The 144,179-nt window shown below is 41.9% G+C and overlaps 3 protein-coding genes across 4 annotated transcripts; all 3 read right to left on the minus strand.

The window, feature by feature from the left end:
- Positions 1–3,456: 3,456 nt before the first annotated feature.
- card14 (caspase recruitment domain family, member 14) lies at positions 3,457–20,539 on the minus strand. Its single transcript, XM_080445723.1, has 20 exons — positions 20,160–20,539; positions 17,943–18,080; positions 17,507–17,832; positions 16,880–17,038; positions 16,196–16,315; positions 15,252–15,377; positions 14,412–14,561; positions 13,643–13,795; positions 12,857–12,960; positions 11,940–11,989; positions 11,179–11,257; positions 10,836–11,052; positions 10,264–10,390; positions 8,401–8,641; positions 7,957–8,020; positions 7,673–7,793; positions 6,747–6,911; positions 5,991–6,109; positions 5,455–5,570; positions 3,457–4,570 (listed from the first exon to the last, which is right to left on the minus strand). Exons 1-20 carry the CDS (start codon positions 20,374–20,376, stop codon positions 4,363–4,365), a joined length of 3,000 nt encoding a protein of 999 aa, XP_080301849.1. The 5' UTR covers positions 20,377–20,539; the 3' UTR covers positions 3,457–4,362.
- Positions 20,540–23,869: 3,330 nt separating this feature from the next.
- On the minus strand, positions 23,870–68,069 carry tex2 (testis expressed 2). 2 transcript variants are annotated; one of them, XM_080416340.1, is made up of 13 exons: positions 67,481–68,069; positions 64,823–64,921; positions 46,008–47,604; positions 43,047–43,247; positions 41,858–42,176; positions 41,320–41,573; positions 40,544–40,702; positions 39,053–39,152; positions 32,570–32,696; positions 29,591–29,698; positions 27,509–27,718; positions 26,979–27,099; positions 23,870–26,831 (listed from the first exon to the last, which is right to left on the minus strand). In XM_080416340.1, exons 3-13 carry the CDS (start codon positions 47,577–47,579, stop codon positions 26,682–26,684), a joined length of 3,321 nt encoding a protein of 1,106 aa, XP_080272466.1. In that variant the 5' UTR covers positions 47,580–47,604; positions 64,823–64,921; positions 67,481–68,069; the 3' UTR covers positions 23,870–26,681. The 2 variants fall into 2 exon arrangements, with proteins under 2 accessions (XP_080272466.1, XP_080272465.1); XM_080416339.1 differs by having other exon boundaries at positions 29,591–29,704; positions 67,481–68,068.
- Positions 68,070–70,686: 2,617 nt separating this feature from the next.
- LOC308098025 (myeloid-associated differentiation marker homolog) lies at positions 70,687–75,095 on the minus strand. The gene has a single exon (XM_080446242.1). It carries the CDS (start codon positions 74,845–74,847, stop codon positions 73,894–73,896), a length of 954 nt encoding a protein of 317 aa, XP_080302368.1. The 5' UTR covers positions 74,848–75,095; the 3' UTR covers positions 70,687–73,893.
- Positions 75,096–144,179: the final 69,084 nt, after the last annotated feature.

The raw sequence follows: 144,179 nt of genomic DNA on the forward strand, positions 1-144,179 counted from the left end.
ACACACAGATGTGCACACATGCACATCAAGCGATTGAAACTGACAGGTATGCTGCTCTGACATCCAAACTCTATCAATTAATCATCAAACGCAATAGATTGGCTGCCAAGTGTATTCCTTTAATCTCAATAACGCTGAAACCCAAGCCAGTTAAAACTCAAATGTAGAGAGAGAAATCAAAGCATGTAGCTTATCTAGACCTATCATACAGCTGTATAGACCATCGGTTTTCAAAGTGGGGTCCAGGGACCCTCAGGGGTCCTCGAGGGAGTTCCAGGGGGTCCCCAGCTAAATGATGGAGGGGGTCCCCAGCTAAATGATGGATAGTTAGGAACCAAATGGACCCTTATGGGTCTGTTACTCTGAGAGTGTACAAATGGAACCATTTTGCACACTCTCAGCGTTAAAATAACATTGATTTTACAATATAAATTGGGGTCCCAGAGATAGAAATGCCATCAAATGTCCGGCGTAGCCTAACGCATGTCAAACTGGGGGTCCTTGAAATTAAAATGGTTGAGAATCACTGCTAGAGCCATAAAGATCTTCTTTTATGGGGGTCCCTGGCATACATTTTCAAATGGGGGTCCGCGGGCAAATAAGTGTTAACTTGGGGGTCCTTGAAATGAAACAGTTTGAGAACCACTGGTATAGAGTCTATATACCAGTGGTTCTCAAACTGTCTACTATAGACAGTAGTGTATGTCTGACAGAAGTGGGTGGGGGGCTACGGGCTAGTGATGTACATGCCCCTAACCCCCCCCCCCCCCCACACACCCCCGTCTGGGTTTGGCTACGCGCTGAGCTCTCTTTCCCCCCAGCCTTCAGCCTTGGCTGTGCTCACTGAGTACAGCGATGTCGCAGAGACTGTCTATAATGCACTTTGACAAGACACAAATCACTGGAGTGGTTTCCCAGCAACTGGAAGGGGTTTTTGGCTCCCTGACGAAGCCAAACATGTCTTCCAGGGGAAGGAAATTGATTCAGTGGAAGTCTTAAAAAAAAAAGAACCTCTCAGATCAAGTCAATAATCACCACCAGAGCAAATAGAAGAGCATTGATTTATCCTTGTTTTGTCTGAATGCCGCACAGTAAGAAAGAAAGAGGCACTGAAATCATGACTGGACGAAACACCACGATAAAGGGACTTAAGATACTAGTTGAATTAAAATATAGTGCTGGTGGTTGTTTCTCACCATGGAGAGGAATTAAAGAGCCGTTTTTGCCAAGATGTTTTTCTGTTCTTCCCACACCCTCCACACAGGAACCATGTTTGTTTCTCCAACCACTCCCTCACATTAACATTACTTTCTCTTTGGCTCCCTCATGTGGCCACTGACTGTCACAGCGAGTCTTTTATTGCAGCCCCACCTACACTCAATTTAAAAAAATTAAGCCTTATGCTTAAGTTATATAATATTTATATTAAACCAAATATAAAGTCTAATAAAATACATACATTTGCCAAAGTATAGGCTACTACAGTAGGCCTACTTTAACCTACATATTTAAATAGACCCTAGGCCGTAGAGGCCTGTATTTGAACATGTAGCCTACTGTACACAGATATTGTTGTCATTGCATGCACCGTGGAGGGCCTCCACTGTGGAGGCTAATAGGCTAATTATAAATTGGGCAAAAATAATGCCGTTGTTGTTATCCTGCTGCGAATGAATAGCTACATTAGCCTACTTTGGCCTTCTGCAAAACATTTTCAAAAGTCCACAAGGAACGTTTACACTTGAACGAGTTTCACACTCAAAACCACGACCAAACATGTAAGGTTGGTTGGTGTTTTTTTGGTCATGTTTTCGAGTTTCACAGTTATTTTATAAAGGTAAATTAAGACTGGCTTCATCAAGTTGTTCTTACCTCTTGTGCTTCTTACGAAAGCCAAAGGTTTATGTTCAAGTTGGATAAAGTATTGCTGATAATTTAATTTATTATATGGATAGTTGGGCTTTCTTTGGCCTTCAAACTTCTTCTTCCCTCCCTGTTGAGAAGACAGTGCGCATGCGCCGTTTTCTTTCCTAATTCAGTGGTTTCCAACTTGTGGGTCGGGACCCGCAGGGGGGTCCGCAGATGACAGTTTAAGGCCTTTTGTGACAATTTAAGGCCTTTTTAATACCTTAAAAAAAATGAAGAAAGAAAAGAAAGAAAATACAAAGAATATTACTGCATCAAAAGTAATCAACAAACTATACAATAAAAGCTGGTCAAACATTGGCCTAATTGTCAAATAATATAAAAAATCACACCCAGTGTGAAGTGGGCGGTGTGGTCACAGTGGTCATCACAGTGATGGAAGAAGTGATGGAAGAAGTGATGGAAGAAGTGATGGAAGAAACCATAACTTAAAAAAAACACACTTTTTTTAAAGTTATGGTTTCTTATATAGGGCTATGCACATGTGTCATGTTTCCCTAGCCAATCACAGTCCTGAATAGACTGTGATTGGCCAATCACGGTGCAGGGTTAGGGGGTACATTTGTGGCCAATCACAGCGCAGGATTTGGTGTGCAAATATCCAAACCTCACATATAGGGGCGGTTTCACCGCCCAAAAATCACACCCAGTGTGAAGTGGGCGGTGTCTTGCTAGCTAATCACTTAAAAAAAAACATAAATGTGTTTTTTTTAAGTGCATAGTCCTATTTATAGGGCTATGCACATGTGTCATGTTTCACTAGCCAATCACAGTCCTGAATAGACTGTTATTGGCCAATCACGGTGCAGGGTTAGGGGGGTACACTGGTGGCCAATCACAGCGCAGGATTGGGGGGTGCAAATATCCAAACCTCACATATAGGGGCGGTTTCACCGCCCAAAAATAGGCAAACATTGTGTTGCGAGGCGTTGTGAGCTAGTAGATCGGCTATATTTATCTGTGGAACCGAGTCAAACTAAATTGAATGACTCAACTTTACATTCCAAGTGCATATCAGGGTGGGGGGGGGTCCCCAGTTCAAATATGATTATTTTGGGGGTCACAGCCTGAAAAGGTTGAGAACCACTGTCCTAATGGACTCCACCTGAGATATCTTGTAATCCCCCCCCCCAATAGATAAAGTAGATAGACAAATAGATAGGCTATAAAATGGACAAATACCTACTCGATAGTGGTGTGCAGGTAGACTACTTTGTTGGCTAATGATTTAATGCTATATGAGGCACAACATTGCTTATAAAGTGGAGATATGAGAGTTTAATAACACAAAAGGAAGCCATGGTCAATATAAAGGGAGGATTTGCTTTTTTATTTGCAATTAGGAGACATAACTCAAATAATGTCTACTTGTCAAATGTATCTCAGAGTCTGCATAAGGTGAATCACTCCAAAGTTCTACACACATTTTGTCAGGGAGGGTGTAACATTTTGATATATCATCGTTGGAATGACCATTTACATAGGCACATTGAACTATCATAACATTTAAGCAAGTCTCAAGTGCTGAGCAACACCAAAACAAGATTTCTACATAGGTAGCAATCACAACTAAATAAAACGTCCTTTATAGTGGAAACACAAGCGTAATAGATATTCAGTGATGTGGGTATAGCTTGATAACTTCAGGCAAAGCTCTGACATATATAATATGTCTCCATAATACATTTTCTATACATTTCATTTAAGCCCAACACCCCATAATGTCTAAAACATACGTTTCTGAAAAGAAAACACTCAAATGTGTTGTAACTAACATTTTCAATTTGGAAACCACCTGGTTTATGTTGTCCAGTACTGTACTAGTGGACACGTTGAAAATGATACATCACTAAGAGTTTAGGGAAATCTGTCTTTCATACTTATTCATCAGTATCATAGATACATACAGGTATGTTTAGAAAAAAAAACATCTATTGTAAAACTTACATCTATCCTTAACATTGTGTTAGTACAAAAGTGCCATTTATAAAATGCATTCTATTTCTATGTTTTTGTATTTATCCTACTATATTCTGTGCTATTCCTGATTTACCGGTTAGGTACAGTAACCCCTTTCACAATGATGGAAATTCCTTCCGATCAGACCGGATCGGAATATTCTCTTCCAATTGACGTGTTTACAAGAGGGATTTTTATTCTGGTTGAGCCGTCATTCTGATTATTAGTGGAATATTAGTGACCATGTAAACACAGTCAATGGAAATAATCTGTCCAGCTTTTTGGTCTTTTATCCAGGTATATACAGGTATGCACGTTTTGTCAAATAAAAAAGATCAATGTACTCTTTTCTATTCTATTCCTGCATATCCTCATATAAAATTATTATTCCTTTCTTCACGGGCAGGCCCTTTCACATATAAATCATATTCTATCATCACAAACCTAGTCTATTCTATTCCACTGCACCCTCCCTTTTCACCAGAGGTCAGGCTCCACCCAGACAATCTTCTTCTGCTCCTCCCAGATCATGGTGCGTAGGCTGGTCATGAGGGCGGTGGTGTCACACCAGGAGTCCGGTGCCACATGGCGGTACAGGCAGGGCAGCTTGTCCAGGAGGGGCTCCTCGCTCTGGGAACACGCCAACAGCTGCTCCTCCGACCTGCCGTGGCGATGCAGCTTTGACCTGGAATGGAATATAGTTTAGGTGTTTTTCAACCCTTTTCATATCAAGGCGCATTGTTTATTCGGCATTTGAGCCACGGACCACCATTTGATGAGATTTAGCCTCTCAGACCCAAGCAAGACGGAATACTTTGTCGTTGGATACGATTTTGTCCACAATTCCATGCTGTATTGATGTGGAGAGATAACAGCCTTGATCAAAATAACAATTGACTGAATGCCGCACAGTACCTTGATCAAAATAACAATTCTTTAATCAAGTAATGCAGATGTTTGACAATAATTTAGACAATAATAAGTTAAAGATCTATAAGGGTCCATTTGGTTACCAACTCTCCATCATTTAGCTGGGGACCACCTGGAACCCCCTAAAGGACATCGGTGCAATACAGAAACGCCCCAAATAATTCAGCCATCTTTAGAGGGATGAACATGTGAAGCAAATGTAGGATTTTGAGCTTGATTTCTGACATTTAGGAACCAGAGGATTGAAGTGAAACATGTTGCATTAAACAGTATCACTGACAGGGGGAGAGGTCATCCTAGGGTTGGCCAATATGACAAAATTCCCTCGATTATGATTAATGAATGAAATAGCAGATCTACACACACTCACAACGCGTCGTTGTGAGCTTGTAGATCAGCTATTTTTGCTATTTTTGTATGCCACCATTGTACAACAAAGTATAACCCAGGGTTAAGTTGTTAATAAGACTAATCGATTTAGTCGATTTGTGGATATATAATAAATAAATATACCAAAAAACTGCTTCTTATAATTATTTGATTCATCTACATGAGCAAGATTAAGTCGGTTATTGGTTCTATAATTTTTTTGTTATCTGCCCGGCCCTAGGTGATCCTGCGTGGACCCAGAGATGTTACCTGAGTTTACGTGCACTCCGTGCAGTCTGCGCGATGAAGACGATGATAGGGAATATCTCAGCCCTGTGCAGCCGACGCACACAGTCAAGTCCCAGTGGCAGCACACAGTGAATGCCCTGTGATACAAACCAGACAAACAGAAGGCATATTTATGACATACATTTTAATCAAGGACCACTGTAATTTCCTAGGGCTAGGCCGTATGACTTTATTTTCAAGACCACATACATTATTAATACAAGACCGGCGCCCTGTGGGTTGGCCAATCAGGGAAGCCGACACATACACTCTTCCCAAACACCCAGAGATCCCGTGCGTCCTCTGCAGAATCGGTGCGTCCTCCATAGACCCGTGGTCAGACACACACAGATATTTGTGTTTTTTCGGTTCTCGGATACGTTGACACACCACCGGGTCATGTGGGACACACATGCCAAGTTTGAGGCCGTCACCAAAAGTAAAATGAGAGCGCCTCTTCCACTAGCTACTCTTAATGCTGTGATATGCTATGTTTGATGGTTGCTGCAAAGGCTAACCTGCTTCATGACTTTCTCGACACTCTGCAGAGTGTAGCTTTGGTTCCCATCCTGTTCACACTCTTCTAGAACCTCAGACCTCTGCAGCCTGGCAGCATGCTCAGTGGGGGTTAGCACCTCTGTAGAACAAAACACAACAGAAAAGGGTAGAATTGGGTGAGGAGAAGAATATGCATTAGTAAGATATATAGAATTTCTGGAATATTTATTGTATGGTAGGTTCAGGAAAACACATGAATTAAACATCATTATGCTCATCAACAACAACAACATCATCATCATCATCATCATCTTGGAATCAGCTGTAATATAAGCCTTCATGATTGGTTACAATACATTGTTTTTTTAATGCCCAGAATATGAATGCTCCCATTTTCACTATCACTAACACCAGTGCCTTCTGGTATAAAGTACTTTTTTAAAATTCCATATCTTCAATGCCCTAGCTTTCTTACAGAAAATATCTCATTTTAATGCAATAAATAGTTAAAGACCCCCATTTCACAGATCTTTATAGTAAGTTGATGCCCCTGCTTTGGAGACCCAATCCTGACATGCATTTATATTGAAGTTGCGTTGAGCCCCCCACCCTCCCCAATGCGGTACATACAGTATATCAAACCAGTCATTGTCATCTATTCTACTTAGATGACAATGACTGCTTTTTTCGGTGTGGCATTCATCCAACCTTCATCATAATTATATGATTAGTGATTACAGAATGATACAAGGTGGCTCAAGAAAGAGTTTCCTCACCAGGCTCACAGAGCTTGAAGCCCTGCCACTCTGCCATCTTCTTGTCCAGGACGCGTCCCAGGATGGTGGGCAGCAGCAGAATGGGTCTGCAGACTGGTGGGAAGTGGGGGGTGGCCAAGGTGTATGGCATGAGGGTCACACATCCTCTGGGTGCCGATGCATCACCTAGAAGGGGACAACGAGGAAAATCGAGCACTTTAAAGCTAGAATCATTGGATTATTTTAATGAATACAAATTTATTTTATGGTAGCGTATGTTAATACAATATATAACTAGCACATCTGCAGTGGTTGGAGGTGCTCTCCCTAATTTAGACCCAGGTGTCAGATAGGACATAACATTATTTGAAGCAGAAGGCACACCAGATTGGGGATTCCCTCTTTCTTTGGTGTTTCGCCCAGGTGGGCGTGTGTATATACCTAAACCCTAACTTTTAACCTCACAGAAACTACGCCTAAACCTAACCTGGAAAAACACCGGGGAAAAGATAGAGTCCCCACCAGACTGGGCACCACCATCTTTATTGTAGTTCGGACATTGTTGCAATTACCTTTCTCTGTCAGGAGAGGGAGACAATGGACATAAAACATACAGAATATAGCAGGTGTTTATGCATGCACTGCATGGATGAAAATCCCTAACCTCAAACTGTGTATTTGTGTTTCATCCCATTATCATCATATAATTATTTTCTTTCTTTTGATTATTTAGGTGCTTTTGGTCATCTCTTGATTTTTGGATGAGTTTTTTATTTGGATTTTAATTTGGATTTTTGTGCATATTATTACAGGTGTGTGTGTGTGTGTGTGTGTGTGTGTGTGTGTGTGTGTGTGTGTGTGTGTGTGTGTGTGTGTGTGTGTGTGTGTGTGTGTGTGTGTGTGCGCGCGTGTGTGCGTGTGCGTGTGCGTGTGTATACTGTATTCACCTGGCTCTGTACTCTTTGTCTTGCGGTTCTCCACACTGATCCACAGAGGGTTCCTGCCCTGGCGCCCCGTGCTGACAATCCTCACAGCCTTCTGCTTCTCTGGGGCCAACACACGTTCCATCTGATGCACAGAGAGAGAGAGAGAGAGAGAGAGAGAGAGAGAGAGAGAAAAAAGTAATAGTCATGATAAACATTTCTATAGCACTTTTGAAAACAGAAATAACAAATGATAACAAAATCATCACCAGGCTGGATCCTAAGGTAAAACAAAACATTACTCTTACTTTTTGACCCATCTTTGATTGGAAGCTCATGTCTTCGATTGCTCTGATCAGCAGTCGCTGTGCCCTGTATACAATGATATCGGGAAATAGATTCAGTATTTCTCAGACCTATACATTGCATGTAAACTGTCTGTTTCATGCCTCATCACTGCCTCAACAAAATGTTTATGGCCCTTCATACTTGTACCATAAGAATTTAATTCCGCTTAGCTCAGAATATTGTTTTTTATATTTATATAATAATTTGGTTATCTATTTCTTTTTTTATTCTATGGCCAAACACATTTCCGCAATAACGTTTTGATGAACATCTTCCAAAATGGCCTGAATTAAAAGTTAATGACCCTGCCACTCACAGCACCTGCTCTTCATTATGCAGACAAGGTTACCTTATCATCTCACAACTCCATAATGACTCATCCATGCCAGCCTCAGCCACCCCACCTATAATAGTTGGGCACCGTGCCGCTCTGGAGGTCCAGCAGTTGGCAGGGGTAGACGTGGCTGGCACGCCAGGAGTCCTCGGTGCCAGCGGGCTGTGTGTTGGTCACATGCAGGATGTCGTTGCAGGAGACGGCCAGGGCTCCACCGGGGCCAGGAGGGAGGGCCATGTTGACACGCACGTAGAAAGAGTCTCCTGAGTTTGTGTGTGTGCTCTGCAGCTGCTGCAGCAACTTCTCATAGGCTGAGAATTAAATGGAATAAAGATAATGGACACAAAGTATAGAACATTGTGGAATGTCTTACTTTGTTGTAATAGGAGTAAGAGTAACACACAATGTACATTGTTCTAGTGGCTAGCCTTTAGAAACTACAAGCAAGGAAGGGCGGCTTAAAGGGATAGTTCACCCCAAAAAACTTTTTTTTCCTATCTATTAGTCACCCCATGGAGACTAGAATACAAGAATACAATGTATGCTAACATTGTGGAGTAAGTTTCTTGTTTACTTGCGTTGCTATGTATTTGATGTTTGTTGTGATTTCCCTTTTTCAGAATTGTTGTCCTTTCTTTTGTGTTGTTAAACAAAACTGTGACGTAAAGGAAATACAAGGAAATACAATGGAGATGGAAAAGAAAATGAATCTGATTTGATGCAGTGCCAGCCACATAGCTACAGGTTCATTGTGGGCTTAATTATGCCTGGAATTCCGAGAGATATGCTTGAGGAACTCCAGTTCTTCCTTGTTGTTGTACCTCATCTTGGCATTTTGTGGTCTTAGTTGGAGGACACTATTTTGAGAGTGCGTGATTGGCATCAGCATTTATGGTATCAAGATCATTTCCTCACTTTAGAGTCACGCTCAAATACAAACTTTGGTGTTATTGTTTAGCATCACCAGTGGTGGAAAAAGTACTCACATGTTTTACTTAAGTAAAAGTATCAATTATGCAATGTAGAAATACTCTGTTACGAGTGAAAGTCTGGAATAAAAAAATTACTTGAGTAAAAGTACAAAAGTATTGGTATCAAAATATACTTAAAGTGCAAAAGTAAAAGTACTCATTGTGCATAATGTCCCATTTCACAAGTTCAAACTGTATGAAAAATCTTTTGAAAATAGCCGATCTACAAGCTTGTAGATCGTCTACTTTCAAATGGTCGAAATACATATAGGGCTGAAGTGGTTAGTGTGTTTTGCGAGTCTAAAAAGTCTAAAAGGTAACTAGTAGTTAACTAAAGTTTTCAAATAATTGTAGTGGAGTAAAAGTACAATATTTGCCTCTGAGATGTAGTGGGGTAGAAGTAAAAGTAGTGGAAATTGGAAATACTCAAGTAAAGTACAAATACCTCAACATTATACTTAAGTACAGTACTTAAGTAAATGTACTTAGTTACTTTCCACCACTGGTGTTATTGTTTAGCATCACTGAGAAAGTCAGATGATTGGAGATGATATTTCATCATTAGTGGAACCAGTTTCTACTTCGGTACTTCCCTAAAGTTTACGAGGTTGATTTATGTCACACTATCTTGTCACAGTCAAGAACAATGTGGCTTGGTGACCTACTAAATATGCTGTATCACCACAGTGCTATGTTATGACTTATCTTATGACTTTGACATGGCTGGATATGTTTGTGCATGTGTGAAGTGTGGTTACACTGAACATTCAGTCCATTACAAGACATTATAATTTTGGATAGCGAAGTATAAAATCTGGAAATTAAGAACTTGATAGTAGTGGGATCATCTTTAACTACAAGGCTGTAGAAATATTTTATATTGGGGCATACCATTTTGGATAACAAAAAAAAGGAGAAAAACAAAACAAAACAAAAAATATAGCGTTTACCCTGGGACCTACCATCTTGGCTGGGTCGCAAGGAAATGTGACAGAATCCCCGGACCTGGTCCAAAGCCCACAGAGCCTCCTCTAAGGTTGAGTCCTCCAGTACCATGCTCAGAGCCTGCTGGTTCTGCTCATATTTCACCTGCAACACGATGGTACAATGACTCTCATAGACTCTCATACTGATGATCCTCATACTGATGATGTACAGTACAAGCTCACAATGTGTCGCATTGTGATGCGTTGTGAGCTTGTAGATCAGCTACTTTCACTACTTTAAAAAATATTTGAAAACAATGAAAAAAAATCATTTTAAATTAAACAATGTCGCCTATAATGACATGCCAAAAATAGGGATATTTTTTATGCATTTTATACATTTGTAAACTTGTAAAATGGGACATTCTAAATAATGAGTACTTTCTACTTGTGGTACTTTAAGTACATTTTGATACCAATACTTTTGTACTTTTACTCAAGTCAATTTTTAATTCCGGACTTTTACTTGTAACAGAGTATTGTTACATTGCAGTATTGATACTTTTACTTGAGAAAATGTTTAGTACTTTTTCAACCACTGCTCTCACCTGTACTATCTGTGCCCCGGTTCTGATGCCAACACCTTGGGCAGCGGTGCCCTCCATCACCTGGTGAACAAACACACCGGTCTTGTTGCCCCCGACGACCGTCAGCTGACTGAGCAGAGTGTCTGCTTGGAAGGAGATGGTAAGGACACGGCCAGAGACACGGATGGCCCGGGGACGGGAACGCACCAGGAAAGGAGGGGGAGATGTTCTACACAAGCTGAAAAATAGAGGAATAAGGGTGGATTTATTTGACATAATTACTCATAGCTATGAATCTTGTACATTCCTATCAGAAAAACAGACAGTTACTTTTAGTAGTATAATTGTGAGTAAAATGGCTCACCTATTAGTGCTGCCATTGGCAGAGGGTGTCCCTTGTAATGCTTTGTAAGCCTTTCCCCTTTGTAATCCTTTGCAATTCTCTACAAAACAAAAGCAAGGCTGCTAATTGACTTGGCATTGAGGATATAACGTCAGCAAAACAAAACCAAAAAAAGTGAATGTGTTACCCTACATCCCAGGCAAACATCCAATGTTTGACACAGGCTCTGTGGTTGACTAAATAAATACATTGTTTCAGATTTATTTTAGAAGGTGCACTGATGTTTTCCACAGTCAACACACAGTCAACACACACACACACACACACACACACACACACACACACACACACACACACACACACACACACACACACACACACACACACACACACACACACACACACACACACACACACACACACACAAATAATTATTTTTGACATAGTAGAATAAATCTTTCATAAGTATATTATGGAAGAATTATGATATACTGTTATAAATCATAACAGTGATATACTGTTATACAGGCCTGGTATCTATTGTTTAGGCCCTAAACACACTTTAGGGTGCAGCTTGGTCCTGTGACGCAAGCAAGTTCCTCTTTTATCTTTGTATATAACTAGGCTCTATCCCTGCCTTCCAGGAGGACTACTGTACCACTATCCTCAATGTTTAGTGTACCTCTCCTCATGTTTTAAACTTCTACCTTATAACGTGAAGTGTCTCCAACTCTGTATGCCTAGACAATTACTAATTGATACAGAATTCAGTTATACCGTACCATCGGGGAGGACAACAAAGTCATCCAACAAAGATTCGGTCATCTCCAAGCTGAAAGAGAAGACAAAGCATTGGTTTCTCTCTTTCTATCACTTGGTTCATCGTTCTCCAAACATTATCTTGGACACTGCAACTCTTGGACTGGTTCAGTGACCTTGAGTAAGATCAACTCTATGACTGCAGTGCTTTTGTCAAGTCTGTAAACATGAAACATGAAACTGACAGAGCATGTCCCATGCATGCACTGTCCCTCTATTTGGCACTAAACAAAACTTGAGCTGGTTGTACAAAGTCCTTGTAAAATCTATAAATATAACAAAATACATTTAATATGTTGCTGGGGGGGGGGGGGCAGCCAATTATTATTATCCTATTTCCTATTTTTCTATTATTGAATAATATTAAAATACATTATAATAATATTATTATACATATTTTCACATAATTTTGTATATTATTATCCTTGAATCAACTGTGTAAAAGCATGTGATATTAAACTCTTCCCACTCTTTTCCACTTGCGTTTTATTGACTCTTTCAGTAAAGATCGGTAATTGCTTAAAATGCAATGGCAAGGCAAGGCAAGGCAAGTTTATTTGTACAGCACATTTCAACAAGGCAATTCAATGTGCTTTTCATAAAACATTAAGCAAAAGGAATCTCATGAATTCCTTCTACGTCACTCATTCAGACTTTGGACCAGGGCTGGAAAGCACCAGCAAATCACTAGCTACATGCAAGCGGATTCTGGAGACTTTCTCTACCACTCTAGTCAGGTGACCAACCTGGGGGCAGGTTCACAAAACTATTACTTTTTGTAAATTTTGTCTTGGGAGAAAAGGTTGAAATGAGCTATACAAATAAACGTGACTTGTCTTGCCTAAGTAATTGCTGAAAGCAGGCACAAAAACATGCACACCTGCTATCTTCATATAGTGTTTCCTCTCGTCTGCGTAGCGACTCTGTACATGGAGGCTCTGCAGTGTATGAACGGAATGAATCGATTCTCTCTGGTCCATCACACTGGAAACATGCACGCACACACACGCACGCACACGCGCCCACACGTGTGTGCACACACACACACACACACACACACACACACACACACACACACACACACACACACACACACACACACACACACACACACACACACACACACACACACACACACACACACACACACACCCCACTACTTTAGTGTACAGTAAATGACAACAAGAAAGAGAAAAGGACATGGAATGTTGTCAAATTAAAGTGCCTTACTAGAAAAAACATAGGCTACAAAAAATCACAAACACACACACGCAAGCACGCACACCTCTGAATTCTATACTAATATTGGCTAATGGGAGGGCAGGCGGACCTCTGACATGACTCTGACACAGCCATAACCATATAAGGAGTTCTCAATGTAGCTACGCCCAAATATGGAGTGTGTTGTCAAACCTCTATGTGTCGTCATGGCATCAGCCACAAACAAATCAGTCAGCTCCATATATGGGCACAAAAGGGGGCATGGGCATATACTGATGACATCAGCGATCTCAATACATGGGCATAAAAGGGACAAGGACTGACAGATACAGAGATCTGGTTGCCCAGAGCCACATATCCGACCGCTATGGCCATATATGATACGGATCGGGAGTGCGACGTACTGTAAGCGTAGCGGCCCGAACCTCTAGTTGTAGAAACTTACAGACGCAGGGTTGATAGCCAGACTGCGGCGCAGTCTGAGTCGAGGTGCAGTTGTCGTAGAGGGCGAGTCCTCACTGCTGGAGCCCTGGCTCTCCCAGCTGACCTGTCTCCCGTCACTGCTGGACCCCTGGCTCTCCCAGCTGACCTGTCTCCCCTACCACGTGCACGCACACATTTGAAATATTTATTCATGTCCACATAAACAGAAGTACAAGAATGCCTTGTACAAAGGACAGAAACACTGCCAGTGCAGTCAGATAATGGGAAAACAGCCAGTTACAAAGTGCATATAAGGCAGAACATTGTTACATACAATAATGTTGGCTTACTTGTCAAACACAGCAGACAACAATCATAAATCATTGTGCACATCACTACATTAACGACGGTAGTTACGACGGGTGTGTTTGTTAAGTTGCTATAAAAACAACATTAGCGTTCACCGGTGCTTCACCTCCGTGTTCACACACACACACACACACACACACACACACACACACACACACACACACACACACACACACACACACACACACACACACACACACACACACACACACACACACACACACACACACACACACACACACACACAGGTCCAGGGATAATGAAGAGTGAGGCATTATTGAGAAATTAACCCTGACAGGTTGATTCAGGTGGTCTTGGATTTCATTGCTTCCGGTAAAGAATCGGTTAAGATTATGTAAAAGAGGTCCGTACAGCACTACAGTCTGTGTGAGTGTGTGTGTGTGTGGGGGGGGGGGGATTACCCCAGAGGTATCTCTGCGTTCCCTGCGGGTCCCCTGGGATCGGAGGGTGAATATTCTCTCCTGGAGCTCCACCAGCTGAGCCCTCAAGGTGTCCTTCTCAGCCAGGCTCCGGGCTATCTGGGCCTGGGCTTCATCTCTGGACAGGTACGCCTGGACGCACAGGAACACAGCTGTCATTTACATTTCAACTGTGCTCTGATAAAAGACTATGCTGTAATCCGCTGCCGACAGATGACTCAGAAGAAGGAGAGGTCGGGGAGAGGTCAACAAAATGTCACTTCCCTCAATTCCCACGCAGAAATGAAAACCAGGCCACCAATGTTTTTGCATGAACAGATTGAAATAAAGTTCACAAACTGAGTCGATGACCAGGGCTGTGACATAATTGCCTGATTGCAATTATTTCAGATAACCGCAATTGTTTTTGCATAATCTTCAGAATCGTTTGTTTCCATTCATCTGGAAAAAAAATCTGCTTTTGAAAAATTGCGCAAATAACCAATCTACAAGCTCACACCACGTCTCATTTTGAATGTAATAAATTATGAAGGATATGGCTTGTTTTGGCCATAGTGCATCATTTATTTTGATTATTGGTACCGCCATTGTCAGTTATTTCTTTGTATAAGTTATTTGCCATATCTGCCCTGTGCATTTTATGTTTACAAAGCCTAAAAGGCAAATGGAAATGTAATTTTGATTTGATTTATTATGTTCCAATGTCTAATGCACAAAACACAATGAAATCGTTAATCGCAATTATACGTACAACAATTAATCGTTAACTAAAGATTCATGATCGTGACAGCCCTAGCGTTGACGTTGTCATTAGTTCCTCACATAGTCTCTCTCTGCTTGCAGCTCTCTCATCTGGGCCTGGATCACAGTACTCTTCTGCTTGTACATGTTACAGTCTAGTGTCAGCTGCTCCACCTGTAGACTCACACACTCCTTCTGCTCCAGGATCTACAGAAAACAAAACACAAATGTAGTTTCACACCTGTGTCACGCACCAAAAATAGAAGATCTACATGTACAAGGTCACAACGTGTCAGTTGTGAGCTAGTAGATCGGCTATTTCAAGGTATGCTGCAACGGTGTAAGAGTGATTCTAAATCAGGCATAATGCAACCGCTGCACGCACCAACATCTTTTCAAAGTGGAGGTAAACCTTATCATATGGAAATTCAGGTGAACCCGGCACACAGCCCGGATAAAAACACACGAAAAAGGATAAACAAACACAAAGAGCAGAACATCAGGGTACACCCCCCCCCCCCCCCCCACACACACACACACACAAAGTCACAGATCAAAACGACAAGCATTCAGAGTATTGCCATAAAACTGGGTAATGTATAATGTAAATAGATAGACCTTTGATCCCGCGGGAGAAATTCAGTCGCCAGTCTACGTACTGTATTGTACCCAATGACTCTGCACTCTTGTTCTACACTACAGTATGTCTCTCAATTGTGACTCAATTGTGACATCTCTTTGAGGCAGTCTACTGATAATTACCCCTACATTTTATAAAAATCCGCGCAACCATTCTCTGATTATTTTCTCTGATTGACTTTTGGATGCAAAATGTTATAATCTTTTCCAACTTTCGTGACACTCCACCCATCCATTCTCAAGTAATCTAGCTAACAAACAGGACTGATTACAACGCGATTACAACACCTTGCACTGTAGCGGGCATAGTAACACACACACAACAACAAGGCTGAACGACTTTTAGAGTGTTTGATTCATACTAACTGATGTGGAAATACACACACCTCCTCTTTCTCTCTGAGCAGCTGTTCGTTCTCTTGCCTATAACACTTCAGTTGCTCTGCGAGCTCCATCCGGCCATCCATAGCCTCAGCAAGGTCCTGGGCCAGGATGTCCTCACGAGCCTGAGGACAGACAGAGACAAGAGATGGAACACAGTCTTATAATGCACTAATTGTTGTATATACTGTAATTATGTAAATGCAGTTATGTTTTGCTGTTTTATTGCCTTGTATAAAGGCCCCTCAATTAATTGATTCACTTTGGAAGCCACTTATAGCCAATCCTATGAATTAAAAATCAAAAATACATGTTCATCCATAGATAATGAGTAGCTATTTGTTTGAGTTTTGGACAGAATCTGTAGGAGTAGTAGCAAAAACAGCGTTTTGAAGAAGATGCAGGCAGAGATAACTATTCATTGTTCCTGTTGAAAGAAGATATCCACACTCACCGCGCCTTCACTGTCCCTTAAGTGGTGAGTGCATATATTTCTTTTGTTTGGTGTCAATGGGTATTGAATCTAGGCCAAAACGTTTGCAATGAAAAAGGCCAGAAGAATATGATCATGTTTACTTTATAGTCTTAATTTCCAATCCTGAATGGATAAATGAAAGAGAAGACATTTAGCTTTACACTCCACACTCCCACAACCAACCCACCCCACCCCACCCCTCTCTCTCTCTCACCGGGGAGAATTTCTCAACTTCCAGCAACTGGCGACGAAGTGCGCTGACTTCCTCCCGTAACTGTTGCGTCTCAGCAGGAGAGGCACATCTGAGCGAGCGTCGCTTCTGGAAGTCAGTTTCTGTTTGGGCCTTTTGCAGCTCAGTTTGTAGCTGATACACCTGCCACCAATACAAAACAAACACTGCAGAGTTGTCATAGCTGATAAAAAAAAACAGCTGTCTTGTCCATCTGAAAACATCTAATATCTCAGTCACACAACCAAACATGATAAGTTGCATGACATTAAGTTGTCACAGAAACAAAATGGCTATTGCCACCAATATCACCATCATTCCTGTAACAAAGCCCTACATGGCTGTATCACAAACAGAAGGCAACTACCTCGCTGCCTGATGTGATTAGCCACTATCCTTCCACTACAGCGTTTCTAGGTGGACGTAAGTGGAAATTAATGTGATGGAGACTTGTCATGAACATGAACATTTGCTGCCTTCAAAATTAGCCATAAAATAGTGAATTTTCCATAGAATTCTAAATGGGAAATACCTTGATGCCTTCTTTCTTTCCCTCATATGCTGCCTTCCATTTGGGACAAGGCCATAGTGAGCAATAGCGTGAAATCTCACCTGCAGGTTGAGGTCACGGTTGCGGATGTTCACTGCAGACTTCTCCTCGATGGCCGCTGTGTAGCGCACATACACGTCACACTTCTCATCTTTCAGCTTGGTGACTTCACGGTGTGCGGCAGCCAGGTGTTTTCTCATGCGCTCATAGTCAGACTGGAGGTCTCTGGACTCCTTCTCCTGCTCCACCAGCTGGCTGAGCTCAGTCTCAAGTGAGGCGGAGCGTGCGCCGAGTCGACCAGCCTCGTTGCGGGCCTCCTGGAGCTCCTTCTGCATCCCTGTTACTGCCCTGATCAGATACTCTGTCAGCTCGGAGTATTTTATTAGGCCTGGAAGTACAGTATCAAGACACAGTAAAAAAAATAATCATATCCAGTAGGCCTATAGACCAATTGTCAATAGAATTGGGGTACAGTAGCATTGGTTTTAAGCCACCAACCGCTGAATCGAGAGGGCTCTGTGCTGGGTGAACGTCCTGTGACCTGGGTGTAGATGGTTGGGTAGTGGATCATCAGGCCCTCCAATAGGGCCACAGCGCCATTCCTTCCCTGGGTACCAAGGAGGTCCAGCATGTAGCCTGAAAAAGAGAGGTGCAAAGTTTAACAAAGATACTTTGACTTACATAATGAATTCACTCTGAACGTTAACAACAGCAGTAAGAGAAGTGGGCAAAGCAGAAGCACACACTGTCCCTCTATCATCATCTTCAAGCAGACTAGTATTCTTTAGAAATAGAATAGAATAGTATAGAATACTTTATTGGCCATTTTAAAATCACAACAGTGTCACCATTCAAAAACGCCAACGTGGATTAGACACAAAAAAGCCAAAGCTTGTTTCCACTGTGGTCCACATGTGATACATAAAACAACACGCAACATACTGCTGCTGAGTAGTGGCTGCATAGAGGCTGCTAGCTGGGTTTTGAAATGCTTTTACACTACACTCACACACTACACTAAATGTAAATATAGCCTACCCTAACTGTTGAAATATGCATGAGGCTTAACCCACATACCAGTATCATGATATTCTTATAACTGTACTTAATCACTCTTAATCTGTGTAATCATATAGATATGGGTCTCATTTTATCACATATCTGTGTGCTCCGCATACAGTTTGTAGCCACATCTCCTATTCATATCCTGTCTTGACTACTTCTGTGTCTGTCATGACTCACATATCTTCCGGTCACGTACTGATGCGGTTCGTGCAAAATGTATATAAAGTATGTGTTTGGCTAATAAACTAGGAAATGTCTGAGAACAAGATGACAACATGGTAGTGTCACATGCAACACTGTTGTCATCTTCTTCTCTGAACTCACACTTGTTTACAGATGACTAATTCAACTGAATTAAGTCACCTCTTCTAATAGAGAGAGTGTTTAGGATCACAACAGAGGATTCTATATCACACTTAATCAAAGATTGCATAACATATATTGTATTATAATTTGACTGTTGTATTGGACAAAATCCCTGTTTTGGAAGACTGCTCATATTTTGCCATAAGAGTGGTGACATACACATTTTCTTCTGAATTAAAGGTCATAGTGTAGGGATCCAATTGTATTACATGACTATGCTTTACATAGGGGGATGTTAAGTGATTGTAATGTAGCCTAAATATATGCTAAAGGCACCGTATTGCACTATTCTGCTATTGTCAAAAAAACAAAATGTAGGCTCTAATCCAGAGCTAGAATCTTTAGCAATATCCACATTTGCTTTAGATGTCAATCCCACTGACTGAACAGATGTCTTGTCATTTGGCTTGATGATAAACCATCATGTTGAAAATATATTTATATAATATAAATATACATATAATTTTGTATAATAATAATGATAATAATGATGATAAACTGAGGGCAACACTTGGCAACTACATAAACAAAGTTTGTTTTCCATTCCATTGTCCTCCTGTATAGAAAGAATGTTGAAGAGGCACTACTGCTCCTCTCAGTTGTTGATTATGACATTTACAAGCATGCTTCTCCATTTATTACTTTGGAAATCAAATTCCTACAATAGGATACCTGAGCAATGCAGTCACTTACTAAGCCGTGAAAGTCTGCTTTCAGATAGCCTACTACTACTCAATAGCTTGGAATAACTTGTGGAATTTAAACTTCAGAAGATTTTTGAAACTGGATGCTGTTAATAAACTGGGACATTTTGAATATTTGGGCCAGACTGCAGCCTGCAGGCTATTGTAAATGTTTTCCTAAAGCTTTTATTTCCAGTTTATAATCTTTTTATTTGGTTTTAATGTATTCCATTTAAAGGTGGTGCAAGTGATAGAGTTTATTTATTTATGTTCAAATAAGTGTTAAATATAGCTCTGTGTTACGATAATAATAGCCTAATCATTGTTGTTATAGTAAACTGAAAATGCATTTTCATACCAACCAGGAGAGATAACTCACACAGGATAGCCTACAGGATAGACTACTGAAATTGGAAGTGATGAGAAAAAGAGATGACAAAATGTCTCTCTCCTGACTGGAGTTGGCAACTAAAAAACCTTTTGTTTTTAACAAAAAACAAACAAACAAAAAATGAGTACTTTTTGTATTTTATTTCTACTACAAGGCTACCCGTTTTCTTTTTATTACCAGCTTTAATAGTGTGCTCATGCATATTCTTACTGGTTCTCATGGTGCGGTTGGTGAGGTTGTGGCTGGACAGGATCTCGTCCTCGTCCACCTCGGTCAGCACCCTGGCCTGCCTCAGGTAGGGCATCAGCCTGCACGGCCGCACGCTCAGCGAGATGCGGTGCCGGTTGTCGTTGATCAGCTGCCACAAGTCCTCCTCGGACATCTCCTTCAGATCAGGAGGACCCTCTGGAATACACTCCCCCGACATTCTGTGAGCGTGTGTTGTGTTGGACTCTCACAGAATGTATGATCCTGTTGAAACTGCTACAGCACCCTGCGTAATCGGAGGAAATGCCCAAATTCACCTGCGCGCTTTCCTCTCCTGTCTGAACATCACCCCTGACATAGAAACTCCCGACTGACTGACTGACCGAACGAACGAACGTGATCAAACTACAGCAGCCCTCTCCACGCCCTGCAGCAAAACCTGAAATACAAGTGCTGTGTGCACCCAGCTGCGACACACACAATGTGATTGACTGTCACTAAACAAACAGGAGTATTAGACATGAACACACTGTGTAATTACAGTGATTATGCACTTTCTGACTGTGTTTTCTCTCACTTCCACATCCTCCTCCGCAGTCCGCACCCAAAAAAAGTAGGGCTGTTTATTTGTTTGGAAAAGCTGAATCAATGTTAGCCTGTAGCCATGGTTCACATGACATGACGCTCGTCTGTCACAATGACAGTCATGTTTCAGGGCTAAATCAATGTCTGCTGACACTGACAGCACAAACCTCCACTTCGCACTTCTGTATGTGACTATGTGTCATCATCATATGGAACCATGTAATTAAGCTATAATTAGCTTAGTGTTTGCTAAGTGTGAGTCAAACAAACCACAGTAGATGTGTTGGTATAAAGGCTCCCTGTACCTGCTGTATAGGTGATACAGTGTGCGTCTTAATCATGGACAAGCAAACAGGAGAGCAGGCTGCCTGCTGCTGCAGGAGCAAATATTGAGCTTTGAAGTTCAAAGTCCACTGAACGAGCAGGATATCAGACAGGAATAGGCTGGAGTTGTCAGCTTGTTCAAGCCAATTGTGTGTAACATGATTTGTAGGACTCATAAAGACCATCAAAATTACTGACGCAGGCACTAACCAGTGGCGCAGCCAGAACGCTAATAGGCTGGGCCAGGCAGCAGCGGGTGCGCGCGTGCGAAAATGTTCGGTTATTGGGCGGATTTTGGTACTTTCGCCCCGTTTTTTTGTTACTTTATTTTGGTTTTAGGGTTAGGTTAGGGTTATGTTATTTAATTCTTAATTTTGCCTGATTTTACCGATTTATTATTAAAAATATTATTTAAAAAATGTTATTATTATTATTTAATTTTTTTAATCGATTGGGTGGGCCAGCTTTCTATGTGGGTGGGCCAGGCCCAAGGGCGAGTCCTCACTGCTGGACCCCTGGCTCTCCCAGCTGACCTTTCTCTCCTAGCACACAAACCACACACACACACACACACACACACACACACACACACACACACACACACACACACACACACACACACACACACACACACACACATTATAGCAACTGCTTGTATTTGTAGAAGACAAGTAAGACGCGCGAACGCAGCTACTGTAGCTGGTGCAATGGTGGAAGGTCTGGGTCCCATGGGACAAAATAAGGGACAAAGCAGGAGAATAAGAAGAAACAGAAGTCATCAAATCAAGATAATAATCAAATGCAACAATGATCTGTGAAAAATGTAGGAACCATTGGTGTAATAATGGTGAAATTATTGATTTTGATTAAGCCTTATTCTGTTAATATCTGTACAGTATTATGAGATATGAGATTAGAGTGTCAGCTCTGAGATTGGGAGGTCGGGGGGGTCATACCCCGGTCAGGTCATACCAAAGACTATAAAAATTGTACTCAATGCCTCCCTACTTGGGGGTAAGTCCCTGTGACATACAGTGTCATAATCCAGGGTGTGTACTTGTACGTCATGGCTGGGGGATGTACTTGTATAGGTGAGTATAGGTACTTGTATAGCTTCTTCCCTTTGTGGGCCACATGGCTCGACAAAGCTATAGGCTTACGATATGAGATGCCTTGTTGCTTTGACAGTGTCTGACCCACAACGAATGTGTAGACAGCAGCTATGATAAGATACGGGCATGCTTGTGAAGTCAATACCAGGAATTAGGGGAATTTATCGCACAGCTGTGAGTTCAGTGGCGGTTGAAAGAGTGTCCTTTTTTGGACATGTGGCTAACCACACTGAGCTAGGGATAGATATTAGGTATAAATAGAGGCTGCAGAAACAGAAAAAAACAAAACAAACAGAAGTACAAGAGAGAAATCCTAGAACCTTTCACTATTGCTGAACACACAATAACGGCGTAGCATAGTTTTGTGGCCTATTTTGGTGAGATAAAAATATATAGTGTATATTGAGATTCTGCAAAGGAAAGAAAACATGACCATATTCTACCCAACCCATTACTGTCGCACTGTGTTATTAATCTCTGTGTAATAAATCTCTTTTATAACGTTATAGGCCCCACGGCTGGTTGAACTCCTCTTAAGTTTTTGAATTTTGAATTTTTGAAAGATCACTCTTATTTGGCCCCAACGTTTGGTGTAACCGTCTGGGCACCTAGGCTGGTAATGTGTGTGTCGCGGGTTCGACTCCCGACCCCGAAGGCCTTTGCTGCATTTCATTCCCATCTCTCTCCCCATTTCCTGTCAGCCTACTGTCCTATCCATAAAGATACAAAAAATACATTTTTTTTTACAGGTAATATGACCTGTCTAGCATCTGGTAGAAAAGTCTGTCCCGTTTCTCTCCTGTGGGAGATATAGTCCAGATCCAGATCTAAGACAACATTAATTCATTAGTGACAACTGTGGCCTAAACAGTGGTTTATCATTGATTTAAGGGTCAATGCACCTACTGATACATACCTTGGCGGGAAGAATGTACGAGGTGGACACACCATAAATCATATGATTATTCAGTTAGGCCTATATTGTCCTTAAACTTTATCCCTTCTAAAATCTACAGTAGCCTAGTAATACTGTAATAAAGGATGGTAAAGGTTATATCAAAGAGGATTGAGACCTAAGAAACATCATCCCTTCCTGCCTGCACACTGCGTGATAAAGGGTTGTAATATGATGCTGTTAAATACACCAATATGTAAATAGTCATGTGTCTTATTGTTATTTTAGCTTTAACAGCATAACTAGAGGTTGACGTTTTCCTTGGGAAGATTTCCTAAAATGTTATGTTGTGAGAACCAATATAGACACGTTATGGCCATCCTTATAGCAGGATGTGTGAATAGGAACACAGTAAAATCTATTAAACATTAAAGTATCAAAGATGAGACATTTACAATCTTGTAGCACTTGGTAACAGAGGCAAATAATGGGACCGTCGGATGTCCGGGACATTCTTATTGCGTAGTGGATTATGCAAATCATTGTGGAATGAGGAAACTACGGGTAAAAGTAGAATAACAGTGCCGTACGTGCAAGAGATTTTAGAGGTGGGTGGTTTAATCTCTGCAACAAAGTAAGTGCATGACGCTATTCTTCAGTTTCTCAAGTGGCCCTGGGGGAAAAAAAAATCTGATAATCAGGTAAATGAACGTCACTGATTCAGATGCCACTGTAGGCTATTTTGTTGAAGTGGTTGCTCATTCTCCTAGGTATGAACAAACATCTGCACAAGAAAGTCTCATTAAAAAAAAACTTTATTTAATTCAAGAGCGAATAATTACAAAGCAAGCTGGATTTTCCCATTTGTACCACATATTTGCATTACAATTCACAATACAAAATTCATAACAGAACTTTACCCCCGAATGAGAAAAAATTGCCTGAAAATAAACATCTGTAGTATAAAGGGTTTAATTTACAGAATTTTACTTTTCCATATTGACAAGAGGCAGATACCCACAATCACTCAATTTGGCCTTAAACGTACATGCCAATATAGCAAAACATACACTTCATAAAACACAAATGATGGCATGGGCTTTATACATGAACTTCTTAATCCCGTTTACACCAGAGAAACAGACAAAACAAAAACCTTAACCAACTCTGACATAGTTGAACAAAACTAATACTTCAAACAGAAAAGAAAAGCTTGCACGGAAATAAATCAAGAGTTTGTTACAGTGCCTTTTAAGAAAAAGTGGATGATTCAACAAAAAGTAGGAATTCATGAAAACAAAAAACAAAACAAAACAAATCTAAATTTTTTTGCCAAAAAATAATAAAATCTGACAAAAAAAAATAATCTGAAGGCCTAAATCCAGACTGTGGTTAGGATAACAAATAACAATAGTTATAAAGTTATTCTCTGAGAAACAACCAGTGGAAACGGCTATATGTTTTTGGCAATGAACATTCTAGTATACGTTAATAAGTACTCTGTACTGTACCATACAGGGGCCGGGGCGTTAAAGGGTTAGTTCAGATTTTTTGAGTATTTTCTGTAGGAAATACTTACCATTAATGTAGTGGTTGCAAAGGTATTAATTGATTGCCCATATATAGAGCAGGTTTCGTTCAATTTCGACCCCTCTGTCACATGGTACTAATGTTTGTGTCCAGAATCACTGCGCCGCGGCAGCCTACTCACGCACAAAATATATGACACAAAAAATAGTACCATGTGACAGAGGAGTCGAAATTGAACGAAACCTGCTCTATATGGTAGAAATAGGTCAACAATACAAATGACGCTAGTTTTTTAAGTTAATTTATTTTTAATGAGCGGCCCCCACCAAATCTACTAATCTACCGGAACTAATTCATATTCATCAGAACCGGACCATAACTCTGACCACAGGACTCGGGCAATCAATTAATACCTTTGCAACCACTACATTAATGGTAAGTATTTCCTACAGAAAATACTCAAAAAAATCTGAATTAACCCTTTAAGCTACATTAACGTATCATTCGGCTTAATGGTGAGCAGAATATTTTCTCAGTAAGCAATGACACGAAGGCTTATAAATGAATGCACCACCACTCCATAAAGACACATAGTCACACGAAGTATATCACAAAGCAAAACAATGACTGAACGGCACATCGGCATTCGATAGCTGTATGATAAGATAGTGTTTTCTAAGACCATGAACCTAAAATGAAGCAAAAATAAATTGCATTTGTCAATACTTTGCATACCACAATAAAAATATGTAATTGGTTAACAAAAACTTTTCATATTGTCTTCACAACCAGTTAGTGCACTGACCACATGCTCCTGTCTTGTCTCAAATGTCTCCTCTCTCTGCACTCGCTTTCTTGTCTCTGCACTCTCCTATCTACATAAAGCAATATATGTCCCCCACAAAAAAAGGATTTAATAAAAAAGATTAACCCCAAAAAATATACATCCATCCATATACATTCAATATACGTGTTAAGATGCCTTATACATATTTATTTTCAAACAAACTTTTGTCTTTACAAGATCAAACTGTTTATATCATTGCACTTATTGTGTCCATGTACTTATAATTACCATGGCATTTACATAGGCATTCGTGAATTCGTGAAGCTTTTAGCATTGGCTTTCTGAGGTTTGGAGAGAAAGTGGACATTCTCTTGGAACTATTGTACAGATTCATGTAGAAACTGAGTCATATAAAATGGGGTTTTGGCCTGTCAGGGACTTGAGAGCGTGTGGTCACAGCACAAATGAATACTTCTAGCTCACGTCCCATCAAAGGCTGCCTACATAAACACACATTGTACTTGCAGGCGTGAACACAAAACAAAAAATTATAATATCAAGTATCTGAGATGTCCACTCACTTCCATTACACTTAAAAAAGGTAAACTAGCTCTTTATGGACATACTGTAGTAAAAACTTTCACTGTTGAATACCGCTAATTTCAACATGTTACCAGAACCTTCACTAATAGTTCTTCTATACTAAAATGGACTACAATATCCACACAGCATTCTGTTACTACAGTGTATGGCATGTCCATCTATCATTTAAGACTACTCATGTCGGTCTACATGCCGTGTCATTTCCACTCCTCTGTTCTTGTGCTCAATGCAGAAATCACATCTGTAGCCTTATAAGGTATATCTGGTGAATGCTTTCATAGTAATGTGTTCAAAGGACATGACAATTCATAAATCGCCATACATTCCTCTCATAAAATCGCTTCTCACCCAAATGAAGCTCCCTGCTCCACAAGTTAGTCCCTATTTAATAGGTCGTTACCATTATATGAATCCTTCAAAGAGAAATCTCTTCATCTCCCAATGATATAAAAGTACTGAAGAGAGCAGTGAGTCACAGGTTGTATTTAGTGTTTCCTTGGGTAGCAGAACTCTGTCTGGTTCATTCTAGTAGTTGGTCTCCTTTATGGCAGGTGAGATACCCCCTGCTATGGGAATGTGCTGTTATGGGAAGGTTTTTCTGTGTGTAGTAGCTCAGGCCCCCATGGATTACCCCCCCGGGTTGCTATTTTTAGACTCCAGGAGCACTATGAAATACTGTAAACAACTCTTCATGGCTGACTGGTGGGGCCCCTGTCGTGTTGGAAAGGCTCCGATTCTGCTGTGGAGTCGGCTACGGGTCCGCCAGCGGTACGGGGGTCCATGGCAGAATGCATGATAGTCAGCCACAAGTCGTCCATGTTTGGCATCACAAAGATGTTCTAGCACAGCAGAGAGAGGACAATGTCAGTAAGGTGACATGGTTTTCAACACATGTCTAACTCCTGATAACATGCAAGGCTTTGATATCTGACACAAAAGAGGTGAAATAAAAAACACCACAAGAAATGTAAAACATCGATCCATACCTGGAACTCCTCAAACAGCTTTTTTTCTATCCAGTCTGTAACGTGACCCAGAGTGACCTCTCTTTCTCCCAGTTTTGGTCGGGCTTTCAGCACCAGGTGTGGTGGAGTTCTGAAGCCATACCTGCAACAAAGACAGGGCTTAACGGGGAATCGAAGTTACGGGAAAGCCCCATCATGAATGTTGAAAAAGAAAAAGAACTAAAAAATATGCTCAGTCACCAGCAGAGGGCAGAGCCGTGTTATGGGAAAGACACTGACAGAGCAACACATTATATGGCACTCAAACCACAAATTATGGCAGATTGCCTACACTATAGATAACGATCTGTTTACTTGAAGCACTGCTGTCTATAATTCCACCAGCAAAACACATCATATTCAATTGTCGATTCCTGGCTATTTTGTGTTGATACGGACAAAAAAAAACATATTTGATACACTTGAGTTTGTGACTAATGGCTGCATTTGAGAATTCCACAAATGAATCTGCAGCAACATAGAATGTTGTAATGAAAATAAATATGACATACCATATCCTGTCAGTGGGAGGAGGAGGGATGTTAACAGCTAGTGTTCCTTGTAGTTCCTGGACCTCCACGGTGAGCAGGAGGGGAGTGTTGGACACCTCCTCCATCTTCTTCTTGATGAACTCTGTCTCCGTGGCCTTCTGGAAGTACTTGGACTTTGTGATCTTGTCCACAAAGCGCATGATCTTGCTGGGTTTGTGTCCCCCCACCAAGCTACAGCACATACAGAGAAACGTTAATCACTTTCAACCTGGCGTCTCTATTCTGTGCAGGTTTTAAAAAATGGACTAAGATAGACAAATTATAATTCTATAATAAAAAATAAATAAAAAATATATTTTAAAAAAAAACTTTTCCGAAAATAGCACATCTACAAGCTCCCAATGCATTGCATCGTGGCACATAATCACATTATGAGCTTGTAGATAGTCTCTTTTCATATTTTTCTTTTAAATAGGGATTAAACGGTTAAGGGAGAAAATGTATAGCAATGCAACTGTAGGTTAATGATTAAATTCTGATTACGCAATGTTTCACTCTTGCCAGAAGCAGGATAATAATTAATTATTTTGTGAAGTGATTTAATAACTTTGCTATTACAAATATTGAACTGATGGCAGTCAGAAATATTGTCTTGTAAAGCTTTCATTTAGCTGCATTTCTGTTAGTGTTTTTTTTTTTTGCAGGATTGTGTATCCAGCGCTCTGACCTGATAATATTTAATGAGTTCACAAACAAATTGATATACTGTCATGTGCCTGCCATGTGAACTGTCATCTGCTCAACAATCTGTTGGGAGTAACTGAAAACATATTTTGCACTATGTACATTGTGGGGAAAGTCACCAAACCACTTTTGGGATAAACAACTTCAAGTGGAGGGTTTCAAATAATGAATGAATGAATAATTGTGTATGAGCCGAACCCATTGCACATGTTTTCCGTTTTCTCCGAACAACATTACTTGATCAATTTTATGCTGCACGCTTAGATTTTGGCAAAGAGAAAAGCATGTTAGGAGAAATAATTAATTAATGAATAATTGTATATGAGCTGGCGAGAAAAGCATGCATGAGAACTGTTGACAAACTCCGCTAGCGTGTCACCCTGACCCAACATTTATTAACTTCAAAACTACATATGTCATCCGATATATTTACAAATGACGTAACATACTCAAATCGAACAACAAAACGGCTGAAAGAGGATCTGCAAGAAAATTTCAATTGTGTGTACTGTGTAGGGGGTGGAAGAACCTATGCAGGAGAGTAAGAAAGGCCTCTGGATTAGAGGCCTAGGGGCCTCTGTGTGCAGGAAATGATGATTCATGATGAAATACTCTTACTCTGCTTACTTACTTTAAGTAAATGTTCTAAGCATGATTAACAAACAATGACTTCACGTCTGGGAAAGTGACCACAAAAGGGAGAGAAGATGGCTCCCACAGGAGATTAATCGGACGCAAGAGGCAGATCATGAGTTGTACACTAGGTCAAAGTGAACTTATGGGGAAATTTATGTATTTTGTTATACCTAGAAATCACGTGCAGATACTGTAACCATATGGCTTAGTCACAAGATAGTTAATATTGCCTAATATTAACTCTTTGACTGCCAGAAACATCGTTTGCTAAGCCACTGCCAGCAATTTTTGAGTGTTTTCACTAACCTTTGAAAAACCATAGAATATTATTCTTCACAACGATCCACCCGCAGATCGCTTTAAAAGACGTAGGGGGGTCTCGTAGAAAGAAAATTGTGCCGCCGGATTAATCCATTCCATAGTTGAGCAGTTTACCTTATGTGGATTATGCTTATTTATTTTCTTCTCACACCTCAACAGTATACATCTGCTGCTATGCTCACGCACCATTATATGTTACCTCAAGCACTATGTGTAAATATGTCGATAATTTGTTTGTTTCTTTGATTGATCTCTCTTCCCCCTTGCCCCCCCCCCCTTCTTCTTCTTCCCTGTCTTTTTTCTATGTAAACAACAAAAACGACAAAACTCAATTTCACCCACTTTTTTTTACTTCTGCAAACCTGTGATGTGACAATAAAGTGGATTCTGATTCATTCTCACCCTTCTGCTCCTGAGGAGTCCCCGGTGAGCTCCAAGGTGTCCTCTTCATCGGACGAGCCCGCGCTGGAAGACTCTTCATCGCTGTCAGCCAGGCAGTAAGACCGTGGCCTATACCTGGAAGCACACGCACAGATATACATGTTACAGATCAGCAGGGAAGTACCTTCTACTCTACTCATAGTTCTCAGGGTTGTGACAACGGCGCTGTAGAGCAGTGGTTCTCAAACGGTGTGTCAAGGAGGCACGTTGGTGTGCTGGTGAGTCCAGGTGTGCCATTGGATTTTGTGCCAACCACACAGTATTATTGCAATATATAGAACTACACAAAATGTTAAAAAATATCTTTTAATTTACTATATCAGTACTTTGTACAGTACATTTACACCCTCATTTATTTATTTTTGGCGAACTGAACGTTAATATTATTATTATTTTTCTGCCTTTATTGATACGTTTTTTTATTGATATTACAAATGGAGAAAACAAGGAGAGAGAGAGTCGGGGTATGACATGCAGCAAATGGTCTGCCAAGTCCGTCGAGCTGGGAACTCACTGTAAGGCATCAAAGCCTATGCGGTACATAATTTAATTAAAAGATTATTTATTTTTACATTATTTCCACAAATGTCCGAAAATACACAATCTACAAGCTCAACGCTTTACTCTGTGAGCATACAGATAGACTATTTTCAAAAATTAAGTATGAAATTTTGACATCACTAAATAAGAAGAAACGTTAACTGAATGATAAGAGTATTACAATGTGGACTGAGGCTATTTGGCACGGAAATGAATACAGGGTGTGCCTTGAGATTTTGACTTGCACTTTGGTGGGCCTTGGGCACAAAAGGTTTGAAAACCACTGCTGTTAACGTTCCAAACACAATGATAATGTAAATGTATGGACAGACAGACAGACAGACACTCAGTATGAAACACCCATGCACGATGCACAGGCATGCAGAGACGCACATAGACAGACATGCATGTACCTCTATAAGAACTTTCATTGTTTTCAGGAGAGTTATTTTTCAGTCTAAACAAGAGCCACATGAGCACAGACACAGAACAGACTAGACAGTCTTTTCTATGGATATATCTTGTAGAAAGAAAATGAAACACTGACATACAGTACATACATACATACATAGATAGATGCAGACAAACATAGATGCATGAGACATAACTTTGACTGATAGTTATGTCTTCTCGTGATATTGGGTCATAAATATACTCATGCATGTGCGTATACAGTATAAGACCATTTGATTGACCTACTGTATATGCATTCCTGAACCCCTAACCATGACGCTGACCTCGTAACTGAACTGAACTATAACATACAGTAGGTCAGTGATTTTCAAAGTAGGGAGAGCCAATTGGAAAAGAGAGGATGTTTTAAAAGAAATTTTATCATAAAAATATATACACAAAATTTGATTTCAATTCGCAATATGTTGTGAGCTTGTATATCAGGTATTTCCACTAATTTCATTTCTTACTTAAGCCATTTCACAATTCCACAGCCAGAGGCTATGGCTGGCTATTCGGGGTCATTGGCATGGAAAAGGGTTTGGGAACCCCTGATATACAGGTAGGTCACATGCACAAACAAATCTAAAGAGCCCCTCACACCGAGCACTATAACTTAACGATAAGTATAAAGATACAGCTCTAAAAATCGTTGTAACTCAAGTGGGATGAGTCCACACTCCACACCACAATTATAACAAAGACAATGGTGAACGATACCGGTAGTTATCGTTACAGTATAATGCTTGGAGTGAACGGCCCTTAAACCTAATTTGATCATCAGATGGTTGTTGATGTCAATTAGCTGTGATGATGTGACACACACACACACGCTGACCCAGACAATGTACACAATGAAAGGATCACAGGCTGGTGCAACTGAACATCTAGTAATGCAGCCCGAAAATGAAAAGATGGGATAGATTGAAATGGAAAAGAAAGTGAATATGTATGATCAGGCACCACTTACCAACGACGGAAATTGACATCCATGTTAAGGTAGATTCCAGAGGGCATAGAGGAAGAGCACAGAAGACACACAGAGAGAGGGGGGGAAGAGAGAGAGAGAGAGAGAGAGAGAGAGAGAGAGAGAAAGAGAGAGAGAAAGAGAGAAAGAGAGAGAGAGAGAAAGAGAGAGAGAGAGAAAGAGAGAAAGAGAGAGAGAGAGAGAGAGAGAGAGAGAGAGAGAGAGATAGCGGGAGATGCAAAATACATCGAATAGGTGTTAACAGAGAACAACATTTCTTTGTGCGAGAGAAGAACATACACTCTTCAACACGCCAAAGGATAGTGGTAAAAAACACGGTTTTCTATTCGTTTTATTTTTCTCCGCACTATGATCCTGCTCTACGCTGGCACACTTCCATCAGCAAACACAGGACATCTGTCCCTCTTGTCCCTGTGACACCTCCCTCTGTCAGTCAGGACTGCAGTGAAAACTCTCCTCTTCTGACTTCACCTCACCCCCCCCCCCCTAGCACTTCTTATTCCATTGTATCAGCGCCTATTTAAATAAGATAGATGCTAGTTATGTTATCCAGATGTTTGTTGTTTACTTGTTCACAAATACACTCTACCTTATCTGGATGCATGTATGCTGCCGTTTTCTTGTTTGTTGAGACAGATGCTGGTTTGATGTCGAGTTACTTTGTAGCAGTATTTTCTTGGTGCTCTATTTAGATGAAAGCTTGCCCTGAATTGGTTAATTTATACTCCGTCGAACGTCGGTGTCGTTCATTGAAATGAGCAGATCTACAAGCTTGATCTACGAGCTCCGATCTTGTAACTTGGCTAGTTTTGGTCAGTGAGACCAACCATCGTACAATGAAGTATATACATCATGGTTTAGTTGACTATGGTTCATGGCGTTTAGTCCGATCTTCCACTTTGTAAGTCACTCTGGATAAGAGTGTCTGCTAAATGCAGAGGTGTAAATATTTATCTTACCCATCTTTGCCAATCTCTCCTATACGTAGGCCCTCTGCCTCCTTGCCCAGGCGGATCAGGTTCATCTTGGTCTCCAACGTCATCAGGAAGGAGCCACTGAAGGACATCTCCAGGTCAAACCACAGACCTGACCAACACACCAGGAGAGAAACACTTGGATTTAGTGTGCGTGAGAGGAAGACACACGTGCACGGCACGCACGCACACATACACAAAAGGCATGGGTAAATTCCAAATTAGTATTTGATCACCAACATGCACACACATCCACTTACAAGGAATACAACAGTCCAGAGCTGCAGCTGCATGGCAATAAATAGAAAATACGTATTATTGTCCTTGTTTATGATTATGTAGCTGTAGTAATTTTAGACCAAGTAGACAAGGACGATGGAAAGAAACTACTCCCTGAAGGAGAATAAGGGGGATGGAGATGGGGGAGGATCCTGTGTACTGAACGAATGGACGAAGACACAGGTGATTAGAGATGGACACAGCTCAAGTGCATAACACAGTACCTGTACTGTACAGAATTATTGTTACTGTATGTTGAATATATACGCGATGGACACATTTCCTTCAGTGAATGGAACTACAGTAAATGTAACAGCTTCGGACTGAGACTTCAGAACTCAAGAGTTAAGCTGAGATTGCCTTCGGCTATCGACAGAGCATTTTAGGTCACCTGTCAATCTCTCGCTCTCTTTTTCCCTAGAGCATCTAAGATGAAGGGCCACTGACAGGTTTTACCTGGTTGATCCATCTGCTTATATCTTGAAAAAAGATGGGGAGAGCCAAACCAGAGGGGGGGGGGGGGAAGAGAGAGAGAGAGAGAGAGCGAGAGAGCGAGAGAGCGAGAGAGCGAGAGAGAGAGAGAGAGAGAGATCACACAGGCCTTTAAATGAAGGAGAAACAGAAGGGCATAATGCGATCCGCCTCCTGGCTCTCATTTGATATCAGCAGGGGAGACTGCATGCATAAACATGGTTTCTCTATCTACCAAACCTGCTCTAATGGGTTGCACTAATCCCACCAAAGAAGTCTTGTGTCAGTTGTTTGGGACTAGCCCTGTTTTGTGTGTCTCTGACAATGGCCTCTCTCTCCCATATTTAATATACTGTCGACTGGGTTACAGCATGTCTCCCCGGGACCGAAACGTACGGACATATATTATGAATTAAGTCCAATTTATTAGTGAAAATAGCCGATCTACAAGCTTAAAGGAGTAGTTCACGCAAAATACTTATTTTCTATCCATTACTCACCCCATGAAGTCTTGAATCAGTCATGGAGATTATTATTTTTTTTTTTCAAATTCCTAAGCTAATAATTTGATAACCGGCGGTCTCTCCGGTAGGAGACTCAATGGAGACTCTTTGAGTCTCCTACTAGAGACATTAGCATCTTTCCGCCGGTAATGAAATTATTGGTTTAGGAATGCGAGAAAAAAAAAAAATCCCCATGAATTCAAGGCTTCAAGGGGTGAGTAATGGATAGAAAATAAGGGTGATTTTTTGGGGTGAACTACTCCTTTAAGCGTTCAGTTTTCACCATTTCTTCAAATATACATTTATGGATTTTATTTTTATTTATTTCTGAAATTCATTTGAAAAATGTTTGACTTCTTTATAAAAAGAAAGGGGATTTTCACTAGCGAGTCGCGACCCATAAAAATGGGACCTGACCCACTGTTTAGGAACCACGGCTGTAAGGTCCACCACATACAGGTTCATGTGTGAATTTAAAATCTGGTTGTTCTTTAAACCACTGGAGGGCAGTGAAGGCTGGCAGTTGGTGCAGGACAGGACGCTATGTGGTGAATAGAGATGTGAGAGTGGAAGGAAGGGCTGGTGGCAGAGTTTCCATCAGCACGCCTTCCGTTTCGGCCGGTTATATCTCTCTCACACACGTGCACACGCACACACACACACACACACACACACACACACACACACACAATGAATAGTGAGGCATTATTGAGAAATGAACCCTGACAGGTTGATTCAGGTGGTCTAGTTTTAGTTGACTAAATATCATAAGATCATAGTCGACTAAATGTATTTTGGCGGGCTTTGATGCCGTCATAATGGCTGATTTTACACTTTGGTTGCATGCTGAAAATAGCCGCTGCGACGCGCTGTGAGCTTGTAGATCTGCTATTTTCAGAGCGCAACACCCGAGCGCAACCAAACATAAAATGACTTGTCTTAGTTCTACTGGATCTCTTCTCCTCTAGTCCCTCCCTAACATTTTAGTCTAGTTTTCATTTGTTGATGAAATTGTCAATATATTTAGTCTTAGTTTTAGTCATCATAGCTTAGTTTTTATTTAGTTTTCGTCGGTGAAAAAAGGTAGTCGACGAACATTTTGTCAGTTTTAGTCGACGAAATCAACACTGGCCAACAGCTATGCCATGCACAATGTTGCACATGTTGTAAAATAATATAAAATGTCTACATTTTGACAAGCACGTCCAACTTACAGTATGTTCTTGTCTATGGGATGGACTGCAGCCCCATTAGATGGGGTTGCATTACAGCCACATTTGACTGAAAAAGCCATTGTGAAATTCAGACGAAAGACAAAAGAGGAGCTGCAGTGTGCCGACTGGCTGACCTTCCTTCATTCCTCTCATCTTATCCTCCATAGACATGGATACATTACCAACTATAGCTCTGCCAAGAAATGCATCCAACTTAGAAGATGAGACAGAAACAACACGATGGAGGAGAGAGAGAGAGAGAGAGAGCGCAAGCGTTCATGCTTATGACAGATGGATAAAAGAACAGAGGGTCATAATGTCAGTGAAGGGTTGACACACAAAAACAGACAGTCAGGTGGAGTGAACCATCATTTATACTCCATCGCATGATGGTGTTGCACGCCGAATGAACGATTTTCCAAGCTAACGACACAGTTGATTACGCTGACTAAAACTATGACGAAAAATATTCGTCAACTACCTTTTTTCACTGACGAAAACTAAATAAAACTATCAAACAAACAAATAAAAACCAGACTAAATTGTTAGGGAGGGACTAGTGGAGAATAGATCCAGTAGACCTAAAAGACAAGTAATTCTATGTTTGGTTGCGTTCGGGTGTTGGGCTCTGAAAATAGCAGATCTACAGTATAAGCTCACAACGCGTCTATTTTCAGCATGCAACCAAGTGTAAAATCAGCCATTACGACGCCATCAAGGCACCGCCAAAATACATTTTAGTCGACTAAATCAACTGTAGATTTAGTCGACTATAATCTTATGATATTTAGTCGACTAAAACTAGACAAAAAGTTAAACATTTCAGATGACTAAAATATGACTAAAGCTAAATGAAATTTCATTCAAAAGACTATGACTAAAACTAAATAAGAATTTGCTGTCAAAATCAACACTGCGACGCACTCTGTTGTTAGGGATGCCGCCGTGTGATGGGAGTATAAATTAAGCTAAAAAGAGTGAAGATGCTGCATCTCTCTAGAAGCCAATGGGTTCATTTCCAGCTCTGCTGGCCCTGGAGGGAGTGGTGTGATAATAAGGTTGTGGAGTGGCTCAGCTGGGGCTTATGGAGGCCATGACTCTCTGCTAGCGGGGTGGAGAGGAAAAGAGAGAGGAGCCACCGGTGTCCGATGGCGTATCAGGGCAGCGCTGCCTTTAATTGGGGTGAAGCTGCGTGGTGAGGAGTCAGAGGGGTGTGCACGGTGGATTCTGGCAGGGCGGTGTGCTCCAAAAAACAACACACACACACACACACACACACACACACACACCCACGCACACAAAAGAATAAGCGTGCGGCAGAGGGCAAAACAAGGGGGTGGTTGGCGTGCGTGCATTAAGCCATTCAATCCGGAAACGCATCGTGTCATTTTAGATTTTTTAGCTATGAACATTATTTTATTCTTTGGCTATTCAAAAATATCAGATATACAAGTTCATAGCACGGCACCGAGTGCCGCGCTATGAGCTTGTAGATCTGCCATTTTTTTTTAAATCTTGAAACTTTGTGCAAATCTATGAATATATATATATTTTAAAGGGAACATTTTTAACTCAAATCTTTGCTTCTGGGGGTCCCTGGAACAAAATATTTTCAGATGGGGGTCCGTGGCCAAATACATATAATTCTGGGGGTCCTTGACATGAAAAAGTTTGAGAACCACTGATATAGCAACATTCTTTTTTTCAGAAGACATTTGTAGATGTGTTCCCGGATTGAATGGGTTAACAAATTCACATCAAGTCATTATAGTGTACCATTAAAGCAAGCCAAATAACATAGTGTACCATTACAGCAAGCCAAAAAAACATGCAAAAAAAAACAACAACAAGCATCCATGCAATCATGTACAAGCAAAGCATGTGCACACACGTGCTCGTGAACACACTCAGCCAGAGAGGTTTATCGATCAGTGGTGCTCAGCCTCATTGTTCCAGGAAGGGGCAGAGGGTGCAGCAGAGAACTTGAGCTGCCTGGAGTGTCTGAAAACGAACACACCGACCCTGCTGGTGGACGTTTCCTATACACAACCAAGAAGACTGAAGCTCTTCTGTGAATAAACCACTTCAAGCTAGCAGAATGTGGATCAGAGAGACGGAACTGAATTCTTTCAATTACATTCTTGGTTGACACATCGACTCGATCATTAAAATATTATTTTTCTCGGCTGTAATGAGGCTGTGAAGCAATGGTAATGTAACCTGAGAATGCCAGGGTAAAGTAAAGCTAATCTGTAGCTATTAACTTTGGTGAGGTCAATCAAAGTTCCTGCTTTTACAGAAATCCCCCAACTCTGTGCCAGGCTCAATGTCAGGACAGACAACAGCCAAGGGTTCTTCGATGAAAGTTCACAACACAACAATTTCATCAAATATTGATTCAAAATTCACAGGCTACATTTATTAAATATTCTGGAGCTAATGAATAAAGTGACATTATACCGTTGTTAACACACTCTGAGATCTAAATGTCACTAAAGCCAAGAACCATTACAAGGCATGATGACATAGACCAGTGTCAGAATAGTTATTAGTTAATCTTCCCGACATCCACTGCTGTCCCCGTTGTCAAGCTAGGTTGTTTGCTTTCAGCATTGTAGCCTGTTGTTAGCGCTGTTAGCATCCACGTCTGCACAATCTGTCACTGACGTTTCAATTGTATATTTCAATTTGCCATCACTATAGCGCTACTGTTCTCGTTCGTGAAGTTTATGGAGCCAGCCATCGTATTAGTCATAGCAAAGAGGCTCGCTATGGAGAAAACAGTGTCATGAGACACCCTGCTACTTCCGTCCCCGACCAGCAGGACTGCAATGCACTTTGGACTTTTGTGCACACGTGTACCGTATGTATATGTAGTACGTGTGCATATGTGTGCCTGTGTGTATCTACAGTAAACAGTATGTATGCATTGTATTGTGCATATGGGTCTGTGTGTGAAACAGGATTCTTGGGCATGCAAATCTGTTGAAAAATGCACATGTGAGAGAGATTGCGTGTGAGAGGGTGAGCCTTTTGAAACGGATCAATGGTTTGACTTTCACTACCGTAGCTCCATTGTCTGATAAGAGGCAAAGAAGCACTTATTTCTCTCTCTCTCTCTCTTTCTCTCTCTCTCTCACATACGAGAAGGAAGTGCATTAATGTCAATAGCGTGACGTCAGTTGCTAGTTAAGAGACCTGCGTACAACAAATATCAGAGCAAATTAAAAAAGCCATAACCACAGGAAACGGCTGAAAAAGATAAGACTCGTATTTATATTCATTACAGGGCCTCCTGCTGTCAATTCACTGATAACATTGTTGTGTTTAGTCACAAATTACTCTCCTACTTCAAGAATTCAAATACATTTGCCAAATCTATCCTTTATAACAATAAAACATTCCAAGTCAATGCAACAAGTCTCGATAAGGGCAGGTGCTTGTTTAGAATGTTTTTACACCTGTAAACCTATGGTCAATAAAGTTTCCTCTTAAGACTTTCTCACATTTAAAAAACAAACCAAACTGTGTTTCACATGACTAAACAATACATTGTTTCTCACTGACCTTGAACCCTGAAAGAGCTCTTGTTAAAAAAAAGAGTATGACTGTCTGTCTCCAGATAAAATTTTAACTTTTTGATTCACTACAGTGTAAATATCCTCCAAGTGCTACATTCAAGGATGGGCATGCACAAAATGATTCCACAAGCATTTCTTTATGCACCTGTAACATTTGATTCCACACACATTTCTATCAGTAGCTATAGCACACGCCGCTCTATTTATCATAGCATTTATTTATAGAAATCTAGCTATCATTGTATATACGGTGGTTTTCTGCATGTTCCAGCTTACTCCAAATTTGTAATTGACTGTGTTCTGGCCCATCATCTAGCTGCCCGAGGGCAAACTTACTTGCCGACCCCTGCTATACTGTCAATAAGCACTCATGGAATGTATCTTATCCAATATTATGTGAGTGTGTGGGGGGTGTCTTACCCTGGTGGTCTATAGAAGGTTTGGAGGCTCCGAGGATCCTGGGAGTGGCCACGCCCATGTCCAGCTCTGTTAGCCTCAGCTCATTCATAAAATAAGGCAACTGGGAGAGATGGGAATACAAACACACAGCTGATCAACTATACTGTATATATACAGTGGCCATTACGCGCATGCACACGTGCACACACAAAGTCCCCATAAGGTTAAGATTAGTGATTCTACTATACTTTTTGTCTCGTCTTTGATAATATACACGACACACACAGAGTGCTGTCTGAACTGGACCCCACAATAAGATCAATTGCCCCTTTCTCGTCTCTCATTCTGGATTTAAACACCACTGAATGGCGTTCCCGCATTCTGGTCATCACCGTGGGACACAAGGAGTCACACATCACGTGGACATTGGACAAAATACAAAACAAAGTGATAAAGAGTAGCCCGGCTCCTATCTGCTGTGGTTGAGCCCAGTGTGGAGCTTCTAGGCCAGGGGTCAGCAACCTTTTTGACATGAAGTGCTATGTTTTTATTTTCTTGATAGTCAGTGTGCCATGTCAACATTATGTTAAATTATGACACCACATTATGACATCACAATTAAATATTTAAACAGATTTTGATGGTCCATACAAATAACACCCTTTTTTCTTCTTCTGAACTATTTTCTTTCACATCAGGACATTGTAATGATCATTAGACTCAACTATCTCCCCTCCCCAGTCAGAGTTCAGAGTTTGAATGAATGTAGAATTATGTGCAGGTTGTAATTTTGTAATTTGACTTCAATTAATTGACTAAATCGTTTTTAATATTTTATTTTAAATCAAAAATCATCTCTCACACACTTATGTCAGTGTGCCAGTGATCAACCTCCCCTGTGCCAGTGTTGGCACCCGTGCCTAAGCCTAAAAGGTTGCCTACCCCTGTTCGAGGCCCTGTGGTGAGGCTCCACAGTGGTGGAGGATGACATTTCGACATCTGTGTGTGTGTGTGTGCTGTAGAGCAGTATTCACGACACTCACTTAATTTCACCGCAACCTATCCCCTCTTCCTCTCCTGTAGGTGATTTATTTATTTATTTGTTAAAATAGGTGTTAAATAGCTCTATATTCTGAGTAATCATTGCTACAGAGTGTTTCTTCAGTAACAGGAGTCTCCCCTTCTCTCCAGTTCTTTAGTAAGCACAAAATACAGTTTCAGGTGGGTGGGACATCAATTTCATCCAATCAGGAGAGGGAACTTATACAGGATGCGGGATAAACAAGTGAAATTGGAAGTGATAAAACAAAGAAATATCCCAATATAGAGCTTTATCTTTTTTAACAAAAGACGTTTTGGTTTTTAACCAAGAAATATCCCTTGCACTACCTTCAACTTCTTCCTAAAATCCCACTAAGCTATTTCACATGGCAAAAAAAAACTACTTCAAAGCAGTTCTGAGGTGAAAGGTGAGAGTTCGCCAGAGGTCAGTGCCGAGAGAGATTTACTCACCCGGATCTTACTGAGTTTCATCTGGATCTTCTTGGTAACCAGTTCTGCCCAGTAGGGCTCTCCCAGGAAGTCCCACAGCACCCGGCCGACCGCTGCGTTCACCCAGGCAACGGGGTCTACTTCTTCCTCCACGGGCCGTGCCACGGGGCTGCTGGGAAGCTGATGATGGACAAGCACAGCAGGGGGGGGGGGGGAGTGAAGGTCACATTAAAGCAAGGAAATGGAGGAGGGAAGGACAAGTCTGCTGTGAATTTGTCTTAACCCATTAAGACCTGAGGCCGATTCTACAGATACCTTCTAAATCAGTCGTTCTCAAACCTTTGAGAACTACTGATTAATTCAAAATTGTTCAACGCTTTCAAGATTTTTCTAAAATGTTAAAAATAGCAGATGTACGATACCGAAGGCCTTTGCTGCATGTCACTCACCATCTCTCTCCCCATTTCCTGTCAGCCTACTGTCCTATCCATAAAAGGCATAAAAAAAAAGCCTCCCCCCCAAAAAAAAAGAAACATACAAATAACAGATGTACAAGCTCGCAGTGAGCTTGTAGATCTGCTATTTTTGAATAGTCAACGCTCTAAAATGACACAGATTCTTTCCCAGTTTTAATGGGTTAAGTATGGAGTGAATCTGGCAAGCCCTTTACATCACGCAACTGTCCACCTAAGTGGTAATTATCGAGTTGAGTAATGAACAAGTGTCAAGGTGGAACGAGACACAAGTAGAGGAAGGCAGCGTCGGAATGGAAGGCGGTGTGTGTGTGGGTGTTCTACCTTCTTGCTAGTCCCGGGGCTACTCTGTGGACTCTGGACGATGGGGCTGGAAGGCATCGGGCTGGATGCCTGTGTTGGCACCAGGGTGGCCATGTAGACGCTGTAGTCCAAACCCAGAGGTTTGGTTTTGGCACTACCTGCTGCTGCAGCTGCTGTTGTTGTTGTTGAGGAGGAGGAGTCCTTGGTCCTGGGTAGAGACGCCAGCGCCTCGTCCAGACTTCCACGGCTGCTGCTGCGACTGTGGGAGCTAAGGGCTGTGTTCCCACAAGAGAGGAGGGATAGAAGAAAGACCCAAAGGTTATTTAAAAAATATATATATATTTCTTTCGTTTACACCAAAACTCTTTGCCGAAAACAGACAATTTACAAGCTTACAATGCACTGCGTTGAGAGCTTGCAGATCCGCTATTTTCGCTGAACATTCACCCCGGAATAGGGACGCTAGGGTTAATTTGGTTAACTCTTAATCATTAGAATGATTTGTGCACAAGTATTGCAGCACCGCAGTTGTTGTGCACACTAAACTGCTCTGGCTTACCGTTCTTACTCCCCACAATACTGCCACTTCTTCTCATCTCCGTCTTGGGCTTGGTGGCCAGCAGAATCCTCTGGAACCACTCCTCCTTCTCCCTGCCCGTCCTTGCAAACAGGTAAAGTGTCAGGTCCCTTCTGGAGGACGATGGCGGTAGCTCCCCTCTGTCTCCGGTGCTGCTGGGCCCTGGCCGCTCCTCTGTGGCTTCAGAGCGTTCACCCTCGGCCTTAGACATGAAGTGATCCTGTTTGCCCAGTTCAATGCAAATGGGGTATTTCTTGTTCCATACCCGCTTCCTGGCCAGGCTTTGAGGTAACAGGTACACCTGAGAGAAAAGAGTTTTTACAAGTCATGACTGACCGGCAAATAACTAACATTTGCATGTACAAGGTCTCACATTAACCAGCTAGTCTAGAACAGTGGTTCTCAACCTGTGGGTCCCCACATGATTTTTCCATATTAGATCTGCTATTTTCACAATATTTATCTGTGGAACCGAGTCAAACTAAATGTAATACCTATACAATTCCTACAATTCCAATTGCCTATCAGGGTGGAGATCCCCAGTTCAAATATGATTATTTTGGGGGGTCACGGCATGATTGATTGATTGAATATTTTATTAGGCAAAAAATGTAAAACCGCACAATTACATTTAAAATACTTTGTCTAACAGGTCCGTTCATGAAAGTCCTTGCGGTCTTGTTTCCAATGAGGGCCTTGGTATTCAATTCATAGACATATATAGTGGCAACACAGTTCAAATATCAATACAAATAATACAGAAAAAAGATAACACTATGTACAACAAGGGGGAAAAAAACTATATGTACAAGAACAGGGGGGGGGGGTCATCTGTCTAACGGGAAAATGGTACTACCTCCTCAATAGGCATAGGCAGAATGAACAAGGTTGAGAACCACTGCTCTAGAACAACATTGTTGTTGTGAATTACGCAATCAGTTGTAATTTTCTACTTTAGTTATAATTCATTTGATGTTGACAACTAGACCACTTGAAAGCAATCCTATGCACAAATGTTCATGCTATGCACGAAACGTTTTGCTATCATTTTCTGTAACATTTCCATGCATGGAGAACATACATTTTCTGTGTCTTCCATGACTGTAGAAACCCTGAAATTATGCTGAGCAGTCCTAACGACCACAAACACCAACACATACATAGTACATACCTTGCTGTCAACAAGGTCGTAGATCTTTTGGCTGATGTAGGTGACATCAGGCTTGGGTTCGTTGTGGGTGGCGCGGCGGGCAATGTTACGGTTGGGCTTGGACAGACGCAAGATAGATCCTTCCAGACGGACATAGACGGAGTGGGTCAGTGAGGCGTGATACATCTCCGGATCGTAGTTAGAAATCTCATTCATCCATCCCTGCAGGGGGAGATGGGGTACATTTTAATATGGGTGATGGTGCATGAGAAAAGCTCCCTCACACTGTCTTCAAATACAATATATATGGGTTATGACGAAATATATATGACGAGATGTATCAGTCAATATCTCCAAAATACAGAGGATTCTATCCAATAAATATAACAAGCAGATTACTTAAAATTACTCTTAAGTTAGTAACCCAGTCAGTGTATCCTTTTAATGCCAGATGTTTCACTTTGTGAGAGTAAAGTAAAGTACACTCTTCACTCAAAATGGTTGACATGTCATTTTTCTAATTCAATTTAAAATTCAAACCCTTCAACAGAATATTAAACTGGATGACAGCTTTAGGGTGCAGTCACACCGGACTTAGATTCTGCCAATGCTTTTCAATGGGAACAGAGCAGTTTGCTGCCATTTGTGGATTTCCGCAAAAAAAAACAAAAAACGCTCCACTCCAATTGAACAGCATAGGCAGAATGAAAGTGTGACTGCACCCTTATTGCAGTTTTGGTAAGGAAAGGTTTTCAGGAATTTTAAATAGGACCCAGTAGTTAAACAATCAGTGTTAGAATATTGTATGTTATATGAAATTTTGCATGGCCATTCACTATAAAGAGCAGATTATGTAATGTTTGTCAGTCAGGTGTTTCTATAGGGTTAGAAACACCCGTCATCATTATTCTGTCTACCAGGCAGACTCCCTATGCTGTGACCCATAAACATACATCTCCTCAAATGAGTTTGTTTTTTATTCTCCTTTGAGAGTTTTGATGAGTTTGAGATTTTGCAATATTCAGTTAAGGATCCCCCCCTTAGCCAATTCACTGCTTTCTTCTCAAACTCAGCTTCTGCTTGGCCTGAAAAATATATTTCTTATTAGAAAATCTATAAATATATGCACTGGCACATGCCATTTTCCCTCCTTTTTGGGTCTTTTTCACATACTTGTTAACAAGCCTGTATACTGTCATAGGCAGTCAATTTCAAACAGTAGCAATCCCTGTCAAAGTAGCAATCCCCGTCCCTGCTCTCACACAGATTTATCAGCATCTTTGAAAGAATTCAGAGAGGCATGGAGACAGTTTGACTATTGTGGTAAGATGAAACAAGAGAACTACCCCGACGGCAAGAGTATGAAATAAAAAAAATGGGACATGGTTAAGTCATAAAACAGAGATAGAGAAACAGATAGATAGACAGAAGTGTCATAAGTATATTCTTATTCTTATGCTGAGCCCAGATCAGGTCCAAATACTGTGTAGTCTGAGAGTAATACTAAGCCAGCAATCTGTCCAGCTGTAGTGCAAGGGGTCAAATGAGACATCGGACCCATTCCATTATGGTGGACTTTGCGTTCAATACAAAGGTGACATCATTTGGAAGGCGGCCATGGACTGTGGGGTGACCAGACTATATGGCGCAATGGCTGCCTTGGGGGTCACACTGGCAGGCTAATCCTTAGGATGAGCATTAGCAGTGGACAAAGAACAGGCTAACAGGCTTTGTTGCTAAAATACAACCCACAGAGGCTAGAAACCATTTGAGCAGTAATGCGGCTAAATGAGCCGACTGGCTGGTTTCCTCAGGTAATTTATTGGCCATTTATACTAACAGAGCAATCAACCATGACTCTACTCTCTTCTTTTTTTCCCAACCGATGCAGACAGATCAATGCAGGGACAAACTAGAAGCAAGGATGATCACATTTGATGGTCCTTAATAGATTTTCTTCATGAAATTACATTTTGTTTACTAGCCACATTGTGGCATTTTATACTGGCCATTACAATAACCCTTTGCACTGATGCCAACATGAGAGGGCGGTGATTGTGATGTCACTGGTGATGATGATGGGCACTTGAAAGCCTCCCTCGAAACCCACCTTTTCAGACTCGCTTTCCCCGCCTAATTCTCTCCCTTTCTGCCTTTTAGTCTTAGTTAAGTGTTTTTTTCCTTGCAGATTTTTTTGCCTTCTGCCAGGCTTATTTCAAGCTTGTTGATCCCTGTGCCACAAAAAAATGGAAAAATGTGATTTTTTTCTCCGTTTACATTTTAACATTGAAGTGGATGGAGCATTAACTGTTTGAAAATCGTTTTCTCCTAGTTCCTTTGAGATAAAAAAAAAAAAAAAAAAACCAAAATAAACAACAAAAAAAAATATATATATATATATACCGTATATATATTTTGGAAAAAAAAATTATTTTAGGTGACGTCAAAAGACGTCATTGGCACTAATGGCACACTGAAAACGGCCGTCAAAAGACGTCATTGGCACTCAATGAGTTAACCATTTCTCTCCTAATAAAGTTTTGTTTTGTTGTAAAGCGACTTTGGGTACTAAAAGCGCTATATAAATTTGATGTACTATTATTATCTATGTTGTAAGGAATGGGTCTAGTCTACTTTACTGTGTAGTAATACTTTTGAAAACATCAAAAAGGTGACTCCTCCCCCAATATATATGTGTGTGTGTATGTATGTATGTTTATATACATACCACACACACACACACACACACACACACACACACACACACACACACACACACACACACACACACACACACACACACACACACACACACACACACACACACACACACACACACACACACACACACACACACACACACACACACACACACACACACAATATATATACTGTATATCCTAATCAACCAACATTTTAGGCTACAGGTGCACAACAGAATGGATTTTTAAAACTTTCAAAGGGGGGAAAAGACCAAGTGACCTTAAAGATGTTTGGCTCCTTGATGTCCAACTGGGCCATGTTCCACAGCTCCGTATGACGTCTGGAATGTCTGAAACTGTGGCCAGAAGGCTTTGGTCCTGTCAGCCACACCACACCAATGGCTAAAAGGAACCCCAGTCCAACCCCAAGTAGCATTCCACCAATGTAACTGGGCAATGGCAGTACGAAGCAGCAATAGACTAATGCTGTTAGGGTGATAAGAGTGTAGCGTGGAACACTGGGTGCGGACTCTTCACTTTCGGATTCGTCTTCACTGCATGGCTCAGTGCCGCCCCTGGGTGGCATTCTACTTCGATTTTGCATCCCAGTAACGTCTTTCCTACCCACTCTGTCACCGTCTGTGTCTGAACACGTCTCAAAGTCCTCATTGTAGAGGATGCAGTAGTCCTCATCCTCCTGCCTGGCTAGAGCAGACATTGAGCACTTGTCCAAAGACATGGACCCTAGACATGATTTGCTGGGGCTCTTGGTGTCACCCACGCTTTGGCAAGGTGATTCGACCTGACCGGAGGCGCCGCCGTTAGGGCCTTCCACCCCCCAGTCGCTGCCCTCTTCCTCCTTGATACAGTTGTTGTTGTTGCTCTCCATGTGGCCGTTGTTTAGGCAAGCCATGTTAGAGAGTTCTGTGGCACTGGATGAGAGAGCCTTAGGCCGGTAGATGCTGCCACTGCCGCCGCCGCTCTTTTCGTCCATCATCTTACTCAGAAGCTGGAGGGGTTCATAGATGGCCTCAGAGAGACGGCGCTTGGTGTCTTCAATCCGAGCTTCGACGTCCGAGACCTTGAAGAAGGAGCGACTATCCAGCGACGTTTGCGGAGACGAAGGCACCGTTTTAGAATCGCCAGCTGACGACACGGCGACGGTTGGCGTTCGCGACTGGGTGAACTGCTTGAAGAGTTGCAAGTTGAGGCGGGAATCTGTGAGACGGTAAGACGAAGAGGAGGAAGAGGAGGAGGACTCCTGTGAGGTATCCGAGGACAAGGATTTGACTAGGTTCTTCATAAGCTGTCTGTGCCTTACCGTTGGAGGGGCGGGAGGAGGAAGCCCCTCGCGAGGCTCAATCTCAGAGGAGAGAGACCTCATCATGCTGAAGAAGGCGTTGTCACTGGAGGGAAAGCTAAAAGATTTAGGCGGAGATGAGGTGGAACTTGAGCTTCTCTGTTCAGTGGGTAGTAATGGTGGGCTTTGCATGGGAGCATTGGCATCCTGATGATCTGGATCTGGACAAAGTGCAGATGACGATTGAGGAACAACTTCCATTTTGGCCACAGAGTCCGATGGAATCCCTAGTTCGAACATCTCCTCGCTTGCCTCTAAGGCCGTGACGATGCTCGAGTCACCCTGATCGGGACAGACAAGGGAGACGGGCGTCCCATAAAGTTTTTCTTCCTCCTCCTCTTCCTCCTTCCCAAGAGCTGAGAAGTGGATCGCGATGGTCTTCCTGGAGAGCGATGGCTGGACCGCGAGCTTAGGGGCAGCGGCGGCAGGCAGCCGTGGATGTGGGTCAGTGGACTGAGCTCTGTCTGCATGGCTGGAATACTGGGTTGTCATCGCAGTGTTCCCACTGAGTTACAGTCTGCCGAGAGAGAGGAGAGACAGTAGGGAGATGGGATTTAGACACTGATCTCAATCAAATAAAATAAAGCAACCTTTGCTTTGCAGTTTCACATCATCCTAACCTAATGTCAAAATAACTTCTAGAGTGTAAAAATCCATCAGAAGAAAGCAAGAAGAGATGCTGTAGGAGATTATACTGTACACATTATTTCCTGTAATACATTCATCCTCCAACCGGTTCATTCAGCTGTGATGACTGCTTGCCTGGAATGTGACTCACGCAAGCATGTCTCCTATTCCTTGGAAGTGTGTGTGTGTGTGTGTGTGTGTGTGTGTGTGTGTGTGTGTGTGTGTGTGTGTGTGTGTGTGTGTGTGTGTGTGTGTGTGTGTGTTGACAGAATGACACACTGAGTGTCTCTCGCAGCTTGCTCTCCGTCAGCTCACCCAGCAGGTCTGTCCTACTGCCTGATTTATACTTAGTTGCGCAACCTGTCGCACACCAAAAATAGTAGATCTACAAGCTCACTACACACATCACAGCACAATGTGTTGTGAGCTTGTAGATCGGCTATGTTTGGGAAATTGTTCCCACTCACCTCCTGCTGACTGACTTAACACGTGGCTCTCAGTACACACACACACACACACACACACACACACACACACACACACACACACACACACACACACACACACACACACACACACACACACACACACACACACACACACACACACACACACACACACACACACACACACACACACACACACACACACACACACACACACACACACACACACACACACACAAAAGATCTTACAAACCAAACCTTGCCAGCTTTCTTTTCTCTCATTTTGTTCCCCTGCTGTGAACATCACCTCATCTCACCTCCTTCTCTCACATCTGCTTCTTTTGCTTCCCTCGAGTGGGAGCTTCAAAAATTAAACCAGATCGAGACGCTACACAGGCCTATGTGTGAATCCTTAGCTGCCTCTTGAAACTGGCCGTAGAATAGAAAGGGACGGCATTTGGTGAGGAACTCGAGATATATCAGCAACACTCCTACTCTATAAAACACAGTGATCCTGTGACTGTGACTTGCATTCAAAGTCAACCTTGACCTATAAACATGTCAAGATTGCGTGAATTCCCCCACCAGTCTTAACAGCTTTTTTTTTTATCACTTAACCACAGTGTTTCAAAAATAGATCTACATTTGGATTACAACACAGGCTTAGGGCAGGCACCCGTCCATAACACACAAGATCAGCTATAAAGGCCAGGTAACAACATTTAATAATATACTGTAAATAATTCCCATTCCAAGTGGCTATGACCAAAGTTTGCAGGCCCTGGGTAGGCAACCCGGCCTGTTGCAGACCTGTGCCCTTTCAACTTTTGTTGTTTTTTTGTTTCACACATACAAGAGTGAAAGAATGCACATGCTCAAATGTAACACGGATGCTCTACTCCCATATGTAAATGTACTTGATTCTACCAGGGCATGATTGGAAAAAGAACACCACACACCCCACTTGTCAGCTAGACAACATAATACAGTATATGAATAACATACCTCTGCTTTGCTTAAAAATAGACCCATCTTTCTTCTATTTCTATCCTGTTAAGTGCCTCCCTACCGCCACTTGATTACTACATTTATAATGCATGATATCTGCAGAGACAGTCAGAGAGTTATGGATTTTCGCTGCTAGGGTTGAACAGTGTACTTCAGCACAACAATGTTCTCATGACTGACGGAAAAGATTAGGAATCCTACTATCCTACTATAAAATGAAGGAACCTCTGTCTATCCGTCAGTCCATCATTCTAATCCGCATTCTTCTCCTCAGTGGGTTGAGCAATTGATCTGAATTTGCACACAGGCATTGACTATTAGCATATGAAGACAGTGACAAAGCCTGTTTTCACTTCCCCCAAATGTAAGCTGTTTATTAGCTTTTTGTCAACTCATTGTCATACTGTAAGCAGCAGAGACTCAGAGTTCCTGCACGGTTGTCACGGTTACGGTCCCCGCAGGCTATAGGATCTGTAGCCGCTGGGTGGACTTAGCTGAGCTTCGCCTTCGAGGCTACAATATACATACACACAACGCCACACAGAGAACGCCAACACAGTTGCATGACTAAGTATAAAACAGGGCTGAAGTGGTTAATCAGACTAATCAATTTAATTGATTATAAAAACACAATACTTTTTTTAACCTGCGCTTCTTGATTATTCGATTAATCGAAAAAGCAATCAATAGTATAATCACATTTATTTATTTTTTATTGATAGCTGCAGCACTCCCTTGTTTTGAACTCTAGTGTCTTTTGTTTTTTTGGTGGGTTGTGGATGGAGGACACAGAATCCGTCCGGAGAGGACATTTCTTTCACTATTTTGTTGAGGAAGACAGACACAGTGTAATCAAACTGTTGTCCTTCTGTTTGCCTGTGCAAGGAACCGAAGGAGAAAGACAATAGAACTCATCATAATAGGTTGTTTACAGACATTTGGCAATGGCAGCCTTGTCCTGACAATTGAGGTGGCATCAGGCCCAGGCTGGCTCACCCAAACACAGGCCTGACCTGACCACTCATTGTCACATGGTCACGAGTGCGCTAGTTGCCCCCATCGGGCAGTCAGCCAGCCGCCTACATCCCTGGCTGGACAGCCCACAGGGTCAGCAGCAGCACAATGACTCCATTCTAGTGGGCTGCAAGCTGGAAAGATGACCTTATTATAGCATTATAGCATCTATAAAGAGCATATATTAGGCCTAGACATTTTTTTTTCTAGCTGTAGAATCCATACAGTAAGTCAGATGTGTTTGTCCTAAAAGGTCCTCTCTCCGTCTCTGTGCTGATGTGCAGACTGGGCGACGGCCAATGTTGAATGAACTAATGGCGCCGTTGACACTGATGGCACTAATTACAGAAGTGACCAAGCCTCATTAGGCCCTGTGTTATGAGCTCATTATGGACATGTTCACAACTCTCTCCCACTGCATCCAACACTCTGTGGTAATGAGAGGAGACTCATAGAGCTATAAAACACAAGCGTGCTCTCACACACACACACACACACACACACACACACACACACACACACACACACACACACACACACACACACACGGTACCGGCATCTGTGGGCGCGAACAATCTAGTTATTTAAAGTAATTAAGGGATGTTACAGTAGCAGGCAGTCACAGTTTTGGTCTGAGTCATCAGAGGAAGCTATTGGATTTTGAGGGGCGTAAGCGTGGTATGACTGTCAAATATTCAATAATAATGTAGGTTGACAGCCTAATTTTCTAATCTGCATTTTGTAACCATAAATGGGCAAAAACATGCTTTCCTAATAATGCTTAAGCAGTGACAAAACAAAACAGCAAACAGATTCTAGACTAGGGATATAGTATATACTGATATATATCGTACTTAATTATCTAAAAAGACACATGCCTGTGTAGTTTCACATGCCTGTCTGCAAAATTCAACCAATTGTGTACCTACATTTATGCAAAAATGTGGTATTGGGTGATATGGAAGGGAAATAATCGGATATCGGCATCAGCCTCAAAAAATAATATCAGTGTATCTCTATTCTTTAAGATACATGTTTTGGCTTTTTAAGCCTTTATTGATAGGATAGTAGTCTGACAGGAAATGGGGAGAGAGATGGGGAGTGAGGCTACTTTGGAGCCTAGGTGCCTGGGCCGCTGGCATAGCGGTCCAGGCACCTAGGCTGTACCAGTGTACCTCTATTCTAATCAATAATGTGGGTACTATAATATAAGAGAAACACTGTGAAAGCCAGAAGGCGAACCACGTGCGATGCGATGGGTAATGAGTAGCTTGAAAGCACACTGACCTAACCCACTGACCCAGTGTTCCCTCATACCAAGAACTACTGACTACTGACTGTCTCAGTTGTAAAGTTAGGCCTTACTTTTACAATTTTATTCTGGACCTCCTGGTACGATATCAATTGTTATGGTGCCGATTTTATATGTATTGCTATTCTGTCAATAAATACGGATTCTGATTTAATATTGAACAACATTTTCATTTAGGTATAAAGTCTGGACAATGAAAAATGGCTGAAAAGATATTCTACAGTATTATCATAAGTAAAATGTATTTATTGTTTTAGTTTAGTTAGTCTTTTTTTTTTTTTTTTTTTTAATTCCTAAAGATTTAGCATTTCCATGCCATCCTGCCTAGGCAAGCAGAATGTGCATTCTCTAGAAGAATCTGGTATCTGGTTGTCATGTCAACAACCTATGGCTACTAATCAACAAATATTTCCCCCAGAAATGAATGACCTCAATAAGGTGGCATGCTGTTGGGGAGACATGTTTGTTTATCTCTAGCAGGCAAATAATGCAGACTGATCATGAAGACATTAGCCAAAGCTACAAATATAGTAATTGCATTCCCATTTCACTTCATGTTTGTTTCATGCACTTTTCTTCTATTCTCAAGAGGAATTGTTTGGAGAGGCTTAGCCTTCACTTCAGTTTATCCAAATTCAGCCAATATTTCAGACTAGGGCATCATATCTTATGGTTGTGCTACTGTAGTTGTTGCTAGTTTGCTGTGTATAAATAGATATATTTATGACGGAGGTGAAAAATTTTATTTTCTTCTCTTACGATCTTAATGCCAGATTTATGCTTCAGCAAAATAAGAAAACAAATTGTATTTTCAACTGAATGTCAATTTGGTCGAAATTGCTTTTGCGGTCCTTTGAGCGTAAATGTACAGTACATGTAAAACTGATGTGATTGGGGGTTGGGGGTGTACCAGAGTTAATGCCTCCGTACTTCAATTGAGCGTTTGGTTCATGAGCACACAAACACAAAGCATCAGCCCACTGCTCTTTTCATGGGTCACTTGGGAATATCTCTGAATCATAATAAACCAAGCTGTTATGGAAAATACCTCCAATGGTAGAGCCGATCTATGGAACACTGCTAACCCATCACATCTTCAACAATCAAATCTGATGTTTACATGGTCGAGGAAAAGCTTAAACGTTCATTTGTGTAAAGCCTCAAACATTTTGTATTGTGTAAAACTACTGATGTACATACTGTACGTATGAACAGGAAGCTATAGGAGCATCCCTGCATTCTAGGGATGCACTGAATATTCGGCCACCGAAACATATCGGCCGAAAATGGTAAAAAAAAAATGCATTTTCGGCTTTCGGCCGAAAGGGTTTTAACGCCGAAAAAATATCACCGAAAGACACCGAAACATATCGGCCGAAAGACACCGAAACATATCGGCCGATATCACCGAAAGACACCGAAACAATGCTATTTTCAAAAAATCTTGGAATAAAATGTGGAATATTATTATTATATAATTATATAAATGTTTACATTTTACAATCTTTCAGCAGTCAGTCTGGAATTAATGTATGGATTCAAAAGTGCTGAATAAATGTTTTATGGACCCATAATAGTGATTATTATTTAAGTTATTTGCCATAATCATGTCTTTTGCCATAATCAGGTAGCTGATCAACATTGGTAAACAAATAAATTCATTATATATATGTATATATATTTATCATATTCTGCCTTTCGGTATTCGGTTTTCGGCCAACTGTTTTCTATTTTCGGCATTCGGTTTCGGCCAAGAATTTCCCATTCGGTGCATCCCTACTGCATTCTATGACACAACAACCTCTCAACTGGAGTCAGTAGAACAGGCTTCCTTATTTGCTAGCTTATTAACCACCCAAAAAGAGTACTTTTTGCAAGTCACCCTGGCTAATTCTGCCTGCCAGTGTGACAACACATACCTACCAGCCCACTCAGAGCATCTCAAATGTCTCACACTGCTGGTTCCAAGAAGTCTAGAGAAGGGGGTTTGAGATAAAGACTTTTACTCAGGCCAGAGCAATGTGACAGTATGTGATTTTAAATAATTCAATAGTGCAAGGTCTATCTATTTATTAAAGAAAATAATCCTAAAACCTATTCTGAGGAATATAATTGAAAGCCAGTGTTTGCTGTTATCTGGTCATTTGAATAGCTGCATTTGGCTAATAAAATTCCTTTCCGTTTATAGGCTCTGTGCATAACAGTAGTCCCGTGTTTCCAGCAGGTGGCATACCTGTTTGAGTTCAAATCTGCTGCCGAGCCAATCAAATGAAGCTATGGGAAAATAAATAGGAACAGGACTACGGTTATGCATAGAGCCTATTGCGTCTGAGCTGGAAGAGGAACGGCCATCAGCATAATGTCCAGAGAGTGGACAACATCTGGGCCTGTGTATCGAAAAATATATCGAAACCGATATTCAATTAGCTCTATTGTTAACTCAAGTCCTCCATAAAGAGTTGACTGAATAGCAGCTGGACCCACAGTAATCATAACCATAGTTGAGTCGTAACAGGTTCCACACACAGGACCCATGTTGTTTAGTTGTCCTCTAGTACATTGGAAATTGTATGAATGTATTTGTTATATATATTGTTTTAATGTTTCTGCACCCCCCCCCCCAACATGTAGCACACATTTACACTCACTACTTTTGTGTTTTACAGATATGCACAAATATATGTTAATGTATATGCATCTTTGTGAATAAAGATGTTAATCAGAACGTCAATAAAGATATTAATCAAAACGTCAATCAATCAATACAACATGTTTTTTTTTACCCGTACACCGAGTGTGTATTACACTGTAGTATATTATTTTGATGCCTGAGTATAACAGCTATTCCCAGCCAGGGCTCCACAGCTACCTCTAACGCAACAGGCTGTTTGGGAGTCATCTTAGTATATTAGTTAATTTCAGTCACTGACTAAAGATAAGTCGATTAGGAAGATAATGCAATGCTTCTCTTGGTCGTCTGTCTGACAGACAACAGCAGCACACTTCCAATGACCACATTCTGTTTACCATATGCACTGTTTTCATGTGGGGCAAAGACAGCAGCAAAACAAAAGAACAGAAACCATTTCTCAAGTATGCAGTAAAACTGGTGGAGCAAGCAAAGCGAGAAAGCTCTTTGCCAGGGAAACGAGATTTACATTTACATTACCGCCTTGACAACTTCTGGCAGCGAGTCCCTCGATCGCGCGATGGATCAACTGAACGTTAATAAAGTAATGCTCTCATGTGTAATGAGAATAAGAAGTTTAGAAAGTTTAACCCCACCACCAAATAAAAGGCTAATAAAACGTGGAAAGGATATTATAGAAGCCTTCTTTATTAAAGAATGCTCACATTTGACTGAGGTAACGTTATGATGCTGGAATCCAGGAACGCCAGATCCCGTTTTATTGATTACTGAGACATCTGTCCTTTAGATTAACAACATATCCTGTCCCATGTTGGAATGGGGAACGGATATGGACAGATGGCTAGATTCCATACTGTAGCCTATCCTTCAACAGATCAGATCAGACTTATTAGGCTATTGCGTAGCATTCATGTGATCAATATTATAAATGAATAGCGCAACATTGGAGGTGTGCCTGTTGCCTGTAGCATTGTCTTGACATAAACTTTTAAATAAATATATTCTTGATTGTATGGTTTTGAAACAATGATTATGATTGTTGAACACAACACATGTTTATGGTAGGAGAATCTGTTGTGAGCTTGTAGATCTGCAATTTTTGGCGAAGAGATCTGGGGTAGAGAGAAAAAAAAGCGGTCCGAATACAGAGCCAACTCGGGTCAGGTCCAGTCTGTCCAGACCGGGTTTGCAGCTTGGCAAAAGTGAAGTGATCCCAGTGTATAAAGGAGGAGAATCCAATCAACAAAACTATGGGCTGGGATGCATGGAGGCTCAGCCAGTTAGTGCAGAATGCAGATCATATTATAGTCCTAGTGAGCACGAGGACCAGGGTCATATCCGACCTGCATCTCGCATATCTCTGCTCTTTCTCTTTACTTGGCTTCCTGTCTCTCTAAACTGACCTACATACAGGTATAAAGCAAAAGAGGTGTGTATACAGTACATATACATATTTACATTTTATGTTCCCCTTACTGTACCAAAATAAACAAAAACAAATGAAAGAGACATTTTTGTACATATCTATGTACAGGTACATACTGTACATAGATAGATAGAAAGATAGAAAAACAGACACATAGGTAGATATTTACTATCGTCAATTTCTGGTGGAATTGGTCCACTGTATCCATTATTGTTTTGATAAGAATGTCAGCTTAGTTGTTTTGGCAAAGGCTCTTTAATTAAATATGTAATATATTAGCCCTATAATTAGCACAGCATGGATGCCACTTAACACGTCTTGAGAAAGAAGGCTATTTTAATCAATTATTTGATGTTTTAAACAGGTTAAATACCACTGGCGCCAAAACGTATGACTACAGTCCCAAACCTGAGTGTGTTCACACACACAGACCCATGTACTTAACAGTCACACATTGTCGTCTGTGTTGGTTCATGTAATTTCATCAGAAGAGAAGGTGTGATTCTTGGTACCAGTGTCTAGAATGAGATTATATGTGTGTGTGTGTGTGTGTGTGTGTGTGTGTGTGTGTGTGTGTGTGTGTGTGTGTGTGTGTGTGTGTGTGTGTGTGCGTGCGTGCACGTGCGTGTGTGTGTGTCTTACACATCAAGCCAGTGTAAAAAAAAGAAAAACTGAACAGGAGGGTAAACAATTTACAATTTAGAATTCTCAATTTCTCTGTATTTCTCTCTCTCTCCCTCTCTGAAACAAACGTTTCAAAAGTTAACCAGTGTTGCAGTGTCCGCTTATTATAAGCGAGTTGCTTGTAAAAAATGTTGGTGGTTGCGTTTCTTTTTAGCTTATTTCCAAAGTGTAGTTGCTTATTTGGCTTTATTTCTTAATGTTGCTTTTTTTCTTTGAGAATAGCTGCGACGCGTTGTGAGCTTGTAGATCGGCTATTTTATTATAGGTTTAAAGTGTTTGTTGGGCTTGTTTTCATAGACCTGGTTGCTTATTTCTCGCGCAAAACCTGGCAATACTGTTCAGAGACACATCTCTCTCTCTCTCTCTCTCTCGCTCTCTCTGTCTGCAAGCCCTTATTCCTCTCTAATAATAAACAGCCCCATCGTTGAGCAGGCTCGCTCACTCTATCAATCTGTTTATCATGTTTATCTAATACAGGACTGGACTGTCTGTACGGTAATATTGCGGTTCTATGCGGGAGGACTAGCCAACGGTGCGTGGCTGTAATGTAATGTGCTCTCATTGGCTGTAGCGTGCACTAGATCGCGGCCGATAGACACAATTATCCAACAAGTTTGAAATCTCAAAGTTATCGGGACCCCTCGCCGACCGTACTTTATCGGGGTGTTTCTTCTCGGAGTACCTTACACACTGCGCGATCAACACCTCGCCGAGGAACGCCCGATCTGGACTGAGATCGGTGGTTTTCTCGGCGATCACCAAAAAATATCCCCGAGAGCCATATCGGGTAAAATATCGTACAGTGTGTAGAGGCTATTAGTGTAAACAATCAAACACACAATACATCCTCTTCTTCCTCCGTAACTATTTTCAAAACACTCGATACAAGGCTTGTGTTTATGAATGCACTTTCTGTAAGGCTAAGCACCTTTTGATCCAAATCAGTTCAGTAACCCTGACGTGGCTCATGCTAAATAATTCATTCCTCACTTAACTGCTTAAGTTCCTAAACAAGACCTCATTATATTTGAATGAGTTACATGGCTGAAACTGTGACAAAGCTGTAGCACAGCTCGAGCTCTAGTTACAACCACCGAACCTGTGAGACACGTGTTGATGAATTGAATACATTGGACCACAATAGAAACAAGTCCCCAGGACTTTTTTGTGTTATCCTTTTAACCTAAATGTCTGAATGTACCTCGTGCTGTTTACATTTCTGACATAAAGTATTCAATCAAAACAATGATGATATCATCATTATAAATGTATTGGAATACGGCTTGGAGGAATATTATGACCCCCAAATCTGCCATCAATTGGGCTCCAATTCAAATACTCCTACAGTATATGATACTGAATACTACAATACTGTACAGTACATAATAAAATAGTTTTCCTTGCATGGTCAATATAAGTATGGATTGATCTAGGTGGGCACATTCATCACTGAAATATTGTTTCTCTGCTTTTAGTGAATTTTCTTTTCGTAAGCTTTCATTTCAGTTTACTTAAAACACATTTTATGTCATGGTTGCCTACATTTTAGTCTTGATAGAATACAACCAACCTTTGTTAGAAGAAAGTCACACCATGTTTTCCTGTAATTTGGGGCAGTAGCTGACAGAACAATGAAGAATTGAGTTCACACACACAGTGTTCGTGTCACTGAAGATACAGTAAGAGGTGATTTTAAGTAGAAGGCTGACAGACAATCAGGTCTACTGTGATATAACCTAGTTATCATTGGAGGGTTTACTTAATTGTTTAGAGTTTTGAAGCACTTTCTCATGTAGGTAATTAATTTGTATAAGTACTTTACTGAGGTTTACTCTGGATCTCCTTCCAACAGCACGCAATCATTTATGAAGGGTCAACCGTGTAAATATTTGACCTTTGCCTTTGATATGTTATTTCCACACCACTGACCTTGTAACAATAGGATGCTGTACACAGCAACACTGTGTCCAGATTGACCCGACATGATTTGAGCTAATTACCACACTGGGCAGGAGGCCTACAGTAATAGCCCTATAATTGACAAAGCATGGATAACACTTAACGCGTCTTGAACTTCCCAAACCTACCAGCATAAAAAACCTTTCGTGCCAACATCTGAATCCAAAGCCAAGCCGGAGTCGGCATTCTGCAGGCCTTTAGGGTGCGGTCACACCAAACTTTGATTCTGCCTATGCGGCAGATTCTGGCAATGCTTTTCAATGGGAAAGGAGTGGTTTGTTCGCGGATTTCTGCAAAAAAACGCTCCGTTCCCATTGAAAAGCATTGGCACAATTTGCCCCTCATGCAATAGAAGGACAATATCAGTCACCAATAGTGCCAATGACGTCTTTTGACGGCCGTTTTCAGTGTGCCATTAGTGCCAATGACGTCTTTTGACGTCACCTAAATTTATTTTATTTTTTCAAAATTATTATTATTATTTTTTTTTTTTTTTTTTTATTCTCAAAGGAACTAGGAGAAAACGATTTTCAAAAAGTTAATTCTCCATCCACTTCAATGTTAAAATGTAAACGGAGAATTTTTTTTCTCCGTTTGACCCAAAATGCCTTTGGCATATGGATCAACAAGCTTGAAATAAGCCTGGCAGTGAATGAGTTAATATAACATGGCTAACATTGAGTTTTACAATCCTGTTTCCAACAATGTGACAAGAACCTTGGTACATGTGTGATATTATATAATTAAACTTGGGCCTGCTGCAATCTATATGGCCTGATCCACTTTCTTCAAATAAATCCCCCATTAGGTTTCCAACTTCAATGCATTACAGTAAACAAAAACATACAAAAAGGCCCAAACTACACAGTGAAATAGGTACAGTAGTCCAGTAGATGCACAGACGTCACTGCTGTCACAACAACAGTGAACAGGCTACTGTATCCTACAGAGACTTCTTTCCCACTTGGCTGACAACACATCTTTTGACTGGCTGCCTTATCCGTCTGGAATAATTAGATTTTCTCGCCACTCAACACAGTTCCACAACAGCAGACTTCCAAGGCAACCCATGAGACACAAAACATTGTTGAGGAGATAACTAGGTGGTGGTGGTGGGATGAGTAGTAGAAGACGGCTGGAACCTTGAACCTTCCATATTATGGAATTCTATATGGCAAGAATTTAATGCTGTACCTCGCAGAAATCACTCAGCTGACACTACTGAGACATATTTTTAATAACAACTGACAACGTTGTGAACTCTGTGTGTGTGTGTCTGTGTGGGGGGGTGTGTGTGTGTGTGTGTGTGAATAATGTGAGATTTACAGGTATATGGGAATGAAACGGGCAGAGACCACCAGCGGTGGAAAAAGTACTCAAATGTTTTACTTAAGTAAAAGTATCAATACTGCAATGTAGAAGTACTCTGTTACAAGTCAAAGTCTGGAATTTACTTGAGTAAAAGTACAAAAATATTGGTATCAAAATGTACTTAAAGTACCAAAAGTAAAAGTACTAAAATGTTTGAAAATAGGCGATCTACAAGCTCACAACGCGTTGCATCGCGACGCTTTGTGAGCTTGTAGATCGGCTATTTTCAAATAGCCTAGGTATAAAATAGGGCTGAAGTGGTTAATGTATGCTTTATAATATAATGATTAATATCTGAAAAGTAACTAGTAACTCAAGTTTTCAAATAATTGTAGTGGAGTAAAAGTACAATATTTGCCTCTGAGATGTAGTGGAGTAGAAGTAAAAGTATTGGAAATTGGAAATACTCAAGTAAAGTACAAATACCTCAAAATTGGACTCAAGTACAGTACTTAAGTAAATGTACTTAGTTACTTTACACCACTGCAGAGATGCATCATAGAGCCACACAGACTACTGTAGCTCATGGTGTAGGAATGGCTGTAATCCAATAAGGGAAAGCTGTGCAGCTTGTTCTCACTGATCAAGTTTTAAACAATGGCAGTGGAATTCCCTGATCCTTATTCTATTTTGTAATACCTTTTCTTTGCCTCTCAAGTTAAACGTTGGCTAAATGTCTTGGTGGACATTCTCAATTTCAAAAGTAAACAGACATTATTTTTTGTAGACGGGCTATATTTATTCACCTTCCCTCTTGCCATCCGGCTATATTTATCTATCGTCCCTCTTGCCTTTCGTCTCTTTCCTCTGTAAACAGGTGATAATTATGCCGGTGACGGTGCTGTGATGAATGGTGAGTCGGTGACTTCACCGAGAAATTAAAGGACACGGTAACTGAAAAAGGCCTGTAAGCGGCGGTGACTGGCAGTTTGACATATTCTCCTGATGTCTCAGTAATGGTAACCACTTCAGGGGTAAAAAAAATGTTCAAAAATGGCAGCTGTACAAGCTCGCAGCGTGGCAAGAAGTGACGCGCTGTGAGCTTGTATATCTGATATTTTTGAATAGCCAACACTAAAATCTAAAATGACACAGATGCTTTCCCGGTTTTAAAGAGGGTGCAGAGCGCACCAGTTTGCATGAACACTAATGTCTTCTGAAGATGCTCTAAATCAGTGGTTTTCAACATTTTTGTGCACAAAGAACTGAAAAATAAAAACTTGTTTTATACCTGTATATATTGTAATAAAAATGTGTGGTTGTCACAAAATCCCAAGGTACACCTGGGCTTGTCTCACAGCACACACCATGACGTGTCTCGACATACTGTTTGGGAACTACTGCTCTAAATTGATGATTGTTGTAATGTGGCAATTTAAAGAAGTGAAAAAACTTGTAACTGACTTATGGACATAATGTCTTTCTCCCAAGGCAATGGTTATTTATCATCATAGCTGTAATGTGAGTTCTAATGCCAGAAATCCACAAAGACACACCCCAAGATGGCCTTCTGGAATGATCACACATACCTGAAAACACTGAACATTAAAAATGTGACTGTGATGACATACTAATCTTACCATGGGTGGGGCAAGCCTAAATATGTTTGTGTCATTTTTTATATTTTTTTGTATTATTATTCCAAAAACGACCTTAATTATCAAATTGGATCAGCTCTCATGAACAACCTGTCCAGAACCTATCCTGGGTGTGAATTGTAACAGGTATGCCTATGTCTCAGCTATAGGCCCGCTAACTCCAGGTTCAATCCATTTATTGAACCTGTAAGAATTCCAAAAATTCTGGAAAGTAGGTTAGCAACAAAGTATCACTATTAAGCTTAAGCCTCCTGCCAGTTTGCAGTAACGTGACAGGAGAATAATGATAGCAGCATTTAACAGAGCATAACAATACTGTCTTTTACAGAACAGGAACTGGAATAGGCTGACTTCTACATTTCTCACCTCATTCACTTTTCAGATGTGAAAGGAGAACCGAACCTCTCAGGGCAAACAAATGTGTCATTGCTGGGCAATGTGAGCATGAAGTAGCCCCTTTCTCCCAATTAAAACAAGGTAAATAATGCCTTGGGGTACACTGGGATTATCCTAGACAATCATATGATTCATTTCAGAGGCCTCTTCACTCTTAAGTAAGAAATTCAATCAGACCAGATACTCATGTATATGTGCTTGACAATTTATTGGTCTGACTATCAGGTTAGAAAAAAAACTAACTTTTCTTCAAAATAGCAAATCCATTCATAGTCATATAAAAATAGGTTGGACAACCATGAAGTGAGTCATGGCTATAAAACAGGTGTACAGTCAACAGGGGTGTAGACTAATTCTTTTCCGGAGCACGATACTGACCACGTGTTCCTAATCTCTGAGATCAAAAAAAAAAAACAGTAGCATTTTTTCTATTCTTTTTTTTTTTTTTACAGATGAAAAACACTATTTGACACCGGTTTTACTGCATTGCAAACACAAGATTGGCAACAAGGCATTTTGTCTGTTCATGTATTCTGCATTCAACTCTATCCTCGTTAGACTTTAACTTACTGTACACAAACGGGAGAGACCCACTTCAGACGTCAACCACAGGTGGTTTAATGTGGCTACCAATCACCATACACAGTAAAATCCTTAGCATTAATTAAACTCTCAAAACAGTGTACAAATGAAACCAAATGGTAAGGGTTGTTACTTGTTACTACTGTATGTAGCACTGAAATCAGCTATTTTTGACATGGTGTGCGGAAACGGCAGAAACTGGATTTCTCACTAAATCATTTTGATATAACCCTCAGCTGTACTCACTGATGCAAAAGTGTGACATTTCCCTTACCTGTGCACCTGCTCCCCAAAGCTTACTGAGACTCACACATACTGTAGCTGTTTGCATCCATTTTCACTTCCTCTCTTCCCGTTTCATTCATAGTCTGACACCTGACCTCACTACTATGCAGGGTAAAATCACAGGTTTGCATCCATCTATTTATCTATCTATCTATCTATCTATCTATCTATCTATCTATCTATCTATCTATATATATATAATGTACACCCCCTTTAAGCCTATGTCACTCCAATGTGATTATACTGAAGATAAGACTTATTTTCATTTTGACATATCTTTGTCAAAATAACACAGTGACAACAGTTCTTTGAACTTCTTTTGGCTGATGTACACAAAACACAGCCCTCTGGGCCCTTTTTGGCCCCACACCACTCACTCACTAAACTCAGCAACACCTGGCCTAGAGTGTATTTGAGCATATTTTCAATTATTTCCCCTAATCATTTATTTATGTTTATTTGGGAGGGATTAATGAACACCACACATACAATGCAATGTAAAATACGCCGGATTTAGAAAGAATGCTATTTTCCATCCGTAGTCCCCATACAGAAAACAAGCAACAATACAAAAAGGGCACATATAAAAATTACTAAAAGGGTACAAACAGAAGAGAAAAAAGCAACAGTAAAAAAGGCATAGTTTTGACCTAAAATACCAGAGACTCAGGAAAACTAAAAAGAAAAAAAAAGCCCTACATTTAAGCCTATTTAAAAATGTTCACATGTTTGATTGTCCATGATTCATCCTTTAGATGATTCTACCTTGACTGTGCAATTGCCAACCATTTTCCAATAATGAAATAAGGATGGTAAATATAGGGTTTGGGCATTTGGGAAGAGCTTATTATCACAGCATTACGCAAAAGGCCCACTGAAATGACTCATGTTCTATGCAAATCTAAAAATGGATGTGCCATGAACTGTAAATCATTCCCTTATCCTATTCAGTTTCCAGGAGGAGGTCATTACTAAAAATTAAAATAAATAAGTACTTCCTGAACTACAGTAGCTAACCAGCTAATTCTGCTGCTACTATTATCTGTGAAAATAATATGAAGTGCATAACCTTTATTCAGTCATAATTATGCCCTATATTGCTTCTAGTTTTTCAAATTTATTTCTAATCTATACATGATGCAAATAACTGCAATATGTATCCACTTATATTCATATTTTGCCCTATCATAACTTAGATAGTTTCTAAAGTTTTATCCCATGCACCAAGTCAAATTACTTCTATGTGAAAATAATATATATGTGAAAACATATTTCACACCTAAAAGTCAAAGAGTAATGTTAACTTAATTTTTTTGAAAGGCTGCATGGCAATGGGGTTGAAGAGAGTGCGTAACTCAGAGGTAAATAAGTTGGCATGTAATTATTAGACAGAAGCTAGTCATGTTAATTCAGATGTATAGGGTTTGCTACTTTGCTTATACATATAGATGCAAAGTATGTTATTTATATAGTAGGTTATTTAGACAGATGCTAGGTTTGATGTTTACCTACTACCCTAGTTACTTTGCAGCATATACTTGTTTGCTTAGCACTCTCGTTATCCGACGTCTTGCTGGTTGACCACAGTACATGATGTTTACTCCAACCTAACACTTAGTGTTAGTTGCACTGGATAAAAGCGTCTGCTAAATGCCTAAATCGTTAAGTGTACTTGGTATGTTGATAAATGATTTTGAGTAACGTTACTGGGAGCTTCAAAACATGCATTGAATAAAATGACACTAATAATAATAAAGAGACAACTATAACGTGTCTGACAACTTAATTACAGCCACAACATAAATGCTGACATGCTGAATATACCTTGAGGTCAATTTGTTCAAATAAACCTGTAAAACAACTTTTTCCGCTTGACAAGCAACACCCAGACTTCGGGGGATAGCCTCAGTCTACCTAAAAGACTACTACCTCAGAGCCTTGAATTCAACACACTGAGCAGCCAAGGATATTTACAGAGAGGACAGCCTGAGCCTTCTGACAAGGACTCAGGTCGACAAGAAAACAAAACAAAGATCTTCTTTAGTCTAACACACACACACACACACACACACACAGGTATATATTCATATAACACACTGGTGGGTTGACAGACTTTATGGGAAGACTGATTTGAGCAAATGGACCTTTATCTTTCACTTTATCTCTTCCTTCTTTATCATCATCAAGTTTCGCAATAGTGTGTGTGTGTGTGTGTGTGTGTGTGTGTGTGTGTGTGTGTGTGTGTGTGTGTGTGTGTGTGTGTGTGTGTGTGTGTGTGTGTGTGTGTGTGTGTGTCATCTCCTCACCCGAGTCATTTGTATCAACAGACAGGGAACAGGTCGATAATCAGTTCAAATGTACTGGCAAAAGTGCTTACCTCGTATTCTCAAGGCCATTCAATCCATCCTGGGAATTGCATCTGCCTTGACCAACGTACCGCAGCGTCTCACATGTCGACTGTCGTACTCAGGGGATGCTAATAAAAACATAGACGCAAACGGCCATTCAGATACACACCAAACACACAGACAAATACTCTGCCATGTCATCATCCTTCATTAGCTGTGAATTAAAGGGATAGTTCACCCAAAAAAGTCAAGACTTGAATTCATGGATTTTTTTTTATTTTTGTTGCATTCCTAAGCCAATAATTTGATGACCAGCGGACCTGTAGGGAGCGGTTCCGGTAGGAGACACAAAGGAGACTCTTTGTGTCTCCTCCCGGAACCGCTGCCAGTCATCAAATTATTGGCTTAGGAATGCAACAAAAACTAAAAAATATCCATGAATTGAAGTCTCCATGGGGTGACTAATCAATAGGAAAAAAGTCATTTTGGGGGTGAACTATTCCTTTAAATTAGTCGTATATTAACCAGGCAGCATTATCCCTAGGATGGCTGTGATATTACATACATTTCATGATATGTATGTAATGCAGCATTAGCCTACATAAAAAAATGTCATGGAAGATTTGAATTATGTGTGCTTAGTTTATGGCGTTGTTGTTGTTATAACAATAAATAACAGTGATGTCTATGATCAAAAGCCAGATTTGTCAACATATGACATTGTGAAGAAAGTAACTTTAGACCATCTTGTACACAATGGTGTAAAGTAACTAAATACATTTACTCAAGTACTGTACTTAAGTACAATTCTGAGGTATTTTTTTTACTTTAGTGGAGTATTTCCAATTTTCAGTACTTTTACTTCTACTCCACTACATCCCAGAGGCAAATATTGGACTTTTTACTCCACTACAATTATTAGGAAAACTTTAGTTACTAGTTACTTTGCAGATGTAAATACATTTTCATTATAAAACATACATTAACCACTTCAGCCCTATTTTATAGATCAACTATTTGAAAATAGCCGGTGAGCTTGTAGATCTGCTATTTTTGAGTATTGCTACTTTTACTTAAAAGGTAGGGTAAGTGATATTTTTGGGTATTTTTTTTGTTTGTTAAAAAGGTTACTATTACTATCAGGTATTCTGATAGTAATCATTGCTACAGAGTGTTTGTTTGGTCACAGGGGTCTCTCCAGCTCTTTAGTAAACAGAATAGTACATCTTCAGGTAGGTGACACAATTCAAGCCAATCAGGAGAGAGCACTGAAAATGTATTTTCTGTTTAATAAAGAGCTGGAGAGACATGGGAGACTCCTTTTACTGAACAAACACTATATAGCAATGAGTACTAAACTTCAAACACAGCAGGAATGAATCTTAATGGTGGAAAAAGTACTCAAATGTTTTACTTAAGTAAAAGTATCAATACTGCAATGTAGAAGTACCCTGTTACAAGTAAAAGTCTTGAGTAAAAGTACAAAAGTGTTGGTATCAAAATGTACTCAAAATACCAAAAGTAGAAAGTACTCATTATGCAGAATGTCCCATTTCACAAGTTCAAAATGTATACAAATCTTTTGAAAACAGCCGATCTACAAGCTCTGTGAGCTTGTAGATAGGCTATTTTCAAATGGTCGAAATATATAGGGCTGAAGTGGTTGCAAAGTAACTAAAGCTGTCAAATAATTGTAGTGGAGTAAAAGTACAATATTTGCCTCTGAGATGTAGTGGAGTAGAAGTAAAAGTGTTGAAAATGGGAAATACTCCAGTAAAGTAAAAAAAAAATCCTCAAAAATGTATTTAAGTACAGTACTTGAGTAAATGTGCTTAGTTAGAACAACAACACTAATGTAAACAGCAACGTTGTGTTTCTAAGCCTGTTGACAGTCAGTTGTCTTTATAAGCTGAGTGTGATTATCTCTGGACTCAACTAAAACCTGCAACTTGTACTGAAGTAGAGCTATACTTTCAGTGGTGGAAAGCAACTATTTAAATATTTTTTACTTTTAGTATTTCCATTTTGTGATACTTTATACTTCTACATCCCAGATGTAAATATTAAGTATATTTTTACTCCACTACAATTATTTGACAGTTTTTACTAGTTACTTTGCAGATCTGGATTATTAAGACAAAACATACATTAACCAACTAAGCCCTATTATTTTGTACTTCAGCTATTTGAAAATAGTCGATCTACAAGCTCACAATGCAGCTTGTAGATCTGCTATTTTCAAAAGATGTTTTATACATTTTGAAACCTTACCTGAAATGGAACTTTCTGCATAATAAGCACTTTTACTTTTGGTACTTTAATAGCTGTAGTATGCAACCCTCGTATTTATGATAACGTCAGAATCATAAATACGTCTACGAGGGTTGTATACTACAGCTAGTACTTTAAGTACAATTTGATGCCAATATACTTTTGTACTTTCACTCAAGTCCATTTTCAAGAAAAAGTACACTTCTACTTGTAACAGAGTATCTACATTGCAGCATTGATACAAGTAAAACATGTTCACTAGTGACATATTTACGAATACTTCTTCCATCACTGATACGTTATTATCTATCCAACTCGTACAGTATACGTACACGATAAAGAAGAACGTCAACAACATAGAAAAGTGGGGAAACTAAACTTCTAAACGCAGTAGGAATGAGGATCATGAATCTTACCGTCGTGTTCTAGTAGAGTAGATGTGTTGTCTCTCCTTACAGAACAACATGTAAACAACCAGGAACGTTGTGTTTCCCAGCCTGTTGTTGACAGTTAGAGTTGTCTTTAAAGCTGAGTGTTAGTGTGATTCTCTCTCTGGACTCACTTCAGTTCCTGAATGGAAAAAAAAGAAAAGAAAAACCAAACCAAAAAAACCCCAGCGGAGTCTCTCTCCCAAGGCTAGAGCAATCGAAGTCGGAAAAATGGGATAAGTGGATGAAAAAGGCTTGACGAATGACGATCGATGTAGCACGTCTGGGATCGTTTAGTAGGCCCATTAGGGCAGATCAGAGTGTAGAAGAGAGAGTAACGTCACGCTTCGATCTCGCCGGAAAGCGGGCTGCTATGGGCTGCAGTTCCAAACATTGGAACTATCTCTAGACAGAGCACTTCCGCATTCCATTCTTACATGGGAGTCAAGGCTAGTGTCATAACTCTCTTATACGGCTCTCTGAGGCAGATACAGTATAGATATTGTTGGGTATGTGAGGATGTAAACGATTTGAACGAGAACTAAAATTACTTTTGGCCACAGCAAGATTTTTGTCAGCGAGGAAGAGAAGAGTTAAGGATCTTATTTTATTTTAATTTATTTTATCAAAGTGAAGTGCAAGTTCACACTTGTGTTATGGATTCCAGTGGTGTGAACTTGCACTTCACTTTGTTGACCACAAGTTAAACTGCATGGGGCATCTCACTTGAAAACTCATCTGGGTCATGGGGTCATTTTAACGTCTACTCTGGCTTTTGTGATATTCTCCTTCGTGAGGGCGGGGATTGTGTTTTTCCAGTTACCCTTTTCATTTATTTTATTGTATTGTATATAAAATAAATAATAAATAAATATTGAACCAAGCAACTTAAAAACTGCATGGGGTGCACACAAAAGTTAGAGAGTAGTAAAATGATCCCAGAAGTGTTTTAAAGTGAAATACCCCTTTAAATTGCTTCCCAATCTCTCACAGTCACGGTTCATGTTAAATCCTTTAATGTTTATGATTATTTTTATTTCAATATGAATGGTCAATATGAATGGGATTCATATTGACCATATGGTCAATATGAATGGATTTAATGAAAACTCACTGTTGAGCTCTGTTAACAGTCGCATTCGTAGAAGCATTAGTGGTTCTCAAAGTGGGGTCCCCAGCAATAGGATTGATAGTAGGAACCAAATAGACCCCCCCTCTCTCTCTCTCTCTCTCTCTCTCTCTCTCTCTCTCTCTCTCTCTCTCTCTCTCAATCCAACTGGTCAAGGCAGATGGCAATTTTAACAGAATGCTCTGTAATTTATGCACTTCCTGCATGAACATAATGGAAATATAGGCCAATGTATTTTTTCCCTTTAATAGACAATGCAATACTCTATATTGAATGTATCCTTTAAAAAAATAATATGGTTATCCTGTTACCTCAAAACGCCACCAGCGATTACAGCCATTATTTATAATACACATATTTTTGGTCCAGAAACATACATATTTAACGCATCAGTAATTGCCAGCAACATACAGACTGGGATGCAATGCTGAATGCTATTATTTCTAATGGTGGAGCAATTGCTTCGATTGATATCACACTCTCTCTCTCTCTCTCTCTCTCTCTCTCTCTCTCTCTCTCTCTCTCTCTTTGATTGATTGATTGATTGAATATTTTATTAGGCAAAAAAATGTAAAACAGCACAGTTACATTTAAAATACTTTGTTAAACAGGTCCGTTCATAAAAGTCCTTGCGGACTTGTTTCCAATGAGGGCCTTGGTATTTAATTCATTTAATTCATCTCTCTCTCTCTCTCTCTCTCTCTCTCTCTCTCTCTCTCTCTCTCTCACACACACACACACACACACACACACACGCACACACGCACGCACACACGCACACACACACACACACACACACACACACACACACACACACACACACACACACACACACACACTGCAGTTTAGCATTTAGCAGACGCTCTTAATCCACAACCAATCAGGCTGTAATCCACACACACACACACACACACACACACACACACACACACACACACACACACACACACACACAGAGAGAGAGAGAGAGTGCCTGAACTAAATTAGCTAATACATGTTTATTCTTTTTATTTAGTCTAAATGCATTCATGTTCTAAGACCTGCATGGCAATGAACATGTCGCCATCTAGTGTAAGGTTATGGTAAGTGTTGCTCTAATTGGCAGTGACCGACAGCTTATGCTATGCTCTCTGCTCACCTCTATCTATCTAACCCAAGTGTACTGTATCATTTGAAAGTTAAATTTAAAACTAAAATAATTATGAAATCAGAAACAAGTGCTGCAAAGTAACTATACCAGATAAACATCCAGCCTAGCATCTGTCTAAAGGCTATCTAAATTAACAAAGCATTTGTGGACAAGCAGTCTAGTATGTTCATCTAAATGGACATAATATAGAATAAATAGGTATATAGTATAGTAAGCCATGATATTTAAATTGAGAAGATGTATCATTTTAATTATACATTATATCTTAAACTCAAGTGTGATTGGATTTAGCAGAAGACTGATCTATATACATGGTTGTGTGCCGGTGTCCTGAAACCAAGTATAAATGAAGCATTAGTGTGTCTATTGGTGTTGTGCATATCTCATATTGAAATCAGTGTAAGCAAGAACCTACAGCAACACAGCATTATCCAGTACAACAGTGGAGCATCACAGCCCATTTTGCTCAATGCAGGGGTTGTAAGCAGATAACTTTGATTGTATTCTGTAACATTTCCTCATTCTTATCAACAATAAATCTTTTGTATTTGTTTGCTGCCACTGTTATTGCTGCAGGAGTGTACTCAAGTTCCCTCAGCTCTATGTTCCCTCTGCCATACATTCCCCCATCCCAAATTAGACCCTATGTTCCCTCAGCCCTATGTTCCCTCAGATGAGTACAAATGAGCTGATGTTTTTGCTCCATTAGTGTGTCTGTCTGTCTGTTTCTTTAATATATAGGATAGGATAGGATAGGATTGGATAGGATAGGATAGGATAGGATAGGATAGGATAGGATAGGATAGGATACAAGATAGGATACAAGATAGGATAGGATAGGATAGGATAGGATAGGATAGGATAGGATAGGATAGGATAGGATAGGATAGGATAGGATAGGATAGCATAGCATAGGATAGGATAGGATAGGATTTGTCAAAAGAGGTCATGGCAATGACATGTCCCATGTCATGTCACAAAAAGTACAACATTTTGAAAACAGAGAAGGTAAACAAAATAGACCCAGTCTAGTAAGTGTACATACTTTATATAGAAGTTACATATATGAATGATAATGATTTATTGATAAGCCCTATAGCATTTTCACAGTTTAGCCCATTATAAAGCCTGTCAGCAGAACCTACTGCCAGTTCACACTTTTGAGCGTGACTTGAATCATCATCATCATCCGTTTTTATGTCTGGAGACTCCCGTTCAGGACAGGTTTGAGACACGACTTCTTAGGAGACTTAGCTAAGATCTGAACCCACTTGATTTGGCATTAGGAACCCGTCGTGACCGCATGCCCTTGCTGACATCGACCCCAGGCGGAGTTCGAACCCACAACCATCCACACGAGAGGCATTTGCTCTAACCGCTACACTAGGGCGGTCCTTAAGCGTAGCCTAAATTATGTCCTATATTGTAAACCACACTTCACACCCACACGTTTGATAAAGGGGGGCATTTCCTTCTGCTGCTGAGTGTTACTAAAAATGTTGCATAGCAAGTGCTGATGGTGCCATGTCATTATTCATGATACAATGCATGCCGCACAGGTTACAGGTTACAATGCATGCCACACATATTTTGTCGAAACATCACGCAAATCTGTACACAGTATCTCTATAGTCATGTGATCAAGGCGGATCTGTCCGATATTTCATATTCCATCCTGATTGGCTAAGATTGGCTTCCAAAGTTTGCAGGTTTGGTCCGTTTTGAACAAAATGCCTCAAATCATGAACACAGCATACGATTTCCGTGAAATATTGCACGCATATTCCCACTAGGCCGATGAAGAAATGCCACTTGAATATTTTCCAACTGCATTTTTATAACTGCATCAATCTGGGTGAAACTTTGCACACACACACTCCCTAGAGGCCAAGGAAAACCCTATGCCCTGCATTTTTCACATCTGCCTTTTATAGCGCCATCTTTCTGTATGACAGAATGGAAAGCGTTCTAAAAAAATAAGAAAATGGAGGGACTGAGGCCTACAGTAGTAATATGTGAAACATGTTATACAGTGTATTAGGGCTGGGGTCTTCAATTGACCCATTAACTGAGAGAGAGATGGAGCATGGACTAATACATTGTATAAAATTGTTTAGAATATTATTACTACTGTAGTCCTCAGTCCCTCCATCTTCTTCTTATTTTTTAGAAAGCCTTCCATTCAGCTCACAACCCAGACATTTGCAGCCAGCTCTGTACAGTTTTGGAGAAGTAAAAATTCCTGTCCATGAAATGTGCTATATAAATAAATGTGACTTGACGTAGGTTAGGTTATTATTTAACGGGTTAAACTGTCAACATTCTTAGGGCTTATATATACTGTAAATCCTTATCATTCATATTTTTAACTACTACAGTAAATAAAGTAGGCAAACTTTATAAGTCTGGTTTTAACAAGATACAGTAGGTTCATGCTCAACTAAATATATATGTATAAAAGGCACGGAAATAACACATTAAGTTGTCAGCACACAACTTAATTTGCACTCTTTTTTGCACTAATTTCACTCTTTTAATTACACAGCAGAAGGAAATTGACACAATTACGGTATCAGACATGTGGGTGTGAAGTCTGGTTTACAATATAGGAGTGAAGTTCACACTTTTGATCGTGGCTTCCTTAATGTCCTATGATAGGACATTAAGGAAGCCACGATCAAAGGTGTGAACTTGCTACAGTAGATTCTGTTGACAGGCTTTTTAATGGGTTAAACTGTAGAAAGGTTCTATCTATAAGTCATCTTTTCTTTTCATATTAAATTTGTATTCCACAATTCTGCAGAGATACATCACATGCGTAAATACATTTACCGGTAGGTTTACCAGCCATATCCTATTGGTCAGTGCTTTCTTGTGGGTTTTTTAATTTTTAAAACAGGCCCTCCAGGTGGAGAGGATCTTTTTTAAGTACGATATTTCTAAGTACGATAAATATGTACACTTGTTTTCAAAATGTTCTACTGTCCTCCACGCATTGGGGGTGGTCGTGTTGAGTAGTATTTTTTCTTTGCTAATAATATGTCCAAATAAAGATCAACAATATCTTGTGACCCTGAGGACCTTCAGGGGGCACGGACCCCCTGTTGAATACCCATATATTAGGGTGTCCCTGCTTCATCTCTGTCAGCTAAGGGGTCCATGGCCTGAAATACATTGAAGACCCCTGCTCTTTACCAATGATAACAAAAAGAGCTAAACAATAAAATAAATAATAATAACTTACACCACATTTAACTTTGTGAAAAAAATTGTCATAGACTTCCAAACTTAAGCTCAACTTCCAAAACGTATTACTTAACTCCACGTAACACAACACAACTTTGACACAAGGTTTGTCATAAGGCCAAGGGATAACCACCTATCCTACAGTATATTAAAATTGCCTAATGCGTCAATGGTGGATGGTGGGTCGACGTCACAAAGGTAATATCCGGACTGGCGAGGCGCACCATTGCACCCCCCTTCAGAGGACCCCAACAGGTGACCTCACCAACACATTATGGAAGGGACCGCAATGGAAAAGAGCTGTAAGCTTTTTTTGCGTTATCCTTTTGATTATGGTGGGTTTTAATTCATGATCAATAAAGATATGAATCAATCAATCAAAGGGCCATATGTGATCCTGAAGGAACATAGGGCTGAGGGAACATAGGGTCTAATTTGGGAAGGGGGAACATAGGGCTGAGGGAACATAGGCATGACCCATTGCGGCTACCAATGTATTAAACTCCACTCACTATATATGAAATATCCTGATAAGTTTACAAATAATATTGATTGGTAGCATCAGCGTATTTAACAGCATATGATATGTTTCCTCATGTTATCATTATATTCTTTGGGACACTTGAATGAAATAGCCCTTATAATGGTGGTAAAATGTATAATTTAATCTTTGATCACTGATATTTCAGAGAAGAAAAATATAACAAAATATTTGAGTTAAAATACTACATCAAATATGATATCAAAAACATCCATAGGCCTACAATTCTATATAATTCACTTACTGTCTATAGGTTATAATTACATAGTTTTTCAATGGAATTTCAGTACTACACATGTTGAGTTTGATCATATTAAAATGTCCATGTGTTTTTACTATGCATGGCTTCTGTCACATAATAGTTTAATGGAGACGGCAAGATCCACTGTATAAGCTATTAATGTAGTACTGGCCACCACCGTTTCCATGACAACCAATTTTGAAGTGTAGTTCCAGAGGTCATGCCCGGATTTCCGAAACTCCAGCACTTTGGTAAAACAAATCACCGTGGCAACCATATAGAGCAACACCCCAAACACACTGAAGCCAGCCAACACTCGATCGAAGCGAAGGGGACACCGCGCAGTGCAATCACCTAATATTACCACCAACGTGCCAAGGGACATGAGGAGACAGACATTGTACGACACCCCTGATAGCCAGAGTTGCCACCAGTGAGGGATTCCTCCATTTGCTCCTATTGAAGCTCCATAGACCCCCTCCAAAAGAAGAGGGATCATCTGACAACCTCCCCAGAACTGGAGTACCTTGAGGAGGCCAGGCGCGCTGGCCATGTAGCCCCTCTGCTCATGGGCCTGGGTTCGGATCACGTAGGCCTCGGAGCTGTACGCCAGGAAGGTGAGACAGGAGAACACAGCGGCGGCGACAGGGCGCGACAGGGGCGAGATGTGCCGATGGTCCATGACGAGCCAGGGGAAAAAGATGCAGGCGCTGAGACTCATGAGTGCACCCAGGGCTGCTACTGTCACAGTCAGGTTCTTCCAGGAGATGGGGATGAGGCTATGGAACTGGATGATGTGGAGAACGTGGATGAGGAAGGTAAGGATGAAGAAGAAACACCAGGTGAACATGCAGGACACCTTAAAGGTGGTTGCGAGACGTTGTGGTTGAGGTGATGTTGATGTGTTGGTGGTGTGGCTTTGCTGCAGCTCTGAGGACTCCAGAGACGCCACCAGACTGAAGGTGACACAACCAAAAAGGAGAGCCAATGTCCGTACACAAAACAGGGGACTGGTGAAATCTCTGGCCTCCAACACAATCACAGGCATTGTGGCAACTCCAAATCTGTTACTTTGCAAATGTCAAAATGATTCTTATTCATCAAGGAAGATTCTGGTGGTTCAAAAGCTTGCGATCAAGTAAAGTTTTGAAGAGTAGTCCGTTGCCCCTGGAAAGGAGGCGACTCCTTTTCACTACAAAAAAATGATTGAAAGCTATTTTGCTGTTGTAATCCCCTTTGACATTTTGTATGTAGCCAAACAGATCCCCCATGAACTAAACCATTAGAGGTCTTCTTTCCCGCCTGTTTCACCGCCTGTGTAGATGGTATGAAACTCTCTCCTCTCTTTTTAATCCTTAGTTGCACCCCACTGTCAAAACAGGCCGCGCCTACTTCCTTTTTGAGGTTATGCAGTTGAGTTTCAGCCTCGCTGTATAGAGGTAGCTGCAGGTGACCACAATAAAAGATCTGTGCAAACATAGTTATCTTCCTCCCACGGTTGATTCTCGTGAAATGTTGTTCCCTTTCTTAGGGTACCAACGACTTCCTGTGTCAGCCGTTTCATGGCATGAGATAATGGGCACAGGGAGTTATTTTAATACTTCTTCCACTTGTTCTTCTAGAGTTCTTTTAATACTTTTACATGGTGTTGGAAGCCATCTGTGGTGCAACTATACGAGGGCAAGATGTGTTGACATGTGGAGCGTTGTAGATCATCTGATTCAAGTGTTGTTCACAAGAGCTGGATTTGGAGCATAGATCTTGTCTTTCCCTCGGGGGAGACATATTTTATATTGGGAAGAACATCTAGCCTTGTCCCTTTTGAATTGACAACACTTGGAAATCTGCTTGAGATGCCTGCATGGAAACAAGCATTTGTGTTTTGTGTTTATCTTGGTGCCAACAGCAAGCAATAAATCTTCTATTCTTCTATTCTACATTATGTGTGTGTGTGTGTGTGTGTGTGTGTGTGTATTCAAGTGCAAGTGCAAAAGTGCATTAGTGTATTTATGTCTTTGTTTGTGTGCATGTGGTGTGTGTATGTGAGTGCACAGACTTGAAAGCTTCTCTACAAATGGGCACACTATATGGGGTTTATGTTCCTGTGCATGTTTTCTGTGTGCCTCCAATGCTTCCTATGTCTCCCATATATATATATATATTGTGTGTGTGTGTGTGTGTGTGTGTGTGTGTGTGTGTGTGTGTGTGTGTGTGTGTGTGTGTGTGTGCGTGTGCGTGCGTGCGTGCGTGCGTGCATGCCTGCGTGCACACACGTAAAGCGTGTGAGTGCGTGCGTGTGTTTACACAAGCACAAAGAGCTCTCTGAAGATTCCATACAATCACTTTGCCTCTGTGTATTGGCTCACCTGCTCCTTGTGTTATATTTAGACACAGAATACATCAATTCCCCCGTGTCACACAGCTCAAGTTCAAAAACTCCTCTTCTGACAGAAGAGAGAAGGCACACTTCACAAAGACAGACAATAGCTGTTAAACAATAGGAACCTTCCAATGCAGATCAAGGTGTATGGTTGTTATGAATTCAGCTCCAAATGGTTAATTCGAATCTAATTATAACCTCACCAATTCAATATTCATTTCAACTTCCAGGGAAATCAATGCGTTGTTTTTAATTAAATATAAAATCTAATGATCTCCACCATAAGTACAGTATGGAAATATTAAGGAATCAAGGTTTTTTAAGGTTGGATTCTATGATGGGTTAGATATGAACGATAATGATTTCTCTAAAATATTTTTTGCAATAAATGATTGTATTATATTGAGACACTTAATTTGGCAACTTACAGAAAAGGCTTGGTGACTGATGTCAGAGTTCATGTGATGATGCTGCTCACACGATGGCAAATTAGTATGGTAAACTATGCCATCTTGTGGTGGAAAATTAAATTACACATTTTCGGTGGGACCCTGAGTTCTGCAGAGTAGGTCGATGCCACAAGTGCTTTTGAAATACACTCACTATAGTATTCCATGCAGTCGTATGAGGCCAGCTCATAACACTTGCGTAGTCAGAATATCTTTTCATTGACCGTAAAATAATATAGACAACTATCTGCCTAATTTATAGTGCAAATGACATGACAATTTCAATGGCATTTGACCTCTCTGCACAGGACCTGGGACAAAACTTCAAATGTGGGCCCAGCTTTGCCCTTTCCCTCCTTCATACTGTATGTCATATGTGACCCCGCTAGCCAGGGAAACCTACTCCCCTGAGCCCAGTTCTATTTGATCTGTCTGATGGAGGCCTTGGTCCATATAGCCAAAATATAACCACCTCTCTGCTGCCATTACGCCTATTTGAAATCTTTAAAACCATTTGAATGGTTTTGACCATTCCTATGGCAAACCTGTGCAACTTCTGCCCCATGCCTTCTACTAGGTGTGTGTGTTTGCATGCATGCGTGCGTGCGTGTTATTGTCTGAGAGGAGACAGGTGTGTGTGCAGGTTAGATCATCATTAGCCTCATCAGCTCCATAATCTAGCCCTCATTACTCTGCCCTGCCTTTCACACCTTGTCAGTTCATAGCAAGGGACCGTTCCATAATTATACATTCATAATTATATTCATAATACTAATTATAATGAGGGGTCACAGGAGGAACTTAAGAGTGCTCTGAATGAAAATGCATAAAAAGTCATGACCCTCTCACTAGCAGAAATAATCTAACTGTCCGCCCATCCGTCTGTACAAGTTCATACTTTATAGCTTAAGATTTCATTTGATTTTAATCTGTATTTTATGTAAAAAGGGTTTGCCATGACTGATCTCCTTTCTATGGTGAGCTCATTTTGTCTATGGAGTTGGTAAGACTGGGACAACTCCAAGCCCCTGTACTGGGCCTGTTGACCCCTGACCCCTATGTCTAATATCAAATGTGGAACAAGAATGTCTTTGGAAACCATCACGGTGTACAAAGGCTAAATTAGTCCCTGGTCAGCAACTGAGAGGAGGATTTGACATTGTGAAGATGGATGCATGTGATTGATGTTGAGACATGGAGAGCAGCCAATGGAGTTTGGCTGACATTATTTGGAGGTATACCTACCCCGAAGATGCCAGATAATGAGTAGGTCAAAAGTGGACCTTCCTTAGTAATTCTGTCAACTGCTTATTCTACCAGTGAGTAAACACAGACATGGTTATTATACCTGTAGATATTCAATGAAAAAAAGGAAAAGAAAGAAAGGTAATCTTTTATCTAACACATTTAGTTCACAAATTTCAGTGCTGATGGGATGTTGAGAAAAATGCGTTGCCACTTCTGTGCTCTATTAAAGCTCTGCAAATGTAAACATTTCTTTCTCCAACTGGTTGGCAACCAGCACTGTGCACATTTTAAAAGGACCAGGAAACTATCATGTCCTAAAAACGGAACCCAGCCAAACACCAAGATAAAGGTAGACCAACATGATGCTACTCTTTTTTCAGCTGAACGTAGGGACACTACTTTTAGACCACTAATACTACTACTACTAATATATCACATGTTCCGTGGGTCTGCAGAATAGGTGAACCCAGGTGCAGATAAGGAGACTGGAATAAGGTTAACAATATTTATTGCAGAAAACAGGGAAGATGGGGGAAGCTTGAGCTGGCTGGCAGAGTCAGGAACTGAGGCAGGGGCAGTTAGGGGCCAAGGAATCAGGTCCAGGGTGGGATCCGAAGGGACTGAGGAATGCAGGGTTCCGGGGCAGAGCAGCAGGGCTGACCAGACAAGGGGAAGGAATGTACCATGGAATGTATAGACAACATAACATGTCAAAAAGCTCAATAATGATAACATTTATAACAGTGATAACAATTTATACAGACTTTTCATTATCTCTGCCAGGAGATCATGGTTTTACCCCTGTGTGTGTGTGTGTGTGTGTGTGTGTGTGTGTGTGTGTGTGTGTGTGTGTGTGTGTGTGTGTGTGTGTGTGTGTGTGTGTGTGTGTGTGTCCACTCTTTAATATTTCTCAACACAAAAACACAAAATTGCCATCATATTGAGTTTCCCCTTTGATTAAGACAAATCAAGGAAGGAAGCTAAATTAATGTTTCCCATCATGTTGAAACACACAGGGTTAAAACTGTCGTTAACTCTTATTCTAGCCAGCATTTATTTTACGTACAAGATTATTAGTAAGAGCTTTCAATAGGAGAGAGAACCCCCGCTGGAGTGACGCTGGTGGTTGCTAGTCGCTTGCTGAAGCAAGAGTGAGAACTAGAAAAAGTGCTCCTCGGAGCACAGGTCTCCGCCAGGTCAGGTAGGTTATTGTGGGCCAGTAATGTTCGGAATTCAATAACCAGGATGGAATATGAAAAATCGGACAGAACCATCTTGATCCCTTGACTATAGAGATAATGTGTACCGATTTTCATGATGTTTGGACAACATTTGTATGAGTAATATAAAAAAGAAAAGTGTTGCAAAAATGTTCCTGGTGGCGCTATAATAGGGCAATGTTAAAAGGGTGGCATTTGTTCCTCACTGTAGTGCAAATGTGCGTGCACAGTTTCACCCAATCGAACGCTGCGTGCATCATTTGCGGCATTTTGTTCAAAACAGGCCACTCCTGCAAACTTTAGATGTCAATCTTAGCCAATCAAGATTGGCTAAGATTGAAGAAAGATCAAACAGATCCGTCTTGATCACATGACTATAGACATAATGTGTACCGATTTGCGTGAAATTTGCATAAAATCTGAAGGCTTAATATCAAAAAGATTGTTTACATAAGTCGGCCTTGTGGTGGTGCTATAAAAGGCAAATGTGAAAAATGCAGGGCAAAGGTTTTTCCTTGGCCTGCCCCCTAGAGAGTGTGCATACAAAGTTTTACACAGATCGGTGCAGTTATAGGTAAAAAACAGAATCGGCCTGTTATAGCGCCACCATGAGGCTGATTTGAAACATTTCAAGAGGCATTTCTTCCTCAGCCTAGTGGGAATGTGTGTGGAAAATTTCACGGAAATTGCAAGCTGTGTTCATGATTTGAGGCATTTTGTTCAAAACGGAGCACTCCTGCAAACTTTGGAAGCCAATTTTAGCCAATCAGGATGAAATATGAAAAATCTGAAAGATGTATTTGATTTGATGACTATAGAGATACTGTGTACCGATTTGCGGGATGTTTGGACAAAATCTGTAGGAGTACAGATTTTGCATAAATCGGCCTCCTGGTGGCGCTATAAAAGGCCCATGTGAAAAATGTGGGGCAGAGGTTCTGCTCTGGCATCCAGGGAGTGTGGGTGCACAGTTTTGCTGCGATCAAGCCAACAAGGTCGCAAGGTCTGTTTTACTAATTAAATCTAGAGGGTCTAAGTGGTTAAACTGAAGTGATATTGATGAATTCCAAATATTAGTATACTGCTGTGGCACCCCTGGACTTGTGTCACGGCACCCTAGGGTGCCACCGTCTGCCACGGGGCACCCACTTTGAGAAACCCTGCTCTGGAAGGTAGATAGTTATTGCTCCACATTCCCTGGGAGCAGGGAGGGAGGGGCGGGCTTTTTAAGTCCTCCAATTGTCGGGCTCCCCCCCCCCCCCCCCCCCTCACACACACACACACACACACGCACGCACGCACACACAGTCTCTGCAATGTTTTGGAAGTAAAAGATCAAAATAACTCATAATATAACGTTACTCCAGATGAACATTGAGTAGAGTTGTCAGTGAGAGTGGTGAAAGCTGTTAAAACACAAACAGAAGTGCATTTTCTCCATCTGACCAAACTGAGGTGAGTTTCTGCAGGTGACTTAGCTTAGCTAATTAGCTGCTTAGCATTAAAGGAATTGATGGAATTGCTGTAATATCACTTTTATTTTACTTGGTAAAGCAACAACTAGTCAGGATGCAGCATTGTTGTGTGGTGTGATGTGATGTGAAGTGAATATGTTGTATTGTTGAGCCGTGTTTGATTGTGATGCTAAGACAGGCTACAGTATGCAGGCCTAATCAGTGGTGTAAACTAAAGTAACAAGTACATGATGATGGCGCCGTGGAGAAGTGGAGGGCTGGCCGTCGCGCTACCTTTGCAATTGTTTGCAGTCTTAGTAGTCACTTTAGGCACACATAGTGTAAGATGTACACACACATACGATAGGAAAACATTACTGAACATCAGAACGACGATCGGTTACCGTTCTCCGGAGTTTTCGGCGGTTCCTCCGTCGGAGATTGTTGCCGACGCGTCTTCCATTGTCCTGACGCTGATATCAACACCAGCGAGGCGGAGGAGGAGACGCTGGCACCGGGGAAAGCGAGCTGGAGTCCTCGTTCGGACGAGAAGACGCGCGGATAAACCACCGCCGCCGTCCATTCTACTGTCCAATGTTCAGTCCTTAGAGAACAAACTTTCGGAGCTACGGGCGAGAATCCATTTCACTCGGGAGATGAGGGATGTAAACATCTTAGCCCTATCAGAGACGTGGCTGGACGATTCACGTGAAGATTCCATGGTAGAACCAGCTGGATTTTCCATCTATCGACTGGATAGGTCGTATGCTCTATCCGGCAACAAACACAAAGGGGGGGAGTCTGTGCAATGATACGCCAATCATGGTGCAGGAATGTGATGCCTCTGAAATCTTTGTGTTCTCCCGATATAGAGTATTTAACACTACTACTACGACCAATATATCTGCCCAGGGAATTCAGTGCAATTATACTGTCAGTTGTCTACATCCACCCCGTGCAAATGAAGAGGCTGCACTAAAGGAACTGTATGGGACAATTAATGATTTGGAGTCTGCTTATCCTGATGGCTGCTTTATTCTGGTGGGGGATTTTAACTCCTCCAACCTGAAGAAAGTCCTCCCAAAATATTACCAACATGTCACGTGTAACACACGAGGGGAGAGGGTTCTCGATCAATGCTGGACGCCTTTTCGGGAGAGTTATAGAGCCCTACCACGTCCACCATTTGGTAGGTCGGACCACAACTCGGTCCTACTACTCCCCGCCTACAGGCAAAAGCTTAAACGGGAACCAGCCAGCGCAAGAGAAGTCCGAATCTGGTCTGAGCAGGCTGATTCTATGCTGCAGGACTGTTTCCAACACACAGACTGGGAGATGTTTCGACACGCCTCTGAGAATAACATCAATGAGTACTCAGACTCAGTCGTTGGATTCATCAGTAAGTGCATAGATGACGTTGTGCCACAAAAGACAATAAGGACCTATCCAAACCAGAAGCCCTGGATCAACAGCGACGTCCGTGCTGCGTTGCATGCACAGGATGCTGCCTTTAGATCCGGAGATCTGGGTTCCACCCGCGCTGACCTCCAGAAAGCCATCAGGAAAGCTAAACGGGAGTATAGTGCTAAGCTGGAAGACCAGTTCAAGAATGGGGATGCGAGGAGCGTGTGGCAAGGGCTCCGGGAAATAACGGACTTCAGAGGGCGACCCAGAAGCACGGAGCCCCCCTCTGCCTCCCTCCCAAATGAGCTGAACTCCTTCTTTGCACGGTTCGAGACAGACGGCACCAGACAGACATCTTCAACCTCTCCCTCTCCCAAGCTGAAGTTCCTGAAGGCTTCAAAAGGTCCATCATAGTCCCAGTCCCCAAGCGTGCTAATACATCATGTCACAATGACTGGAGACCTGTTGCACTGACACCAATCGTTAGCAAGTGCTTTGAGAGGCTGGTAAGAGATTACATCTGTTCTGTACTGCCCGCTACGCTGGATCAATGGCAGTTTGCATACCGGAAAAATAGATCAACCGAGGATGCAGTGGCCATGGCTCTCCACACAGCCCTCAATCACTTGGATGCGAGAGGGAGTAACAACAGGTACGTGCGGATGCTGTTCGTGGACTTCAGCTCGGCCTTCAATACAATTGTCCCTGCAAGACTAGACACGAAGCTCAGAAACCTAGGCCTGCACCCGACCATGTGCAGGTGGGTACTGAACTTTCTGTCGAACCGTGGTCAGGTGGTGCGGATGGGTAACATAACATCAGACCCAATGACCCTCAATACCGGTGCACCCCAGGGCTGTGTGCTCAGCCCCCTCCTTTACTCCTTGTACACCCATGACTGTATGTCCACGCACGGCTGCAATACCATCATTAAGTACGCCGACGACACTACAGTCATGGGGCTGATCACTGACGCCAATGAGACGGCCTATAGAGATGAGGTCAATACACTGGCGCTGTGGTGTCGGGAGAACAACCTAGCTCTCAACGCGGGAAAGACCAAGGAGCTAATTGTTGACTTCAGGAGGCCAAGGAGGGAGCACACGCCAATCCACATCGATGGAGTTGCAGTGGAGAGAGTTAGTGGGTTTAAATTCCTCGGCATACACATTGACGATGACCTTAAGTGGAACACTCACACCACTCATGTGGTGAAAAAGGCACAACAACGCCTGTACTGCTTACGGCGCCTGAAGAAGTTCCTTCTACAACTGCACCATCGAGAGTATCCTGACGGGTGGTTTCATCGTATGGTACGGGAGCTGCACTGTCCTTCAACAGAAGGCACTACAGAGAGTAGCGGTCAGCCCAGCGCATAGTCGGAGGTGAGCTTCCCTCCCTCCAGGGAATATACGAGAGGCGATGCGTGGCCAAGGCTGTGTGGAGAGAACGGATTGTTGGGGACGTCCACCATCCCAGCCACAGCCTGTTCAGGCCAGCACTGCGGCCGCGGCCAGGCAAGCGGTATCTCAGCCTTGCTAGCCACACACAAAGACTATGGAGTACTTTCTTCATGGCCACCATAAGACTTTTGAACACACACTGAACACTACATGGCCCGGACTATATGGCCATATGTCTGTGGCTAATGTATTAGATCTATGACAATGCAGTTTGCACATGAGCTTTTTGCACTTAGGTAGTTTAGATCTTATACATGTTTTTATTAAGCAGCTTAGTTTCTAACATAACATTGAGTCTGAATGTGGAATTACTGAGACTGTAGCTGCTGTGTTGGTTTTTTAGCGCACAATGAATTTCACCTGCCTTTTACTTGTAAATGGTATTGTTGACAATAAAGTTGAACCTTGAACCTTGAATGTACTCAAGTACTATATAATTTTGAGGAGCTTTTACTTTACTGGAGTATTTTAATATTCAATACTTTTACTTCTCCACTACATTCCAGAGACAAATATTTTACTTCTACTCCACTAAACTTCCTTTAGGACGCACAAATGTTTGGACACACAATTGACAGATGGAGTGACTCATTACCCCGCACCAATCACAACCACCTGTCAATTGTGTGCCCCATTCGTTTGTGCTTCCCTGAGTCAATTTGTGATGACGTTTGTGGTGATCAGAGGATGTTTGGGTAAATTCGGTCCTTCACTCAAGTCGGGCCCCTAGCCCGTACAGAAAGTCGTCCGTGTGCAGCTCGTGGAGAAGTGGAGATATTTGACTAAACACACGTTTTCTGGCAGAACTTTCAAATGGATATGAAACTAGAGGACAATATCTGACTCCAAGTCTTAGGAATTAATTATTGGGTGAGTACAGACAGAGTTTAGAGCACTTTTACGCCCGCGCAGATCGTGACTACACAGTGCGTCGTCCAGACTGATCTATGACTGTGTATTTGGAATACATGAAATGTATGTAAGATCACAGAGATTCTAGGGCTAACGTATATGTGGCTCTCGGTTACTTGAATGAATCTTTCTTTCTTTTTTTCTTTCTTTCAGATACTCAAGGCTGGCAGGGGACACACCCCCCTCTTCATTTTAAGCCTGGACTATGCATTAAGACATCAGTGGAGGAGGGGAGCAAGAACTGGGCTTCACTACTACAACTAGGAAGTCTAGATGGCTCCCTGATGTAGTCTTTTTAAAAATTAAATAAACACACACACAAACACATCCCACACACACACACCCACCCATACACATACACACACACACACACACACACACACACGCACACGCACACGCACACGCACGCGCACGCACACGCACACGCACACGCACACACACACACACACACACACACACACATACTGTACATATGACGATGCAGATGACATCTGCATCGTCAATGCCCAGAAGACTGAGGTTCTCACCTACAGTGTAACACCCTTCCAGACCATCCACCTCTAATAAAGTACTGGTGAAGCTAACCAGATGTATGGAGGATGGAGATGGCGGGAGTCGCCGCTGGAAGGCTCATCCGAGGATGCCCTGCCCGAGAGAACGAGATCTGGAGATCTCTCTCTATCCATGGGTTTGTCTGCATGGGGGATTCCTCCGAAGACTTGGTCCGCACGGTCGAACGGCCGAAGACCTCGTCCTTCTCGGGGTTTCCCCTGAAGACGGCTGATGAAGACGGCTCAAAGTAGGAACCTCTTTAGGACTGTCACGATTATGACATTTTACTTGACGATAAATTGTCGCTCAAATAATTGCGATTAACGATTTAAATGCGTATCTGTCGTGCACTGAACTTTGTAACATTATTAATAAAAACTTGTCTGGCTTTTTAGGCTTCGTAAACAAAAGGTGCACAGGGCAGATATGACAAATAACTTGCATAATTCAATACCTTTATACTTTAAAAAAAACATGAATAGTGGAAATAGCAGTCTGCTATTTCCATTTTTTTTTTTAAGTTTGAAAACATATTAAAAATTTTCAACATGGAAATGATTATGACTATTATCTGAAAAAAGTATTGCGATTATCTCAAATACTTGCGATTAGGCGATCATGTAATAATTGTGACATACCTAATTTTTCCTTTTCCTTTGCTGGGTGCTGCTGCTGCTGCAGTTTGTGTTGTATGCTGTTCATGTCATGTGCTGATGTGGTTCAAGATGTAGCTCTGTTGGGGCCCGGAGTGGCAGTGAAACATGTTCAGTGACTGCTTGTGTGTGGCTCTGGAATTGAAGGCTGATGTGAATCTAGACTATGTCGGCTGTGTTGTGGCTGTGCGTGTGTGTGTGCGTGTGTGACAGAGAGAATTTGCATTGAATACTTTTTAGACATAGGCCTCTGTAAATCCGGGCCTGGACCTGGTCATTTGAAAGGTCACTTTTTGGTAGGTACCAAAAGGTCAAGGGTACTGTGTAAATCTGGGCCTGGACTTGGTCATTTGACCATTCACACTAGTCACTGCAGCTACATTCATCAAGACATCAAGACAATCTACTTTTTCAACTGCTTTGAATTGTTATTATTTTTTACACACAACAGAAACCAAGGATTATACATTTCAAGAGCGAGAGATCACAGTAAAAATCCTATGCATTCTTCCTCCACACTGGGAGAAAAACAGCATCTGAAAGTTTGATGGGATGCATTTTTACATGTGAGGCTGTGACCACTTTAACATTGCATCTTATGAGCTGTGGGGTTCAGTTGGTGCCAGCCTGCGCACGCACACAAACACATCACACCACCACCGCCTGTCACCGGCTTGGCCTTGGACTTTTGCTTTCCTCATAGATGTACCGGTACCTGTGGATCATATCAGTAAATAACCTTTGAGGACTATATGTTTGAACTTGACACTTGCCGATACTCTGCACCTCAATCTTCATGTACATGCACTGATACTCTTCTTGCACTGATGTCTAGGAACAGTATATATAAACAATATTTTGGACCAATAAAAAAAACTATAGACCAAATTTCCCACCCCACGTCAGCAGCTGCCAGACTAGTGGTACACCTCCTACTGGCTCCAATACAGTATAGTGCACAAGGAGCAATACAGCAGTGGTTCTCAAACTTTTTCATGTCAAGGACCCCCAAAATTGACACTTATTAGCCCACGGACCCCCATTTGAAGAGATTTTTTTTTACAGCTCTAGCAGTGATTCTAAATCATTTTAATTTCAAGGACCCCCAGTTTGACATGCATTAGGCTCCGGACTCCCATTTAATGGCATTTCTATCTCTGGGACCCCAATTTATATTGTAAAATCAATGTTAATTTAACTCTGAGAGTGTACTAATGGAACCAAATGGACCCATAAGGGTCCATTTGGTTCCGAACTATCCATCATTTAGCTGGGGACCCCTGGAACTCCCTCAAGGACCCCTGGGGGTCCCCGGACCCCACTTTGAGAACCAATGCAATACAGTATAAAAATGAAAAAGGTTCTGGTGTAAGCAGCTAATAATATCCCATTGCCTCAGCAGAATGAATAATCCTTCATTAATATGAGATCATTAAATTAGCTAAAGTGTATTAAACGGTACGGCAGGATAAAAAAAATTGTGCATGAAAAAGTGCTCCTCGGAGCACAGGTCTCCAGCAGGTCAGGTAGGTTATTGTGGGCCAGCAATGTTGGGAATTCGCCAATCAGGCTGGAATGTGAAAAATCGGACGGATCGGACGGATCCGTCTTGATCACTTGACTAAAGAGATAATGTGTACCGACTTGCGTGATGTTTGGACAACATTTGTAGGAGTAATATTAAAAAAATTGCTGTGCAAAGATCGGCCTCCTGGTGTCGCTATAATAGGGCAATGTTGAAAGGGTGGCATTTGTTCCTCAACATAGTGCGAATGTGCATGCGAAGTTTCACCGCAATCGGACGCTGCGTGCATCATTTGCGGCATTTTGTTCAAAACGGGCCACTCCTGCAAACTTTAGATGTCAATCTTAGCCAATAGAATATGAAAATTCAAACAGATCCGTCTTGATCATATGACTATAGAGATCATGTGTACCGATTTGCGTGAAATTTGGATAAAATCTGAAGGAGTAATATCCAAAAATGTGTTTTACATAAGTCGGCCTCCTGGTGGCGCTATAAAAGGCAGATGTGAGAATGCAGGCCAAAGGTTGTTCCTTGGCCTCTAGGGAGTGCACATACAAAGTTTTACACAGATCGTGGAATTATAGGTAAAAACACGAATCGGCCTGTTTTAGCGCCACCATGAGGCTGATTTAAAACATTTCAAGTGGCATTTCTTCTTCTGCCTAGTGGGAATGTCCGTGTGTTCATGATTTGAGGCATTTTGTTCAAAACGGAGTACTCCTGCAAACTTTGGAAGCCATTCTTAGCCAATCAGGATAGAATATGAAAAATCTGAAAAACTATTTTTTGTTTAATGACTATAGAGATACTGTGTACCGATTTGCGTGATGTTTGGACAACATCTGTAGGAGTACGGTAAAAAAAAATGTTTTGCAAAAAGTGGCCTCCTGGTGGCGCTATAACAGGCCCATGTGAAAAATGTGTGTCAGAGGTTCTGGATTGGCATCCAGGGAGTGTGTGTGCACAGTTTCGCTGCAATCAAGACAACGGTGCCGGAGATTAGCTGTTCACGGACGGACGGACGGACGGACGGACAGGGTACAAAACATACTCTCTCGCCATGCCTTTCGGCCTGGCGGAGACAATAATCAGAGGCAGTGATATTTAAAGACGGAGCCCAATCGCCTGATTGGCTGGCTGCAGATTGGCAGATTCCGATTGGCTAGTAGTGCTCATGCTTCAAGCTGTGAATGAAAGGATATTTGTGGAGAATTCCCATCAATAAACTGTGTGTGTGCAAATTTGAAAGCGTGAGAGAAGAGGTCTTCCTTATTGAACCTACACTTAGAGCTACATTCCCACTCAACCTGAGATGATCACTATCACTATGATCACTATCACCACTGACATATTTCAGCAGTTGTACCACTAACGATTGGCTGATGGCAATTCAGACTATTTACCGCTCTACTTTCTAGGCTGGGCCAAGCTCAGTCAAGCTAGTCAACGTCCCCTCAAGAGGGATCAGGATAGAAAGGATGGATGGTTGCAAGTAGGTACAGCGTCTATACTCTAATTTACTTTAATTGTCAAGTACTACAGTATCAGCAATTTGGAAAAGATTATTGTTTTTTAAATCCCACCCTATCGGTATGCAACCCCCTTGTGAGTCGACAATGCGACCATTGCACCGCTCAGTGTTCACTTCATGGTGCTCAAGACCGCTTCTGTTACTGCAGCCAGTGCTAATCACAGAGCCCACCAACAGAGAGCTCTAGCTTTCTCTCTCATGAGTTTTAGGGGGTGATTTGTGAAGTGTTGAGAGGAACACCACTGAGACGTGATCATACCTAGCCATCTAAAACTAAGTTATGCAGAGCCATGAGCATGTCACATGAAAACTTATTGCAGCAAGCATGTACTCATTGCTTTTGAGGAGAATCGAGGCCATTTTCTTAATTGCTATTTCAACACTTTTTACCACAGCAGTACAGTGTCCTTTAATTTTAAACTATAAAGAGTAATTTGGGAGAGGAAGTAAGATCTGTTGACGTAAATTTGATGTCTGCGACTGGCTAGTCCCAGTACATCCCATAAGCTGGTAACCTTGTTCCCAGTCTTCAATCATGGTACTCCATATATGGGAATTTACGGATTTATCGATATTTGTTGGACAACTGCTGATCCAGCCAACTTCCCACTCCTCTGGGTCCTCTGTGATACGCGTTCAGTCGACCGGTCGTGCGATTCTCAAGAAACGTGACACACACACACACACACACACACACACACACACACACACACACACACACACACACACACACACACACACACACACACACACACACACACACACACACAGGGCCGCTTCTCCCTACACGCACACTACGCAGGCTGCGTGGGTCCCCGCCCCACGCAGGGCCCCTACCCGCTGGGTAGGGGCGTTTTTTTAACGGACCCAATCCGCCCAGAACCGCGAAAAAAACGAACCCAATCCGCCCAGAACCGCCAAAAAAAAACGCGCACGCGCACACGGAGGACAATGGCCATGCCAGACCTATTGTTTCTTGGTCATGGGACCCCCTGGGCCTGACTTGGGAGAGAGGTATAAAGACACTGAGAAAAGATATGAGGGGGACTTATTTTAAGAGAGCTTGGAGGGAACACCACGGTCGGAGGAGCACCTAGAGTGAGCTCAGGGTACAGGCCCTCTTGGGCTATGGGGGGACAGGACATTGAGGAGAAACATGCTTGTTTTTGATGCGGTTGGATTTGACAAATAAACATATTTCTTATCTATTTCACCTCGACTGGATAAGTCAATTATTTCCATAACAATTTGGCACCCCAGATGGGATTGGTTTACTCTGCTGAAGCAGATAACTCCATTCAAAAGAACCTAAGGATGAACAAATCTTTCTGCTGATTTTTGGAGGAATAGTTCGAGAAGATGGAAGACAAATCAAGCAAAAGGGAAACTAACCACTCTACGATGGCACAACTGCAAGGACTGAAATAAAGACATGAAGGTGAAGTAGATTTTTGTGAAACTATATTTAGGAGGACGATGGGAGGCAAGTGGAGTAATAAGAGTGATAAGGGGCAGTTTGAAGAGGAACAACGGACAAGGAAACAGATCGAAGCCACAATACTGTCTCTCCAGGAAAAGCTGAGTAGAACTCTGGGGAAACTAGTCACAGCCCTACAAAAGCTAGACAACCAAACAACTGTAAGAGTCGTTAGTTGTGATGACTCCAGACTGAAAGACCCTTGTGCACTTGATAGACTTATGAGCTGGGGTTAAATAGAGCTGGAGGATTTTTCTGACCATCCTGACCCCCCACACAAGGTAATAACACACAGCCAGATAGAGACATTTCCACTCCTGTCGTATCCAAATTCTCACCCAAGGCCTTCTGCTGACGCTCCACAAGAACTCCATGACACATGCTCTGACACAGTCCAAGTCCAACGCAACTGGACTCCGGACGAATTGAATTAAGTCATAAAAGAACTCCCAGATCCTTCCGAAGATGTAGGACGCTGGTGCACATCTGTGTTAGACTTTGTAATGATCATGACACTGGATGAGATCGCAGCATATGAACACAGGACGTAATTATCTCATAAACCATATAAATATAATTTATGAATCAATTACAATATAATAATACATACATATAGATATATATATATATATTATTATTATTGAATCTTACGTCACTGTAATGTAACGTGAGTTCTTGGACAGGTTTATATAAATGTCTGTTTAATCAGAGAGAGATACATTTTAACTGGTCGGACAAAAGACACCACACATCATTACTTTCCTTGTTCCAATAAAATTGGGTTTATTCAGACTTCACCGTTACAAGTATTTATAAAGCAACGCTTGGGAAACAGAAACTTATGTTGTGTATGGAGTTAATGTGGGGAGATAAGAAAACAGGAGAGAGAAAAAGTCACAGAGAGTAAAAGAAGGAATCGCATTGGGGATGCATTATTGTAAAACCTTCTGAGCTATGCTCAACTATAACAGATATTCTCTTGTAAACACAGTAACGTCGCCTTAAGATTAATGCACAAATCAAAATGGTTCAACACACCTTTAGACCCTGGATAGGGGCCTGAGTCCGGAGACTCTGGATTTCGGGAGAAAGGTACACAGGCGCGCTTTAAAGCCCAACTTGGCACTGGTTCTAGCGAGTGGTCTCAGAGTTCGGGAATCTCAGTGCAAAGGCAATACTGAGTTGGCGTCGACGGTGGCGGAGGCCGGGTCGCCGAGTTGACCGCGGTGATGTCCTCTTGGAGAAGGGCGCATTTCACGGCTCGGGTGCGTGTGCGATGGAGATGAGTGGAGCGGAGGCCTTCTGATCCGTCTCTGCTCTTGCCGCGGCTGCGGGTTGCAGTGGCCTGGACCTCGACCTCCTCCTTGGTGGTTCCGTGTTGAAGAGCCCTAGGAAGGCTGGTTGGTTGGTGATGGGAGAGCCAGGGGGTGGTTCATCCCTTGGCGGCTTTGAGCAAAGAGTGTTGTTCGTGTGGGATCTATATACCCTAAAATGTCTTTGAAGTGTGGTCAAATGTCATTACTATGCTAAATCCTTATCTGCTGTGGGATTTGCTGACTCTGAGTCACCGGGAGGGGAAGCAGAACCCTTCCGTGTGGTTTTATGACCCAGGTCAGCCATGGGCCCCCCTTGGGTCAGGCCCCGGTCACTTCTAAACACCAGGCATACATTTGGAAATACAGCATAGTACTACATTTTCACATTATTGTCCATTATTGTCCACATGTCTCTCCATGAGGTCACGTGTAATGTCTTCTTTGTGGTGAAAACATAATTTTCCATGCGCTCAAAAAGAGGGAGAAAGAGTGTGAGAGAGAGAGAGGGAGGAAGTTGTGTGTGTGTGTGTGTGTATGTGGCCATTTGGTTGGCCTAGCTTTCTCCCCCCCCTTTTCCTGATCTGTTGTCTTCATCTTTGATGTCAGGATGGGGGAGAGATAATGGGAAATTCCACACAGCTCTTTGGTGAGCAGTCTGGATTTTACGGCTTGTCCGCAACGTCTCTCGCTGTTATCACCGTGTCGATTACAAACCCCCATTTAGGCCAGCGAAGGTCGGACCGCAGGTCCAGGGTCTTCTGCTGGCGTACCAGAATTTCAGCGACTGGATAACAGGGAGAGAACACACAGCGTGGCACACATTCCATCTGGCCTTCTAGGGCGGCCACCATTAGACTTGGCAATAACCCTAAGGCGACACTGCTATAGTCTAGTGGCATGCATCCTACGTAAAGGCACAGAGGTGAAAGGACAGAGAGAGAGAGAGGGAAAAGAAGGTGTTCTTTCTCTATGGGGTTCTTAGCCCGCCGGGCTTGGCTGTTGGCTAAGAAGGTTCTAATGGGGCCAAAAAGAAATCAATAAAACCATGCTGATATCAGGACCGTCTGTGTCCTAGAACCGGGGGAGTTAACTCTGGCCAAGGCCAGTGTTTACAGGGTATTACATGGGGTTCTGAATCTCTATGGGGGCCCAGTAGAAGAGAAAAACAGAGAAAGAATAAAAAAACAAAAACATAGTGCCAATGAGACATTAGCCCAACATCTAACTGAACCTACAGGGTTTTCTTTGAAACCTAACAGGTGGTTTTGAGTAGGGCCACACTCAGTATGCGCTAAAGTTTTAGTTTGCTTGCCTTTCCGGAGGAAAGGGGAAGATCGCATGCTGGGATTTTTATAACAGTAAAACAAGAGCCCGTTTGGGCGGGTATTGCACCCAAAATTACCTTTGACTTAAAGTAAACTAAAATGCAAAAGAAAAATGTCTATAAAAGTGTAAGAATAAAATGCCAAAGCAAAATGTATATAAAGGTTTTTTTTTTTTCAAAACAAAATACAACACACACGGCGGTCATCCCACCTTGTGGTGGGAAGGTAGTCCTACTTCCAACAGGCTTGGGCCGTGTTGGTGTCAAGATACAGGTCGGGGTTGCTGTCATTGTGGGCCACCACGTCTGGCGTGGTAACCCTGACGTATGTATCATCGTGCCCCCCCCTTAGGTTGGTCACGTTTTATGAATGATAATGTAAACCATTTTTCAACATTTTGACACAAAGTTTGAGAAACCTATGCGCCAAAAGTTAAAAATATACCGGACCCCCCTTATGTTTTAGATGAAACACGAACTATTGTGAAGTGGTGTCATATGAAGCATACGTTGGAACAAAGTGATTAGGTTCTCTCAAATTCTTGTCGTCACGGGCTGGGCTTTGCCATCGTGATTCTCTGGGGACTTCAGCTGGGAGCTGTTGTACCAACTCAGGGAATCCAGGTCTTGTCCCAGAGTTATACCGTGAGAGCGAGCGACCGCGGTCTGGACTACGATCTTGGGAGGAGGGACGATCGCGGTCGTATGAGGGGGAGCGAGGTCGGCTCCAGGAGGGAGACTGGCGGTCGCTTCTCCTATACTGACCACGGTCGTCTTGCCTTTCATATTGTTCCCAATCGTTTTGCTCTTGATGTGAGGGGTAGTCACTCGGTCCGTTGTTGGACCTGTCTGTGCGAGGGTGCCCCCCCTCAAGTTCAAGGCTTTCTATTGGGCATACCGTATGGGCTTGGGGTTTAGTGCGATCTCTATCGAACGCTTCTCGGGCCAGGTTGCGGAGCTTGTTAGCTTGCGTATGTCTCGGTTCGACCCCAAGGGGAATTTGCTTTTTAATGGAAGGATGCAAATTACTTAAGAACAAGGCTTTAAAGTATTCGTTTTCTTCCATATTGGGTAGATTTTGATCGCCAAAGTACGCTCTACGCAGTTTTGCATAGTATACGTTAATAGGTTCGTCCTTTGAGTGGTGAACTCCTATGGCGGCGGTAATACCACTCTTGCTTTGGTGGTCGGCAAATTCCTCGATAATTGCCGCACGTATAGCCTGCCAGTCTTGGCGGGTTTGTTCTGTCTGCCGTCTAACAAAACTGCTGACCTCTCGGTTGGAGGTTAGCGTAATGAGTCTTAATTTGGTTTCAGACGTGACAGGGGAATATTCTTCTAAATGGTAGTCAATGTCCTCCAAATAGGTGTAGGTATCCACGTCCCCATCTGTTGTGGGGTTAAAGCGTGGGATAAATTTAGCAAGTTTTTTCAGATCGTCAGTGGTTAGGTGTTGACCGGCTGGGTTAGCGCGTGGTGACACCGTTCCGTTTCCTGACCTTGGGGGAGTACCTGTACCGTGTGGCACTGGCTGGGTTTGCCCCGGCAGGCTCAGGCCGGCTTGCCCGGAGGGGAGAGGCGCCTCATACCTTTGGACAGTTGGTGTTACAGAGGGTGGAGGGTGGCTCCCCGTATTTGGAAAGGTTTGACTACCATTTAGCAGAGCGTGACCTGGGCTAGTGTACATAGGGTGTATCCCCGGTAGGGAAGCCGGGGCTCCGCCTGACGGGGGAAGTACTTCTCTCCCTGGCGGGAGAACAGTGTCCCTATGTGCTAGTCTAGTGAAGTCATGGCTGGCAATTTGGCTTTCAATTTTTAGGCTAGTGACCTGGTGTGTGGAGACTTCCAGATCATGTCTCAATTTTGCAATTAGAGTGTCCGTTTCTGAGATGTATTTATGCCATGCCTGCCTTTCCTGTGTAAAACCATGTATTTCCGCCCTTAAGGACCCCATGAGGCGTTCTCTGACAGTTACCGTACCCTGGGCGACGTTTACGTCATTCCGCAGGTCGCTAATTTGACTTTGAAAGTCAGTGTTATCAGTTTGAACATCCAGGAGTGCTTGGGTTAGTCTAGTTTTCACTAATTGTCCTTCAGAGAGGCGGTCTTGAAGGTCGAGCGCCTCTGTTTCTAGCTGAATTATCCTCGCGTCAGCGGGACCTGATTGTCCAGTCCCTGCGCTGGGGGAAGGTGGAGTTTGTTTTACGGCTAATTCCATCGTGGCAATTTGGTTTTTTAGCTGTACTATTTCCTGCTCAGCTGTTGTCAGCAAATCAGCTTTACTTTCCAAATCCTTTACCTTGTCCTGTAGCTCATCGACCTGTTTCACAGAGGCCATCTTAATGGACAGGGCGAAAGGAGCGACTACTAGGGTTCGGTATTTGGTCCAAATATGTTCAGCTAGTGTTAGCTATTACTTTGGACAAAACTAGAAGGAGTGGTACATGCAGCAATACTGGTGAAGTAACAGTGGAATTGTACTTAGTAGGCCGTGTGAAGATGAGACAAGGTTTCCCTGATAATTATTTTGAGGTGTTTAGCTTTGTTTGAGACCTACAAATTTAAGAGGGATTATTAATCCCAGGTTCCTTAGTTTAGTTTATTTTATTTTTTTAAATAAACGTTTATTCGGTTCGAATAGTAAAGTATCTTTGATTGAGAGAAAAGTCTTTGAAGGTTCCTTTGGGTTTTCCCCAAAATAACCGAGATTAGAAGAGAGGAAACAAAACCTTTCTTTAAAATCTGGAAAAACTAATCAGAGAGAAGTGAGAAAAATTTTTTTTTTTTTTTTTTTAAACTTTAACTAAATTCAATCTCTAAAAATTAATCCAAAAAAAAAATTGTTTAATCCAAATTTCAAAAAAAAAAAAAAAAAAAAAAAAAATCAATTTTTTTTTTTTATTTTTTTTTTTCAAAAAATAATTTTATCCATTTATAGAAATTTCAGAATAAACGTGAACAATCTGCAGAGTATCTTTAGAAACCGGAACATTGAAAAATTTCCGGGAATTATAGCCGAAAATACTCTGCAATCTTCAGACTCATTGTGTTTCTTCTTACAAAGGAACAAAAATTAATAATCTGTTTCCAATTCTGAACTAAGATTAACTTTCCGAATTAAGCAGTTAACTTATTAACCCTTTACTTTAAAACGAGCTCAAACTTTAACTCAGAAAATTAATATGGTCCGTTGGGTTTGGATCAACCAGGCTCTGTCTGTGATTTGTCAATCAAATGACCCAGATGAAACTTTTGTCACTCCGGTTTTGTTTGTCAACTCACAGTCAAACTCTCGCCGATTCGAACGCACCGTTCATAGCTACAACCTCTAAATATAACACTGGATACCAGTCTGTCTTCACACAACGTCACCACAACAGATCTTTATCTCAAGTGAATGTCTCACTGGAGCTCGGCTGTAGTGGGGGTGGAGTTCTTAGCTCCACAAAGCCTCTGCCCGTGCTGTGACGTTATCAACGGGGGAGGGGTGTGTTTACGCAATCCAAAATGGCGCCAACTGAATTGTCACGAGAGGGTCAGTCAGCAGGCTGTACGGGCCCGTGGCTGTTTGTGTTAGAAACACGAATTTCCTTCAGACAGCAATCTTGGCACAAGTTAAATTACGGATCAGTTTTAAGAGAAGAAAGATACGACTTTGGCTATTCTCTTTCTCTTCGTCTGATCTGTAAGCCTTTTACTGGGATTCTAAGTGACTATTAAGCGCTATAATAGTGATTCACTCGAATTTCCCCTTCTCATGAGACTGTATTAAACTGTCTCAGAGGATACCAAAATTAACAACGGCTTACTTATAGTTATTAACTCATAAGGGTGTCTGTCGCTTGATTGACAGTGCAGCGTGAGTGATACTTGGAGCGTTACTCCAAGAAGTACCCGCACAAAGGAAGCCCACTTTCCCTCAATTCCCTGGCTCTGTGGAGCTCAGAGTTGGTGGAGGAGGAGTCCTAAGCTGCTAGTGTCCGTGGTACGTGCTGTCACGTTGCCAACGGGCGGGGTCTGCTTACGTAATTCAAAATGGCGTTTGCTGGAGAATTTGTGAATGAGCTCTGTGCATTCTGACCAGAGAGAAAAAAAAACACACAGCTCTGTCGCTGTCTTTTGCTTCTTAGTCTATCTGTGGCCAAACACGATCCCAGTCTTTCACTCAGCAATCGTCACGAAACCAGTTAAATTACGGACCAGTTTGAAAAATAAAAGTACGAGTATTTTTCTTTTTCTTTATCTGATCTGTTAGCTTTTTAGGATTCTAAGTGAGCTGAAGCATTACAGTAGCGGTTCACTTTTGGAGATCCTCGTCTCCTAGACGATTTAATAAACGGTCTAAGAGGATACTAGAGATTATAACAAGCTTACAAAAGTTAATAAATCTCAGTCCAGTTTTGACGTAATTTTACCTTGGTTTAGCCTAGATTTGTGTTAACTAATCTCGCTTTCTCTTCTTATTATAATTACCGGCTCGAGTTAATTACCATCGAGTGTCGGTGTTTATTCATAAATTGGCCATTGGTAAAAACTTTGTCAGAATTTAAAAGGGAAAGGCTCTTTCTAAGTAGCTAGTTTAAAAAGAATATTTTTCAACCTTTTGAGTGCTGGACTCACATTAAAAGAATACTTTTTCTTTTATTATCTCCGGGGGGAAATAACACTCTATTTTTTTTCTATTGCCTGACGCACACACTGCCTGCAGTGGGACTCAGGGTTTAGTTAAAAAGAGGGCACGGTAATTTTGCTGACATACATCCTATCCAAGCGCGGTGCGCGTTCTGTTGGTTTTTTCTCTTACTGCTCCCCACGTTTGTTTTCAAACGTAGATGTTTGGTATCATTTGTCAACACAGTCTAGTATTTTCTCTCTGCTTAAAGACAAAAACCTGCCTCGTATAACGGGGCACCACCTGTAATGATCATGACACTGGATGAGATCGCAGCATATGAACACAGGACGTAATTATCTCATAAACCATATAAATATAATTTATGAATCAATTACAATATAATAATACATACATATAGATATATATATATATATTATTATTATTGAATCTTACGTCACTGTAATGTAACGTGAGTTCTTGGACAGGTTTATATAAATGTCTGTTTAATCAGAGAGAGATACATTTTAACTGGTCGGACAAAAGACACCACACATCATTACTTTCCTTGTTCCAATAAAATTGGGTTTATTCAGACTTCACCGTTACAAGTATTTATAAAGCAACGCTTGGGAAACAGAAACTTATGTTGTGTATGGAGTTAATGTGGGGAGATAAGAAAACAGGAGAGAGAAAAAGTCACAGAGAGTAAAAGAAGGAATCGCATTGGGGATGCATTATTGTAAAACCTTCTGAGCTATGCTCAACTATAACAGATATTCTCTTGTAAACACAGTAACGTCGCCTTAAGATTAATGCACAAATCAAAATGGTTCAACACACCTTTAGACCCTGGATAGGGGCCTGAGTCCGGAGACTCTGGATTTCGGGAGAAAGGTACACAGGCGCGCTTTAAAGCCCAACTTGGCACTGGTTCTAGCGAGTGGTCTCAGAGTTCGGGAATCTCAGTGCAAAGGCAATACTGAGTTGGCGTCGACGGTGGCGGAGGCCGGGTCGCCGAGTTGACCGCGGTGATGTCCTCTTGGAGAAGGGCGCATTTCACGGCTCGGGTGCGTGTGCGATGGAGATGAGTGGAGCGGAGGCCTTCTGATCCGTCTCTGCTCTTGCCGCGGCTGCGGGTTGCAGTGGCCTGGACCTCGACCTCCTCCTTGGTGGTTCCGTGTTGAAGAGCCCTAGGAAGGCTGGTTGGTTGGTGATGGGAGAGCCAGGGGGTGGTTCATCCCTTGGCGGCTTTGAGCAAAGAGTGTTGTTCGTGTGGGATCTATATACCCTAAAATGTCTTTGAAGTGTGGTCAAATGTCATTACTATGCTAAATCCTTATCTGCTGTGGGATTTGCTGACTCTGAGTCACCGGGAGGGGAAGCAGAACCCTTCCGTGTGGTTTTATGACCCAGGTCAGCCATGGGCCCCCCTTGGGTCAGGCCCCGGTCACTTCTAAACACCAGGCATACATTTGGAAATACAGCATAGTACTACATTTTCACATTATTGTCCATTATTGTCCACATGTCTCTCCATGAGGTCACGTGTAATGTCTTCTTTGTGGTGAAAACATAATTTTCCATGCGCTCAAAAAGAGGGAGAAAGAGTGTGAGAGAGAGAGAGGGAGGAAGTTGTGTGTGTGTGTGTGTGTATGTGGCCATTTGGTTGGCCTAGCTTTCTCCCCCCCCTTTTCCTGATCTGTTGTCTTCATCTTTGATGTCAGGATGGGGGAGAGATAATGGGAAATTCCACACAGCTCTTTGGTGAGCAGTCTGGATTTTACGGCTTGTCCGCAACGTCTCTCGCTGTTATCACCGTGTCGATTACAACTTGATAGAAATGTATCAGCCATCCGCAAAAGAATTGGAATCAGTGTTTCGCAAAGTTTTCAAACTGAAATGGCCATACCTGAAAGGTGATTTTGATGCAAATGGACCACGGAATGGCATTGTTACTGGACAATTACAGAATCCGAATGGCCTATTTTCCAGAATACGAGAGGCCTACCCGGTCCGTACAAATTGGCCAAGAATTTATGGCATAAAGCAAAACTCGGATGAGACATGCGACAGTTACAGAACTAGGATGGAAACGTGTTTCAACCGACACGCTGGCCTGACCCATGACAATGCAGCATACAACCACCTATTAAAGATGGCTTTGATTCATGGGTTGCTGCCATCCATTCATGACCAAGTCATGATGTCATGCATAGGCTGGGAGGCTATGGAGTTGGACATTGTGTGGTCACACGCAAAACACGCAGAACGACATTTGACTACACAAGATGAAAATCGAAAGACAAAGCTAGAAGCAGCACAACTCATGTATTATCAGCAACAGGCAAGAACACAGGAGATGGATTTACAGCAACAACTTCCGCAGCAGCATCAACAATGGCAGAAACATGGAACGCAAGATGGATGGCGATTTCATCAAAGGCAGAAGCAAGACCTTGAAAGAAGAAGATGGAAACTTTGCTACAGCTGTGGGAGTGTGGATCACATCCGTCGTAACTGCCCACACGGGCAATCGGAAAATAAACACATGGGAGGTAAACGCCAACAGCTTTGTTGTTTTCCATTCTAATACAACAACAATACCAGACCAGTACATTTTAATTTGTTGTAAGTAAGCCTTGCCGAGCCATGAGGCCCATTGGGCAGTCCTGAGTCTATCTCCTGTTTCTGGAGTGTGAGGCAACTTGATGTACAAGTACATCCCCTGGACACATGACGCTAGTATGTCGCAGGGACATCCCCAATCCAACCCTTGATGCTGAGTGCCAAGCAGGGAGGCATGGGGTCCCATTTTTAGAGTCAACTCAGCCGGGGATCGAACCACGACCCCCCAATCTCAGGGCAGACACTCTAACCACAAGGCCACTGAGCTGGTATAATTTGATGTAAGTGAACATGTTTTGTTTTTTATATTTTTTCAGATTTGATTCTGACAAGTGACTTTTATTCAAAATGTCCTGAAATGGTAGCCCTGAAGCTACCCTGTATTGGCATCCATTCTTGAGCTCCTCTGTTTTAAGACATCAGACACACAGGTAAAACACTACCATGCATAATGGGGGTGGGGACGGCCCAGAGACACGATCAGAGGAGGGCAATTTCGCAGTACACAGACCCCTGAATCTCTCAATCTCACTAGGCTATAATTAATTATGTCACATTTCAATTAGGAGGAAATAGCTTACAAAATCAAAAACAAGTTTCATTTGCTGTCACAAATAGTTTTATGTTTACATGTAGGTAAGTGATCTTAATGGTTTTAAGTCAATTATTCTACAAAAGAAAAGCAAATACTGGCACCTAAAAGGGGGGTTTCACCTGTGGCAATCTCAAATCAACGGACACCTGTGGTTCTTTCACCAGGCTGTATTTCAAAGGACTTGGTTTAAACCTGTATAGAGATTCAAATCAGACCATTGTTACTTCATCAAAAGTGTGTGTGGGGGGATCCATGTGACACCACTTTGTCACAGTAGGATTATTAAAATAAGTGAATCAAGCCTATATAGACCAACACACACCTTGATCACATCACAGTAAGCAATGTAAAAAATAACAGACATTTTCCCCAAATTATTTTAAGATAACCACCTGTGGTTTTCAAACTTAATGATGGGCACGTTAAAATACCAAGGCAGGACTATGCATGTGAGCTTGTAGATCTGCTATTTTGGAAATATACTCTCACTCACAGACAGATGTGTACTGTAAGTGAGAGTGGGGGGAACATAGAAGAAAGGCATTAAATTGGAGAAGGAGATGTGTCCTGTATCATGCTTAGGGCCCCTGTGGAGTCTAAAGCGGCACTGCACACACACCACTGTTTCTCAACGTCTGGCACGAATCTCACCAGGGGTCAAAATGGACCCCTACTACTGAGAGAGTACAAATGGAACCACCTGGTTATGTGGTAAATATCATAATCCTTTCACAGTATTTCACTGCAATATGCAAGACATGTAAAAGCAAATTGATTGGTTATGTACAGCACTGTTTCTCAAAGTCAGGTCCAGGGACCACAGGGGTCCAAATGGACTCTTATGGGTCTATAATTCTGAGAGTGTACAAATGGAACCAAATGGCATTTGGTTCCATTTGAACACTCTCACGAGTTAAATTAACACTGATGTTTTTACAGTGTATATAGATTGGGGTCCCAGAGGGGGAAAAAAAGTATGAAATAGGGGTCTGTAGCCTCAATTCAGATCAAACTGGGGGTTCTTGATATAAAAATAAAGTTGAGAATCACTGATGTATACTGGTTATGCACTGAGCATAATTGTGAAAGTGAATGTGAACAGCTATTTTATATTCTAAGGTGAATTGTAGGCCTACAGGAAAGAGGTCTATTTTAAAAGACCTCACATTAGTTAAATAAATAAAAAATTAAGAGGGAAATAAACATAAAGAAGGCGTAAATTAGACAGAATCAAGTCAATTGAGTTAACTCGTATTACCAAAAGACAGAAATGTAAAATAACCGAAACCAAAAAAGTTAAATACTAAAGGTCCTTACACACCGGGGCGATTTTTTCGTGCGAATAATACGCTTTTTTTAAAAACCTTATAAAGTCAATGCAAGCGTACATGGCGCGAAAAAGCGGAAAAGCGAAGCGAAAAAGCGTCTTTTAATTATTCGGAACGAGTCCGAATTTTGCGTATATTCGCACATTCGCCGGTGTGTTGCCATTTGACTTAACTGTGTGACTGAGCACAGTGGGTATTTTATAAAATATTTGTGAGTTATTTTTCTTTGTTTATATTTGTGAAGGCACCACGTAATTGTATTCTAAATTATAAATACAAGCAAGCCGGCTGATCAAACTTTATTCATTGTCTGTGGTCTGTTTATTCTTATTCTAGTCTATGACTGCTCCTTCGAGCCAAGATGGTCTGACGCTGACTGTCAATAACTACAGTGCTACAAATGGTTTCTTCATTCAAAATCAAACAAACCGTGCTAAGCTTTATAATCTGGTTGCCAGTAAAAAAATATATACTGAGTTGTAATGGGCTAAACATGTCCATTCTAATTCAAAACAAACAATAATGACACTGCACCAAACAGCAAGCAGATGATATGAGGGCTCAGTTCACAGTTCACACAAAGAAACAACATTTACCCTGGCTTCCCAGTTTTGGGCATTTTCAATGTTGATTTTACTGAGGAGACTATTTTTTTTCAAATATAAATTTCGAATCAAACAAGCAACTACTTACAAAATGTGGAGTTACATCATGGCAAGGTTACTACACAACCACAATTTCTACCAAGGTGTCATTGCACTTTAAGTGGTTAATTATTAATCAGAATGATGTTGCAGAAAAGCAGTGAAAAAAGGAGGGACATTTTTAAATACTAAATATATGAATGTAGACAGAAAGACAGAAAGAAAGGGGATGGGGTCACAAGAGGAAGCAGCAGAGAGTAAATAATTGATGTGGGGCTCTGGTTCTGACACTGGTACCAGTGACTCCCACTATTTCACAAAGACATTTAGCGGTATTTCACATCAAAGTGAAACAGACTCCCACTGCTTAGCTGAAAGGCAAAGCCTGGCAATCGCGTTCTCTCCCCAACACTACTAATAACATCCGCTATATGCAGCTTATATACTGTCATGCGTTGTCTCATTACAGGCCCTACATAGGGTGCTAATCATTTAAAAGACAGATAGTCCTCTGTTCTTCTGACTTTGAACCATACGACATTCAGTTCCATGCACAGGGGTTAGAGGGGGAATAGGGTGTTTTGTGTGTGTGTGTGTGTGTGTGTGTGTGTGTGTGTGTGTGTGTGTGTGTGTGTGTGTGTGTGTGTGTGTGTGTGTGTGTGTGTGTGTGTGTGTGTGTGTGTGTGTGTGTGTGTGTGTGTGTGGGGGGGGGGCGTACGCGCGCGTGTGTGTGTGTGTGTGTGTGTGCGCGCACACGTGCAACTTCATGTCAGATAGCACATCAAAGCGTTGTCACAGCGTACAGTAACAGCTTGCAGCAGACTTGCAAACATTGTGTTGTCCTTTGGTTGATAGAGTCATACAAAAGAGCTAACCTATTGAAAGTGTGAAGCTATATTTGGACACAGAGGAGCACCAAGTGTAAACATAAGCCGTGTTTCTCTGGAATACCAGTATATTGCTGGGTAACAAATGGTACTGTAGGATAAATTGCTGCAGAGAGTTAATTTAACTCTGCTCAACATGGCCCTCACACCTACGTTGCACCGGCGATCCGACCAATATGTCTGATTCATAGTGTCGGGGGCTTTGTCAGAGTACCCATTGTATCCGTTTGTCTGTGTCCCTTTTGTACCCATATATGGAGATGTCTGTTTCTGTCTGTCTACCTGTGTCCCTTTTATGGCCATACTATATATGGAGATCTCTGTATCTGTCAGTCCTTGTCCCTTTTATGCCCATATATGGATATGATTCCCTGATGTCATCAGTATATGCCCATATATTGGAATGCCCATATATGGGCATATTGGTTGGATTGGTGTTTCTGGACAACTAGATATCCGAACTACTCGACGGCGGGCTCTCCCTCGAGTCCTTGCCGCTGCGCACGGTGAGTTTGAAGTCGGTCGGTCCCATATATGCACATGACCACATATGCCATGGGCGTGGACTTAGACCGCCAATACTGATGGGCTGTAATTGCTGAAGGCCCGCCCACTCTGTGTTCCTATTGTTTGGGGTTTTTAAAAGATGTGTGGCAGTGGGTGTGGCCTATGGGGCAGCATAGCTCAACATATCAAAACAATCATTCATTTTGTGATAAACACCAAACACCAAATAAGCACAACATTTTATATTGGGAACAAAACTGGATATTGGGCCATTGCAGATAGTTTTTCTGTTGACCATGGCAGCCAGTGCCATGCCATCAGTCCAATGGCCTATTGTTCCAACAGCACACATCATAATTATAAGCCTAACACTAACACTTTTCAGACTATTGGGCCACAATTAACGAAAAACAAGGACATGCATGCACGAACACGCGCATACGCGCACACACACACTCACACACTCACACACACACACACACACACACACACACACACACACACACACACACACACACACACACACACACACACACACACACACACACACACACACACACACACACACACAATAAAGGGTGACTTTTTGAATCTTCAGACTTCAGAGCAACAGCCTCTGTTTTTGTAACCTTTTATTTCATGTAATCAAAGGTTTAGTCATACATGTACTGTATCTGAATAAGGTGTGTGTGTGTGTGTGTGTGTGTGTGTGTGTGTGTGTGTGTGTGTGTGTGTGTGTGTGTGTGTGTGTGTGTGTGTGTGTGTGTGTGTGTGTGTGTGTGTGTGTGTGTGTGACACACGTGCGCATTATGTACTGTACATGCGTGTGTGTGTGTGTGTGTGTGTGCAAAGGACGTTTGCAGGACACGGTATTATCAAATTGAAAGTCAACACTGTTTACATTTGCATCTCATCATTATGTCTTTCACTTTTAGATGGAAAGCAAAGCATGAAACAAAGTATTGTTATAGGAGCAAAGCAGTAAAAGACAACAAAAAGAATACGGAAAGTAATTGCACTTGTATATCAAAACATCATCCTCGTCATCCAGCCAAATCTGTGCCTCCAACTTTTATAGCAATAGTTAAATCAGATTTCTCTGTTCAGTTGATGTTCCGGTAATAATTCACATGAATACAATTCCTCATCTAGCAAGGACAATGCTACACTTTGAAGAACTACACAAAGGAAGAGAACGAGAAGAGCTCCTCATTTAGAAGCAAGCGTGGCTGTGTGTGCGCGCGTGTGTGTGTGTGTGTGTGTGTGTGTGTGTGTGTGTGTGTGTTTGTGTGTGTGTGTGTGTGTACATGTGTGTTTCAGACAAAGGAGCTGGTGAGTTGATTTGTTTAAGGTCACCATGTTGGATTACAATTGGGCTTTGTTAGATGGATCGGATGACATGTCAGCTCATCACCTTGAATAAACACCTGGACATATACGATATGTTCTGTGTGTGTGTGTGTGTGAGCACACACACACACACACACACACACACACACACACACACACACACACACACACACACACACACACACACACACACAGACACAGACACAGACACAGACACACACACGCGCAGGGGGTCACCCAATCACAGGTGTGAGGTCAGCAGCCAGGAGGGTATAGCTAACTAGGTGGAAGCCACGCCATGGGTCAACAGACACCGACAAGCATTGCACGTGACCTCCCCCAGGATGTTCACTAGTTAGCTGCATGTTTGACCAGGTTAAATCCTACTACGAATTATAAACGTTTATCTCCACGAAAATGTAAGAAAGGCAAAGAAATATGAACAAAAAGTTAAGACTCAAGAATAAGGAAGGTTTAGCTACACATTAAAATTCAGAATGTTAATTTAACTATCAGAGTAATCCTCATATCACATGTAAAGTTTCCTGTTTGACCAGGTTAAATCCTACTACGAATTATAAACGTTTATCTCCACGAAAATGTAAGAAAGGCAAAGAAATATGAACAAAAAGTTAAGACTCAAGAATAAGGAAGGTTTAGCTACACATTAAAATTCAGAATGTTAATTTAACTATCAGAGTAATCCTCATATCACATGTAAAGTTTCCTTAAGATTTTTTTCTGTCTTCACAAATACAAAATGAATGGGCTTGTACATCGCACACTTTAATCACACCCTGCACTATGAAAGATAGATAAGTAAAAACAAATACATGTGTGAGATAGACCAGTGTTGATCAATAAAGCCAAGCTGAATAAGCAACATTGGAGTATTGAAACCCACCCCTGTACCCTCTTTGGCCTGCTTTCAAAGAGTGGCCCCATTGCCAACAGCATTATACAGATGCCCCCTCCCTCCAAAAACAGGTCATCTAGTTTTTCAACTTGACAATCTCCCGCTGCCCTGGCTTATCCACACCCCATTCCTTTCTCCTTCCTCCGTCCCTGGAAGAAAGGAGACAGAGACAAGGGGATTTGCCTCACGGTAGGTTGCTGTTTTATGTGAAGCATATGAGAAAAGAGAGAAGAAAGGAGACACAGAGAGAGTTTTTTTTTTGCTCGGTGGGGCTCTGCGAGGAGAGGAGAGCCAGGAGCCCACTTGAAGAGCAGTGGGTCTTAGAGCTGGATGATTTGTTTGGAGAAGCCTTCTAAAGCCAAAAGGAGGATTAGCCGCACGCAGGTTCCCATGGAACCTAGGCGAGGTGGAAAGGGCTTTCAGAGGCTACCACACCCCTGTGTGACTACATATGCATGTATCCATGCACGCATATAAACACACACACACACACACACACACACATGCGCACGCACACACACAAGCACCTGCACCCTACATCAGAATACTTTGCCATGGGTACAGGAAAAACTTCATGTTTTAGTTTGGTGAGGCTTCACTTGCCCCAGTTCGGAAGACAAAAAGGCAGTGAAATGTAGTGCCTGCAGATAAATCAGTCTCAAGATGTAACAACAATGTTTGCATTTTCACTGCTTATTGAGGCAGACCCAGCGATTTGATTTATTTATATTTCAGGCTAACAGTTACACACTGTGAGGCTTCAGAAAATATGACGCAAATAGACCTCGCATGAACAACCAGGCCTCAGGACACAGAAACACTTGTTAAGGATTTTGAAACATTTTCATCACCCTTACTTATGGGTCCATTGAGGTCAATTTCTACACTTTCAGAGTTAACTCAACGCTGGGGATTCTACTTTGCACTGTAGGTGTATTCACTGCAGCACACACGGAAACGGCAAATGTCCACACGCTATCCAGTAGCAGTGGACCCCTATGGCGATATCACGTGGGACCAGCTGCCGTGACGACTCATTCTCCCACAATCCACTCAACCCAGTTGCTGTGCCCATCCATGGAAACTACGGAGATCCTGTGCCCCTTTGATCTGGAAGGACCCACCCAGTGGAGGCTCGAACAACTGGGGGATGACTACTGTCAACAGCTTACTGTACACACACCATAGACAGCTTAGCCTATCTTAGTGGTGAACATAGCACAGTGCACATAGCACAGCGCACAGTGCCAGAAGCAATGCTCATCTCAAACATCTCTGTTAGTATTAGCACACATGCTACGCCAAGGGAGCGCATGAGAGGCAGCTGCCAAGTGGAAGAAAATTCCGCTCAAGGTCGCTCCCACCATTGAAAAGCAATGGAAGTCTGTCATGGCTCCCATGAAAGGTGTTAACTTGGTATCGCTAACAGTTTAGCTTGGTCAACCCTCGCGTGTTTGACGGAGGGTCTTAGCAGGTGCTTTATGGTGCACACCATGGAATGTAGTGTGTGATCGTCACCTGTCATGACACAACTGAGGATATCAAATAAATAGCAGGATCAGAAGAATGTCGGAACTGAAATTGCTACTTCCTAAAAATGGGGGGTGTGTGGGGGGGGGGGGGGGGTGTTCAGCCAGTTGGTACACAGACTGTATGCTCATAGTGAGTGCAAGGACCTTAGATCTAATTCAACACCCATCTTGTCTCACATGTGTCTCTCCCCCCTCTCTCTGCTTGTGGTTTCCTATCTCTTTACACTGGCCCATCTGAAATAAAGCATTACAAAAGTCTTTACATTTGTTCAGGAACAGAGGTGTGGTGGACGGAATAGGTTGTCACGTGAACCAAAACAAGAGCTCCCGCCACACGTCTTGGTTAACATATAGGGCCCTGGCAACATACTGTACGTAGGCTACAGGGCGTACGTACACTCTGCCACTGGCCAAAATATAAACATATAAAAGTTAAATAAAAGCAATAAATCAATTAATCTCTTTCTCTTCACATCACACAATTCAATTAACCTCTTTCGTCTTACCTTATTTTATTTTTTCAATATTTGGATGAGCACAAAACTAATGTAAATACAGCCAGTATGGTTTGAGAGAATGCTAGTATATTATTGTTACAGTAGCCTGCAGATGCCTCAGCTGTAAAGAGTGTGGGATACACTACAGTTGTACGTATGAATCACAACATTCATCTCTGTTTGCTGGCCAATTTAAACAAATGTCCCCAAACAGAGGTTGTGCAGTGAATAGAGGTGGAGTGGAGCGAGGTAGCCTTAGACAAATTCAGCAATTCATGCTGATTCTAATTACAACAAGCAGGGTGCTAGGGTATTGCATGCAACATTAAAAGCACAAAACAAGCAGGGCTACCTCTTTGACAAGTTTACACTCTCTCTCCCTTCCCCTCCTTCTCTCTCTCTGTCTCTAGTCGACCCCCCCCCCATACCCCCTTCCTCACTTTAATCCGATGGCGGAATTTTGCTCGACAAGTGATCAAAGACCAGTCGCATGATGCCAGGTGCGGCTGCAGCTTCAACCGCTGACAACCACCTAGCTAGTTTTCTCCCTTTACTTTTCCCTTCACAAAAACAAAACAAACAAACAAAAAAAAACCCCTAAACAACTGCTGTTCGCCTAGACACAAAGTGTTTGTGTCTGTGAAGAAAGTGTCGGCTTCTCTCCCCCCTCTTCCCATTATTTCTGAAGATGTGTTTCCCTTCATTTTTTCAGAAGGGGAGAGAGTTTTTTTTCCTCCCTTCTCTTTTTCCTGACAGTGAGTTGTTACCTAGATGTTACCTTGCCCCCCCCTGCCCACCCCCACCCCGTCAGCACACCGTGTGGCGGCCGGTTTGAGGAGTTGTGACGGTAAATTATGGCACTCTAGAGACAGGCGACCAGCAGGAGCTGTGGAACAGAGAGAAGACGCACGGTGGGGATGAGGCTTTATTAAGACTCAATCACCCAGGATGGGCACGACAACACAGTGTTGGGGTGTCTTTGTGTGTGTGTGTGTGTGTGTGTGCGTGTGCGTGTGTGTGTGTGAGAGAGAGAGAGAGAGAGAGAGAGCGCAAACAGATTTCAAAAGGTACTGTGTGTGTGTGTGTGTGTGTGTGTGTACGTGTGCGCGCGTGTGTGTACGTGTATCATTTTCAATCTGTTGGTGGTACCCCATGAGAAGGAGATGCACATCAACTATAATAAGAACAATACGACTTCATGGTTGCAGCACGCCAGCACCACTCTATACAGTGCAGGTTGCACATAAGACACGTCTTACGCGTTTATGAATATGGGAAGAGTGCTTGAAAGAACTGGTCAAAGTCTAAGATGATAGATATGTGCTTGGTTTTAAAAATAGCCTAGCTGCCACAATAAAATGAAGCAATTAAACTTCTCCTTCACTTGTCAGCTGTCATGGCGTTTATCTATCGCAGTGCTGCTTGAATTCTTTTTCATGTTAAGTGTTAAAGACCCCCAATTTTATATGTATTTGGCCAAAGGCCCCCATCTGAAAAGAATTTGTGCCAGGGACCCCATGAGAGAATATTTGTGTTGTGCTCACGCGATGCGACGTGATGTGAGCTTGTAGATCGGCAATTTTCGAACAGCTCAAGTACAAAATATAGTTAAAGTGGTTAAACTGATTTTGGGGGAAAATTCTGGGAACCCCTGGAACCCCCTTCTGGGTGGGGTAACAGGAATAACTTATTTTTGCTCTTCCGTCTAATACTTATTGCCCTTATTGCTTGTGACCTACTGTAGGTACATATGTCATTCTAGATGACTTATACAGTACATTGAACTAAATGGCCAAAATCTAGTGCAGCGTCATTTCCTGTTAGACTTGGGGTTAGACTTGTTAGACTTGGACTCAATTTGTATTCCATCTATTATTTTATTTGTATAATGTACTATCTCTAACCAATTGAGGGAACTGCTAGTGTGGATTGTAAAAAAAAGAAGAAAAAAAAGGCTACATCTCATCAGGATTTGGCACAATTATTTAATTCATTCATTCATTCAGCTACCCCTAGCACATTGAAAATTATGCATGCATGCATCACTAGGCCTGTGTTGCAATTGTATATCCGTAAAACAAACTTTCAAAAAGTGTGTGTGTGTGTATGTGAACATTATGACAGGTGGGTACCAAGCAAAAAGGCGTGTGAACCAGAGTCAGCTTCCAGCTGTCATCACCCCCCCACACACAGACACACTCCCTTCAAAACCGCCCACCTCCATACCCACATCCCCCTAGCCACTCCATCAGTCTACAGATGGGAGAGAGATGAATAAATTGTCCGCATGTTTGCATGTTGCCTTTCATTTGTCCCACGATGCTGTCAGTGTGAGGTCAAGGGTCGACGTTTCTCAGAAAGTCCATAATACCTTTTTGTTAGAATATCCATATTGCCACTGGCATAAGGTAGGTGCAAAAACGTCACAGACTGACATCATGTGAACATTATTGTTCTCTTTTCGACTACAAGAACTAAGTGAACTGTGCCGTGCCATGTAACATATTTCCTGGGTTCTGGGTGTGTTTCCATACACTATTGGTTCTGGGTGTGTGTCCATACACTATGGCTCAGTTTCACATACGTTGCAACTTGCTCAAAACCTAATTTGGGCCCTACTCAAGAAGTGGTACTTACCCTGAACTTAATTATTATTATTATTTTTAAATAGCAAAAATAGCCGATCTACAAGCTGTGAGCTTGTAGATCGGCTATTTGCAATTTTTGCCTATTTAATTAGTTCCTTTTAATGATGTGGTTGAGGTTATAATGTAAATGTAAATGAAAAACAAACAAACAAAAAAACAAAACAAACATAGAACTTCACAAGTTCTGGAAAGTTCCAGGTAATAGAAGGTTCTAGGTTACCCTTCATCTTATATTACAATTGGCATGCGGCGATGGTGCAGACTTTTAACAAACATGACATCCGGATTTGATTGACCAAGCTTCAAGTGACGTAGTGCTCTGAACATGCAGCACTGCTAGTGGCCTGAGCATCTATCTTTGGATTTTCGGTACTTCAAAACCAAAAATCGGAATTGGGATCACTCTGATATCCGATCAGATCAGGAAATCAAATCCAAGCTTTAATCTGAATAAAAAATCATAATGGGGGCCTGGGCTGTAGCGTGACGGTCCAGGCACCCGAGGTTGCAATGCCAGCCTGACGGTGTGTCGCGGGTTCGACTTTGCTGCGTGTCACCCCCCATCTCTCTCCCCATTTCATGTCAGCCTACTTTCCCTATCCCTCTCTAAATAAAGGCATAAAAAGCCACAAAAAAACATGATTAATTATAAATAAGATGTTAAAGCTTGTAAATTGAAATACCTTATTTGTAGCCTTAATGTTTGATTAATTAAAAATAAGGTTGGGAGGTCAAGGGGATGTATGCTGCCAGTTACAGATGAGGTTAAGGCAAACGGTTAAAAGTAAGAGACAAAGGGGCAGAAAAGAAAGCTGTAAAATATTTTCATACTTTTGAGGAATCAGTCGTCTTTTTCCTTTGAAGAACTAGTTATGAGAGTAAATCTGACAGAAAATTACCTGACTAAAAGAATATAACTCAGACACGTTGAGTGTTTCAAACAGTGATGATCCCCTTCAAAAAAACGAACTAAAAAGGAATAAAAACAATCCAGCACGCATATTCAGCCAATTCCTTTCAAGTTGATATGAAAATGGATTGTTGTGAAAAAGAAAAAAGGGGGCCAAAGACGTCTTTTCTGACTGTTAAATTGGATGTGCATATGACAAATTTCAAAGGCTGTCAAAATAAATAAAAAAGGAGGAGAAGAAGAAAGGGGTGTGGAAAAAAATACATTTACATCATAAATGCACAGGTTTCTTTTCAATAGGCCTCTTCAAAACTCTGTCAGGCTTTTAATGGTGGGCAAGTTCAAAGTGGCACTAGACTCCCACTGCTTTGGAGAGATGGAAGTAGAACACAGCCCTAGTAGCAGTGTGCGTGTGCGCGTGCGTGTGCGTGCGTGTGTGTGTGTGTGTGTGTGTGTGTGGCATGCATGTGAGCTAATACCTCTCTGCCTTTGTCCCAGTTAATCAGACCCACCCCCTGCTAACATGCTCCTGGTGCGTATGTGTGTGTGTGTGTGTGTGTGTGTGTGTGTGTGTGTGTGTGTGTGTGTGTGCGTGTGTGTGTGCATCTGTGTGTGTCTACCAGATTGAAGGGTGAGTCAGGGGGAGAAGGTGGGCCTTTTTCTGTCACCTCGTTTATTCCCCTCCGTCTCTCTCTATGATCACTCTCCCTTTTTCTCATCCTCACTTTGAACTTTTTCCAAATCCACCCCACTTCTCTCTTTTCTTTTCTTTCTGCGACCCCATTGTGTCTCCCCTCACACTTCTTCTCTTCCGCCTCATTCCCTTATTCTGCCTCCCAATTTCTCCCGGACCGTTGGCGAGGGATTGCTCAAAACGGTGTCTTGGGGAACGTTGCAAACAGTCTATAAAGGCGCTCCGGATACCAGCTAAAGCTAGCGCCAACCAGGCAGCCATAGTCAGCCAGCCAGCCAACCAGCCAGCCATGCCCCACGGTGATATCCCCGCATCAAAGCCACAAATCTTTCCTCTCTTTTTTTTTCTCCCCTCACTTCCCTCCCTTTTCTCTGTCTCTTTTTCCACGGTGGCACTTCCAGCGGCTCCGAATGTTTAAACTTCATAATATCAGCCTCATTATAGACCCTCAAAGACTTCCATTGATTCTAAAGGCGCTCATTTGAATTTTTAATCACAAGTATATGTACGGGTGCTGTGCTCAGCAACAATCCTGACGACACGAGCACATACACATGCGGCACATACCCGCGCTCTCATCTCCGCTCTTTCAGCTCTTTCAAAAGCACCTCTGCCTCTGAAGTTTTGGGAGATGTAAACTTTAACCACTTTCAACTTTGCGTCCCTACTTTGTCATTATGGGGGAAAATGTTCAAAAATAGCTAAAATAGCTGATCTAAGTGTCACAATGCAACACATTGTGAGCTTATAGATCAGCTATTTTAGCTGCGCGACACCACCGCATGACGTAGTATAAAATAGGGTTAGAAAAGTGGTCAAGAAGAAGTCTAAAAAGATATCACTTTGCAAAAAAATGTATATGCCAAAACATATGATATACATTCTAAAGTGGACTGGCAAGTTGTGCTTCATTTGAGTTGACAGCAGTATTCAATTGGATCAAAAGAGAATCCTCAAACTAAACCCATGGTATTACGTTAATGTTACTGTGTCAAACACATAAGTAGTTTGCCAATGGAAAATGTCATATATAATGTACACAGCTATACATCGCTCAGTCCCATACCACTCTATAAAGTCTGCTAGGACTCATATAATATAGCATGTGCATACAAAGCCTTGGTTAAGCTACAGAGCGACTTTGTCGCTCAAGCAATAACAGGGAGAAGGAAAAAGAATCCCTCAGATCTTCCTGCAAGAGGTACACCTCTGAATCTGAATTTCCCTTTCAGAAAAAAATGCTTTGAAAATCTAATGCATAAACATTACCCCCCCCCCCTCAACACGCACGTATGCGCGCGTGCGCACACACACACACACACACACACACACACACACACACACACACACACACACACACACACACACACACATGCGCACACACACACACACACACACACACACACACACACACACACACACACACACACACACACACACACACACACACACACACACACACACACACACACACACACACACACACACACACACACACACCCCTTCCTCCTTCCATTCCCTCCCCACACCTAAAGCGCACAACTTCTGAGCGACTTTGGAAGAAGTTCCCTTTTTAGAGTCCTCAGTAACTTAAATAAGAGACAGTCGGGGATTTGGATATTGTTATGTCTCATCAAAGGCAGAGATCTTCCACTATCCTCCCCCTGCCTGTTCTCTTGGTGTCTGTCAACACCCAGGTCTTAAAGGGAGAACCTTTTCCTCAAGAATGATGAATTGTAATTTGATATATCCCCCTTTCCACAATCTCCCCATGCCCAAGGGTTTTTGAAAAGTCTTTAGCGGAGCACAAGTTTGCCCCAGTAAGCACAAGATGTTAGTGTCGTTTCAGTCGGTCTACTTGCTATTCTGTGGCTGGTTTAAAATGTTATGACCCACGGTTTCAGATGTTTCAGTGTGATATTCTGTCTCTGAAAGAAAACAACCCAATACAGCCTTGGCTCTTTTGTATGTTTTTCTATATTTATTTTTTCTTTGTTTTGAAAACATCTAGCAATGGCTATTTTTTAATACTGTAATGCATTTTATTACCTCTTTTATCGATGCAAATATCCTTGTATGGCTTTATGTCTGTGTATGGCTTTATGTCTGTTTGAAGTTGTTTTTCTGTTTAATCTATTATTATATATTATTTTATCTTTTGATATTATGTTTTCTATATCTATCGATCTATAATCACAACCACTGCAACTCCAAATATTAGACACATGCACTGTGCACCATGAGCTGATTTCGAGTGTTGAAGACAAATGAGCTGATTTTGAGTGTTGTTTAAAGTTCAATGCCAGATTTGTCACAAAAACCTTGTAATTTTTTACAGGAAAGTCCTAAGCGTCTTTACATGAAAGTCATCAGTGATAGAGAAGAGGAGGAAGGTCATACAGATATGAAGTGATACAGTACAGTCCGTGGTCACATGTTTCACAAGCAAGGAAGAATCATAATGTGCTAAATCCACTCGGTTCTTTGAAGATTGTTTGAAGGACATCTTCATGATGTGTCTTTGCAATTTGCAGCCACTCAACGCTATCTCTGCAGTGTACCGTCACATGGCTAGCAGCGTGGGGTGTGACGTGTTTTTTTTTCTCCTGCTGTTAGCGCTGGCTTTACTGCCTCTCGCAATCCACAGTGTTGTCAGTGGACGTAAGTTCAATAGATCATAATGAAAGACTCATGGTAGTGCAACATCAAACAGGGATTCCTGTTACTGGGACCCATGCAGGGTCCCCATCTCAGGGGCTTAGGAAACTGGTGTTTGGTCCAGTGAGTGTTAGTTAGCCATATGTTAGCCCCCTGACTCTCTCTCTCTCTCTCTCTCTCTCTCTCTCTCTCTCTCTCTCTCTCTCTCTCTCTCTCTCTCTCTCTCTCTCTCTCTCTCTCTCTCTCTCTCTCTCCTTTCCATGAAAACTATTCAGACCCCCCCTCCCCATCCTACACCCCTCTTCAGCCTCCCACCACCCCACCCCATCCATCCCCCCCGCTCTCTTGCACCTGCTGCTGTGAACAGCAGGATCCCAGTGTGTGTTTCTGTTCATCTGTCTCTCTTCTCTGCCTCTATTCCTCCATCCCTTTCTTTCATGTGTACTCTCCTGTCAGGCCCAGCTGGATCAGGCTGGCCGGTGTAGTTACATTCGGTCTGTGTTGGTGTGGAAACAAGACATTAATGCTATGTTCAGGCTGGCAGCCCAATACCACCGCCCCACACACACTCACGCACACACAATCAAACTGATTTAGTTTTTGTCCGAATCAGATTTAAACCACATTCCACGTAGGTGGCTTGAAATGTGATCTAAATACGATTTCTAAAGATGTGTTTCAGTCTGGACACCCAGAAACTGAAGCCTGATTTATTCTTTGTTACATGACGGTGTTGCTTGCCAAAAAAGCAGATCTACAAACTACAGTACAGGCTATTTTCGGAAAGCGACACAGTCGTATAAAAAGAGTATACGTCAAGCATTAGTCATGCCTATGTCATTATCACAGCAACCAATGCAGATAGGTAGATGATGTCTGAATACACAAATCCAAACGGATTACTTGCAAATAACAGTTTTGACAGTCAGTCCTATAAACATCAAATTTGAGAAACAAATAGATTTCGCCTGCAGTCTGAACAAAGCCCAAGTATACCATGAACCACCATGGTGGTCATGATACATTTCTATGGTGATCCTACTCTGTCTATTGGATGTATTTTTTGTATGTTAAAAATGATGATCCATTTGTGGTCTGTCTTCTGTCAGTAATTAGAACTCTGGCATACAGTATGGCAGTGCTGTATGACACTGTTGTGACATCAAAGAGATTGAGTGAGTGAGTGAGTGAGTGAGTGATGATAAAGATGCAGACAAAGACATAAGAGGGAAATATTTTGTCCTGCGTCTTTAATTATAGACAATTTTCACAACAGAACTTTTTACGGAACAAACACAACTGAAGGTAATAACATTATTTGTAGGTGCGTTTCATTTAGGTGTTGCTCCTGCACAGTTTCTGTAACTTCACACAGGCACACAGAAAACACTTAAATGAAACACACCCACAATTAAGGTCATTATACCCTCAGATGCCTGTCACAATGGCTGCTGTGAAAAATGGTCCAATTGAGAGACAATGCCAAACTTTGCCTGTGAAGTATGTGAATAATCCATAATGCGTGTGTGTGTGTGTGTGTGTGTGTGTGTGTGTATATGCATGCATAATGTACAATTGCACATAATGTATAATGTAAAGGAGGTCTGTGATATCATACTATAAAGTCCTCAGTGTATACTTATTTATTCGTGACTCTCTTTAAAATGTATTATTATTTCTTGGCATTTCTGCTTTATTTCGAGAGAGACAGAACCAGACTTTATTGCCACATTACATGTTAAGTGGGTGACATTCTTTTTTTCAAACCGGGGGACTCGCTGTCAGGTCATTAAAGCCTATGTAGTATGCACTCTTACCACTTGGCACTTGGTTATCGGGTTGTAACTCTGACAGTGTACAAATGTAACCAAATGTGAGTACATTTGTACACTGTCAGCGTTAACGAACCAGCCGTTCACTTTTCCCTCCCTATAAACCCAAGCCATCAGGCACCAATCCTGCCACACATCCGTCCGCACACTCTCATAGTCGAAACGCGTAAGCGTTCGTTTATTGGTGTGTGCCAATAAAAAAGTGGAAATGTGAGTACTTTGTCCTCCATTGATTTGAAATTTTGGATGTGCTACCTTTTTGGGATTTTTTCAATTCCTACTTTTTATATGTATACTGGATTTTGGGTCTACCACTCCACTGAGAAAACAAATTGTTGATGCACAACCTCTTTTTCTTATTTTACACTTACCCTGCACCCTCTTTCCTGTACAACAGTGGTTCTCAACCTTTTCAGGCAGCGACCCCCCTACAATAATAATATTTGAAATGGGGACCCCCCCCCCCCCACCCAAGCATTGTAGGAGTTGAGGCATTACTGTCTGTTTGACTCGGTTACACAGAAAATATTGTGAAAATAGCTGATGTACATGCTCACAACGCCTCGGCCAATGTTTGACAATTTTTTATTGTATAGTTTGTTGATTACTTTTGACGCAGTAATAGTCTTTTTTTGCAGTATAAAAAAGGTCTTAACTCACTGAGTGCCAGAAGTATTTCTGGCTATTTCTGGCCAGTACGATTTAAAAAAGAAAAAAAATCTAAGTAAAAAAAATGTTCTTTGGAAGCAAGATACAGCCTTTTTCAGTTATAAGTTAAACAAGGAGTGGATGGAGCTGCAAATCTTCAGATAATGATATCTTGGGTTCTGAACAATGTTTTTTTTCTTTTTTTACTATTTTTTCAAAAACACGTGAAACACATGATTGGCACTCAATGAAGTCCTTAAATTGTCACTTCAGAAATGTACAGATAGCCTGATACGCTTATACTGTATGTTGGTTTGTTTACTGTTGAGTGAGAAAACAATGTTGCACATTAAGCAAATCATCTGGGGTCCCGACCCACAAGTTGAGAATCACTGCTATATATCACCCATCACCGTCCATTCCTAACCCCTCAGCATGCAGCGCGCACACACACACACACACACTTCCCCTCCTTTGACAGCTTCTCCACATCTCGCCACAGATGGGAGAGGCAGCAGGCCCTTGATGTGTGTGTAAACTAAACTAGGACTCTGGGTCTGACAGAGGTCAGCCGGCTGTTGCTCCCTCCTTGACACTCAGGGCTTTTGAGACCAGGCCTCCTCATTCAGGAGCGCCTGTCCTCCGGTGCATGCATGCACACATAATGCAGATGCATGCACAGTTACACACACACACACACACACACACACACACACACACACACACACACACACACACACACACACACACACACACACACACACACACACACACACACACACACACACACACACACACACACACACACACGTGAATAAGAGACAAAATAATACAAAAGCATATAGACAGATGCCTAGAAAATGTACACAAGCTGCAAGAATGTGTAATGCTTGCAAACATTCTCTTTCTGTCTCTCTCTCTCACACACACACACACACACACACACACACACACACACACACACACACACACACACACACACACACGCCACTTTCCACTATATTTAATTTACATGCACAAAAAAGAGAGGACGACATCATCAAAGGTGAACATTTCAACAATCAGCTATCGCTCAATTAGCTCTCAACAATAATTTCCCTCTCATGCACTCCAAAATGAATGGGGGTGGTGGTGGTGGGGCGATGAAGAGGAACGGGAGAGTCTTTGAAAATGCATTCTTCTGCTTTATCACTTCATCTCATTGCAAAACAATGTATTCCTATTATCCTCACAGCGGGCGTCCACTGTCCTGTAAAGTTGTACTGCAATGCGTTATGGGTAGAGAGGAGAGAAGGCTTTTATTCTTTGCACCTTATACCCCGGTTACATTAAGCGGAATCAAAGACGACATTTACATACCATTTGCGTTTCATGTTTGAAATGTGTAGACGGGAACACTGTTCATCCAATATGAAAGAGGGGCCGCTTTGACTTTCTGAACCGAGCAGGAGTGATGGGGGAGGGAGAAAGAGAGAGAAGGGAGGGGTGAAATTGCTCAAAGTTTTTCATTGTCTCCTGATTTTTCTCTTGTCTTTCTCTCTTGTCATCTCTAGCTCTCCTCCGCCACTTGGCTCAATGCAACGACTACGTTATTTGGTGACAAAAGCCTATGAATGAGTTTCTCTCCTCCTCTCTGCTTTGTGTCCTGTAAACTAAAATAATGCGTCGGTGAATACTCCGGGTCACACTATTCATATGATGACTCATTCATGTATAGGTTGATGCTTTTATTTGCAGTGAAAAGTCAACCTCATTCCAAAACCAAATTACAGTACTTTGTCTCCGCATATTTGCGCTCTGCGTGGATTTACTCATGACATAAACAACAGTTTGAATAGATATATTTTCAGGCAAATTAATGGCAGAACATTTTTTTGGGTGTAAGGCTGCAACCGAACAAGAACTATTTTCTGTTTCGGAAGGACTATCCAAACCAAAGACAGTTTGGCGAGTACGGAAGTGTTTTATACTGCCTCAGAACTCGGCTGCATTCTGAATGCTAGACCCCGCCCTGTCAGTATTCTACCTGGATCTCAGCTGTTTATTTTCCATCAATCTCTGACATGCTTTGACATAATTTGTCTCAGAGATTTGTGTACATAGAGTTGTGGAGATCTCTCCATTAATTAATTGCCATCTTAGTTGTGTTTGTTGTAATATATATATCTTTAATAACAGAGACGAGACGAGTGCTACAGTAGACTTTTTGACTGGTGCCTGGTGCGGAAGACATGTACAAGACATGTACAAGACATGTACACGGAGCATTGAGTATGTTGTTTTCCAAATACATTACATTTTATAGTCGCAAAGGGAGGGATTATACACAGCCAGCGTTTCTTCAACACAGTGTTCTCTACTGTATGGTACATTGCTGACAGACTGCGGAAATAAAACAACATAAATGAGTGCATTGAGTGTCTGACTAATAACACATGATGTTCTGTCAGAACTTTGAGTAAACAGAATATTTTGGAGGTGCAAGAACTACTGAACAAAGTTCTGACAGTCACTGTCAAAGCTCTGTTCTTATAGCCTACCAACAAAGTTTGGACGTCCGTCGGGCGGAGTATGCTGCAGACTTAAGAGTTAAACTGACACTCAGGATTTATCTGTGTGTGTAGCGTTATTGACGAGAGCGATGTTTGTGATTCCTCTCTTTTTATCAGAGTTGTCTCTCTATGCATATCTACATGTCTGTCTGTCTGTCTCTGTCCCTCAGCTGCTCTTTGGGGTAAATTCCAAATTAGAAATATAAATGTATAGTGTGTGTTCATCGTCATTGACACTCATATATTGATACATCCGTGGCATGCTATGGCTATTCACAGTGGACCACATACTATCAATCACAGCCACATGCAACACAGAGTCCCGTCTCCTCACAACAGAACGCCTACATATACACTGTGCTTGACGTCTGAGTGTGTTTGTGCGCGTGTGCGTGCGTGCGTGTATGCTAAGTATTTACAGCCACGGAGTCTATGCTTTATGTGATAGCAGGTCGTTCTGTCCTGTGTCACTCCCCCAGCAGCCTTGGTGTTATTCTAAAGCCTGTCATTTACGAGCTGGTGCGCTACATTCTCCATACGGAGTACGGCTTTATGTTTACGTCCCCCTGAGCTGTACGCGGACGAACGTTCAACATCAGAGAGTTGCATAGGAGTTCCCCCTGGCACTAAATTTACCTTGTATAAATAGAGAATTTGACTGAGGCAGTGACAGCGATGTGTCTCGGTTTAAACTTTCACTCGCTAGATGAGGTGGTTGGATTCCCCCTTTCACATGCATGTGTTTATGTGACTCACATGAGGAAAAAGATTTAGGATCAAAGAGACAGAAGATTACAGAGGCCTTTGCGTTAGTTCAGCAGCACAATAACTACTAGGACGTGAAGTCAACCTTGTGATGCTCACCCATTTTTAACAATGCAATTTGAAGGGAAAATATACACATGGAGTAACTGTTGCATAGGAAAAGAAACACTAAACTAGGGCACACACACTTCTTGTTGAACCCATAATTTAAAGGCTCTGAACACATACAGGTGTGTTTCGGTTACTCTGGCTGATTACACCTCTGGCCAGGTTGAAGCTGGGTGGAACGATGCTGACAACATTGTGATGTCACAAAAACCTAAGGGCCCAAAAGATAGTCCAGGCAACTAGGCTCCAAAGTTGCCCGACAGCGCGTCGCGGGTTTGAGTCCCGATCCCGACGGCATTTGCTGCATGCCTCTCCCCATTTCCTGTCAGACTATACTATCCTATCAATAATGGCATAAAGAAAAAGAAAACAAAAGTTTTTGAACCACTGAGATCGATAACAAGGTAAATTGGCCTTGGACCAAAGTCTGGGGAAACATGATCATGGCATCCCAAAACCCAAATCATCAGTTAATCCATTTTAATTTTGTCTATAAAACGTATGTAACCCCCCAGAAATGTCATAGAATGAAACTTACATCTCCAAATTATTAACTTTTTTCCTTAAATGTAACAGGTAGGCTACTTTTATAAATTACATATGATGTGGGTGTGTGCCACAGTAAATGTTTTTGGAAACAGATTACTAATTACAATTACCTATCTAACAAATACATATTCCCTGTTGTCCAAAAGTTGTCTGGCAGGAAAGACAGCTGCAAAAAAAATAATGTTTTGGCATTTACAAGAAATGGTTCCTCCACACCCTCTCCGTTTTAACCACTGGAAACAATCAATATTGTTGTAATGGAACTTTCTACTGTGAAAGTAAATGCTGCTAATCACCAGACAATAGACTAGAATAGAACCACATTTTGCATCACATTAGGACCTCTACTGTATAGCTAGCATATATACTATTTAGCCCATGTTTTTGATTATTAAAGGTTTTTTTAGGCCTATGAGTGGGTGGTTTGGGAGAGGTTAATTTGTTTGTAGTTATTATATTTTAGTTATATTTTTTATTAATCCCCTCTTCGCAATGGTGGCGGTGTACAGGGATTAGGGATTTCACTCTAGACGAGGCAAGGAGGGGTGTTGGCCACTCAGCTGGGAGAGATAGGAGGACGTACGGACGTACGTACGTACATATGTACGTACATACGTACGTACGTACGTACATACATACATACATACATACATACATACATACATACATACATACATACATACATACATACATACATACATACATACATACATATGCATGTATTTACAGTAGCCTATGTGTATTTTTGTGTTAGTTAATATGTTTTATTTAAATTGTATAATACAGATGCATGTTGATATGTGTTGGATTTGTGTACCAGGTTTCTCATGCTCAACCAGTGCCAGCTACCGAGTATACAGTTTTATTGGTTTCGATTTGAATTACAATCAATGTGGTATTTTGTGCCTGTAACTGTGGCCCCTTTCTTTTCTCCCACTCATTTTCTGATCTGTTTCAATTAGTTTATTTGGCACATGAGTTTACTTTTATGGTATAGCATGCTTGGGTTGTGGATGTCATCACTGCAAGCAACTTTGCAGGAGATGGGATAAGCCATTAACCAGTCAGAGCAACATGACATACAACCAGCGGAACCAGTTGGTAAATCAAACTCTTGCTGAACCCGGAGCGAAAACATCTGCTCCATTGAGAATCAGCTTTATCGTCATATCTCAGGCTTACAGGTGTAAAGAGGTCGGTGAAAGGTCTTCAGTCAGTTTTTAAACAGATTCTATATACCAGTGGTTCCCAAACTCGGGGTCCCCAAATTATTTTGGGGGGTCCCCAGATGATTAGCTTACTGTATGTGTAGTTTTTTTCACTCAACAGTAAACAAACCAACATACAGTATAAGTGTATACAGGGTATCTGCACAATTCTAAAGTTACAATTTAATGACTTATAAGACCTTTCTAATGCCAAATTTGCCAAATTGTCAAATATTACGTAAGAAAGTGGCACATATTGTGAAAATAGGAACGAGTCAAACTAAATGTAATGCCTACAATTCCAATTGCTTGTCAGGGTGGGGGGGGGGGGGCTAGTTCAAATATGATATTTTTGGGGGTTCGCGGGGCTGAAAGGTTTTGGGAACCCTTGCTATATACTGTAGCAGGCTAACCTCTACAAGTGCAGCTATTGTTGTCATTTAACATACATCTAAACCACGTCCAGTCCATATACTTGCTGATTAGTCCAGCTTCCAGCTGCCAGGCTCAATTCTCAGTGAATGTTTTCCAGACTAAATATCTCATAGCAAAAAAACTGAGCTTGGTCTAGCTATTCGTGGCGGTTATGGCATCCCTTGTACCCCTAGTAGTAGCTTTGTCGTAAGCTTCACGCCTCACCTCTTCCACTATTTCTCATTCCAGATCCATCTCATTCTATCTTTCACTCAGGTATTCTACACCCATACCTCTCTCCAAGGCTGGCCGCCTACTGGCCGTCTCTCTCTCTCTCTCTCTCTCTCTCTCTCTCTCTCTCTCTCTCTCTCTCTCTCTCTTCTCTCTCTCTCTCTCTCTCTCTCTCTCTCTCTCTCTCTCTCTCTCTCTCTCTCTCTCTCTCTCTCTCTCTCTCTCTCTCTCTCTCTCTCTCTCTCTCTCTCTCCAGCCCCACCTTGCTCAATCTCTCCCTTGCATGGTATTCACTACTGTACTTTCTCTCTTCGTATTCTCTGCTTCCATCCCTCCCTCTGCATTCCTCGACCTATTCTATCTCTCCGTTCCTCCTTCATTCACCCTCCTCCCCTCATCGCTCGTTTGCTCTCTCCCTCTCTCCCTCTCTCTCTCCCCATTGCCCCCATCAGGTTTAATGAAGTCTGCAATTGTGTAATCTCTCCGTGATCGGGCCCTCTCACCTCCCCTCTCTGACTCAGGTGTGTCCTCCAACAGAGAGCCATTGTTCTCCGGATCCTCTGCCGAAGGCCGCCTGGCACAAGTGCACACCTGCAACTAACAATGATACCTTTATTCACCTTACATACAAGCACATGCACACATCCGCACGTGTGCATATGCCACACACACACACACGCAAAAATGTGTGTGTGTGTGTGTGTGTGTGTGTGCGCGTGCGTGCACCTGTATGTGTTTGTGTGTGTGTGTGTGTGTGTGTGTGTGTGTGTGTGTGTGTGTGTGTGTGTGTGCGCGCGTGTGAACAAACATAAAGGAAACACATTTGCAAAAACAGACAAATACACTCAAGCACACACAAACACAATTGACAAATGGGCAGTCTTCAAAGCAATCTAAATGTAAATAATAATAAAAAAATTTTTTAGCTCTCTTTATCTGAACAGAAGGAATGAAAAAGAAAAAAAGCTGTTGGACGGGAGGGAGGGGAGGAATACGGCACAGATAACAGGGCCGAGATGCTGTTTGCACAAGCTGGTGTCATATTTGATTACATGGGACAGGAGATCAGGTGGGTTTCTGCAGAGAGGAGGGAGACGTTGCGGTCACAAGCACTGTGGAACAAGCTGCATGAGACATAGTGACTTGGCAACACATTATTAAAGGTGCTGTTGTGATATTCTTTGGTTAAAACAAAAAGTATTTTGTTCAGGCTCTATTGTTGTGGGGACGCCAATGGCCTAATGGTGCATACCACATATAGGCTCTATGCAACCTGATTTGCAGGTTCGATTCCCGAGCCCAATGGCTTTTGTTGTGTGCCACTCCCTGTCTCTCTCTCCTAGGTTTCCTGTCATTCTTCACTGTATTATCCAATAAAGGCAAACAAGCCCAAATAATATATTTTAAAAAATAAAAAAAACTCTATATTGTGATAGTAAACATTGCCAGAGTGTTTGTTCAGTAACATGAGTCTCCTTGTCTCTACAGTTCTAAACATAAAACAGATTTTCAGGTGGGTCACCAATATCAACTAGTCAGGACAGAGAACTCCTTTATCAGCTTAAATTTTATAATATTTCAATTCCAATTTTGTCCACTCATTTTTTTTGCTATTTTCAAAAGATTCTTTATACATTTTAGACATTATGATAACTTGCATAATGAGTACTTTTACTTTTGGTACTTTAAGTATATTTTCATGCCAATACTTTTGTACTTTTACTCAAGTAAATTTTCATTATACCCGGACCTGGAGTATTGATACTTTTACTTAAGTAAAACATTTGAGTACTTTTTTTCACTGTGTCTATAGTCATTATTTTGTCCCCGTCCATGTGTTGGCTCACATCCGTCTTTAACATACTACACCTACACATGCTCTCGGGCTGCGTCTCACAAATCAAAGGTGACCTCTACCTACTACACACACAAAAGTAAAGACCAGGGGATTTCCATTACACCTGTTGCAGTTCATGTTTAGGGAAATAGCCAACTAATCCTCCCCCCCCCCTGTGTCTATAGCAGTGAAACCTGCAGTAGTCACTGTGTCCCTTTAGGCAGACAAGTTGCAGGGAAATGGGCGGAGGCAAGACATCAGCAGATATGGGATACGAGGAAGAAAAAAAGCAAGGCAGAAGAGAAAGACGGAAGACAATGAAGAAAAAGAGGAGAACAAGAAGAGTAAAGGGCTGTCTGTTTTAGACCAGATGTGACACTGGCATCACCTGTAGACGGGTGCATACCTCCAGGCAGGGTTTTCATTAAGGTTTCAGATGTCAGATGTGTATTTTGTGTGTGTGTGTGAGAGTGAGCTCTTCCTTTGTTATTGTGATAGGGTTTCACCTCAGAGTGTACAGTAAACACAGCATTTCATCCAGGAGATCACACACACAAACACACAAACACACACACACACACACACACACACACACACACACACACACACACACACACACACACACACACACACACACACACACACACACACACACACACACACAGTTCTCCTCCCATCCCTAAGGGGCAGGGAATATGAAGTTCCACATCGTCCAGACAACATGCCTTCACAGCCACCATAGCTCCTGTAACGTTGAGGCAATAGTCAGGACAAGTATCTGAGCTTCTCTGATGGGCAACAATACCCACATTTCCATGCCAAATATCTGGGTGGTGGAGGGGTAAACTTCCTGCCCACCACCATGGAGAATGGGGTTTGAATCCTCCGTGGGGCGATTGGCATAACAAGTAAATTGGGGGGAAACTAAATAGCATGATTTGTCAGAAATACCACATCACTTTTGTATGCTTCTGAGAGACGACAGCAGTTTAAGTTAAAGATACAGGGCATTTAGAAGTACAGTAAGATATTTTTTGGCAGAGGGACAACATAATGCATTGGCATTGCTATTGCCGGCGGAGGCATATAAAACAATGTCTTCTGGACATTCTGGACTCTCATTGTGTTGAGATGTCACAGGTGGCAGTAGTGCAGGGGTTCTCAAGCTTTTCCATGCTAAGGATCCCCAAATATCCATAGACTCCGGCCGTGGAAATGGCTTTAGGAACAAAACAAAAAAAATAACCTAAAAATAGCTAAATAACCAGCTAGCAAGCTAGCTAACAACACAAGCTTGAGCTTAATAGATCCGCTGTTTCTGAAACATTTTGACAATAATGACATGCCCAAAATAGGGATGCCACATTGAAAATGGTTAAACTGGCACAATAATTTATGAATTGAAATGTTTTTTTTAATATATAATTTCCTTTAATGATTTCATTTTTATTTTCCAATTCGCCACCCTGGTCCTGGTGCCCCTGGCGGCCCCCCACTTTGACATGTGATCTTGTCTATTGTTCAACAGTAGTGATGATCAGAACATTGGTAATGTTGAGGGGTATTATACAATGGAGTAATAGAATGTGCTAGACACAAACTAGACACAGTTCACAACCTTGGCTTCTCCGTTCCAGTTTGTTTCTTCCAGAGTTGGAAGGAACTGGGGGGCACATCTTACATTTTTTCTGAAGAAAAACAAAAAAGTGGGTTATATGCATCACCGAAGTGTTAGAATATGGGAAAAGGGAATGGGATGGTGGGGGGGGTGGGGGAAGGGGTGCAGGAGTCCTTTTGTAATTTTACATGTGACAGCAACGAAGCGAGGGATGAAAATAGAACAATGGAAGAAATGCTGAGCTTCTGAGGAGGCCTCAAAGACTTCCAGCACAGAGACTGATAAAAGCTCTCCTACTTCTGATCCTAGCCCCCCCCCCTCTACCCCCACCCCACACACACACACACCCTTCCGCTTGTTCTCAGAGATGCACACAAAATCACTACACACACACACACACACACACACACACACACACACACACACACACACACACACACACACACACACACACACACACACACACACACACACCTCTCTGAAGAGGATGTCTTCAAGCTTTGTGCGCATGCAGCTGAGCGTCAGATCGTCAGGGTGTGACAACGGTGATGGTTTCAAGCTGAGGAGATGTCTTGAAACGGAGTCACGGCAGTGTCACATCCTGAACCGAGCATGATAAAAGTAGAGTAAACATGGTAAACATGCCAGCAAATTTTAGTAAAAACTCTGAAAACACAGCACACAACAGCAGAGGAGGGCTGTCTGAAAAGTGACTGGCGATTGCCAATCTCTACCCATTGTTGAACAGCAGGTTGTTGAATACTTTCTCAAAGAATGTTTTTGACTTGTTTCCTTCATGTCTTTTTTTTATTTTTATAGTGCTTAACCCCCGTCCTCATTCAGGGCCATGTCCTATAATAGGCAAACCTTTGGCAAAAATAGCAGGGGTGGGGGGAGATTCCCCCTTAGTTCAAGGTCAAAGGTGTATGTCATTCCCATGGCTATTTTTGGGGGGAGAGCTTGTTTTGGTTCATTCGTCATCCTGCATAATGTGCATGGTTTTACAAAAAATGCATGCACTTTTTACATCAAAGGCAGGCGGGCTGACAGTGAGGCCTTGGGGCTCGGGAGGCGTGCCAAAAGCGAGCCGCCAGCTGAGCCACTTTCCCTGCCGAGCAGCTGATGGCTTTGCGCGCCAACGAGTGCACCGTCCACGTTGGCATGAAGTCACATGGTGGACGGAATAGGTTATCATGTGAAACAAAATGACCGCTCCCTCCGTGTCAATTACGGCCTTGTATGGTTTTGCATAATTTTGGCTTCGGAATAGCATTCATGCATACGATACAGCTTGTAGCAGGCAGCATTATAGGTGCAGTGCAATTCTTGTACTTCCAATTTCCTCAACAGTGGGGATAACAATAAAATAAGATAGAGAGGTAAAGTAGTACAAACAATAATAGGGAAACAAAAGGAATAAAAAAGCAAAATAGCCAACATGACTATGTTTGATTTCCCATGAGGGAGACCCGGGAAGGAATTCAGTGGTTACAATGGAGGCTTTTGAGGGTGGGAGCCCTCCCAAGCCCTTGGGCAGGGGGACTCCCCATTGGCTGAGTGGTAGGCGTTTGGCACCAATCTGATAGCTACAGTAGCTATTGGTTCCAATATGTCCCAAAGATTCTGAAGTGGAAGTTGTTTTTTTGTTTTTGAGTGTGTCTATGGGTTCTATAAATATTGAACCAATGAAAAGTATTAACAAGGCAGACAGACAGACAGACAGACAGATATCTCTATATATGGGTATAAAAGGGACACAGACAGACAGACCGAAGGGCACCGGTCTAGTATATACATATAATGTATACATTTTATCAGAAAATACTGCCAATACTTGTGTTGCATTACCGTTTTCATTCCTATACCCGTGAGTGACAGTTCTGCCAGTTATATCGCATAAGCCGTTGGGACAGCACTGATATTGGCTAGCTTCGGTAGCAATAGCTGATTGAGTAGGATTATTTTTAAGTTTATGATATTTCAGGGGGAAATCGTTCTATTAAAATGCTATTTGAAAGGTTTCTTATTATTGTTTAATACAGAGGGTTACGTGTTCAAAGCTAGCTGTCACATCATCTCTTATTTATCATACAGGTATAAAGTGTGAGATTAGTCTACCAAGGTGGTATGCAGTAGGTTGTACTGTATTTGACGGGCCCCTGGGGGCCACACGTTGCACCTGGTGTGGCTATTCTTACCTGTGTTCTCATGGCTATACCTGTGTTCTCATGGCAGACCCCTGAACAGTGTGTGTGCCTAGTTTCCTGCGAATCAGAGCAACGGTGCGGCAAGTCCGGATGTTACGTTTGGTCCGCCCGACCACTCACCCACCCACCCACCCACCCTCTCAAGACAATTTTATATAGGATTTTTTGTCATTTCTGTAGAATATTGCACTGTATCATGATGCTGAATTGATGGTTACCTAGAAAAGGGTACAAAGATGCAGAAAGCGCTGACTGAAACGTATTAAATATTAATTATTACATCATCATTAGTGGTGTGCATGAATGCATGTATGAGAAAAGAGGGTGATGACATGATCAAAATGTCAGATTTGACTGGTTTCTTTTGCAGCATACTTAAAACGTTACAGAAATACTATACACTAAACATTTCTAGGGTTGGCAGGGTGTAAATGTGTGTAGTGTGTTTAGAAGTTTTTAAAACCATAGTTACAAATCTGTATATGATGACTTATTCCATAAAAATTTGGTATTGCATGATTGATAAGATTGTACAGAGCCCCTAAAAAGCTATGAGGGGAACATTTAAAAAAAAACAAGACATATAGGCCATGTCCACAGAGAGCGTATTCTGTGGACTTGGCCTGTAAGAGAGAACTAAAAAAACAACTTTCTAGAAGAAAGCTTTTGTTAAATAATAAGCTGCTAAAGAGTTATGAAATCCCTATCACTGGCCATCAAGAATTAAGGACAAATCAAGAATCAAGAGGGTTTATTTGTCACTACTCATACAAGTACAATCAGGAAAATGCAAGTGTGTAAGGTCCGCAATAGCCTACTGTGCTAACAGCAACATAACATAAAGATAAAGTTAGAATATTATAGGCTTACTTGCTGTGTTAAAACTTTGATGGGATTGCTTGAGTAGGTGTCCATGCATTGCAGACCACTGTGCACTGCATGTGGTTTGTGTTTGTGTGTATTTGGCATGGGCCTATACTTGCTTTCACTAGTCCATGTCCATCTCAAAAGTTCACTAAAGCCTGATTTATATTTAGTTGCTCGTGAAAATAGCGGGTAGCGGCTACTTTCGGCGCATGACACTGGCTGACACATGACAACTAATCATAAATCAGGCTTAATTAGGGTTGCGCAGGCTTTGATGCCGAGGTAAAAGGGGGAAGTAGTTAGCTAGCGGTATCACGGCGGCTCCCTGTGACATGATTGATTTGGACTGTCACAGTGCTCAGCTGGGTGTCACTGCACAGTGACAAATAAACGATTACATCGTCTGTTGCTAATGTCCCCCCCACCACCACTGTCGCCACTATTGTTAGCCCCACATCAAAGCACAATGGCGGCACATTAGCATTTTTAATCAGCAACTAGGCAAAGCGCCGCACCGGCACCCGGCATGGGATTGTTACTTTCATCTCTGGGCGCCCCTACAGTACTTCTCCCCCTACCCGAATCACTGGTCAGACACATAAGCGCGCGCACGCACGCACGCACGCACACACACACACACACACACACACACACACACACACACACACACACACACACACACACACACACACACACACACACACACACACACACACACACACACACACACACACACACACTACATTTAGGCAAACACACACATTCATTTACACATGTCGAGGGTTATGCTGTGACCTGGTGGTGGGAAATTAATGAGACCCATCTGCAGTCAGACCTCAATTAGCACTTGAGAGTTTGCCCCTGTTTTGGCCAACAAAAGTCCTTTCTTTTCTCAAAATCTTCCTTTCAGCTCGGCGATCGAGGACCAGCATAGGGGACAGAATACAAATATCCTCCCTCTGCCTTGCGTGTATGGCCGGGTCTCCCTTGTAATATGCAGACGGATAATTAGGGCTATACTCCTGGTGAAAGGACAAAGATGATGCTAATTCTGCTCAGAAAGGGGACTAACACTAATTACACACAGCGTTGCTCTCTACCCCGAGGGAACAAATGCATGGATGGCTGAGTGAGTGCTGAGGGAGCAGGGTTTGAGTTTAGAACATCGTTCCTGATTGGTACATGTCAGGTTTAAGAAACTACACAATAAATCCATGTTTCTTTAATGTCATACATACAGATTCTCAACTTAAATGTAATCAGAATAACACAAACTTGTGTCTGCTGTACACAGAAGAAATGGGAGGTGCTAGTGTCAGTATAGCCTTCTTTAATTAGAAGAGAAGGAGAGAGTGAGCGATATAGAGCAAGAGACAGACAGTGAGTGAGTGAGTGAGAGAGAGAGAGAGATCATGAGCAGGGAATCAGCACCCTTAATTTCACCCAAGGCGTTAGATCACTGCCTCGTATTTCATCAAGAAACACATGGACAGATCCATGCTGAGACATGCATGTGCAGATGCACACAGAGCCCATCACGGTCACAGCTTGCTTGAAGCAGACTTGGGTATCATGTGTAGGTATCATTTTACATACGGTACCTCTGTTCTTGACTGTGTCCCAGTGATGACCTACAAAGTCAACCTTCCCCATAGGAATTCTGTTATGTACACATATGCCTTTGCAAATCACAAAACCTAATTTGGCCGATAGCAAAACTTGCAAGAGTGGCAAAAACAATGACGTGAAAGGAGGTTTTGTGGGGTGGCTGGAGGAAACGGGCCTAATCTGCATGATCATCAGTACGGCACACGCCAGCGATCAAATGTGGAGGGGGCTAAATAATAGATCACAATGGGGCTGTCACCCTCTTTTTTTGTTTTGATGGTGTGCAGCACTGTGATGAGGCAGAGAATGTGCCTTGCAGTTTAACTTGCGGTCTAAGGCTTGCCTATAACGTGGCACGTTTGCCCTGTCACCCGTTGCACACCATTTGTTTTTGGAGAGAATTCAGATGAGAGAGAGCTGTCAAAACTGACAGAGAGTCAGAGTACTAAAATTAGGCAATAGTTTTTCTGGTGAAACTGAATAATATGGCAAAGGTTCTATCTCTCTCTCTCCCACACACACACGCACGCACATCGCACACACACACTAGTTCATTTAAGATCACTTTGAAAAGTGATCGCGATGTGTGCAGAAATGAAAGCGACAACAATACAGGAGGGACTAAAAGGGTGCTGATTATGGTGATGAAAAAAGACGAAAGATGGGGGGGGGGGAGAAAACACTAGCGAGTCATCATCGCTAATCGGGTTATCGCACTTTCATGTGTCAGTGGCGTACACAATGTACTTCTATCATTTATGACTTTTAGCAAACACATGATAGCAGAGGATTACTGTGTGTCAGTGGGGGGCCTTTTGAAAGCGATATGCTAATTTGGCCAAGGAGCAAAAGAACAACATCAAATATGTGCCAGCGAATAGCCAAAGGACTTTCAAGTCTTAATATCCTTCAGAAGTGCTTTATCTTCGCACCCCAACCTGCGTTTACAGCACAAACAGGAAAAGAGCCAGTTGTGGCTTCAAAGCACTGCCGGTCCACGGGTGTAATTTCAGATCAGGCTTAATAAAGGTTATCAGCTGGACCACTAATGAAACAAAAAGGCGAGTGCACATACACAAGGGGTGCTAGCATGTTCTGCATTGACCCCCTTTCTCCTCTCCTCTCCTCTCTTCTCTTCTCTTCTCTTCTCTTCTCTTCTCTTCTCTTCTCTTCTTCTTCTCCTCTCTCCTTTTTTCATGGGAGTCGTTTGATTTTTGTTCTTTTTTTCCCCCTCCGCTGGCGTTTTAAGTTCTGCATCAAAGTGACTGGAAACAATACGCGACCCGTCTGACTCTGACTCTCTTCTTCTCGCTCTCCCGCAGTCAGCGTTCGAAATCAGAGCAGGGTGGCGCTTGTTTGATAGCTTGATAGTCATTTGTTTTGATCTGCGACTCCTTTGTCTCTCTGTTTGGGTCTGAAACAATAAGAGATTAGAACCCGAGACCGAGGGTGCAAGCTCGGAGAAAGAACAAATGCCTTCTTTCTTGTTTTCCTTTCAAGTGCGCCTCTTTTTCGGCACAAAATCTCCCCCCCCTCGCTTCACAGTGACTTTATGTGCTCTTAAAGCCCCCATTCCTCCCCAAAAACAATCCTCCTCAGAGGATTGTTACAAACCCGACAGTCATAATGGTTTTGAGCTTTTACATAGGCAAGAGGGGTACCTCTGTAACTTTCTAGCGCACATCGAAAACAGGCAAAATTGGTTCCTGCGGTTCAGCGACGGCATCCCAATTATCAAACCACGAACACAGGGAGAAGGGATGGATGGGATGTGAACATCACAGTGAGAGGAGTGGTAACAGTTTTCGAATGGGGGCCATATTAAAGATTTTTCTCTCTTTCTTTACCATCTCACATCAAGGCGAGAGACAAAGGAGAAAGGGGGAGAGAGAGAAAGTGCAGCCTACCAGCGGAGGCCTTGACTGAAGATGAAAGCTTTCTAGGAATCAAAGAAGCCCCCCACTCATTATACCTTGGTGGGACGCCTCCATCTCAACCCCCCACCATCACAGCCCATAGGGTGCCACACCAGGGGTGGACAGCAGTGTGCAAGGGTGAAGGTGAAAACTTATCTCCATGCTTTCTTGGAATCAGCCTTTAATTAGCCAATGACTTGCACGTGGACAATAGACAATGTCAACTTTATGAGATATCAGATGGTTATATTGGTGGGTTTCCATCTACCTGCACATACGAAACCCTGTATGGAAACGCCATGAACTCCTAATTATCGCCAAACCTTTTGAAACTAGGTAGGGTCGGAAAGTTGTCGGATGCGATAAAGGGTGATGGATACTTTTTCAAATAATTGATGACCTATGAACTATTGCACCATGATGATGTCATGCTGGACTATCCAGCCCTCAATAAATAGACAGGTATATCCTCTTCATCGTCTCTGGGCTACATGTAATACAGTATGATAGAGGGCTGTTATGACTCGTTAATACAGTGATGATATAGAGGGCTTAAAGGGCTGTTAAGACCGTTCTTAAATAAAGTGACGTATACCTGATATTCAGTTCGGTTCAGTTTTTATGTATTTACTAGAGGTACGATCGCAGCCCCGACATCTAGAGATCGGACACCTATATGTTGCACCGCGATCCGACTGATAAGGTCATATATGGAGATCTCTGCATCTGTCAATCCTTGTCCGTTTCATGCTCATATATGGAGATCTCTGTGTCAGTCAGTCCTTGTCCCTTTATGCCCATATATGGAGATCCATGATGTCATCAGTATATGCCCATATATGGGCATGCCGCCCATATATAGAGCTGGCTGATTTGTTTGCGCTCGATGCCACGATGACACATTGAGGTTAGACAACACACGCCATGTTTGCGCGTAGCTGCATTAGGAACTCCTTATATGGTTATGGCTGCGTCATGGTGACATGAGCTTGAAGGAGGTGGATTTTCGGGATTTATCGGAAAAATGAAATGCGCAAATGGGTGATGCAACACTTGTTCAAAAAGTTTTCAAATAGAAATTTGTCAGACTGCTATAATTAATAATGAGCTCAATAGCAAACTATTTTTTGTTTCTTTTATTTTATAATAGTTAAGGCTTATGGCTTTAATGTACATTTAATTTCTTAAACAGTGGTTTAAGAAATTATAGCAAACTATTTTTTGTTTCTTTTATTTTATAATTGTTAAGGCTTATGGCTTTAATGTACATTTAATTTCTTAAACAGTGGTTTTGATCAGAGCATGTATAGTTTTTCCCACACGCAAATGAGCTTCACATTTGCGTCGCAATACGTTTTTTTAATGGAAACCCAGACAGGAGCAGTGGTGTTTTGGTCATTGGACGGGACTCCACGATGTGTGGCCAGTATTTCTTCACGCGCACACGCATGTACGGCACGGTACGGTGCAAAAAAATAATAAATACATTACACCACTGGACAAGAGTGAGTCAGGACAGATGACAACAAAACAGATACCTTCCTACTGGAAGGGTAGGCACTCTTCCGAGATGCCCAGATATCCCAGTGCCCACAATGTATTGGTGCCCACTCTACCCACCAAAATGAAACAATGATCGAAATTGTGTGTGTGTGTGTGTGTGTGTGTGTGTGTGTGTGTGTGTGTGTGTGTGTGTGTGTGTGTGTGTGTGTGTGTGTGTGTGTGTGTGTGTGTGTGTGTGTGTGTGTGTGTGTGTGTGTGAGACACTCACTTGGATGTTCGGAATAATGAAGTAAATCCAAACGAGATCCACATGGACAAAGTATTAAAAACTCCTCAATAAGAATCCAAACAGCCTGGTCTGGTCAGTTATCAAACTGACAAATAGAATCTCCGGCCTCCAACCGAACAGAAAATTTAAATAAACGCCTCACCGGAATGAATTGATGAGCCCCAGCCTCTGTGCGTTACTTATAACTCACTCTGTGCGTGTATTTTAGCATCCAGCTGTATTCCAGAAATAAGTCATCAAACAATTCAGGTCACACTAGACTCGCCCAGGTGTTATTTCCACATCAACCAATGGACCCATGAATCCAATGGACCCATGAATCAATAAAGTTATTACCCGAAAGTAGTTAAATTAGTTACCCGACCACAGGCACAGACAACATTTAAAAGAAACAACATCAGGGCTTAGTCAGGGGATATTAAAAAAATCTTGGAATAAATTCCTTACCAAAAAAAATCTTCGCCAATATGTTTGTAAAGGTGTCTAGTAACACATCTCACAAAGACTGAAATGCAGTCCCCCTAGGAGAATTTTTGACAGCTCCTTAAAGTTGGGGTACCCACCATAACCTTGGTTAAAAAAAAATCCCCAAAAAAATAAAAATTTAATTCTGTTTTAAGTAGCATGTGAGGTGTCAAACTAGGGTGTTTTTATGATTCTGAATCCATTGCAAGCATTTGTTTTGCACCAAAACCACTCCTTGGGCTAAAAACGGCCCAATCTCAATGGGCTTTTTACACAAAAAGTATACCTGGAAAAGGATGGCTATGGCCGTTTTTAGCCCAAGGAGTGGTTTTGGTGCAAAACAAATGCTTGCAATGGATTCAGAATAATAAAAACACCCTAGTTTGACCCCTCACATGCTACTTAAAACAGAATTACATTTTTTTTTTTTTGGGGATTTTTTTTTAACCAAGGTTATGGTGGGTACCCCAACTTTAAGGAGCTGTCAAAAATTCTCCTAGGGGGACTGCATTTCAGTCTTTGTGAGATGTGTTACTAGACACCTTTACAAACACATTGGCGAAGATTTTTTTTGGTAAGGAATTTATTCCAAGATTGGAAAATATTCTGCTAATATCCCCTGACTATACACATAATAAATTAATTGCTTTAAATCATAATGCTTTCGTGGTTATATAATAAAGTTTATAATATGAATGCCATGTAGGCTACATTTTGCATGGGCAGTGCGCACTGGAGAACGCAGCAGCGCACTGGAGATTCTATGGTATAATTGATCAACGCAATGAAAGGGTCGTAGGATAGGCCTATGTCACACTAGGCGAGAAAATACAAAAAAAGGCCGAATATTGGTCTTTTGATATGTCACACTACAAGATAAAAAAATGCACGTTAATTTGTCAGGCGTTCATAATCGGGCCCGACACAGGAATTTTGTCGGGGGTGACAAATCGGGCAAAAATCGGGCTTAACACCGCGTAGTGTATACAGGCCTTTAAGCCAATCCTACTATATAATTGGAGTAACCTCTGTCTGTCTGTCTTGGTGTCTTGGGTCGACCGGGTATGGGCTAGTTTTAATAAATAGGATAGTGCAACATCACCCCAAGGGGTCTACTTTGTGGTACACTTTGTGGAAAGAAAGCATTGGGGTGTTAATGGGGTGTTAATGATAACAGATTTACATGTTGTGCAACATTTGTTTTACTACCAGTGCCATTGATCGTTTGAATATATTGCCTACCCAGCAAACATGATTCATTACTGATCCCAGGTACTTTAGAAAAGAAATAAAAAAAACAATACATTTTGAACTAAGGTGACATCTTTTCCTCCCGAAAATGCAAATATGCCTCTAGGTCATCGAAAGGACTGGAGAATTGTATGCTATTCCCTCGAACACAATATGGAACCCTGCCCTTACTGTTTTCATTGGCTATGCTGTCCTCCCTTTGACTGGGTGGAAGTGACGTGTACCCGCCATAGAGATATAATATAACTAGAGGGCGGATTGCCCCGCCCCCAGCTATTCATTTCAATGAAAGTGCTCAGTGGCGTTTTGAAGCACCCGGAAGCCTGCCGGAAGTAGAATTATTGAGACGTTTTTGAGATGTTTCGAGCAGCCATAGAGTTATGAGCATGCGCACTGGTGTCCTTTTTGCGTCCTACCTCCATATTTATTAAATACACTCGAGATGCATATTTATATGTAAATGAATATGTATTTATGTATAATATGTTTACATATTTATATTATTTTATATATATTTATATATATAAATATCTCAGCATTTTTTGCTTGTGCATGTATTTCGCCCCGCCTGCAGTTCCAGCTTTGGCCACTGGGGTGGCAGCTTCAATGTTTGGGGCCTGGTGCCCGCTTACAGCCAGTGTGTTTATAGCTAGCTAGCTGGGCCACTAACGTTACCTAGCCTCACACACATCAGTACTATGTGCAATTTCAACACTGGTGATAACCTATAGGGCATAGCATATATTATATATATATATATATTATAATATAATATATTATATTATATACTGTATTTAATAAATATATTTCTTTGCGGTTTTCAAATATCTTTTGACACAGAATCAAATGTTTTATGGTCATGATTCACCAGGAGCCTGGATGGCTTGGTTCCAGGCTTAATATAATTCATATATATATTTTCGGAAATTTCTATGGGAAAACGTAATGGTTTTTCTATCTGTGGAACCACAAAATGGCCGCCACTGCTATGACCTATTCGGTCCATCACAGCTTGTCAATTCGGACGGCACGCTTTTCGACACGCGAGGCCATTGGCTGCTCGGCGAGTTTATGACGAACACTCACTCGCATAGCAGCTCGCTCGGGTGTGTCTCACGAGCCTCAAGGCCTCACTGTGTCGGTGTGCCTGTCAGGTGATGAAGTCACTGGTGGTAGGGCTGTCACGATTAGGCTACACATTTAAGTTGACGATTAATTGTCATTGAAATAATTGCGATTAATGATTTAATTGTGTGTTTGGCCATTGAACATTGGAACATAATGAAGCCTTCTAGGCTTCGTAATCAAAAATTGCACAGGGCAGATACAACAAATAACTGAAATATACAAAGACATTATTGACATATTTAAAAAAATATATACTGTATACATGTAGAAATAGCTGATCTACAAGCTCACAACGCGTCACAAAGATCTGCTATTTCTGCTTTTTATATATTTGAAAATATGTGGAATCTTCCAACATGGAAACGATTGACGATTATGCAAAAATAATTGCGATTATCTCAAATAATTGCGATTAGACAATTATGTAATAATTGTGACAGGCCTAACTGGTGGTCACGTGATTCACGTAATTTGTTGGGGAATGACCTTCACACGGACTGGATAGATCCTGAGAATGACAATGCTGATGCACCAACTTGCCCTCTTACTAAAGCCCCCCACCCTCCGGGAAACTCCAAGGCAGACATGGACTCCATGGAAAAGACAGATAGCTAGAGGGCAGGGGAGAATCCCAAAAAGTTGGTGGGTCATCAATTCCACCAAGCTGGACACACAATCTGATAAAGACTCTTTACCCATTAAACACATTGCCTCATTTAGGCAATGCCAGGGCCTGTCTGGGACAGTTAACACACCCTTCCTGATTTCCTCTCATCACCCACTCCCTCCACCTCCTCATCCGTCCCCGGTCCCCTCCCCTCCCTCTGTTGTTTCGTTTTATCTTTGTGAAAAATAATGAAAGCGAGTGCTCCATTGATGTTCCAATACACAACCAGCAGATTCAAAAACACATTCTGGGATCAAAGCAAAGGGTGGGGGGGAGGGGGGGGGGGCTTCATCGTTCCAATGAAATTACGGAGGAGTCTGGGGCGCAGAGCTCATTTGCTAAGACTGTGAGGCAAATAGTCGTTAAAGAACGGCCTATAAGTAGGCATTAAATGGAAATGCATGTGATTCCTCTGGATTAGCATAAGAACCTTTTCTTGCCAGGCCAGCTAATAATATTCATTTAAAATAAATACATGGGAAATGAATCTGTTTGAAAAGAGGGGCGATTGCACATATTTATTGAAGGGCTGTTGAAATGAAAGCCGGAGTATCTGGGAGCGCTTGGAGGAATGTGGACTCGCGACTCATCAGTTCTTTGAAGTTCCAGAGACTGGAAAATTAAAGTCTTTACAAAAAATTAGAGAAAGAGGTTTTATGATATAGTGGGCCTGTGAGGAAACAGAAGGCTAAAGATGTCAAGTGATCCATAATAAATGAATTAATTAATCTTGTTATTAATAACCGTGCTAAAGTATACAGATAGCAAGCAACCTTTGATCTTTTACCTTGGGCGACAGTGATTGCTTTGAGGGGTTATCTCTGAATACATACATATGAGACTGGAAATATCCTGTCATGTTTTTCACTGATTCAGCTTAATAAAGTTAAGTGTGAACGTTTTATTTTGTTGGCAAACAAAAATCTTGAAATCAAAATATGGGAGCAAAACATTCTTAGCAGTGCAATCCCATCAGGTCTCTGTTGCTAAAAGTTTGAAGACCAAGCCAATTAAAATGACCCCCCCACCACCCAAAGAAAGCCACACACAAACACACTTTGTCGGGGTCTTGTTTATATACCCTGTGTCAGCAATTGTGTCAATGTGGGTCCTGTGTGTGTTGGCTTCTAATGACTCCGGCCCATCACGATGGCCCAGTTAGATACTGACAGCCATGTGCTAAAGAGGAGGAACTCCAGCAGCTTCTTTTGCTACTGTGGAGCTCAAAGGCAGCCATCTTTTTCTAGGCATAACAAGAGAAGAAAGAGGCCATCACAGAGGGAGAGACCAACGATGACCTCCAGGGTTACACGTCAAACCCAGCCCCGTCGACCCATATGCCCCCCCACCACCATCATCACCATGCCCCCGTCCCAGGGTGGAAAAACACAGTCCCAGGTTCAGTAGCGGTCCCATCTTTAGAAGCTTCGGGCGGGGTCAACGGAGCCAGGTAAAAGAGTCTCCTATCAGTATTACATTAGCCCACTTTCTTAAAGTTGAGGCTTTGAAGTGACACCAAAGTCAGTCGCGAGAATCTCTCATCTTGTGTCTTTTTTCTAAAACACTGCAGTGTCGACATTTCAAGCATCTTTCACTGTTTAATGTCGGGTCTTTGATTTTCCTCAAGACGCTAATTTCAACATCTTCAAGGAGAAAGTGAAGCCTCTGTATTTGGGTTTCTTTTGTCTGCCGTCTTCTGCCCTTTCTCTCCCTGCATGATATGAAAAGATCTTAAAAGCGAAGTTGTTAAAAGGCGGCGCTCCATCAAAAGTAATGCAGAATATGTTCTTTCAAAATGCGGTGTCATTTTTGTTTGTTGGCCGTTGGCCATGGATTTCTCATTGGGCTATTACTTTGCTCTCAAAAAGATTCATTCATTTGTATCTTTTTTTATTTTTATTTTTTTTAAGAATGTTCAGTTCACACAAATTTAACCAGGGTAACCTTTGATAAACTAGCATATAAAGCTGAAGCAACCCATGCACAAGCAAGGCAACATTTTGTAACTTATGTGTCTTGTGAAACTGGGGCGTTCATCTTTTAGTGTTCTGCTACACATCTGGTATGGAAATCAGTTCTGTATCTGCAGAGTGAAATTGAAGACATATGGAATTACGAATGGTTATTGAGCAGGGAGAGGAATGGAGCGGTGGATGTTGAAAGATGGAAAAGAACATCTGATTCTTTACCCTGATGTTTCCATGGCATTCTCCGATGACAAGGTGAATATAATTTTCTTAAGTCCTGTCTATATTCTTCTAGCTAAATCTCTCAGCATGGCGTTGTAGAGAAAATGCCCATCTTCGCGTCCTTTTTCTCAGTTCTTATTAGACTTTTCTCTAGGCTCTCTTCCAGAAAGGGCTACCAGTTTGTATCTATGTATGGAATCATCAAACAAAAGTAAGCTTCACATCACATCAGGTAAAGAAGGCATGCCCGGGCACTTCTAACAGCCTCCCAAAGATGCCCGTTTCAAGTCCTCACAAGAAGGCTGCCTCCCATTGAAGTTCAAATGGATAGCTCTTGGGCACAAGCTTTCCAGGGGGGAGGGCGGGAAGCTGTTCACCTCTGTACCAAACTCACACATCCTTCCAGGGAGCTACGTGAGTGGAAGAAAATTAAAAGTGCAGCTCATGGGCAAAGGATCTGATTTCTTCTTTTCATTCTCTCAAGTAGCCCCATCCCCATGCCTTTTATCACCCCCCCCCCCCCCCCCTCTCAAGCCTCTATTGGAATGTCAACAAAATTGGGGATGGGAATGTGGCCCTCTGATGAAAATCAGCTTGCTCAATGGGGTTCTCACATAAAAAGAACAGTGCCTCGGTACAAACACATTCCCTGAACTATCATTAGGCACTCCGTCTATAATGAAAATGAACTAATCATCTAGTTTGGTGGCTCGTTATCCACAGCGTGCCCCCACTGAATGGTCTTTTACCGCGAGGACCTGTCACTGAATAAAGACAATTAAACTACAAAGGGTTCGATTACATGTCTGCCACTTTCATCGGGGAACAATAAATTCTTCCCCAATACCAAACCGCTGGAGCTCCTTGGGGTTAAGCATTTGGGGAAAAACAGGGTTAAGCTGTAGAAAATTATAGCAGAGGGGGATGCTCAATTAATAGCTTGAAACACCCCATCTCAGACTAAATATCTTTTCCCATGAGCCTTTGCATGCTGTGCCCCTCCCCCTCTCCTCAGCGAGGCCTGATTTTCCTGTTTTCACAGGGAAGATTTCACGGTTCACAAGATCAAAAGCTTGCATAAGCTCTGCGTTTGTTTACATCAGCCTACACTCCGCCAAATAAAGCTCTGCTGATTATCTTTCTCTTTCACTTTTTCTGAGTTACGACTATATTCCACCTCAAATGACATCCAAAGCCCCACAGAGTTCATCGCTATCTTCATAGTCATCTGAAACTGCCCTCTCCTGGTGAGAAATGCGGCAGCTTTTTTGCTCGATCTGCACGGTGAGTCATTGACATAACCCACATGTGATCCTCTGACATTGAAAATGGGGATATAACAAGGGGAAAAACAGCCACCAAAGCAACATACTTTATGAATAATTGATCTGTTTGCATTTCCAGTGTCCCATTTTGACAAACCATGGGGTGCCCCTCCCACCAGGAAACTGAGACTCCTGTGATACAATTAGAATTGAAGTGTTCTAAAAGAACACAACTCTGATATCTGCTGCCTTGTCGTTTTGTTCTAACTGCACTGTAATTAAAATGTGCTTAACCAGTTAAACCATATACTTTGCTGTATGTAAAATACCGAAAATAGCCGATCTACAAGCTTACAACGCATCACATTGCGATGTCTTGTGAGCTTGTAGATTGGCTATTATCGCTGAATGTTTGCATATTTTTGCCAAATGTTGGCCAATTTCTGCAAAATGTTCACCTATTATGACATGCAAATAGGGGCGCTAGGTTCCATATGGTTAAAACTGGCACAACTTTTACTTCCAACTTCCCTATGGCAATCGCAAGGCGCTTCGATGAAAGCACTTCCCACAATCTAATATCTGGTACTTAGCAGATTACAAGCCACAGGTTGTGCAAAGAGGAAAGGAATGTTCACCCCCCTATCCCTGCAGGGGATTTGGACAGCTCTAGAATTATGTGGGTTTCAACTGGCACACCTCATAGAGACAAAGGGGAAAATGGGGGAGCAAAGTACCTGGTTCTGGTTCTCATGAACACTTTATAATGGCAAGTTCAGTGCCAGGAGTTGAGGTGCTCAGGGCATATACAGTCATGTGTAACAGCAGGGGAGTGCCGACCACCAAGCTTTGGCTGTGGAGAGAGAGAGAGAGAGAGAGAGAGAGAGATCTTGTGAGAAACTATTTTACAGATTGCAATTGCAATAACAAGCACTTCTCTCCCTTTGACCAAAAGTAAGGTGTATTGAAATTTCTTTGTGACAAATCATTCAATAAAAACATTAGCCCCGCTTTTCTTTTGTTCGTTATGTTCGTTAGTGTACAGTGTGTGTACATTTGAAAGAAAAGCCTCATCACCACTTGGGGGAGAAGTCAAATTTGAAGATAATTATGAGAATGTGTTTCCTCTGCTCATCACAGGAAATAAACAAGCCAGCTCTGGCCAAATAAGAACCATATGCCCGTCTTTCTTCCCTCGTCATCCCTTTCCACCACCCTCTTTTTCATGAGAAACATGTAAATACAAAAACCCAGAAACACATGTGGTTAGTCATAAAGCTACAAATGTGCCCCCCTCCCAAAAAAAAAAGTTAAAAAAAAGAACTCCCTAAGTTCTTTTCTTTTTCTTTTTCTCGTTTCATTTCCACCCCCAGCCTCGACCTCCTCACCCAAGAAACAAACCCGCAATAAAGACAAGGAGAAAAAAAAATGAAATAAGGAAACAGGAAAACAACAACAGAAGAACAAAGAATGTTGAAGGGGGGGGTCATAGCGTTGGGAAACTGACTTAATTGCCTGTGTGTGAAAAGCAAGGGAGACATGGTGGAGACAGAGGGCCAGTAGAAAACAGCAGAGCTGCTCTGGCAACTCCAAAGCTATTTCCTCACAATGGCAGCCTCTCGTTGCGCCAGGGGGGCATGGCAGCCCATCAGTAAGTGGCCGGCGTGTGGGACAAGGAACACAAACAACGATAGACAATGGCACTTCAGTCCCCTTAAAGAAAGGACTGTATCCTGTGGTTATCCTTTCTCCTGATTGGAGATGGACAAGTTCCCTTTCTTTTTTTCTGTGCCTGCAACTTTCTACCTTCTCATCCAACTTAGGCCCTTCCTATCATCATGGCCGGCATTAGCCTAATCGCTTGTGCTTCAGGGGTAGTTATCTTCTTGGGTGTTAGCTGAAAATGGCTTGCAGCTGGGTTGTGTACAGCTCAATCTCTAACAGGT

The sequence above is a fragment of the Gymnoscopelus braueri genome, assembly GCF_963280865.1.
Source record: "Gymnoscopelus braueri genome assembly, chromosome: 2".
In the NCBI taxonomy this organism is placed as follows: domain Eukaryota; kingdom Metazoa; phylum Chordata; class Actinopteri; order Myctophiformes; family Myctophidae; genus Gymnoscopelus; species Gymnoscopelus braueri.

Coding starts and splice junctions, on each gene's coding strand:
- LOC308098025 (XM_080446242.1), bottom strand. CDS start 74,847: ATGCCTGTGATTGTGTTGGAGGCCAGAGATTTCACCAGTCCCCTGTTT.
- card14 (XM_080445723.1), bottom strand. CDS start 20,376: ATGTCGGGGGAGTGTATTCCAGAGGGTCCTCCTGATCTGAAGGAGATG. Junction 14,562..15,251: donor TGCAAGCAGAGAGAGACTAT/GTGAGGAACTAA, acceptor CTGTGCGTCCAG/GCGTACCTGTCCAGAGATGA. Junction 11,990..12,856: donor ACACTATATGAAGATAGCAG/GTGTGCATGTTT, acceptor CTTCTCTTTCAG/CTTGGAGATGACCGAATCTT.
- tex2 (XM_080416339.1), bottom strand. CDS start 47,579: ATGACAACCCAGTATTCCAGCCATGCAGACAGAGCTCAGTCCACTGAC. Junction 40,703..41,319: donor GCCCCGGGACTAGCAAGAAG/GTAGAACACCCA, acceptor GTCCATCATCAG/CTTCCCAGCAGCCCCGTGGC. Junction 27,100..27,508: donor CCTCCCACTGACAGGATATG/GTATGTCATATT, acceptor TCTTTGTTGCAG/GTATGGCTTCAGAACTCCAC.